This window comes from Carassius gibelio, chromosome A19, assembly GCF_023724105.1.
Source record: "Carassius gibelio isolate Cgi1373 ecotype wild population from Czech Republic chromosome A19, carGib1.2-hapl.c, whole genome shotgun sequence".
In the NCBI taxonomy this organism is placed as follows: domain Eukaryota; kingdom Metazoa; phylum Chordata; class Actinopteri; order Cypriniformes; family Cyprinidae; genus Carassius; species Carassius gibelio.
This window is the reverse complement of record NC_068389.1, coordinates 23198814-23342992: the sequence shown is the minus strand read 5'-3', so window position 1 is coordinate 23342992 and position 144179 is coordinate 23198814. Positions and strand designations below refer to the sequence as shown.

The window sequence follows — 144179 nt, the reverse complement described above, 5'->3', positions numbered from 1 at the left end:
TTGATTTTATTTCACATATTCTCTCATTTCTCTGTTACAGTTTCACCAGTCTCATATTCCCTGTGTGTGTGTGTGTGTGTGTGTGTGTGTGTTTGTGTGTGTGTGTGAGTGTGTCTATTTTGCAACCTTGATGGCTTACAACCTCATGCTTTCATTGCTGTGCACTTTATTTCTTACATTGATGAATAATTGCTTTTATTTCACACATTTCAAAATCAGCTTTTGCAATGACACACTTTAATTTGTGTGTGCGTGTGTTTTTGTGTGTATAAGTGTGTGTGTGTGTGTGAATTTTTTTTGTCTGTTTTGCACTCTTGATGTTTTAGAGATTCACCCCTTCACTGTTGTGTGCTTTTTTTCTACATTGTGGCTGATTTGTAGATTGTACACACAAAAGAACTCAGTATTTTCATATTTTTGCCAATTTCCCATTCATTTCCTATGGCGGGTCATTTTTGACCCGAAGACCCTGAGTGTGACTATTTTTTTTACGACCACTTAGACTTTTAAAATCCTGTCCCCAATTTTTTTGGGTGTTCATATACCAAGTACCAAAAAAGTCACCAAGTTTCGGACCATTCCGATGAAGCTACGATTTTTAACATTTTTTTAAAAAAAAATTTCGGGTCATAAATGACCGAAGAACCCCAGAGGACTAACATTTCTTCCAGGCTGCATTCTTCGTTGCATCGAGGGGGGTAAAAACAAAGTGAATCGAGCGGGGTAAAAACAAAGTGAAAGGGTGTGAGTCATCACAGCATACCCTACCTAGTCTGGGTAAAAAAAACACACACATACACGCACTCTTAGGAGCATATGGTCTCCATCCACCTCTGGTATTACCTAACTCCAAGAGTGGGCGGCAGCCATCGCCATGTTTAATTCATCAACAATGAATTAAATCAAGTGAAAAACCGTCATTACACTTCTTTTTCTGCACTTTTCATCTAATTTATTTGCCTGGTTTTGTCTGCTATACAGGTTATCAATCAAGAATGAATCATGTGTCTCATCAGTTATCAACAAAAGAGAATCTGTAACACTGCAAGCAAACTTTTCAGAACTAGCAGTTGATTTATTTGAGCTATAATAGATTTTGCACAGCTTTACTTCGAGATGTAAATTTTACATTGGGCATCAACTGGTGAACAAAATTAGCTTAAAATGTTTAATTTCAGTGAAAGCCAATAATTGTGCTATTTATTTGTGATCAATTTTACCAAAATACTGTGAGGTTGGTTTGGAAGCACAGCCTGGGACCTCAACAACAACAACAACAAAAATACTGATTTTTCCTTCTGCTGGAATGTATAAGCATATAAATTTTTCTGTACTCACTGTGCACAATTATATAATTAATAGTATTTCAATAAAGGCATTTTTTTTTTTTTTTTTTTAAACCTAAGACACATTTTGGATTGGTGACCTACCAGCTGAGAACTACGGCATTAGTAAGTTCATTTAATAATAATAGTAATCAAACCCAGTTGCATAAAGTTGACATAAAAATGGAACTGAAATATTAAATGGTACAATTATGGAAAACTGCTAGGACTGGACTGTAAAGAGTGAGCAAATATGTGTCTGTTCTTGTGCTCAAGCTATTCACAAGATATTGTACTGTTTTGATAGACCTTAGAGCTCAACATGATGCAAAAAAGTGAAAGTCATGACATTTGCCAAGTATGGTAACCCATACTCAGAATTGGTGCTCTGCATTTAACCCATCCAAGTGCACACACACAGCAGTGAGAAGTGAACACACCGTGAACACTCACCCGGAGCAGTGGGCAGCTATATCCAGCACCCGGGGAGCAACTGGGGGTTCAGAGCCTTGCTCAAGGTCACTTCAACCATGGGTATTGAGAGTGGAAGAGAGTGCTGTCCATTCACTCTCTCCCACTTGATGCAAGTATCTAAAACAGGGCTCTCATGTGACTCATTCATTATACAGACAGACCCTTCAGGTTTGTGGGGGAAAAAAAACAAACGTTTCCTGCCTACAGCCCACAGGAGGCGCCAGAGCACAGACGGGAGACCAGGAAACAGAAGTAGACAAGTGAGCCAGTTATTCATCAACAACAACAACAAAAAACTTATTAAATTCTGTCATTTTGTTTCAAACATAAATTAGTGTTATATTTTGTGTATTTTTTATTGCTATTTTTATTGAATAAATATATAAATATTTTACACAATATTTACCCAAATTTCACTAAAATTAATATTATCTAATGAAAATGCTTTCAGAATAGTTGGATCAGATATAAGGAAACCAATGCTTTCAATCCCAAAATGTGTTTAAAATGTGATTTCCTTTCTTCTCTCTCCCATTCGCTTTCAAGACTCGGAACTTTCTTGCTCAGCAGTCAAGCACCTTTATCGATTGACATTGTGCTTTCAGTGGGGCTGTTTCACAGACAGTTACCCAGAGATGATGCCCATTCTGCAGGTATGTGGCAGTGCTCTGGTCCCTGGAGCTGTGGAGCTTGAGGAGGATTATTAGACCATAAATCAGCTGATGTATGACCCCCTGAGCAATGGGATTCACTTAAAGCTGAGGATCTTCTCTTTCTTCTTGTTGCCAGGGTTTCGGAAGTTCCAGTTCTGTTCACATGATTTTAAGGAATAAATTTAGTAAAAGCTAAACTGATTGCTTAAAGGGTTTCTTTGAACTGAAGCAATATTAAGGAAGTTTTGCTTAAGAGAGACTTGGAATGTACTTAAAGACATGCAATGGGTTTCATCATCAGCATCAAAGGTATGCTGCCAATTACCACAGACAATCATTTCAACTCCTCCCAGTTTGTAAAACAAACAACAATTTAATTTACAGTTATGCAGTAGCAGTGGAAGTTTACTGTGGGGCAAGACATTTCACTGGAATAAACATTACTATAGACATTATGGTACTAAATAAAAATTAAAACAAGGTAATCGCGACTTTTTATCTCACAATTTAGACTTTTTTTTCTCAGCATTCATAATTCTGAACTCGCAATCTAAATGTGCTTTTTTTTTTAATCAGTGGCAGAAACGGGCTTCCATAGAATAACACATTTGCATTATTTTGGCAAATAAACCCATCCAGAATGCATTAGTCTTAATGATGAATTTGTTTATTACAAACACGCAGCTGATTACATGCATTGATTAATGTGATGTTTTTATCAGTTGTTTAGACCCTCATTCTGACGGCACCCATTCACTGCATCCATTGGTAATCGAGTTATATAATGCTACATTTCTCCAAACCTGTTCCAAACAGCAACAACTTTGTCTACAAATCTTTCATCTTGAACTTGAGGGTATGTACATTTTAAACGAATTCTCATTTTTGGGTGAACTATTCCTTTAAGTGCATTACTATAAACATGTTTTTGCATGCTTTTACAAACTGAGGTAACAAGCCAACAGCAGGCCTCAGATGCTGTCCGTAGAGTTCAACTTGTTTTGGAATAATTCATTTGATTTTAGATGGAATTCTGCAAACCACTAACCTGAATCAAACTGAATTGTATATTAATTTGGGAGTGAATAGAAAAGCTCAGGGTGATATTCTTCCCACTTTTTGGAGTTATCTGTACAGGTCTTTATTTATACGTTTCATTGAGACGTCATCCCTACCAACAATCTGCCTGCTGGTTCTTCTGGAAATGTTTAAACTGTTCTGCATATGAACATATGACATATGAAAAAGTCATGGCAGTGATTTGGAACCATAAAGAAATCTTTAACGCTTCAATGGCTGCAAATAAAACACATTCTCAATACTTATGTTTTCTTCTAATTACATTCTAGTCAGTTAAAGATGGAAAAGAATACATTTTTCTTCTCAGTTTGGTTTGGTGAGATTTTTGTGCCAGGACATTTAGACTAAAGATTTTTCAGTCTGTCATGTTGGATCGTCATTTCCGTTTGTAGCCATAGGAATGCAGATCCTAAGTACTTCAACAGTAACAACAGATTTAGTCCATTTTGTGATTAAACTTTAAGTCTTATTAAATTGTTCTTCCACTCCACGTCCACTTTCAAGAGCAACTTTTATTACCTTTACAAAAGTAATGATTGATCATATTAGGCCTTCATGGGCAGAATATGAATTAATGAAGATTTGCTGACATTGTTCCTTGACCTCATTTCCCCCACAATCCAGTATTTTAAGCATTTACATTTTACACAGTATCTGCTAATTAGAAAAATGCTAATGTTAAATATGGCCACAGTCACATTCATCTGATTTGGAGAACACAAACTCGCTTATAGTGCCACTCAGGGTTGCCAATATTTTACCCATTTCATATTTTAAGCAGTGACAAAACTCTGGTAGTTGATGTTTTGTAACGGAGGGGCACTGGTAGGATTTGAGCTCCTTTAGGAATACAGAATATGTTTTACATCATTTTATCATTTTACACATATATGTCAAAAATACTAGTGTTTTTAAGGCCTTTATTTTAAAGCCAAATGTGAGTACATTTTAAACATCACATACAGGAAATATCTCCAACCTGAACAATTATGAACCGCAAACATCTAATACCAGTGGGCCATGACTGAGTCATTGCCTGAATCATATCAGCAGAGCAACCTGCAGGCTTCCTCCGCAAACACACTTTAAAACAAGTCCACTCAATAACATGAAAAACCCCGCAACGATTTCCGTAAACGTGAAGTGAGAGGATTCAAGACTGTTTTTAAAAAAAAAAAGGTAAAGAAATAAGTCAAGAATAAATGAAACTTAAGTGATTGAGTCCATACAGGAAGCAGCATGCATTAGGAACACCTGCACCGATGTCCGGAGTAAAATCACACATAATGCAACAGTCTAGCAGATGGCCGGGAACAGAGGTCAAATGCCAGAAGAATGAAGTACGGAGGAAATACTGCTGTCTGAAAAAGCACTTAGCACTATTGCGTTAAGTCAGATCACAGAGCGAAGACAGATGAGGAAGGACCCCAGACAGGAGAAGACAGAAAAGTGAGAGATCTGGAAAATAAATGACCTTGGCGCAGTAATAAAATGAGGATCACACAGCCACAAGCTCGTAAAAAGATTTGCAATGTTGCTATTGATATCACTCGTGTGTGTGTGTCTGTGTGTGTGTGTGTGTGTGTGTGTGTGTGTGTGTATGCAGAGAATGGCCATGCTTCTCTTATTAGATTTGTTTGGGACACTCCAAGGTTTTCAAAAAATACAGAAGTGTTTGTTGATCCCACAGGCATGTTTGCATGAATACATTTCCCAGTACTGAACTGTGAGCAGATTTGAAATGCAGGAATATAATGGCAATATTGTGATCTTGGTTGCCAATAGAGGCCTTTTATTCATTTATGACCTTTCTCTTGCTATTAATAACTTGAGAAATTATGTTAAAAGAAAAGAAGCCAGTTTTTTTTTTTTGGGGGGGGGGGGGGGGGGGGTTTGGATTTACATTCCTTACAAATAAAGTACCACAATATTTTATTTTATTATTTATTTTGTACAATTTACCATATTAATTACAAATTTTTTTCATTACCATGTTATAGTAGTTAAACTAAGTTTTATAATTCAAATGTGCAACAATACAGCAAACAGCAGCAATTTTGATAACGAAATGCATTTAAGAAAAATAATTAACTAAAAAGTAAGTAGTGCAACGTGTGAATAAATATAAATTAAATGATACATTCTTAATTTAAATAATATTAATAAATATAGGTAAATAGCATTGTTTTCTTTTAAGTTCTTTTAAGTAGCATGAATGTTAATCATACACTGAAAAAATAACACTCACAAATTACTAGTAAGTTTCACAAACAGTTCCAAAGAAATGTAAAGTAACATACTGAATTAAAGTGAAATTTTCAAGGAGAACAACTGAAATTGTTTTTTATTGTAATTCATACTCAAATAGTTATTGACAACTTTGGGGGAAATATTATATATATATATATATATATATATATATATATATATATATATATATATATATGTGTGTGTGTGTGTGTGTGTGTGTGTGTGTATGTATGTATGTATGTATACATATATATATATATATATATATATATATATATACATATATATATATATATACATATATATATATATACACATACATATATACACACATATATATATACACACATATATATATACATACATATATATATACATACATATATATATACATACATATATATATACATACATATATATATACATATATACATATATACATATATACATACATATATATATATACATACATATATATATACATACATACATACATACATACATACATACATACATACATACATACATATATATATATATATATATATATATATATATATATATATATATATATATACATTTATTTATTTTTACAGTGTACTATATCACAGTGCAAAATCACTTAAAAACCAATTATGGAAGAACAGATCACTAATATCCAGAGCCTGAAACTGAGCTCAAATCTCTCAACTGAGTGTCGACCCTTTTATTTGAATGTGGAAGGGGGCGGAGGGACATTTAAAGCAGGAGAAGGAGGGGCGGGGCATGGGAGTCCAGCAGTTGCCATGGCAACAACCTTGGTTATGTAACATCATATGTTGATGTGTAAACAAAGAAGTGAGTGCAGTGATGAGAGACTGGGCTTCCCCCTCCCTCAACCGCTTAAAACCATTACAGCACATCACATCATATCCACATTACATAAAGCTGCGCTGCAGAGCCCGTAGGATAGTTAAACACTTGACTACAGATTGTGTTGTCAGGGCTGATTGACCATTTAAAAACAGAGTTTTAAAAATAGGCTGCATATGAAAACTTACATGGTTTCAGTGCTGATGGCAGAATGATAAATGATGGCCAGGTTCAGATATAATTGATCCTGATTTAAAGGGAAAAGGATTTTCAGAGAACCCACTTTTGCTTAAGGTTTCTCTGCAACTGTTTTCTTGCTGTTTTTTGAATATATTTTTTGGCAGTTTGAGAAGGAAAGAAAGCGAGAAAGCGAGGCAAAAATAAAAATGTGAGAATGATTGATTGAAAGAAAATGTGAAGGAATAAAAAGAGTGACACTGGAAATAAGTTTAAAAGAATGGGTGAAACAGTGGGAAAAGTTTAAAAGGAAGGTTTCAAAAGGAACATTTAAAAGAAAGTGAAAAGATCAAAAGAAAAGATGCAAAAGAAAGTGAAAAAGAGTGAGATGAACGAAAAAGGCAAAAGCAATAACAAAATAAAGTGATAGACAGACAGACAGATGGTAGATAGATAGATAGACAGACAGACAGACAGACAGATAGATAGCCCTGGTCAAACCCTGGTCAAAGGTTCACCCAAAATTAAAAATGTGTAATTTACATACTTAGATTTTTTTCCAAATCTTTATGACTTGCTTTCTGATGCAGAAGCTATATTTACTTTCTGTCCTATGTCAAACACCAAATAAAGATATTTATAGATTGTTGACTTTCATTGGACAAAAAAAAAAAAAATACAATAGACATCACTGGAAAATATTTGGTTACCAGCATTCTTAAAAATATCTCCTTTCAAGTTCCACAGAAGAAAGACAGTCATACAGGATTGGAATGACGTGAGGGTGAGTGAATGGTGGTAATATTTTTGTTTTGTGTACTATCCCTTGGAACAAGATAACCCAGGATTAAAAATGACCTGCTTTGAGAAATTCAAATGTGAAGAGACCATTAAGAGGTTCAGAATTTTCCAGAAGTCAGGCATCCACAAAGAAGAAGATAACTAAATGTTAGGGGAATAATGAGATATTTTAAATTATTTTATGTCTATTCTGCTCTTATTTTTTGTTTAATTTAGTTGCTAATTCAACACAGTTCTGATAAATAATTTGCTGAAAGATCATTAGATGACACTGGATGGTGTAAGTGTTATTTTATGTGATTTTGAAAAGTTTAAAAACAAAGATGACATGTTAGGACATTTTTCTTGTATTTTGGAGATTATTATTATTAGTAGTAAAGCATCATTATTTCTATTATTAATTATTTTAATTCTTCAGCAAGTTTTCTTCTATTTAAGTTACAAAAAGCATGCCTTGGTTACAAAAAGACAGTACAATGGAGTCTTGCATGCATAAATGTATCAGTGAATTTTAAATTATCTACGTAAAAACACCTTGTAGTAAATAGATGTTTCAACATGAACTATACAAAGGATGCTAACAGCTAATTTGTTTATCTTGAAATAGTCTCTAATTAGAGATAGTGAATGTAAAGAAGGTCCAAAAGCTGACATGCTATGATATGTTCAGTGAGTATTTGAAGGATTCAGCGGCGTGTAAGTTCACACTGATTTCTATCTGTGCTGGATGAAGAGCTAGCTATAGTATGCAAATAGCTTATTATTTTTGATGTGGCATGGTTGAAACATGATTGCTCCCAAAGGACGTCAGTACAGACTCCAGAATGCACTTAGGATCAGACTGCATGTCACGAAACAGCAGCGCACACGTCCCTCGCATGGCTCAAGGGATGATGCAACACGCCTCATTCATTGAATATTGACAAACTCTAGCTAGAATTACATGCAATTACAGATATCCATATGTTGATGTGACAGGAGGTTGTGTATTACAGTGATTTTATCATCATTATTGTGACACGCAGCACTTTAGGGTTTTTTTATGAAATGGCAACAGCAACAATGTTAAAAATAACCATTTTATAATAGATTTTATTCAGTAGATTTTCTGAGAACCAACAAGAACAAAGTAAAACAGTGATTTAAAGGAGAAAGTCCAGCCAAAATAATAATAATAAAAATGCTATCATAATTGAGTCTCTTCTGAAACCTGTATGACTTTCTTTCTTTTGTGCAATGTAAACAAATATATTTTGAAGAAAATTGGTAACCAAATGGTTTTGGGTCCCATCAACGGCTATAGTATGGATTAAAAAAATAATAAAAAATAAAAAATGATTGCATATATATATATATATACACACTTCTGATTCATTTCCATTATATGGACAACAATATTATGGAAGTCAATGGGAACCAAAACCATTTGATTACCAAGATTCTTCAAAATAACTTATTTTGTCTTCCAGGAAAGGAAGTCATACTTGAGGATGAGTAAATTATGACAGAATTTTCTATTTTAGATTATCCCTTTCATAGCTAGTTCGGTATTGGTTAATAACTTTGCATGGCCTATAGGTGACATTAACTGAAAACTAAAGTTCAAGTATTCAGAGGCCGAGCAGGTTATTGCACTGCCTTTTTTTTCTGGAATGATTTGCACTGGTGAATCATTTACAATAAAACCAGGAGCATGAATTAAACATAAGACTAAAACAACAAATTCCAGCCAGCACAGCTCAAGTAATTTAACAAAAGTTTGTAACCATGTTAAACATTTTCAAGCAAACTTTACGCAGAGGCATAAAATGCAAGATGCCATTTTGTAATCGGTGGTGGTTGAAAGCGAGTGAGTCACCGTGTCAGAATATGGAGAGTGTGCAGGCGGCTGGCTGTCACAGAGGCATCTCTGAATGGAACATCAGCACCCCCTCAAACTCAGACGGGTGTTCTGCACAAGGACCTCAAGAGAACATGTGATATGACGTGCTCCTGCTCTGCTGCAACAGCTCGTAGGGGGTTTGTTCTATGCACCAGCTGAAATTAAACATGCAGTTGGGTCCAAAAGTCATTTTTATGATTGAATGTATTTTTTAATACAAATAATATTACTGCCATGACAATTTAATTGAAATATTGAATTTACCAAATAAAAAGAATATATATGATTTCCTAATTGTTTGAGCATTTGACAGCAGCGCTGGAGCTGACATGAATAAACCTTCTAAAACTTAGAATTTTATTTGTTTTTGTCTTATTTTTCAGTACAAATATGTTCGGACCCGAGTTAACATGAACTAACAATGAACTGACATTAGTAAAGATTAATAAGTACTGTACATTAAAAATGTTATGCTCATTGTTAGTTAAAGTTAGTTATTTCATTAACAGACTTCGGGCCCTATTTTAACGATCTGAAACGCAAGTGTCAAAGCGCGAAGCGCAAGTAAGTTTGTGGGCGGGTCTCGGCGCTGTTGCTATTTTCCCGGCGGGATAAATGGCTCTTGCGCCCGGCGCAAATCTAAAATGGGTTGGTCTGAAGTAGCTTCATTATTGGTTATTATTGGTGTGGTTTGGGCGTAACGTGAAATAAACCAATCAGAGCGTCATCCAACATTCCCTTTAAAAGCAGGTGCGCAAGTTCCATTATGGATTGCTATTATTATGGCGTATTTACCAGGCGCACGCCAGGAGCGGTTCACAGCCGAGGAGACTGATGTTCTTGTAAGAGCAGTGAAAGACAGAGAAGTTGTGTTGTATGGGGATGGGAGAAACCCACCCAAAATAGCGTCGGTTAAACAGGCGTGGGAGGAAATAGCCACAATTGTTTCATCGATTTTTTTTCCTGGTTCTTGACGGACAAACCAATTTGTCAGATGTCCTTATGTAAAGCCTATCAATGTCAAGCAATAAATTTATCCAATCAAGTCATTCAAGTAACCAATATTTATTAACTCGTCAAAAGTTCTAAAACACAAATAGGCTTAGCTGGTAGCAAGTTAATACCATCAGGGTTCAACAACCCCCAATATATCATGTGCAAATGTGCAATACTTTACACCAGACAAAAACAGTCATTCAAAACAGTGACACAGGCCAGCTCCTAAACAAGAGCCAGAAAGACACCCTCCTTATTGTGCTAAAACATTTCAAAATCATTTTTAAAAACAACATACATCAAATAACATGAATAAACATTCCACTACAACACAATATAAAACAAATAACATGAATACACATTCCAATTTAACACAATATAAAACACACTTCAACCATATACAATCACATACCTAGTACCAGCTAGACAAGTTTTCCAACTCTGGCACAAACCATCATTGTCATCTGCACAAAACATTTAAATGCCAATGATTATACACAATATCACGCGGTTAAAAAGTATTACATCCAACATTGTCACATACCTAACAACAGCTACGACAACTGTTTTCCAAAGCTGGCACAAACCATCATTGCAGTCTCCAAGAAAGAAACCACCACAACCACCTATCTGGCAATCAGCATGCACCTGCCATTACTCAAAGGCTAATGCCAGCCCATTCATAAAGGACACGTAGGCTAGAGACTACCATACTCACCCTACCAAACAGGACTACCGTAAATACTATAGTGTTTATAGCCATTACATTCACCGCCCCCACCACTGATCATCGTCCCGATGATCTTATAATTTCATCTATTAACCACCTACTTAAACTACAATCCCCACACTTTTCCATATGATGTCAAAAGCCTAGTGTCCTTTATAAGCAATGGTCTACTCTAAAACCCCCCTATCTTCTCCATTAGAAACAACAGATTTGGGTAGATTAAATGGGTTAGAATGCCTCCCTGCTGTTGATCTACTAGAACGCCGCAATTGACCTGGAGGTACTTGAGTGACTTCGGACATTTGAGATTCTTCTGAATCAATTTGCTCCACTGAATCAACATCTGATTCACTACATACCTCTGGTTCTGACTGATTTCCCATCCTCAGCAAGGATTCAGTTGAGGCCTCTTCCCTAACAACCCATGCTTCATCCAGTTCACTATCAGAGACTACCTCACTATAACTCTGGACATCCTGGTGAACCGCCCCTACTACCCCTGGACCGCATGGCCTCAATTCTGTTCTATGAACATTCTTTGGTGGGCAAGACTCATCCACAGGAGCAACTGTATACACCGCTTTAGTGTCATCTGGCTGAGCTATCACTTTGTAGGGCGTAGGCATCCACAAATCCTGAATTTTATGCCTTCCTAAAAAATTGTGGTTCCTACGATAAACCAATTGACCCACCTGCAAAGAACTCTGTAGTGAAGGAGGACCAATATATCTCTTCCTAACTTCAGCAGCATGTTCCATCTGCCCCCATGCTTTTTGATAAGCCTCTTTAAATCTCTCCTGATGCCCCACCACCCATTCATCAACCGTCTCTATAAAATCTGACTGGCTTACCCCAAACAAAATGTCAACTGGTAACTTTGGCAACTGTCCAAAAACCAAAAAATATGGGCTATAACCAGTACTTGCATGCTCGGTTGTATTATAAGCAAAAACTACCTCTGGTAAATATTCAACCCATCTTCTTTTCTTCAATGGTGAGAGAGTTCTTAACAAATTATGCAGGGTTCGATTGAACCTCTCGCATTGACCATTGCCCTGCGGATGATAAGGGGTAGTTCGACTCTGCTTAATCCCATACATTTTACACAAGTTTCGGACAACCTCTGCCTCAAAACATCTCCCCTGATCCGAATGAATTCGTTGGGGGACCCCATACTTGTGAATCCACTCCCTAACAAGGGATTTTGTCACAGTCACTGCCTTTTGGTCCCGGGTAGGTACCGCAACCACAAATTTTGAAAACACATCAGTGAAAATCAAGACATTCTCCTTACCATCACTAGAAGGTTCTAGAACAGTGAAATCCATAGCTACCACTTCAAAGGGTCTTCTAGCTAACAAACTACCGGTTTCAGTCACTAACTTTGGCACTGGGGCTTTTGCCACAATACATCGTTCACATTGCTTACAATAAGTTTCAATATCTTGAAACATTCCTGGCCAATAACATCTGGCTCTGACCAGCTTAAAAGTGCGTTCTACACCCTGATGCCCATGTTCATCATGTAACCCACGAAGGACTTCCTCCTTCAGACTCTGAGGTAGGAGCACCTGTTTAATCTGGCCTTGTTTAGTATCCACAAATTGGCGGTACAAGACTCCTTCCTCCTCTACCAACTTCTCCCATTGTCGTAGAAGTTCCAAGACCTTACCATCCTCTTTAGCCCTCACTAGTCTACCAGGTTTTACTTTCTGACTCCAATACACACGAAACCTTGCAATAATGGGGTCGGCCTGCTGTTGAGCGGCCCAAACTGCCTGAGAAAACACAGGGAAGCTACATGTGGTTGTCTGCTCATTAATCATCATTGTATGACCCTTCTCTGGAGTTTGATTAAAAATACTCCCCCCAAATGCAGGTTTAGCCATTGACTGGGTTTGTCGTGACAATGCATCCGCCCCCCCATTTTGACGCCCTGGCCTATAACGAATTTCAAAATCAAATCTAGCCAGGTCTGAAACCCATCTCTGCTCAATGGCACCAAACTTGGCAGTCTGCAGATGACTCAGCGGATTATTATCCGTAAACACTATAAATTTGTGGCCTAACAAATAGTCACGAAACTTATCTGTGACTGCCCATTTCAATGCCAACAGCTCTAGCTTCATGGCACTATAATTCTCCATGTTCCGCTCGGATGGCCTTAACCCACGACTTGCATATGCAATCGGTCTTCTTCCATCTTTCCCTTCTTGGGACAATATTGCTCCCAACCCATGATGGCTGGCATCAACTTCCAAATAGAAGGGCTTTGTAAAATCTGCATAGCCAAGTACCGGGGCTGTAACTAGCTTCTCTTTTAATACCTGTAAAGCTGATTCACACTCAGAACCCCACAGTTCACCAAGTGGCACTCTAGTGGTCTTAGATTTACCTGCCTTTGGTGTGGCCAATGCTGCAAGAGCATGCAGGGGTGCTGCCAACTGAGAAAAATTTTTCACAAATCGCCTGTAATATCCGGCAAAACCCAAAAAAGATCTAAGTTCTGTTACTGTACCTGGTCGTGGCCATTGGGCTACTACCCGGGTTTTCTCAGGATCTGTTGCAACCCCCTCAGCAGATATCACATGTCCTAAATAGGATACTTGGTGTTGAAAAAGCGAACATTTACTCCATTTCACTTTTAGGCCACACTCCCTAAAACATGAAAGAACTAACCTGAGACGACTAAGATGTTGTTCAAAAGATGACGAGAACACAACCACATCATCTAAATAGAGAAGCAAAGACTGAAAATGCTGATCACCTTAAATTCTCTCCATAAGTCGCTGAAATGTTCCGGGTGCGTTGCAAAGCCCAAAAGCCATACGATTAAACTGATATAGACCAAATGGTGTACAAAAAGCAGTCTTTTGTCTGTCCTTCTCAGCAACCTCCACTTGATTATAACCACTAGCGAGGTCCAAGGTTGAAAACCACTGGGCCCCGTTAAGTGCATCAAGTGACTCCTCTATCCTAGGGAGTGGATATGCATCTTTTCTTGTCTTTAAGTTTAACTGGCGGGGGTCAACACACATCCGCATATTGCCATTTTTTTTCTTAACAATAACCAAAGGTGATGAATACGGACTACAGCTCTCACTAATAATACCTTGCTCCAAAAGCTGTCTAATATGATCCTTCACCTCTTCATATTGGCTTGGTGGAAGACGGCGATAACGCTGACGAACTGGAACATCATCAGTGACTGGTATCTCATGCTGTATAATTGAGGTGCGCCCAAAATCATTATCACTGAAAGCAAACACATCAGCATAATTATTCAGTAATGCTTTAACCTGAGCTATCTGCTGAGGTTCCAAAAAAGGGCATTCAAATTGAAAATCCTGTGTAGAGCTAGATCCAGCCTCTTGACTCAAAACCAAAGCCTCTTCAGAACCTAATGAAATCTGAACCTCCCCAGGAGATATATTCTGAAAAGAAGTAGACTTTGAACCTCCTGCTACTACCTCAGCTACATGCAAGCGTGCCAGGCGTGTATGAGGGGCCAAATTGATATCTAAAGCACCAGCATTTACAATAGGAACAGCTAACTGGCCACCCTGCACCTTCACCAAACCTGGAGATACCATTAAGGAGCCAGGTAAAATCCCTTCATCTACCTCCAACCCCTCCACCAAAACGATATAATCTGAACCATGAGTATTCTGGAAACCTGTAGCGGGAACCAAACACATAGAACCTGCAGGTACCAGTACAGGTGAAGGGGCCATCACTTTTGCAAAACCCTGATACACTTGAGCACATGGTTCAGGTGACTTTACATTAAAAGAATCAGACAGAATTTCACGGCAATCTTTTATTATGTTCATGCCCACCAACCCTGGAACAGATTTTCTCTTCAATTTTGTAATAGGATCCGTTGGGTCTCTCACCACCAAAACGCCACGCTGTGGCAAGACCTTATCCATAATTTTAACATCAAGTTCCAAATAACCCAAATACGGTATAGAAAGGCCATTTGCTGCTTTTAAAGACAACCACCCACATTCTTTTAGAACATCCTCCCCTTTACATTCAAAATGTTCCTTAAAAAAACTCTCGGTTATGATGGTGACCATAGAGCCTGTATCTATCATAGATGGAACACATACTCCCCCCATATACACATCCATAACTGGAGTAGGTCCTGTAAGTGCATGGAATACTTTTTCCCATGAATGGGTGAAATCACCTGAGCCCAACTGCTCCCTTCCTATAGTCTGGCTCTTAACTACAGAGGGAATTCGTTTCCCTGTTGCATAGTAGTTTGGACAACTGCCCCCCTAGCAACCTCAGATGGGGTTACTTGGCGACCAGCGTCACCAACAGTATTGACATTTGAGCAAAAACGTGCAATATGTCCTACTCCCTGACATCTAAAACAAATTCCTGCTGAATCATACCTGGGTTCCTGTCTTGGCCTACGCCCCCGCCTCCCTTCAGAAACTTGAAGCCGTGCTACCTGCTGTGCAAGCCCCTCTAATTTCTCCTCCTGTTTCCTCATTGCATCTCTAAGTTCCAGAAGAAAGAAATCAGGGTTAACGGACTTATTTGTTGTAATACCAGAGCATTCAACTGCTGCATCTTCTGGTGCTAAATTATAGAAAGCTCTATCAGGCACATTATCTTCTTCCCAAAACAGCATAGATTCTCTCCGCAACGCTGAGAATTTTATATTTGGGTCTTGTCTAATTAATTGTTTTAGTTCTCGACGAAGTGAGGGGTCTCTAACGTTCTCTGCGAACTGATTTCTGATCGTCTGCTCCCCACACAACTCCACTCCTCCATTACAACGATTTATATCCCCTGCCAAAGACAATAGTGAATGAGAAAATTCCCGCAACCCCTCACCTGCCTTCTGTTTTCTGTCAAAAAAACGCTTTTGAGAAGCAGTCAGAGAATATGGATGGCCATATGCCTCCTTTAAAACCTCTAGAATCAATGTAGGACTCCTGCGTACCTCAGGTGTGCTATATCTTATCTCCTGTTTAGCTCCCCCCTCCAGATGATCATACAAAAATGCTGCCTGTTCTCTTTCTCTATATTGTCGATAATTCATAGAGTTCTGCACTTCATCAGTCCAATCATGATAGGAGATAGTACCTGGTTCACCGGAAAACATTAACATCTTTTTGTCTTTAGGCATATAAATCACTTCAACAGATGTCGTAACTTTACTTGTGGAGGTTGGTGAGGCTGCTGAATAAGCCTGGCCTACATCTGAAGGAGAATGTGAAGTTTCCATAGGATCGGTTGTTGTTACTTGTTGTAACTGGGCAGTCAATGCTTCATTCTGTTGTTTAAGTTCATCCATCGCTGCTTTTTCCCTATCCAGTCTTTCCTGCAATGCAGCAAGCTCTTGCTCCATCGTTTGGAAGTCAGTCGTACAACAACAGTCTTTATATCCAATGCAGTTTTCACTGAAGTCTCTTGTTCCCACACTCGTCAACTCTTCAGCCTGAAGAATGTCACTGTTTTGAAAACTTACCTTACTCTACATCAACTTGCTACCAGTTTTTTAAATATCCTGTTCGTGACGCCAAACTGTAAAGCCTATCAATGTCAAGCAATAAATTTATCCAATCAAGTCATTCAAGTAACCAATATTTATTAACTCGTCAAAAGTTCTAAAACACAAATAGGCTTAGCTGGTAGCAAGTTAATACCATCAGGGTTCAACAACCCCCAATATATCATGTGCAAATGTGCAATACTTTACACCAGACAAAAACAGTCATTCAAAACAGTGACACAGGCCAGCTCCTAAACAAGAGCCAGAAAGACACCCTCCTTATTGTGCTAAAACATTTCAAAATCATTTTTAAAAACAACATACATCAAATAACATGAATAAACATTCCACTACAACACAATATAAAACAAATAACATGAATACACATTCCAATTTAACACAATATAAAACACACTTCAACCATATACAATCACATACCTAGTACCAGCTAGACAAGTTTTCCAACTCTGGCACAAACCATCATTGTCATCTGCACAAAACATTTAAATGCCAATGATTATACACAATATCACGCGGTTAAAAAGTATTACATCCAACATTGTCACATACCTAACAACAGCTACGACAACTGTTTTCCAAAGCTGGCACAAACCATCATTGCAGTCTCCAAGAAAGAAACCACCACAACCACCTATCTGGCAATCAGCATGCACCTGCCATTACTCAAAGGCTAATGCCAGCCCATTCATAAAGGACACGTAGGCTAGAGACTACCATACTCACCCTACCAAACAGGACTACCGTAAATACTATAGTGTTTATAGCCATTACACTTATATACATATATGACCTCAAACAGGTCTGATCCTTAATTACTACAATTAGCCTGAATAATTTGTAAGCTAGATTTATGCCTATTTTTTCACATCTTCGTGGCACACCACAATGATTTCCGTCATCTCATGTGTTAATATTTTTTTAGTGTAACAATTTATGATTTGCAAAAATAACTGTTGCATCTGTGTAGATTACATGAGCAAAGTGTATGCGCGTTGTGCACGCTATACATTATGGTCAAGCATGCGCCCTTAAAATAGCATAATGAACAACGCGCAACGCGCCACTGACTTTAGACTAGGTTTTTTCTGGTCAGTGGCGCAATTGTTTAATGGAACAGCAAAATAGCACCAGGGATTGTTTGCGCCGGAACACGCCTCCTTTTTTGCGCTGAACCGCCCAGGGAGCGCAAGTTCATTCACTAGTTTAGCGACGTGCTTCTGTGGAGGGAAAAGCGCGCTTTGCGCAGGTGCAAAATAGGAATGACACATGCGTCGGTGTACAAAGTCAATTGCGCTGGGTGCAAGATAGGGCCCATAAAGTGTTACAACAAAACTGGATGATCAAGATCTTCAGTATGATTTGAGCTTTACCCCCAAAAAACTCTTGTGCTTAAATGGAAGCTGGAAAATCTGGAGCCACTTGATGAGTGCTATAACTCTGATCAGTGACCTAGATGCATTTACATTTTGAAAATCCTAAAACTTTCTGTTTATCCCCAGGTTTAGATAAAGATAAATAAATAAAAAAGTCCTGATGTGATGTTGTTAACCCCCTATTCTTCGTCACCAGCACACATATCTATGCATCCCTGTGGGCTTGTTGCTGGAGGAAGGATAGAAAGGATAGTCACCTCTTCCACCTTCATTAAAAAGCTATTTATATTCTCAGGGCTGAAATACTCTGACCTTTCTCATTAAGCAATCTGTCATTTGTGAACACAAACACCCGTAGAAATATTGCGAGACGCTTTGGATGTGGGCAGGGGCGGATCTAGAAAAATATTGATGGGGTGGCGAGAAGGGGGCAGGAATTTTTGAGGGGTGGCAACATATGGCAGACGTATATCTACTGAATTTAGTCACAGTTATCACAGTTTGATGATAAATAGTACATTTACACACTACAAAAGGACACAGGCTGCCATTTACAAACTTAATCTCATGCAATCAGTGTCTTGCATTTGAAACAGTTCATATAAGGAATAAGTGACCATACCCCATAAGCACCACCACACTCACTAATGCATACAGTATGCATCAACATGTAATTAAGAGCATTATAAAAGGTCCAGTGAAAGTGACGTGACATTCAGCCAAGTATACTTCACCCATACTCAGAATTTGTGCTCTGCATCTAACCCATCCGAAGTGTGTGTGCGCACACACACACACACGTTTGTTTTTGTGAAAAGTGGGGACATCCCATAGGTGTAATGGTTTTTATACTGTAGAAACTGTATATTCTATCGCCATTTACCAACCCTACCCCTAAACCTAACCCTCACAGGAAACTTTGTGCATTTTTACCTTCTCAAAAAACCTCATTCTGTATGATTTATAAGCGTTTTGAAAAATGGGGACATGGGTTATATCTTCATAAGTCACCCTCTCCTTGTTATACCTGTGTCACACCCATGTCATTATACAGAGTTGTGTCCTGATATGTCACAAAAACATGCCCACTGAAGCACGCCTGGTGTTTTCAGCTCTTCACATTATTGACACATGATGTATGCTACACATGTGCACGTCAGCTTGCTTCATTTGATAAAACTATCGTCATTCATTCGTATCATATCACAGACAGAAACGGCAATGTCTTTACGACAACCTGTCAAAATAAAATTTCGGTATAACTCGAAGAAATTCAAACAGAAATAGTACTATTGTGCAGTAGAGTATGCTATACTTCAAGTATTAGCATACTTGATATGCTATACTTCCTATTAGCTAATAATAATAGTTAATTAAAAACACAGAAACTCTGTCTACAACCCACCAAAATTAAAGTTTGGTCTAACTCAAAGAGTCTCCCCAGCTGAAAATGTCATTGGCTATTAAAGTCTTGTGTTTCTTATAATAAATTGACATATTGATAACACAGGGGAAATCGTGGTCTAATGGTTAGAGAGTTGGGTTGGACTCCCAATCGAAAGGTTGTGAGTTCGAGTCCCAGGCCGGCAGGAATTGTGGGTGGGGGTAGTGCATGAACAGCTCTCTCTCCACCTTCAATACCACGACTTAGGTGCCCTTGAGCAAGGCATCGAACCCCCAACTGCTCCCAGGGGCGCTGCATCATAAATGACTGCCCACTGCTGTGTGTGTGTGTGTGTGTGTGTGTGTGTGTGTGTGTGTGTGTGTGTGTGTGTGTGTGTGTGTGTGGGTGGTAGAGCACACATTCCCAGAGACGTGTATAACAACACCTTCAGGGCCGCTGCTGGCCAAATGGGTGCCCATAAGCAGGATTGTATTGTTGTGGCCCCTTTCCTCAAATATGATGATGGAAAAAAAAACTACTATAGGGGTGAAAAAAGAACTTTAATCAAATAAAAAACTAAAAGAATAAATTGTATTATTTACAAATCACAATTGTAGCTCTAGACATTTACCTGTGGCTATAACTTTATTATGACTCAGACCAGGATCTTGTCTTCAGGACAACAATATCTATACTTCATTTTGAGCATAAATATAAAGCCTACTGATGGACACCGTCAACAGTATTGACGGCGAAATAGACTATGTTTGACAGATCCAATATTTGAAAATCGAAAATTATTAATTTATTTTTTAAATTACATTTATATTTATGTCAGAGTTCTGAGCGTGTTGGCGAATCATTGGGAGTTCGTAGCGGGATCGTGAATCATTTGAGTCAGTTCGGGAGTTCAAAGTTGGTTCGCGAATCATTTGAGTCAGTTTGGGGATCGCAAATCATTTGAATCATTTCGGGAGTTCGGAGCGGGTTCGCGAATCATTTAAGTCAGTTCCGGAGTTCAAAGCGGGTTCGCGAATTATTTGAGTCAGTTTGGGGATCGCAAATCATTTGAATCTGTTCGGTAGTTCAAAGCGGGTTCGCGAATCATTTGAATCAGTTCGAGAGTTCGTAGCGGGATCGCGAATCATTTGAGTCAGTTATGGGGATCGCGAATCATTTGAGTCAGTTTGAGAGTTCGTAGCGGGATCGCGAATCATTTGAGTCAGTTATGGGGATCGCGAATCATTTGAGTCAGTTTGAGAGTTCGTAGCGGGATCGCGAATCATTTGAGTCAGTTATGGGGATCGCGAATCATTTGAGTCAGTTTGGGAGTTCGGAGCGTGTTCGCGAATCATTTGAGTCAGTTCGGGAGTTCAAAGCGGGTTCGCGAATCATTTGAGTCAGTTTGGGGATCGCGAATCATTTGAGTCAGTTTGGGAATCGCAAATCATTTTAATCAGTTCGGGAGTTTGGAGCGGGATCATGAATCACGAAAGATTCGCGCTAGTAAATTTTCAAATTGGCCATAACCTTTAATTCGTTGCTGCCAACTGGGGTGGCAGCAGGGGTGGCAAGGCTTTCTTTCAGGGTGGCATTTGACACCCTATGCCAGTGGTTCCCAAACTTTTTTCAGCATGCACCCCTTTCTAGTGTTTGGCACCTGTCAAGCACCCCCCAACACCTTACTCTGGTTAGATTTCACATTTTTAATTGCAATAACTAAATACAAATATTCACTGTAAATTAGAAAACAATAATAATAAAAGATCACTTCCTTTTTTGTGAGATGGATGGGCCTGCATGTTTGCACACAGATCATATACATTAAATATATATGATATATACATATAAATATTTAATTTCTTTAAAGTGCCCGTTTTTAACCTGGATTCACGAAACATTCTTAAGAAGAAATTTCTTCTCAACTTCCATTTTATTCTTATTTTTTAATTTTAGAAAAAACTTAAGGATATTTTGTATTCCCAAAAAAATTCATCTTAAGAATATTCTTATCTTTTCTTAAGATTGTTGAAGATAATCTTCTTAAATTTAGGACAGCCCCAGACTTTTCTTAAATCCAAATAATAATAATTATTTAATTAATTTATTGGGTTATTTAAAATTAATTGTTATATTTGAACATTACAGCAACAGCTATAATACATAGGAGGACTAGAGATGTGCACAAGTTTTCTGAAGGGACAGCGATGACTGTTAATGTAAACATGATCGCTCATGATTAGCCTATGTGTGACGCTGCTTTTTGCTGACTTCAAAACTCATTAGCAACCCTGAAACGAGTCAGGGTTAATTTTAGCTTATTAATACATCATCTTTGGCAATATTCGGTGCATATGAGTGCGCAGGATGCATTTGCTGTAGAAGCGCGGACTAAAATACCGGAAGCGTTCACTCAGATGAAAGTGCAAAAACACGACACTAAAATTAATGAAACATATTGCTGCAGCTTAAGACAGGCTATTTTAAAATTAACTGTTCAAAAACAGGCTGCATTAAAACATGAAGCAGAGCGCCATTCAAAGTCGCAACAAAAATATACAGTCTGGTGCGTGCTTATGATCATGATTATTAGGGTAATCTACAGGAGTGAGTTTAGCAGCAACATGTATTTATTCAGATAACGGCTGTTAATTTCTTCTTAAGAAAAAAATTAAGATGTTCTTAGGAATATATTTGAGAACGTTTTAATATTTTAATTTATTTCTTAAGAAGATTTTTGTGAATCCGGCCCCAGGTGTCCATTCGGTTGAATGAAGTAAGTGAAAAAATGAACGAATTATCAGTTAGCACCTAATATGAACTAAAAGAACAGGGCGGGGCTATTTTGACACAAACGTGCTTGTAAAATGAAATGAAATCAATTGTAATTTATACAGTAATGTAGTGTGTAATGTGAAATGTGAAATTTCATTTCTTAATAAAACCTTTGCATGTAAAGTTTACCTCAGTTAAATACATAAAAATAATAAAGAGCGATCTTTTTCCCCGCCATTACAAACATTCTCTTGCGCACCCCTGGTGGTCAGTCTGCGCACCACTAGGGGTGCACGCACCCCAGTTTGGGAACCACTGCCCTATGCCAACCCGGTAGATCCGCCCCCCGCCCCTGGATGTGGGTTATAAATAGCCGAGCAACATTATTTGTGCAATCTTGTGATGTCTCAGGGTGGCTGTATGGTTTTTTGGCAGATTTGTGGTATCCTGTGGTTGTGTACACACTCTTGAGGTCAGCATTCAGTGAATTCGCGTCCTGCAATATGAGGCAATTGTTTACATATTCAAAGAAAATAATGACATCACTTACTGCTAGAACTTACAGCAAAACACCAATCAATAAATCAACTTTAGTTTTTAAGCACCATTACTGTGATAAAGGCTGGTTCTAATTAGAGTCTGATTAGTATTTGAATGTGTTGTGTTTTGGAAAGATATTGATTAGTTGGTTTGCCATGGGCTGTGATTGTCACTCGCTCTGAACAGTGGTCATCGATGACAACCAGATGGCTATGTCAGACTGAACTACATAGATGACTATGCATCTGAAATACTTTTTCTTCTTCTTTGAAATAGGATTCTTACGTTTATATATCATCACTGGCCATAATGTATTTTCTGTAAAGCTGCTCTGAAACGATCTGTATTGTGAAAAGAGCTATATATAACGTTGACATGTGCTGGATGATGAAGAATAGAAGGCGAACAGCATACTGTATATATGTGTTCTCCTCTTTCTGTTTTTTGTTTAAATGCCCAAACAAGCACAAACATACAGTGGAGTCATTGCATACTGAAAATCTGTGAATAAAGACCTGGGAATAAACAGGACGTTTAAAGGGTTAGTTCACCCAAAAATGAAAATTAGCTCACAAATTTATCACCTTGAAGTCATCCTAGGTGTATATGACTTTCTTCTTTCATACGAAATAAAAAAAAACTGTCTTTGATCTCTCAAGCTGTTTGATGCCACTCAGCAGATGTTGCACTGAATCGGGCCATGAGAAGTTTAATAAAAAGTGCATCCATTAAAAAAAGTGTCTCAGACGGCTGCGGTGGATGAAGAAAGGCCTTCTGTAGTTAATAGATGCATTTTTGTTAGAAAAATATATATATTCAAAACGTAATAATTACTTCAATCTATCTTGCACTCACTGTTGTAAAACAGAAGCAGTTCCGGGGGAATGACATATGACAGTGGTTCCCAACCTTTTTCAACTCGCGGCCCACACAACCACACACATATGTTTGCGCGGCCCGCTTCAAAAAAATTTACTGACCCCGCTATTGTTGGGTTAATAACTTAGTACTCAGAAGCTAGATTGTTAACTGTATTTATTGAATGAACTAAGGCTGTGCGATATGGACAAAAAAAAAAAAAAAATCCTATCGTGATTTCTTTGATCAATTTTGCGATTGTGACACACACCGATATGCTTTTACATTCATAAATGCATTCAGGATTAATTTGAAACATATTTCCAAAAGAAAACCATTTAGAGCTTTATCAAAAAGTTGCAACGTCTCTAAGAACAGACTTAAGTCAAAATTATCACTGTAGTAAAGATGCAACAAAATGTATAGACTTATGAAAAAAAAAGAAAAAAATGAATAAAAAAAATCCCGAGTACAGGGACTTTTTTTTTTCTTTTTTGCCATGCATTGTTCATAGAGCTCATTAATTGTAGTGGTGCCTCAGGTGTTTGCAGTTTGTATTCAGTATGTTTATGCGGTCAGCAGCGAGAGCGCACAAATATAACGCAAAAACACATTAAAATAATGCACGAGTGCGAATCTCTCTGTTCGCACGCAGATTTCCTTTGCTCTGTCACAAAACCAGACGTGCTTGCTTAGATACATGCTGTTCAACGCGGAGAGAGTGTGAGAAATGTTTTTTTTTATTAGAAACCAACATAAATCTAAAATTACATTTGTAGTTCCTTTTATCATCTTGCATATCCTGATTTGTCATTGGCTGTATATCGCTAGTGCTGGGTAGATTACTTACAAACTGTATTCTGTTATTGTTTACATGATATGTATTGTGATTAGTAACATAATCTAGGTTACTAATTTTGTATTCTGACTACTTTTTAGATTACTTGTATTACTTGCAGTACTTACAGTATGCAATATATTTGCTGTACTGAGTTGTGATTTATTTACTTTTATTAAGTGTATTACACAAAACATTGTGCAAATGCAAAATCAAAGTCAATGAGAGACTCATTCCCCCTCAGCATCCCGATGGTGGAGAGCCACGGGAAATGGTAGAAAGGCTGACACTGTTGATAGCTTCAAAGTTTGCATTGTCTTCTACAAGTCTTTGCTGTATTTCACGCAGTCGGATGACATTGATTTGACGGACCACATGAACAATGAGAGCCTCTTGCTGTTGGGAGAATGAAGGAGTCCTTCCACCCTCATTTGTAGTCTTGCAATTCTACAAAAGGGAAAATGCTCTTACAAATGTATACATACAGAAACAATAGTAATGGACATCACATTCATATGTAAATTGAATTCTAATTTTTTTTTCTTTTTTCCACACTCCCCTTTCTATTGACAAACGGATGTACTACAGTATACTGTATCAAATGTCAAATTAGAAAAACAATAAATTTACCTGTTCTCTTCTCTGAATGTCCTGATTATGGTGGCCACAGTTGTCCTTGTACTCTTCCTCCTCGTCCACCACCTCTTACACGAACTCTTCCTCCTCTTCCTTTCACATTGTTTCCATTCATCGTGGTATCAACACTCAACGTACCTGGTCCACCTGTACTGGCTTATTCTAGACAACTGATTTGGTCAAATCATTAGAAACAAGTGTGAACAATTTTGAGTTGTTGTGTGTAAACGCTGACAGTTGTGTTGTAGTTGTGTTTAACTTTTGCCACATGTATTTACCATTTTGCAACACAGTGCAAAATGTGTTTTAGTGAGTAAGAATGTGTTTAAAGTTTTGCAAAAAGAGTGGATGAGATTTGCAAACAGTGTCTTAACTACCTGAACTTGTTTAAGGTTTTGCCTACAAAGTGACTGATTTGACAAATTGGTTTAGGTCACTGAGCACTGGGTTCAGAGAATGGGGTTTAGTGTTTTAGCAGTTGTGAAATACTGTAATATAAAAAGTACAAAGAAAATATTTCATTTTTTGATATCAACCACGAAATAAATGAAACATTACACAGGGATTTTCCAAAACGCGTTTTATTCTCTTACACTGTTGTTTTCCCCCTAAGCTCCTCCTTCCTCTGTACCCTCGTATAATGCAACAAAACGCTACGAACTATTATAGGAATCATAGAAAACCTAAAGGTGGATACCTCTTCTTTTTTTTATTTTAAATGCACAAAAATCCAATAACTTAACACTGGTTGTAACATGTGCATTTTTTTTCTTAGAAACATCAGTGCTAAAACGAGTAGGCTTTCAGTTTTATATGGCTGTCAAACATTACAGTTGAACCGTTTTCCGATATGATTTTGCATATAATTACGCCGCAATCACACTCTGTGCTGCATTCTCCATTGTTTGCCTGGATCTGTGTGGGAAAGCCCAGCGCTGGTTGAGGGGCACAACGTGACCTAACAAACAAGGAACCTCCGGGAACACCGTCAGTCCTGAACTATGCGCACATGGGGCCTATCTGAGGGCTTCCGCGAAAAGCGACACTTTACAAACGACTCTTAAAATGCGCTTTTGCAAGTGTCGCTCGGTAAAAGCACTTTCATTTCGCATCAGTACCGTGTTTATGAAGTAAGTTAACAATATTAGTCTCTCGGATGCTGTTTTACACGTTTTATTCATGTGCTCCATCGGCCGTCAGGACACTCCCTGAGCGCGTTTGCTTCGCTTGGGAGGCGGAGACGGGACCCCCGTTGACGTCAGTGGGCCTGTCGGTTTCCTGCAATAGAAAGTGAGAGAAGATAGAGCGAGAGAGAGGAAAAAACAGACCTCTGACCGTTGAAACCCTTGACAACAGTTCGGGCTTCACCTGTAAGTACCGAAAGTTAAGAAATTCACGCTACTTAATAAGCGTACGGACGCATGGTCCAGTGCGTAAACGCATCTCCAGGAGCTGGCTGTTGTTTTGGAACACAATGTTTCCAAAAAGATTTTATGGGTTGTTTACACTTGTGAGCATGTTTGTGTGAGTTTTACGCGGATCTTGCTTGGTGTCGGTCGGTCTGTACCGAGCCGTGCCGTGTTTTGTATCTCGCCGAGAGCGCACGTCTCCAGAATCCTAATACGCGGGGTGTAAATGTTTATCAAGCCCGCAACGCTGCTGGAGAGAGTCTCCGGAGCAGCGACCGCAACAGCAGGTAAGCTACAAAACACCTTCCCTTGGCCATGGGATGCAAATGAACACGTTTCGGAAGCGCTTTGCACGTCTTCGGCTGGTTTAAAGAGCATTTTGTTGTCGAATTAGGGAAGTGTTCTTGTTCATGTCCTGTTGCAGAGGGGTTTTCCCCGGCTCCGCCCTCTTCATGTGTTTCTTAAAGGCAGTAATGCGCCATTCATCCTTTGCGCACCTGGATTTAGCACCGAAATGTGGCTTGTTAACGCAGTGGCATTTATTAAAAAAGGCGGTGGATTTGTGTTAGGCTTGGACACATGGTGACTCATCGCATGCGGGTCTTATAGGCTGTAAGCATGGCAGTTTGTCACTGGCTGGGTCTGCCAACAGGAGCAACCCCTGTTTAGTGCCGTCTTTTATTGCCATTGCATTCATGCCAAGTAGGCTCCGTTAAACGGTTTTCAGGGTGTTTGCTAATAGCCTGATTGACAGATTATTTTAACATTTTGCATTTATGCATTTGGCAGATGCATGGCGAGATATGTATTTTATTAGTGCGTTCCTAGGAAATCAAACCCCTCCTGACCTTGGTGTTGCTAGACCAGTTGTATCAATTCTGAAATAACACAGTATTGAAATTCTGCAGTAATATTGTAACATTACAATTCTGAATAATATATACAAATTCTGCAGTGACATTGCTACATTCCATGTCTTAAACAATGCAGTAATCTCTGCAGTAACATTCCAATTCTGAAGTAACACAATATTCAAATTCTGCAGTAACATTCCATGTCTTAAATGATGCAGGAATCAGATTCCGCAGCAACACTGCAACATTCCAATTCTGAAATGACATATTCAAATTCTGCAGTAAATTGTAACATTTCAATTCTGCAGTATCATTGTAAAAATTCCATTTTTAAACACAGTGCTCAAATTGTATAGTAATACTGCAATATTCCAATTCTGAAATAACATTTTAAAATTCTGCTCGTAACATTCCAATTCTGAAATAACACAATATTCTTCAATATAGTCATGCAGGGGTTTCCTAGGCCAGCAATTTCTCAATCCTGGTCTTGCTAACCAAACGCACCTAATTATAAAAGGCTCCATGTTCTGATATGGATGTGTCAGATAATCCAAAATGTGCTGTGGTGGGGACTTCCTGGACCAGGAGTGCGAAACACTATTCTAGAAGCGTGTGTGAAACCTGGTGCATGCTCTGTGTGTGTGAGTCTGTGTATGCTAGAATCCTCAGGGAGGTGATGTCATTGCCGTAGAGCTGCACATGGAGGGAAATCATACACACTCGTAGTAAGCGTTATGTAATGTGGTGAGACGGAACATTCGCGTGGAATCTGGCACATGCCGTGATGGGATTCATGCGGCAATGCATGGATGAGGAATGTCAGCTGTTTGCTTCATGCTGCAATGGAGCTTAGGAACAAATAGAAACCTCCTAAACATTGAAACAAAGAGCATCTTGTGCAGAACATGGGGTTAATTTTCATCTATTCCTGCAGAGCTGAGAAATGCATTTTGCCTTTTTGAGAGCTGCAGTTTTAAAATATTTTGAAGCCTGGTGATATTCATCATAAACATTGTCAACATTATTGCGAGAGGATATGTACCAACCAGGCTGATTAATTCTGCACTTATACTGTCTATAAATGTATGTATTCTTTTCAATCTTTTTAAAGTTTTAACATTTAGGGGGATCCGTTTTCTATTGAGATTTATACAATTAATTTTGTAGATACTATATATCATTGTAGCTACTATTTAGCAAATAAATGCATTTTTTATAGTTATTTAAAATATCGTGTGGGACCTTTTTTATTGTGCTGTATGGCTAAATGTGTGGCTGTATATGTATCATATTTAAAATATGTCTAATGAAATTATTCTGAAATGTTGCTTGTGATGGAGACCTGAATAGATCTTTTAAAATTCCCCTTAGGGCAGAGATGACAGTGTAATTTGTCTATGTTTGATGTCAGATAAACACAGGTGTGTGTAGAAGTGCAGTTAGTCAATTCATCGACGGCAACCGACCATTAAGATCAGGAATCTGATTACTGTTCACACTTCTGTATCTGTGTCAGTCCACCTAAGACATCAGTTCTTACTGACAACACTAGTGATTTTTGTCACAGTAGCTGGAGCTAGAGAAAGAGGAAGCCACGCTTGTGTTGTTTCCAGCAGCAAGAGTATGTTTGTGGCCTATTTTGCTTGTGCTTCAGTTTATTTGTTTCTCATCTGTCCCAGATGTGCAGCGGGTGTCTTTCCTGTGTGGAATAGGAGATTGTCTTTCCTCCCTGTGATTGGCCGCATTCCATCCAGCATCTTTCCGTACGATGTGTCACTGAGCCAGTGGAAAAACCCTGAAAATGCCACGTACAAAGCAAAACAACCCTAAAAACCTGAAAGGTAAGCGTTATCTTCCGTTGGACCAGAATTCTGTTTGCTTTAGGGTGTTTATGCTTTATCCTTTCACAGATGTCAGGAGGTCTCGGTGTGGTTCAAATATCTGTGAAGTTTCTGAAAATGTTTGTAGAAAGGAAATATTTGGCTGGTTAATAGAAAAGTGTAGGTTTTCCAGTCAAACTAGTACATTTGTTTATGTGGCTTGGGCTATTTTTGTTCTGTGTGAAATTACTCATGTTTATTTACCACAAATTAGTTAGTCATTAAGAGATTTGTGGGAGTGGAAACTTTACAGTTCAGTTCGATGTGTCTTTTAAAAAGTGTTTTTAATCATCCTATTTTGATGACTTTTTGTCAAGTCAGTTGACTAGCACAGTTTTCTTTGTCTGTTTTGATGTATTTCCTGTTGAAACAGGAAGTAGTTTCTGGCAGGTGGTGTTTGAGGGAGGGAAGTTATTTTTGCGGATCAATGTTTATTGATATTTTTATTGAGATATATCTGCTTACTGTGACTTATAGTCCACGTTTAAGAGTACACTAGCATGTAGACGGCATCTGTTTAATTACGGCTAGCAATATTTATGTTAGAATTTTGAATAGATTTAAGCTAGTATCTCTGTATTTTAATGCACTCATTATTTTTTATTGAATTAAAAATATACTGGCTGTAGCAGAGTGTGTAGCAACCCAGTTTTTGGAGTCTTTAGATAGTTATTGCTTTGAGCTTGGCCAAACAAAATGAATAATTTAGTTTGATACTTTGATTACAGAACAGCATCCCCCAGAGACGGCTATGACTTTTCACAATATTAGTATTCATAAGTGAAGACACACACACACACACACACACACACACACAACCATTTTTCAGTCTTATTTTTGCTTTTATAATAAAGACCACATATATGATTCTTTCTTGATTAAAAGCAAGTTTATGATTGTGGAAGTTTATGAATGTGTCATAACATATTAACATTAAAGCTCTAGATTATATTAGTAACACTTTGTAAAAATGATTGATCTTTTAAACATCCTAAGTGACAAGTATTTTAAATGGTGCTCATGTTCATACACATAATGACAAGCATCAGGGTAACACACATGAAACTAAGGCAATAAAAACTAAATAACAGAAAATGTAACAAAACAAAACAAAAATACAATCATTTGTGATGTGTCACATTGAATGTACATTTACCATCAGAAATTCAGTAAATCATAGTTTGTACTTATAAAATAGTATCAATTTTTTTTATTTTTATTTTTTTTTTTTACATAAAATTACAAATAGTGTGTGCTATATGGTAAGTGGAATAATATAAACAATTTACCCACAGAAATTGCTATAGCGAATGTAGAAAATAATTACAAAGGAACCCATTGAATTAATAAGAAAGTGTGAAGTAGAAAACCTGAAATAGCATTTCTTGTAATATGGGCTCAGATAATCTTTGTTTTATTTGAAACAATACATTTTTACTGTGCATTTAACTAATTAACAAGTTTTTACATGCACTTTTTTTTTTTTGTGAAAATTACAAACTTTTTTTTTTTTTTTTTTTTTACAGTGTGTTTATAACAAGGCACCAAGATCTTTTGGAGACGATCAAATACTTTATTATTACCTTTATTAATAAGTTTTAGTTACGTATTTCTCAAAGCCGTGGTTCCTTTAAATGTACACTCTAAAAACTGCTGGGTTGAAAACAACCCAATTTGGGTTATTTTGACAACCCAGCGCTGGGTCAAAAAGGGACGAACCCAGCGCTGGGTTGTTTTAACCCAACCAGTTGGGTTATCATATTTAACCCAGCCTGCTGGGTTGCCTTTTTTATGGTTTAAAATGACTATATTGCAGGGTTTAAAAAAACAGAGCGGGTGTTTTTTTTATCACTGTATTTCAGAAGGAAAACTACTGTATTTAGAAAATGTTCGATATCATTTCGCATGTGCTTGATAAGGCAGCGTTTGTGAGCTCAGCACCGCTCTGCAGCCGTTACCGGAGAAACCTACCTCTCCCGCTCTTAGCGCCTCCTGCTGGCAGAAAATAAACTCGCAGAGTGCAGCCATGTGGGGAAACAATGCATTTCTACGTTAAAATTAACCCAAATTGAGCTAGGCATTAAACCTACAAATGTTGTTCATTTTAAATATCACTTTTACACACAAATAATAATTACCAAAAGGAAAAATATTTATTAAAAACAAGAGAAAAGTAAAAAAATAACATGTTAGAAGAAATGCAGAAAAGGATGGCATTAACAGCTACAGAGTTCATAAACAAAGCATTGAACATTTGATGAATATAACTTAAGATCAAATTGGACTTTGTTCAATTGTATATATTGTATAAAAATATACGAAAACACATACAATAAATTTACAATTAGTTTTTTTTCCAACTATTCTGGCATGACAGTACACAAATAAATCACAACATTAACTTTGATATTATAACATTTAACAGACGCATGTGTGTGTGTGTGTGTGTGTGTGTGTGAAAGAATGTGAGCAGGTGTATGAATGACAGAGTGTAAACTTTTCTACTAAACAACACAGAAAAAGCATTTAACTTTTTTTTTTTAACAAATTATACACTTACAGTTTGTTTCATTGTCCATGAATACAGATCATGCATCACGGTCAATTTTCATGATCTCTTTAGCATAACTGATGTAGTCATGAAGAAACCCCATCAGCACAGCATCTGACATCTTCTACATCATCCAGGGCAGCGTCCTCCTTTAAAACCACCGCTGCATCAGTTTAGGGGAAAGAAGATTCTCCTCTCTGACCAGGATTCATCCCAGTCACCGCCTGCTCTTCATCAGTGGCCTAAGAGAAACACATTTGAAAAAATTAAACATTTAATTAAACTATCCATTTTCAGGTAGAGGTGTATTCACATCCGTAAGGATAGGTAAATAATCGGTTTTAAAGTTTCAATACTTTGTGCGGTTGTTTAATGTCTCAGTCCTCCACAGCGCTCCAGAATGCTATAATGGCAGCACTAGTGTGAGGACAGGTGATATTGTTTGAATAAATATTGCTTTCAGAAAGCTTCTTTACTGAAACATTAAAACAGACATGACATTCACATACCTCACAATATTCATGTACGTGGAGGGCTGCTCTTCAAACCGTTAGTTCACCAAATAATTTAAATGTTTATAATTTACTCTCCTCATGTTTTTCCAGACTCATACAAACCCTGTTCATTTTTTGGAAAGCATATGAATATATTTAATATTCTCTTTTTGTGTCCTCCATTGCTGGTCTGGGAGACCAATATTTTATTTTGAACATACATGTTTGCTATCATATAATTTAAGATGTATTCATATATAAATATCAGAATTTACTTCTACAATAACTCTATATTTATGAAGCTTGAAAATACAGATTATCTAAACTATAAATGGATTAACAAATATTATGAGAAAACTAAAAATATATTAATTTATGTTGTAAAGACAGACAAAAGTCTTATAGGTTTGGAATGACTTGAGGGCAAGTAAATGATTTTTTGTGTGAACTTTACCTCTAAGAGCGCAGACCAAGAATAATGACTCTCCAAATCAGACAACTCCAAACTTGGTTTGAGTTCTGCAATAAAACACACAGACATCAATGGTCTTAATGAAATGAGCATGTAATCACACTGTTGTTGCATCAAAATGTGAAGTAAACTGGCAGGAGACAACAAAAAAATTTATTTTCTAAAAATAACTTACATAAAATCTCAAGGGAATGATGATCTCCCATGTCTCTTGCTTTTAACATCTACAAAAACAAAAAACAAACATTATTTTACTCTTAGTAAAAAAACAACAACTGATAACATGAAATTATGAAGTTTACTTGCCTTAAACGATCTTTCCCTCTCTTCAGAAGAAGCTGAGAAAACCACCTCCTCACACAAGCAGACTTGTGTGTCCTTAACTCCAGATAGTTTGAGTTCTGCAAAGAGGGACATCAATGGTTTCAATAAAATATTAACATATACATACATACATATATAAAATCACACTGTTTTTGCATCAACATGTGTAGTTGACAGGCAGGACACAACAGAAACATTAATTTTCTAAAAAAAAAAAAGTAATAGTAATTTAACTTACATCAGTCTCAAAAGAATGAAGTTATCTTGTCTCTGGATTTTCAACATCTAAAAAAAACACACATTATTTTAGTCTTAGTAAAAATAAAGATAACTTGATGTTATTCTGAAGTTTACTCTCCTTAAACCGTCTGTCCCTCTCTTCAGAAGAACACCTCCTCCTCATCCTCACACAGGTCTGTGACTCCTCACACAAACAGCTTCTGTGTCTTTAACTCTCAGCGCGAAGACAATGAAGACAGGAGCTGGACAAGTCTGAAACATTACATGTAAAACATACTTTTAACAGTTACCACTTCAACAGCCTCAAAATAATTATGCTAGTCTTTACTACACAATGCCGTTTCCTTTAGGAGACAAACATACATTCAGTTTAACCGCGAAAAAAAAAGACAAATTCACATGAGCGTAACCGTGACCATAACCGTCTGTTAACGCCTCAAAGAGAACAGATAATGTAAAATCTTATGTAAATATGACAAAATACATTCACAGACGTTATATTAAAAGTACATCCTCCGTTCAGTAACGTTACATGAGGCAGTTAAGACCTCCGTGTCCGAGGCGAAAACCGCGTCCGTTTTTTTTATATAACGTTAGATATAACGTTAAGCTCCTTTGTTTCCGCCTTTCATAATACCTTCCGCCTTTCATACAACCGGGTAAACAATAAAAGATAACTTTACATTTTGAATACTTAACGTTACTTACCATAGTCTTTCACTCGCTTCTCGCTTCTATCACGCAGAGAAAATGGCGGCTGCTCGCACTGGAGAGACGTACGATTTTGACGTGACGTGCGTGCTCTCCTTCACGTCCGCGTCCTCAACCCACCCCCGCTGGGTTAAAAAAAGATAGTTATTTTCAACCCAAACTTGGGTTAAAACATCCCAAAGTCCTATCCAACGGCCTCAACCCAGCAGTTGGGTTGAAAAAACAACCCAGCGTTTTTTAGAGTGTATTTGTGACAAGGAATTGCACCGAGCATGTCGGTACACGCTCAAATTGTGCTTCCATGCATGACGTTTCTGTGGAATCGCTAACATTTCCTTTTTAACAAGAAAGTCCCCACCTCAAAATCCAGCCACAATTCATGCCATTTCATGTTCAAAAGCTCCTTGACATTTATGATACTGAAACTCAATATATTGCATAGAATAAAAGTGTGATTGGAATTGTGTAATGCAATAAAAGTTACATAAAAAAATGTAGTTTATTTATGGACTTATTCTTGCGTAGTGTGTCATTGGGCTGCGTGAATGAAAATGGCTATACAGCAATGCTTTGAATGAACAAAGAGAAAGAAAAATACCAGAACAAGGAACTAGAGGATTCCCTCCTTTGTGTTGGGCGGCTGTGTTATTGGTGTCATGGATACAGAGGTGACCTCTGTCTATCAGCAGAACACACTCATTCTAAAGCATGTCAATATCGAGTCAGACGGTCAAAGCATAAAAGCATAAAGCTTTCATTGTTCTTTAAGGCTGTCGTGTTTCCAGGCTGTGTTTACTGTTAGGTAGCTCGTTGAAATCATTGCTAGGTGCAGACTCAGCCAACATGTCAGTTTGTGTTTTGTTTTGTGCATGTGCATCTCGTGACTTCAGAGCAGAGCAGGAATGCTTCAGTGACGCAGTTTGCGGCTGAAACGGCAGGAAGTAAGGAACCTCTTCCCCCCACATTGGACTCGGTGTGTTTACTTTTCTGAAACAGCTGGTCTCCAAGCACACAGACGCTTGTGCTGCTGCTGCTGCTCACATCATGTCGTTGTCCATCTTAATGTCACCAGTTTTTCTATTTACAAAATTATAAACCATTAAGGGATAGTGTCGGGGCCAAGTATATATGCTACAAAACAGCTTACAAGCATGTCACATATTTTTATTCTGCTTTTTTAAAACCTTCCTACTAGTTCCTAGCTAAAGGAATAGTTAACCTTTGTTTAATCAGCTTCAAGTTGTTCCAAACCCATTTAACTTTCCGCCTGCAGTGGAACAAAACTTCACAAAGGTCTTTTTTAAACAACACCATGTTAGGCAAAGATTTTAACTTCAGAATAGTCTTGAAAGTCACATTTTTTGACCCCTATTAGTGAATTATTTCCTCACAAAGGGCTACCCTAGTGCAGAATACTTGAAATATACCTTACTATGCATTTAGACTGCTTAATGCAGTTTTTTTTGTTGCATTTAGTATGAAGCTTATCAGGTGTAGTCACTCTGAACTGTTGTTGTGTATTGAAAAGCTATGTGACGATTCTTCAAAAATTCCCTTTTGTGTTTTGTGGGGGAAAAAATTACAATGTGCGGGTTTTGAATTAACATGAGGTTGAATAAATAATCACTGGGTTTTCATTTTTGGGTGAATGCTTGCTTTTAAAAATAGAATTTATAAAGGTAAAAAGCAGCCTTTTTGTGTCAGAATGCTGTTCCTTTTTTATGAGTGAATTGTTAAATATAATGGAAGGGTGAGAGCTCTTAAAAACAAATCCGTACAGTAGTGCATTTTCCGCTAGGAAACGTACCGTGAAAGGAGCCAAATGCATTTCTGGTGGAAAGTCTAAGTCACTTTATTGTTAATTTAGCTATTAAGGGTTTTTTCTGTGTGCATGACTTTACATACATATACTCTTTAAAATTGTGGGGTCATAAATACTGTAAAAACAGAACTTATTGTGAAATATTATTGGAATTTAAAATAAGTGTATAAGTATTTTAAAATGTAATTTATTCATGTGATGCAAAAAGCTGAATTTTCAGCATCATTAAACCAGTTTCAAGTGTAATAATAATACACAGTGTAACAATAATTTTTCCTTTTATTAATAATGCTGAAAACACATTTATTTTTATTTTTTTCAGAACTTCATATTATTGTTTAGTATTATAAATTTACTGGCTTTACTGTTTACCATGCTTGCTTGCTTATATATATATATATATATATATATATATATATATATATATATATATATATATATATATATATATATATATATATATATATATATATATATATATATATATATATATATAAAATATAATTTTTTTTTTTTTTTTACATTTCATGGAAGTCCAATTTGTACAGCATGTGTGCAAATCTTTTTGTTAGGATTGCCTAGGAAAACAAAACAAAACTGTAGTTACCAAAACAATGTAAATTAGTCACGTCCCGGTTCCTTTCAACATGTTCTGCTTCTCTGCAGAATACATTAGTTGTTTATTTGCATGCATGAAATGAGGGAGTAAGTTGAATGTTGGCCCACATTGCTTTTAACCATCCCCATACAATTTCTGAGTTTTGCTGTTGGCACAGTAACCTTAGGTGGGAAAATTGTTACATTTAATAGACAGAGCCGTAGATCGCTGACAAGCCATGCCATATCGCGTTCATTATCGAAGGCGATTCATCTGCGATAATGAACGCGATATGGCGTGGCTTGTCAGCGATCTACGGCTCTGTCTATTAAATGCCACTCCAATTATAAGCAGGTGATTGAGATTTTAGCGGTGATCACGGAAGCAGCTTTACTGATTAGATGCGCATGATCATATCGTTAGATATATCGCCCAGCCCTAATGCCAATGCAGGATGTCTCTCTCCTGTGGGCCTTCCTTTACTTCCCATTTCTAAAGCGCCTATTAAAACACGTTCTCTGTCTCAGACATTGAATCAACCTGCTCTTGGTCTAACACTTCACCCACGCACAGGTGGTGCGGCTCGCAGATTGTTGCAGCTTGTGTTGGTGGTAGATGACCACAGAGCGCTAAAATGGAAAAGCCCTTTTTTAGTGCAGCACATGCTCAGCAATCGCTCACTCGCTGCTGTCGTAATCTGGAACGTCCCTTTGAGGCAGCAGGGGTAAATGTTTCACCCAGAATGCCCATTTTGACTGTGTGACCTGGCGAACTTGTTAATAATCAACTCCCGGGTTTGTTCGCTGACCTCTGCAGAGTCCAGGCGTGCATGTGGTGTGACTGTGTGACCGGGACCAGCGCTGATAATCTCAGGTGTCATGTGCATTGGGCTTCTCACGGCCATGATGGATGGGTCCATCGATTCAGAGTTGTCACTTTAAATTGTTTTTGTGGCAGATGCCACTGTTTCTGTCTCAATTCAGTCTGACTTCTCCGTTAGCGCAGGATGAGATGAACCTCCTTTAGGAATAACGTGGAGGAGTGAGACATGCATAGTAGTGCTGTCGAGTGTTTCTCATGGTTTATGAGGTGGGGAGATTGAGTCGATGTCTTACTGCATGGCTGTGCCAAGGTTGACGTCAAAAACAAACTCTCTGTAGGAGTCTGTATATCTAGACGTGCAGTATACGATTTGGGGTTTGACATTCAGGTGGGCTCAAGCTAAAAAAAAAAGCAGCTTTTTTCCTCTTGGATGCACATATACTGGCTGCTTTTGTTGATACATTTAAACACATACTTTACATGTGAAATGATTAACAGCGATCTGCTACACTCATGTAATAGTTTGCTGTCAGGTTCATTGCAATTGTCTAGTTGGCAGAATTCAATTTTGAAGTAATTTAGTATTAATTGCTGTATAGTAATTTATTATTAATTATTTGTTCTAGGATCAAATGTGCAAGTCGATTCCCATTCTGTTTAAAAGAATAAAATAGTTTGCACAAAAAGCTGTTGCCTATTTGGGAATTTAGATCCAAAGTGATGATATTGGTCTGATTTGATGAAATTTTCTTCTTTGAGAAAATTGTTCAGCCACATGGCTTCATGAGGCATTACTTTTTTTTTAACAAACATATACGAATTTATTTGGTAAAAGGGATTTTATAGTAGTTTCAAGTTAGGGGTCATTAAGATTTTTCTCATGTTTTTGAAAGAAGTCTCTTACGCTCACCAAGGCTGCAGTTATTGGATCAAAATGCAGTCAGTAGAGTAATATTATAAAAATATATAAAAATATATTATAAAGTCTTATTACCCCAAGATTTGCAGTTTCAGACTTGGGAGGAAATTTTGAGTTCTATAAGTTACAGTATGTTTTTATAGTACAATGAAGGTTTTGTTAAAAAAACTAAAATATACATTCTCATATCGTGAGCTGTTGAATGAGCCTCAGTATGATGAATATTTATCGTGTTATTCACATTAGTTGTACATTTCGGTTTAGATGAGGAGATAAAGTGACTGCGAGGAAGTCTGAATGGCGGGTGTTGTTTTTCTCATGCGTTACCCAGGGAGCATATTTGTTTCAGTGATGTAGTGGTCTGACACTTCTGTCTTCCCCTAAGCATCAGAGGTCAAGAGTTTAGGCTTGTGGTTAAGAAGGCGTCTTGAACTCAAAGTAGGGCTTTAATTCTATAATCCCAGCGACGGACACTATGAATATCCCGGAGTTGTTTCTGTCTAAATTGAAATGGTTCTTGCATCTCTGTTCTTTCTATAGCTTTTCAAACATAAAGCTGCAGTGGCAGCTGATGTAAAATTTGCATAGTTAGGCTGTGCTTTCACAGTAATATTAAAATCAGTCAGATATTTCATGAGAGTACCCGTCGTGTTTGAAGGCCTGATCTCAGTTAAAGAAAGTGAATATTTGTGAACAAGACGGGATATTGAAATCAAAGCAGTGCATTCCTAATTTCCTATAGATGTGTTCAAACCAACATTTATCAGATGACAGAACTAGGGGTTTTCCCTTTTTTTCCTTCTGCTTCCTCCTTTTTGTTTATAGTTATTTCTCTGTTTGGAAGCTAAGCTGTTGTGCTTATTGTGAGTTTACATCTCACAGTTTTGTTTTTTTTTTGCAATGGAATAAATAAGGTAATTGCGACTTATCTCACATTTATGACTTTTTTTCTTGCATTGACGAGAATCTCTCATAATTCTGATTTATCTTCTCAGAATTGCAATCCTGAATTTCTATCTCACAGTTGCAAGAAAAAAAGGAGAATTGTGAGAGAAACATTTTTATTTCTTTATTTTGCAGCAGAAACAGGCTTTGTTTCTGAATCTTTTGAAGTACTTTAAAAAGTACTCAATTTGCAAAGAACTATTATATGTACATTGTAAGTAAACACAATAGGTGTGAGTATTATGCATTAAAATATTATTTTGAATGATTTGTATTACTATACTGCATTAATTTAAGGGTGAAATGTGAAGGACAAAACCATTACATGAAAGATTCATATTAATTGACCTAGTTTTGTGAAGATGTAAATTAAATTGTGTTCAGACCCTGATGATGTAGATGAACTCTGGTAACCATTTTAGTTCATCTCAATAGAGACTGTGTGATGGAGTTTTGTTGTGGTTTCAGATGGCTTGATTTTTACCTGTCGTGTCATGCTTATGAGGGCAAACCAGTATTTCCGCACTTCACTGTACAGTTTGAGTAAGTGAAACCCATGCTGTTTTCTCTCTCTCTTTCTCGCGCTCTGTGTTCCCTGCGGCTGGGATCACCCTCCGTTTTAGCAACAGTAACTAAAACAGATGCGCAGCAACAGGTTTGGTCATGTCTGTTTAACTCCCTGCAAACCTTACAGAGAAATTAAAGAGTGTGTGAGAGAACAAAAACTGAATGTGAGAGACTGTTTTTCATATTGATTTATGGAACAATCGTGCATGTGTATGGTATCAAAACCAGTTTTTCTCTGGTCAGCAAAGATTTTTTTAAACCGCTTCAGAACATGTACATAAGAGGGGAAAATACATATTTCTGCTTTTGATTTCTTCAAGGAATATGCATTTTCCTCCCATCCATGGAAACACTGACTCTTTCCAGTAATTAAGCAATAAATTTAACAGCTTAGCTGTTACAAAATTATATTTTTACTGCCTGAAAAGAAACTGGGAAATGTTTCTTTGTTTGCCCATCATGGGCTTTTCCTGGAATCGGTGGAGAAATGCAGGCCATCACTTTAGGCTCATTGGTCAAACTTTGCTGGAGTTATACTCGTCTACTGTAGTGTAAATTTTGTTTCCCCCAATTTAATCAATGAGATGTTGCACACTTATAAGAATCACAATCACACAGTAAAAGTACATATTTCACAGGTGATGGTGAAAATCGTACATTGGCATAGTATTTTTAACATACTTTGGGACTTATTCATGAATCATGAGCAGGATTTTGTGCAAATAGTTTGTATTAGTGCATTATGTGAATTTTAATACATTAATCCTGATTCGTGCCTACTACTTATAGCAAATAGTGGCATTTCATGTGACAATTTCTTTTATATATCTTATGCACATCAAGGCTGAATTTCTTTGGTCAAAAATACAGTAAAAACTGAAAAAATATTATTACTAGTAAAAAATATTATTACAATTAAAATAATAAATATAATAAAACTGTTTATTATTAGAATTTTTTATAAAATGTGATGCAATGCTGAATTTTCAGCATCATTACTCCAGTCTTCAGTGTCACATGATCCTTCAGAAATTATTCTAATATTCTGATTTGTTGCATTCCAAATCCTTCCCAAGATTCTTTGGTGAATAGAAAAAAAGAACCGCAATTATTTTGAAATGGAAATCTTGGGACATTTTAAAAACATTGTAACTGTTCATAAAAATGGTGGATAATTCTTTTAAAATGTACTCATGAAATCATTGTGCATTTTAATGAGACTGTGATTTGCACTGCACTAATTCTGATTCTCACATACTATTTAGGGGGAAAGTGTGTTAATCGGGATGGTGTGTCATGTTTGTTTGGTCATGCGAAAATATTTGAAATCCATCACAACATAAATGACTGACTGACAAACTGATTTAAATCTGTTACAAAAGCATGGTGTCATGTTTCAGTTTGTGATTGCTTTTGTCTAACAAGCCAAATCTGTTGCCAAGGTCATGTCTGCATTTATTTAACACCCTTCGTTGAATTGTTCCTGTTATACAAGAAACCCTTACAGAAATGTGCAATGGTAACAGAAGTTTTTGCTAAAATGTACAACAAAAAAAGGCTGCAGTAACTTGATATCAGCCTCCATTGTCTTCGCTTTTGCCTTTTAGTAGCAACAGTAACTGTACTTCTCAGTGTTTTGTTGTAAACTATGGTTACCATGGTAGAATTTACCCTAACTCTTAACTGTTTCTCCTCTTCTGGGAGGCTTTTAGATGTCCTGCAACCCCTCAAATCGCTTCCTCTCATAGGGTTCACAATAAAGCCGGAGTAAGATTGCTGCTCAGTGCTTCCCTCTTACTGCACACAATGTCTTTTTTGGCTATTGCTCGTTCTTGCAATTTTTTTTTTTGTGCGTTCCACCCCCTCACCGTGCCTGAACACCATTCAGACTTTCATTCTGAATGTCTGTCAAGCTCTGACTGTGTGTCGGACTAAAGTGACTAATGCAGGACCGACGCCACCCACCTGCTAGAAGCTGAAAAGGTTGTGAGTGTGTGTGTGTTCTCACACTTTAGGTCTGCGTGTTGCCTTATTTTCCCCTCAGAGCTGATTGCCAGAGGTAATTTTGTGTGAGAGCTGCATGTCGGTTTAATTTTTAGAAGAGATTGTGTATTTACATGCACATTTACAGGGGATCGCCCACATACGCCTGTAATAGGAGTTCAGGCCATCAGGTATTATGGTCAAAACGGCTCGGTTTGGCGTGACAGATGAAGATAGCGTCGAAAAAGTGTGTTTTTGTGTCTCTCTCTCTCTCTCTCTCTGTTTTCACTCAATCCATGCACCACATGCTCATTGCCGCCGTGTCTGTCAGCAAGCTGTAATGCTCTTTTTGTGTCTCTGTTTAAACGCATTGCAGTTCAAACACTACATCACACTAGTGGATAGAATATTCCAGTGTGTTTTGTTTCTTGCGGTTATAACAACCGCCGCTTGTGAATGAAAAAATGCCAAACTTGTTAAATTTTACAATGTAGCTTTCAAGTTTGTAGAATGACATGGATTAATTAAATCCCACAAGTAAATCCCAGAAATGTATCCAAGATCCTGTGAACATTCTTGCTGGTCTTAACTGTGTAACCCTGCAGCGTTTGTTCTTTCTAAGCTGAACGGCATTTTTGGGTGCGTTTGATTCTTGAGGGCTTCTGTTAAGTCATAAAACTTCATTTGTGACCCATTCTGCTCCAATAATACGGTTTTATTTCTGAGTGAAACAGTGTTAAACAAGAAAAAACAAGGGCATATTGATTTAGATCATGTTGCAGCTGTGGTTGCCAGTACTTTGCCATAAAAAAATATGGTAGCAACATTTAAGTGTCCTGCAAATAAAGTCAAAACACAATGATGGTAACAGACATGACACTAAAATTATGAAAAACACATTCATTAAACAACATAAGATGTAACAAATGTACACTTGTTCACAAAAGTAAACAACAAGAATCATTATAACTGAAAGCACCATTGAATATAATGCTTTATGTAGAGAATGGTAAAATTGCTGGTTTACAGTTTTTTTACTGTAAATAATAAGATGACCTTTTGTTTTACTTCCAAAGTCTGTACATTTAAGAGTATTTTACACACAAAAAAAGAATAATTTAAATATCATGTTTTTCACAGTATATATAGTACACTTGCCTTTTAATTAATTAACAGGTTTTTACACTAGCACTCTTACCGCAGTTTAGAGTTAAATATTTTACTGTCAACTTTTTGTACTTAAGTTTAAACTTTTTCTTATATATTTTGCCTAGACAACATTTCTCATTTCCGTTTGAGTTTCTATTTATTATTTCTGTATTTCAAATTTATAATAAAGATGTTTTATTTTATTATTTTATTATAGTTTATAAATTAGAATTCACCCTCTAGAGCATCTCTTTGTATCTCAATGGTAACGTGTATTTTTTAAATCTATTGTTTAAGCTTTTATTGTCTAAACCTTTATTACATTAATGTAAAATGGCATTAAATAACTGGGTTGACTCTTTTTTTCGAAAGCAGAATTGCTCTAAAAATATCAAAACCCTAACTGAAGATCATCAGAAACACTTATAAGGATGTTGTTGCGTGAGGGTTTGCCTGTGTGTGTGTGTGTGTGTGTGTGTGTGTGTGTGTGTGTGTGTGTGTGCGCACGAGACGACACTGGCGAAGTGAAGCTCGATCTAGCTGTTGCTAGGGCAACAGGAGCAGCATGAGTCTGTGTGTGCAGGTGCCGTTCCTGCGTCTGACTGCGGGAGGAAGAGAAAGAGAGATTTTAATTTTTTTATTATTAAGGAAGGAGGATTGACTGGGTGAACAAGTGAACAATGGATTATCTGTGAGAGAGACCCTAACAGGAATTGGAGGATGGCGATAGAGGAGAAGAAAGTATTGAGAGAGAGAAAGAAGGGTAGTTTGATAGAGAGGCAGCCCTGATCAGGAGCCCAAGGACCCTGCGGGAGTCCGGTAACTTGAGTGACTTTCATACAGAGAGGAAAAGAAAGGAAAAAAATGCTGAGAAAATTATGTAAAAAAAATTCAGCCATAGCAACTAATAAATGGATGCAATCAAGCTCCGAAAGTGTTTTTGGGAGATTTTTATATAGCGGGTGAACTATTCCTTTAAAGATTTGTGTGTACTTGGATCTCTAAGCCAGAAAAATTAGCTTCCTGCGCTGTGTTTTCACTTGTGTGTTTTCAGAGGCGCCCAAAAGCAGATTTCTCCAGAACAATGCCAGATTCACCCTGTCCATTCTGGAAATTCCTCCACTTCTGATGGGGAATCCAACCGCTCTCCTCTTCCATTCACACATATCCAATCCCTCGTGTCTTTTCTGAGGTCACCATCATAACAGACAGTACAGAGACTCATGCAGTTGGCTGAAGATTTTTTTGGAGGTTTTTAGCAAAGCTGATATTTAATGGTAGCAAATGAGAAATAATTATTTATAAATACATTATTTAAAAATAAATAATTTGGGATCAGCAAGATTTAAAAAACAATCACCACCTCAGGTGTGCATTATTTTTCTAATAATTCAATGCCCGTTGTCAATTATTCCTTACATATGTGTGTGTGTATTTATATGCTAACATATACACACACGTCAATATCTATAACATAATTTGTTTTCTATATATATATATGTGTATGTAGATATATAATATTTGCTAAAATATTGCATGATTAAGATATCAAGCTGGAATTCACTTCAGACTTGACATGACTTTCAGTCTCTAAGATGGTCAGGAACAGTTTCGTAGATAACCTTCTGTTGCTGTTGTAACCCCTCTCCCACGTCTTCACCTCCACACCCAGCACTTGCGACAGGGACCTCGAACCCGGGTCTCCGGCATGGAAGGCAGACACACTAACAAGGAGGCTAAGTGCATCTCTTGAGATCGGGGAGTGAGGTTTACCTGCACAGCAACTACTCGCTAGCCTCCGTTAAACTGTCACACCTTTTCTCTTGCCCTTTGACCTCATGTTGCAGTCTGTCCTTTAAAGGAAATGCTTGTGTGCATGTACAAGTGTAAGTGTGTAAAATATGACTGATTCACACCCTCAGTGGAAGTGAGTTTTGGCCCTAGCCACAATCTGTCCACCAGCAGGACACCTCTCTCTCTCTCTCTCTCTCTCTCTCTCTCTCTCTCTTTCTCTGTGTCTCTGTCTTCAGCCTTGGTTTTGTCTTTGTCCTTTAAATTCAAGTTAGTTTTCTTTTGAAAAATCATATAACACTAATTACACTTTAATAAGCAAAGTTTCTGTCATATTTCATATTTTATTCAGAGTGCTTCTTGGCATTCTTTTGAAAAAACATTTTATTACTTATTGTATATAAACATTTATTAACGTTTTACCTTTGCAGAGATTCAAAAACTGAGATTTTGAATTTTACATGGCAAGCTAGTAAATGATAGTGTACATTTTCATTCAATCTGGTCTTCTACAAATTCTTGCATCGTTGTGTTTTGTTATTATAGTTTTGTTGGTTGCTTATGGCACATTCACACCAGATTTCAGGTCATTTTAGTTTAACCTGATGGTTCAGGCAGGAGAAATCACTGAACAATTAGAGTTAGAGCTCAGAAAGGCAAACTACTGTACGAATGAGCACTGAATGAATGATTGCATTTGTGAAGTGCTTTTCAGACAAGTGAAGGGCTTTACATGTAAATGAGATTCAGCACATTATGATGAAAGTGAAGCACCCTGTGGATGATGTGAGGCTGCCAGCCAGATCTCGTCCAATCAGACGGCGTCAGCGGAGACGATGGATGACGGTCCACAGATCGTGAATTTGAAGCACTGTTCAGATCAGCGGCGCTGTGGGAAACTTGTGCTGTTCACTGCAGGGTCAGGAGTTTCTGAGGGTGATTTTACTGTTGATTGTTTAGGCAGACGTACACTGTATACTGCAAGTCCACAATACATTTGAACATGAAACTGCATTAACAGTGCATTTAGCATCTGAGTGAATCTGAATGTTCAGAGGGAAACAAACGAAAGGTGGGGCTTCATTTTGCACTTTGGAATTTGATTGGAAAATGAAAAGTTGGTCTTGATGTCACTGGTCAATATTATTATTTTTTTTATGTATAATATTTATTACAAAAAATAAAAATAATAGAAATAAATCAATATATATATATATATATATATATATATATATATATATATATATATATATATATATATTTAGTAATTTTGTCCATTAGTTCTTTATTTATTTTATCTCCATTTTAGATTGTTTTAGTTATTTATTTCCAGTTATTAATTTGTCTTCAACTTTTCCAGACTTTTCCAAAATTTAAGTCAATTTTATTTGTGCAGCGCTTTTCACATAACACTTTGTTTCAAAGCAGCTTTGAAGAAAATCATGTTGTTAATGTTTATCAAACCTTAATGTCTTCATACCTTATACTCACATTTAGCAATATTATATTTAATTTCAGCTTAATTTTACTTAAAACAAATGATTAGTTAAAATAATAATAACAACTTTGGGTTGGACTTGATTGTATCTATTGAAATGTATTATTCAGACTCTGCTATTCCTTTTAACCCAGAAAAGAGAGAACAAACTTTTGAAGTTTGAGTTTGTGATGACATCCTAATTATCTTTCTGTTTTAATGTGATGAAAGGGTAGTGAACTAAATGATTTGAGGGGCACGGGTGATTTAAATCGAAGAGGTAGTGAAATATAATAAGTCAAGAAATGACATGAGGGAATGCTTGGGAATAACTCGCACGCAGAGAAGGAGCCAAGATTGATTGCTGAACGAGTGCTAAAGAGGCATGGGAAAATGTGAATTTACAAACTAGATGAATGGGGACAGATTATGAGCAGGTAAAAGTTAAACCATTCTGCAGTAAACGTATGGACAGAGTGAGCTGGGATGAATGGATGTATGAAAAAAATGAAAGGCAGATGAAGGAAATGATTGGCGGAGAGGTGGATTGATGTGAAGCAGGAGATGTGGTTGCGGTTCAAACGTGTTCTGGTTTGCCCTCTGGCTGAGCTCATCCTGTTGCGTAACGGGGCTGTTTCTGCAGCAGCTGTTGCCATGGGAATTCTGCTTCGAATTCAAAGAATTCCAGTGAATCATCGGAGTCTTCCCTCTTCTTCGTAGAACCACAAATTAGAAACAAATTAGTTGGAAAGCACGCATTTCCTGTTGGGACAACAACTGGGCGATCTGTGAACGACGGACAGAATAGAAATAAAGACTTTGGTTGTGTTTGCAATTAAATGCTAGAGCACTGCACACTATATATTGTACACTTCGTGCTGATTTTATACACTACCATTCAAACATTTGAGGTTGGTAAATTTTGTAAAAATAAATTCATTCTTTGATTGAGCAGGAATGCATTAAATTAATTGTAAGTGACTGAAAAGACCTATAATGTGATAATTTTTATTTCAAATAAAGAATACTGAAGGAATTGTTTCACGGTTTGCTCAAAAGTATTAGCAACACTCTGTTTTAAACATTGATGATAATAAGAATTTATCCTTGAGCAGGAAATCAGCAAATTAGAATGATTTCTGAAGGGTCATGTGACACTGAAGACTGGAGTAATGATGCTGGAAATACAGCTTTGTGTCACAATACATTTCATTTAACAATGTAATATAATAGAAAGCAGTTAATTTAAAGTGTAAAAATATTTCACAATATGCTTTTTTTTACTGTATTTTTTAATTGAATGTAGCCTTGGTGAGCAAAAAAGACTTCATTGAAACTTCAAATTGAATGAAGCATTATGCATAGATAAAATTTAATAAATAAAATTTGTGAATGTGTGAGGGCTTGTTTATAGAATATAGGCTGTGAAAGCGTGTGTGTGTGTGTATTTGGGTGCTCTGAGATCCGCTGGGCTTTGACTGAACTGCGCCCGAGGTGTGTAAGTGTGTGTTAGTCTACTACGTGTATAATGACTAACTCTGTATGAGAACAGAACTCATCCACCCATAACATGCAGATCTAGCAGCTGTTAACCAGAGACTCTCAGACAGCTGTGTGGGTAAGCTTGCACACTTTCCGGTGTGTTAGTTTCTAGCACACAGGTGAGGGAGTGCGGTCCTCTATTTCTATATGTGTGTAGGTGTATTTTACCACAGCAGATGAGAGCAACAGGTCATGATTACGACTGGCCAGGTTGTTTGTTTTTTTGTGGCCACTTTTAGTCATTTGTCATGGCCTGTATAGAGAGAGGTACGTGTGTGTGTGTGTGTGTGTGTGTGTGTGTTCTTGTGTGTTGTGATGCTTAAGAGTTGTGGTTGACAAAATGATTTTCTCATTTCTCAGATATACACCGTGCCCTTATGCTTATTGACAATTGAGTGTTGACTATTTCAAATGCCGTAATTCAAATCGGCAAATATTTTGTGGTTACTGATAGTGGCTGGACCTTGGGTTATCGGCCCATGAGATTTCAATATTGTAATCAAAATATCATAATGTAGTTTAAATGTTAATGTAAATCCCAGATTATCATCCGATTACTTTATTATTGGCAAATTTTGTGATGTTATGTAATTATGAATGTTATTCTGTAAATTGTTATTGCTATTTACCATCTGTGAGGATCATTTTGAATGTTATAATGTAAATCTGATGTTGATAACCAATGCTGATAATCTAAAAGTGATGCAACATTATGGACATCTTAACATATGTTACATTTAATAAACAAACATTCAAATGTGCCGACAATGTTGTGATTACTGATGTCAGACAGACTGAAATATCTGCAGATTAATCCGTTATTTTGTTGATAATCTTAAAATATTGTTTAAGACATTTTAATACCATAATGTAGCTCAAATCTTAATGCAATTCTTAGAAAAACCACAATTATTTGGTAATTAGCTGATTTTGATCTGATCTAAAACTTTTGGACTGTTATATGAATATTAATGTGCATTTCAAACTGGCTTAAAATATTAAAATATTGCATTGATTACTGGCATCGAATGACAACTGAATAATCATCCTCAAAATAATATCCAAATGTGGTAATACACATTTTGAAATCCCTACTGATTAACCTGTTATTTATGGGTGTCTGTTGTAGTGAAAATCTGACCATAAATCTCACAATATTGGCTCATTTCTGTAATTGGCCTGGCAGATTGGAGTGTTTTTGTATGTGCATCTATTCACGTCTCTGAGTATGTTTATTTAAAATTTTTTTGAGTGGACGGTCGGCCGTGCAGTGTGGAGTGTGTGGGCTCGAGCCCGAGTCGTGTATTAATGGGAGTGTGTGGTGGTAACGTGGGCGGCGACTCTCCACAAGTGGGTTAGAAGCTGATCTGATGCTGACAAACTCACGGCTTCCACTGCTCTGTGCGTGGCTTTAAGCATTCACACGAAGGAATTAGGCAGCCAGCTGTCCGTCTTGCTTTGTGTTTCTCTCACTCAATCGCTGAGAGAGGGAGTCAGCGTGGTGGTAGTCAGGGTTTCCCTCATTTAGTTTAGGGATTAAGAACACTGAAAAAAGTAGTTGGCAAAAAAAAAAATAGCGCAGAAGGAGGACACACAGATTGAGGGAAGGAGGGAACAAGGGACGCTTGGGTGAGTGAGTGAGTGAGTGAGTGAGCTATCAACACTCAGTTGGCTTTTCAGACGAAAGCGAAAGAAACCGAAAGAGGGAGATTCTAGGCAAGGTTTGTCCGCTGTGTTGTGGTTGGAGATGTTTATGCAGTGTGTGTGTGTGTTTGAGAGGGAGGACACACTCTGAAGGGAGGTCCAGGTGTTCCCCAGCAGTGTTCCTCTGCAGTTCAGGGAAATCCGGCTTGTCCTGGTAGAGACACACTTTCACTGGAAGACAAAAAAACTGAGGCAGCCCTGCCGTCTGTATATCAGCACTGCTCAGGTACTCGATGTGGAGGTGTGTGATCATATGGTGACCTCCTGTCTGGTCTTCTAGAGTATATTTGTTTTTACATGTTGCATGATTGGCTATCCATCTGTCTTTTTATGATTGGTCAGATGTTCTTTAGTACTTTTGACAGTAATGCACAGTTGACCAGTTTAAAGCTTGTGCTTTTTGGAATAATGCATAAATGGTCCACTTTATATTTGCATTTTATGAACGGGCTGGGCAATTAGTCAGCTTTGCATTTGTTTACATTTTTTGTTTGTTTAAAATATTATTTGATATATCCGCTTAAAACGTGTATTTTCTAGTTGTTGTTTAATTGTTTCTAATTGTTAATTAGAAGAAAAAAAAAGGTATTTTTAACTGTTGCACAATTGGCCAGCTTTTTTGGAGTGTTGTTTGATTGGTCAGCTTTATATATAAAAAAATGTAAGTGTTGTAATTGGACATGTTTATTTAATTAATCAATGAATGTTTGTATTGTCTGATTGTTGCCCTTTTTTAATTGTTGCATGACTAGGCCAGTTCAAATTATTATTTTTTTTTTTTTAGTTTACTTTATTATTTATTTTATATTATTTTATTTTTTTTCTTTATGTTACTAATTTGTCTGGTTTACAGTTCAAAGTGTTAAAGTATGCAATTGGCCAGATTTATGTTCATCCATTTTTATAAACCGTTGCATGATTGGTCAACCTAACGCTTGTGTTTCTGGAGTGTTGCATGATTTGGTCAGCTTAATATTTTTATTTTATGAGCATTTTGTACAGTTGGTCAATTCATTTATTTGTTGTTTGATAAGTCAACTTACAGTTGTACTTCTGTTTTGATACCCAATTATTATTATTATTATTTTTAATTTGTTTATTAACCAATCAATACATAAATCATTAAATTAATTAATTTAATTTGTATTTTTGATAGTTGCACATTTAGTCTCTTCTGAGATTGAGTTCTTTTAAGAGTTTGATTTGACCCGTTTTATTTTTATATATTATTATTTTGTATTATTTGTTTTGTCTTTTTTCTTTTTATGATCACCTTTTTGTTATTATTTTGTACTGTTTTTTCCTTGTGCATGTTGTCAAGATTACTGTAGGTAATCTTATGGTTGATTAGTGCAGCTAGGCATGAATGTCTCCTGTCAGGGCTTAGTTAATCTGGTTAATAGTATTAATAAGGCGGCCTACTTTATCACTGAACATTGAAACAACATTATACACGCTCTTAATTTTTATTTTAATGGTCTTTTTTTACCATTTTGTTATCAGATATCCATGCTAACCGTTAGGAGTGATGATTGAGGTTCTGCAGGGTCACAGGTGGATATTTCCCCTCCTCCACCCGAGGGCTCAGTGACTGATGGGTTGGGTGGAGAGGATCAGCCCAGAAAGGATGAGCCCACATTGGTTACGTAACACAGTCAGAGATGGACATAGTGCTATAAACACACAGTACAGATCTGGCTCGAGAATTCTGGTTTATATTAACAACAGAAAGACAAATGACCCTCATTAGTGGACAAGAGTATTGTTAACACAGTCACAGGATTTTCATGTTTGTTTGAGGAAGAGAGTTTGTCTATGGACTGCGAGTTTGAAGTTGGTATATTTGATGGGCCAGAGCTGAAGCTGTGAGACCTTCATCATATTGATGAATCTGAATCAAGATAGCATAGTAATGTTTGTTTGAGCAGGGCTCGACAGAAAGGATGACCAGCTGTCCCAAGGCTAGTGTAAGACAGTTTTGGGTAAGCTAATGGAAATGACCCTATCGGTTAGTGTTGCGTCATTGTATGTCAATACGATTGATCTTTTTTATGGAAGTTTTTCAAACAATATTGGCCCTATAAATGGGGTAAGCTGTGTCAGAGCTCAACTAGTAAGCTTTCGATTTAAATGCAGTAAGATAGATTTTATAACTATGAAATTCATTATATATAATACAATTGATACAGTATAACATTTATTTTGTTGTAAAAAAAATGTTACATTTATAATTGTTTATATTTTTGTTTTATGTATAATGATACACAAATAAATATATATATATATATATATATATATATATATATATATATGTGTATGTGTGTGTGTGTGTGGGTTATAATTATTTATTATCTATATATAGGATAGATATATTTCAGAATTATCAAATAAGTTAGAAATAGTAAATAATATTTATTATTTATTTTACCATTATATGTAAATAAATAAATAAGTGTATTACATATAATTTATCTCTCTATATAATTTATTTAAATTATTTATAGTTATAAAAAATGTTTATGTGTTATAATTATATAAATAATACAAAAGACTAGAAAGAGATAGTGAGGTGTGGGAATATGAGGAGAAAACTATTTGAAATTGAGGTCCATCCATAGCATAAGAGGTAAAGATGGAGGGAGAGGTGGATGATTGTTATTTGCACACTCTTTGTTTCGCTCGTTTTCCCCATGTTAGATTACATAATGCTGCTTCCAGCCAGGCTTTGATCGATACGGGAAAACACAGAAAGCAGCAAACAAACACACACACACACACACACACGCACGGCTGTTCTGACAGTCTGTAACTCATCATGTTGCTTTGGCTGACACTCTGAGCCAAAGTGCCAGGCAGCATGACATACACACACTCACACTCACACACATGCTGCTCCAAAAGAGCCAACAGAAATCAAATCTTATTCTCACAATACTTCCAGGTAATATAGTGCCACAGATTTTGTGTATTGGCTGCATTGTAATCCAAATAGATCTTGAATAGACCAGGATTAGTGCAGTGTTAAAGAGTAAAAATGGGATTTGTTTAGTAAAGTGTATAAAATGTTAGTTTGCTGGTGACTTTATTAGGAGTTTCATTATTATATTGGGTTCAGGTTGTATTGTGCAGTCAACAGTTTCTCCTTGATAATGCAAGGGACAAGATGATCTCATTTTACTATGAGAGAAAAAAAAAAAGAGGAACAACTCCTATATGTGTTTAAATGCGTCATAACAACTAGTAGTTCAGTTCGGTTCGGTTCACGCTACATAGAATCTTTGTCAAATTTCCAGGAGTTAATTTATTTGTAGAATGCAGTTGTCACTTCTTTAAATCACTGAGCTGTGCATATAGAACAGGATAAGCACTAAAAGGTGAACCGACAACTGAATTAAGCTGCAGTGTGTACGTGGCCAATGTGTCATGGTTTTACAAAACAGTCCAAGCACAATTCAGAATCAAAATGATTGTGACTTAGGAGAACAGCTGTTGGCATGTTTTTATCAGGTGAGAACCACAGAAAGCTGTGGTTTTAGCTTACGACGTTTTTCTCTTTAACTGCTAATTAACCACAGACTGAACAAAATTAAACATTGTTTGGTAATTGGTCAACAAAGAATTGATAGTTGTGCAAATAATGTCAGACTAACAGTTGTCTGAAGTTTTGTTTGATTGTAATCCATTACATATATCTTTCCGTCAAAGTTTTCTGACATTATCAAGATGAATTTGTTCTGACACAGTTGAACTTTCTTAAGAGTTCTTGTTTCTATTTTATTACCATGTTCTAAACTATAGCAAATATACTGTGATAATGTAAGAAATGTTGAAGGTACTGTATCTGAATACATTTTGGTTTGACTGTACAGTATATTTGATATTACTCTGAAGACTATGCCGTGCTATCTTACATTTCATTGTTCTGTTTCTGTACTTGGACACCTACAAACTTTAACAAGCTTAATATTGTGAAAATAGCACAAATAAATAAAAAGAACGAACATACAAATTAAAACATTTCAAACATGGCCCACTGGTACAACCTGCACCAGGGCCCGCTAACCCCAGCTACATCCCTGTGTATATATGTGTGTGTGTGTGTGTGTGTGTGTGTGTAAAACATGCTCAAATCAGCCTCAAGCTGTTTTCTGGTCTGAGCTGGTTTTTCGGAGAGGACGAAAAAAAGAAAATAGTCACCATTTTTCCATGCTTAACATGACGCGTGTTTATAAAAACACAGAATTTGGATTTAGCTGCTAAATGGATTCAGTTTTGTCAATAAGTAAATTAATGCCTAATATCATCTACATAGCATTATTGTTAAAGCCTTGTAGGAAATGTAGCATTTTCTGTGGACCAATTAAATTCTTTCCGTTCTGTTTCGTAGTGTCACTTAGGAATTTCATAACATGTATAATCCAGGTTACCCAGCAGCACTTAGTCAGTAAGAGAGTTCCATGAATGAATGCTAAACATCCCTGTCCTAATGAGCTCGCAGAGATTAGCATGTTCTCTCTAAACACGCGAATCTCCTCGGATGCCCTGAAACACGCAGCGTTTCCTGCCATTTCAGCCTCGTCAAAATTCCTTCGCTGTAGACTTGGCTAAATCCATTTAGCAGGGGAAATCACAAATTCTCTTTCACACTGGCAGTAAGCTAGTACATGCTGTAGTTGTCGACGGGCACTGCATAGAGAGATGAATGTGTTTCGAGAGGGGGGAGGTGGAGAGTGACATGAGACGTTCTGCTAATTTAATGCTTTTGCATAAGGCCAGAGACATGTGATTTGCCAGAAGACCTTGTTAAACGTATTGAAGTCATGTGACAATCTAGTACTGAAACATAATCATAATGTAACCTGTTTTGCATAATGTACTTAGAAAAATTTGAGTTATGCTGTACACTTTTAATATAAAATAATAGACATGATATGAACACTTTTGAAATGTTTTTGAAAGTCTCTTGTGGTCACCAAGGCTGCATTTGTTTGATCAAAATACAGTAAAAACAATTAAATGTCATTAGTCTTTAAAATACCGGTTTTCTATTTTAATGTATTTAAAATTGTTTTTATTTGTATTTTTTTGTTGTTGTTGTTGTTGATGCAAATATAAATTCTTTACAGTCTTCAGTGTTGCATGATCTTTCAGAAATCATTCTAATTATTACTCAAGAATTAAATATATATATATATATATATATATATATATATATATATATATATATATATATATATATATATATATAATCAAGTTGTGATGCTTAATATTTTTGTGGAAACCGTGAATTTTTTTTCACAATTCTTTTAATAAATAGAAAGTTTAAAAGATCAGCATTTATTTGTAATATAAATCTTTAACATTATGTATTTACCATCACCTCTAAACAATTGAATTAATGCATCCTTGCTGAATAAAATTATTATTATTATTATTTTATTATTATTTTGTTTTATTTTTGGTAATTTTTTTACATTTCGAGGTCTGAATCCTTTGTTAGATCTTTGCAATTAACTGAAAAATATTGCAGATCTGTGGTGCTCATATGGGCGACACTGAGTCGAATCAAGGCTGTATCTCATTCTGCTGTTTTTGCAAAATATAAAGTAGCAAAATCAAAAATAAATAAAGATAATCTGGAAAGTATCTCCAGTGAAAGCCAGTCTTCACTGCGTTAAGCAGTCCATCTACAAGATGTTGTATAATTACCGTAAATGGTACGCCAGCTTTCTAAAGAATTTGCTGCCCTTTTCTTCTTTTCATCCGGTAATATTAATTTTTGAGGAGAGCTGGATTCTTTTGCTTCGCTGGAAGTAGGAATGAAAAAATCTTAGCGGCATAAAGGACGGGAGTGAATGTGCTTTTGTGTTGGTGTGATACAGTCACAATGACAGCTGCATTCGACACAAACTCTGCAATTCTCTCACAGAGCACCTCTGAAAGGAAACGGTGATGGAAGAGAGATTTCTGCCACCAGTGTGAGGCCTTTTCTCTTTCTTATTATTCAAACTGTCCTTTTGTCACATTCAGATCGGATTCAGATTCATATGCAAAGAGACTCTTATTGCAAATCTAGATTCAGTCTGAGGGAGTGAAAGAGAGAGAGTGATTTCTTTTCTAAATGTGTGTAAAACAGGTATGTTAAAGCACAGGTGTGTTCATTAAATAGACTTATGATTTTCAATCCCATGGACTTCCCATAAAGAAATCCCATAGCGAATGTAGTCTCTTTTGCTCATTAAATCTTTTAACGTTTTGGGTGTTGGTTTACCATGTCTGTAACAGTCGCCTCAATGACTGTTTAACAGTATTTTTAACTAACCAGTGAGGGGCTTTGGCTGAGCTGCCAAAATTCCCCCAGTATAAAAGTATTAGCAACTTATAAAAATCGACCATGGGGATTTCCGACATGTTTGTTTGTTTTCACATGTAGTCTAAATGAGAATGCATTTCTGCAATTGTGAGCTGTTGAGGTTTGAGTGTTTGTATAATACATGTGTGCACTGTTAAAAATAACAGACCTGGTTGCTCTATGGATTGTAGATTAAAAGGTTGTTGCATTTATAGGTTCTTCCGATCAGAGTTTTGGTTTCTGGGTTCTTTAAATCACCACGACACTAGCTATGTTTCCATCCAAAGTTGTCAAATTAACTTACATGCAAAATTGGATTACAGAATAAAACATTTGCAAATAAAGCACAGTTTCTATCCAATGAGTCGGATAGAACAAAATAGTCACTTCCTGATAAACAGGCACCAGATATCATTAAGACGGAGTAGGAGAAGCCACTGAATATAATAATTTTCATATATGATAAATTACTTGTTCCTCAGAGCGGGCAGAAGAAACATTGTTTGTGGAGGTGGATACCAGCTGTTTGAGAACTCAGCCATGTAAGACAGTTCTGGGAGGCAATTATTCACAAATACTTTGACGACAGACTTTGTTCAGGCATTTAAGAATGACCATAATTACTTTATTGATGTGCATGTAGGAATTTGGTAAGTTAATTTATTTGGTAAATGTGTTTCCATGTAAAAGTCAAAAACCAACTCAAGCCAGTGTAAAAACGTCATCTTTTTTTTTTTTTTCGAGAAATTTGGTGTCTCCATCACTCGTTTACTTCGAAATGGGAATAAAAAAAGAGTGAAGGAAACATAGTTACATATGGTTTTCTAGAATTAGAGAATAAATCGTTCTTTGTAGAATTTGTGGAAGAGTCTACAGACTGTTTTTTGTGCTGATTGGAAATTTTTACTGGGGTGTTCACGGACGCAAAAATGTTTCCAGAACAATTAGGTCTGAGAGCTTCTTTTTTCCAAAAACAAATTACAAATGGAAATCTAGCTATCCTGACTATTTAGATCTCGGATTAGGCCGTATCCGTTTCCTAACTGAGCGCTGATTGGAAGCGACACTAATTTCCTTTTGCCAAGCGTCATGGAGTTTTTGCTCTGCTGTCCAGTGCAGAGTATAGGAAAAGTGGTCAGGAAGGACTTTGTGAAGAGGAGAGGCGGTGTCGTCCAAAGTGGTTTTCCTTTTTTTGTATTTTTCTTATTTAACTTTTTATGCTTGAATCTCATGAAACCTCTCACGAAGCCTATTTTGTTTTGTTGCATTATTTTCATGACATTTAAGCACATTTCCTCCTCAAATTCTCATTACTTAAATTTGTTGTATTTTATTTTATTTTACATTATGCTGATTGAAATATAAAATAAATATAAAATCAAAAATGCTTGTATTACAGCATTAAAGAAATTCTAATGGAAAAAAAAACATAATGGCAGTTACAAAAACTCAAATGTAAAATATTTGGATTCATTACAGTTATACATTTTCTTTCTTCTCTTCTCTTTTTTTCTTTTTTTTACATTTTGTTAACATTAGATAACTATTAGTTAACATGAGCTAACAATGAAAAATACTTAATAAAGCATTTATTTTTCCTAGTAAATGTTAAGTCCAACATTTACGAATACATTATTACAATCAAAGTTTTTGTCTGTTAGTATTATTTAATGGACTTGAGCTGACACGAACTAACAATGGACAGTTGTATTTTTATTAACTAACATTAACAAAGATTGATAAATACTGTAACAAATCTATAATTTATTGCATAAATAACATTAATTAATGGGACCTTATGATAAAGTGCCACTGAATTATGTGCTCAGTTTTCATAAAAAAATAAAATAATTATTATTGTTTTTGGTAAGTTTATTTTACAGTTTCATTGTAAGTTATACATTATTATGCTTACTATAGTAATAACAGTTAATTATGCATAATTTCATGCAACTAACCACAAACCCTAATATTAACCTATACGCTAGTTTTCATGTTTAGCATACAGAACATAACTCTACGTTTAATCCCCGATTAGTGTGAATATTATATGAACTGTCTGACCAAACAATTAAAATGTTAATTATGCGAGAAAACCTTTTGCTTTGTTCATCTGAATGACTTATTTTAACTATTTAATGCGATTATGCACACATTTTATGCACACATTATGCACACTAATGCAGCATCTCACTTTAGTGCTTTTTTGCCGCTTGCGTGGGGAGAAAAAACACAGACGTCCATAGGGAGGCACTGGAAGCGTGCGTTACACACACCAACATGAAACGTGTCTTACAAATCTGGAACGCAGTCATTCTTTGAAGTATCGATACTAATAAATTTAGAAATCGTGATGTTTTTAATTTTCGAGAATCGCGATACTTTTGAAGCATCGGTGCACCGTGCAACACTACCTTAAACAAGTAGGTTTTTTTTTTTTATCTGTTGCTTAATTTTTAATGCAGAACATTTTATTCTATTGTTTTTTTTGTTTCAAATTTGGCCTGAAGTGTGACCTGGACTTGTTTTTATGAGATTCACCCTTGATGTTTAGGCTGTGGAATCACATTTGTTGAAATCCCCATGGTGGGATCAGCACAGTGTTTAAAGGGTTAAACCTGGCTATGAGAAAAAGAAAGCAAGAGAGACGCTCATAAAGTAGGGATTGTGTGGGATTGTGCGGGTCAGGATAGAACAGGATCGCCCACGCTGAGCTTCTGCTAATGATGACATCATCTGTTTGTTTGGTAAGGAACGGCTCGGCCTGCCCTGACAGGGATTCCCCACTCGTGTGTGCGTGTGCGTGTGTGTGTGTGTGTGTGTGTGTGGTTGAATGTCTGTGGTGCACGGTAACATTATTTACAAAAGTGCCTGCTATTTTGTGGACTAAAGGGTGTGGTAAGCAGGACACTTCTTAGAGGAAGAACACACACACACACACACACAGTTGTTGCATGCTTTTGGGTGAATCTCAGAAAATTTGTCAAGAATATGTATAGTTCATATTTCATCCTAGACATTTCAGAAATTATATTTTGCATAAAGAGATTGAACCCCCCCCCCCCTTTTTTTTTTGGTAGCAATTTTGCTAAATTTCATGAAGAAATAGGCCCATTTCTCTAATTACTTAATTTTACTTACTGTACATTTTTTTATTAAATTTATTTGTTAATCATTATATCATTATATTCTCTTTTACTTCCTCATTATAATATTTTGAGAGTTTTGTCGGTATCATTAAGATACTGTTATAGTTTTTAAAATATTTTGCATTAGTTTTAATTTGTACTTTTTTTCATTTTCATTTTAAATGAAATTAGTTTGTTGAAATTAGTTTTATACATTTGTTTTTATTTTAGTTATTGTGCATCAAGTTAAACTAAATGAAAAAAGAAATGCTGCCTTGGTGACCAGTTTAAATAAATACATTTAGCGGTTTTATATTTTGTTTCAGTTCAAGTTTATTTCAAGTATCGAAAATGTTTTTAGTTTTAGTTAACTATAATAACCCTAGTCAAGAGAGACAGAAAGACTGAGTACTGTGTTGTCTTTACTGAATGAACTCATGGCTGTGTGTGTGTGTGTGTGTGTGTGTGTGTGTGCCAGTGTAAAGTGCCAAAGTGTAATAAAAGAAACTGATGTTATGGGAGGTGACAGGGAGCAGCTATTCTACTGTCAGCCGGACAGACAGCTGTAAACGAACAGCCACAAACACACGCACTGCTGCACGCTGTTCCAGATCACTCTGGATGGGATTTATTATCCCGACACAATGAGGAAATGAAATCTCACTTCAGAGAAGTGTTATAGATTCACACATGTCAGCTGTGGCCAAAGAAAACAGGTTTGCTAATCTTTAATTCTGAAAATATACTGATTCTGTTTTAATTGTTATATTTGAAATTACAAACCATATTTATTTATAGGCATTTTTGTTTCAGCAGATCTCTTATTTCTCTTGAATTTTATTAAAACGGCAGGAAAGATAACTGATATAAATTTTGTAATACTGAACCGAAGTTGGTTTTACTTTTGGTGCGTTTGGGTCAATATCATATTTTTGAGACTGATTATCCAATTTGTTTATAATTTGATGAATATAATTAATAAAAAGGTATGATATTTAAAATAAGAACTAATTAAAATATAAACACTGGAATCTGAAAATATTCAATCATTTAAAGAAAAAAAGAAAACCATACATGCATATATGGGTGTATGTATTCATGTATGTATATAAAAAAAAAAAAAAATAATAATATAAAATATATCAGTAAGATATGACTGGTTAACTTGTAAACTGTTGCTTTTCTCATCTGGGTTCCACATATATGAAAAATGTTGAAATATTGACTTGATGGTAAATGGCTTAATTTTCGAGTCAGGAAAGATTCGTGTCATTGTCAGTTCACACTCGCGGTTCCCTGTCTAAAACAGATTAATAGTCTTGAGCTTTAACTTTCACATCTGAAATGTGAGGAAAAAAAGCCTTTTTATAGTAAATTGATATATGTCCTCTTATGTGTGAGACACAGTAATTGATCACTATATGTTTGCATTAATAACTTTGAGAACATATGCCGCTATTTTATGTAAATATGAAATGTTTGAAATGTGTATATATAGCAAATGGTTTGTATTATGGAGTGGAGTGGAGTCCCCCATTTCATTTCTTGAAATACATTGTTGTTTGTCTACTCTTTATTTTAATACAGTTCTCTGGTTGGGTACCGTGGTGTCAGGCTGTAATGCACTGGTTTTGTTTCATTTCTTCTTTATGGGAGGTAAAACAGGAGCATGCTATTTTGCGCAGAGGCTCATATTCAACCGCTGAACCTTCCCGTTTCCAGTGGAGTGATGTCTTTAGCAAGAACCGCTGGAAACACTGCAGCATCTGTATGAGACATGCAGCAAATAGTTGTTTATCAATCACTCTTGAGCGAATCAACAGTGCAACAGAGCGAGTTTAATCACTGGTGTGTGTCTGTCTGTACAAGTGAGTCCCACTTCTGAGTACAGATGAACACATCTACCATGTGGATTCACTTTGTTAGTCTGTTTAGCATTAGTGTTCATTAATTATTTAACACAACAAGGGGTAGTCTCAGGTAGATCAGGCATTGATGAATAATTAAAGCTGTGAATGAGGTGTGTGTGAGAGAGAGAGGCACGCTGCGGATGAAACACCTACCCAGCTGGATCCAGCGGGAACATTCATTGAGAAACTCAGGGTCATTTATGAAGGGATTCAGTGTGAAAAATCTCAGCATGAACCACAGGAGTAACTTGAATGTCCTCTTAACTGCATACCAATGGCCTGACAACTACCTAGAACAACCTAGCAACCAAATAGGAACACCCTAACTACCATTCTCAAAGCAAGATTGCCAGTTCAACCACAATTCATATTTTGTTAGAAAATGAAAAGATGTAGTTGAATATGATGCGCTCATCATCTCATGCGCACTCTTTGTGTTTGTATTATGGGATAACTGTAGTCTAGGAGGTGTATGTTTGTACTGAAGATCTGCACTGGATACATTTTTCACCAACGTGCCCACGCAGACTTCACTATCAGCTCTGTCTACTGCTGCATCCACCCACCACTTCCTGCGGGGGCAGTCTCGCCACGCATGCACGTGTATGTGTGTGTGTGTGCGAGGAGCTGACAAAAAATGATACTGATTTGTATGCATTCTTGGTGGGTAAGATGTGTGATATGATGTACACAAGTGTGTTCAGCGGCGATGTGCACAGGATATCATTGACAGATGTGTGTTTCATGTGTAGGTGGGACGTCGAGGTCATGAACTATGAGTGTGGTGTGAAATTTCAGGAGAGCAGATTAATTGTAATTTGTATTTCTGTAGAAGTGCTGCAAATGGTGGTTCTTATTTCTGAACTAGTGTATATCTTTAACACCTATTAACTTCTCTATATAATTTAGCAGCTTCCAAGTGTTTTTTCTTTTTTTTTGTGGTTTAGACACTCTAAGAAATAAAGGTACAAAAGCTGTTACTGGGGCGGAACCTTTTCAAAAGGTACGTGTTTGTTCCTAAAGGGTCCATTTTGGTACCTTAAAGGTACATATTAGTACTTAAAGTGTACGTATTAGAAACTTGTAGGAATAAAAGTGTACCTTTTGAAAAGGTATCTCCCCAGTGACAGCTTTTGTACCTTTTTTCTGAGAGTGCATCATAAATTAGTAGAAGAACATCTTCAGTAGTGCATTAATTGTGCAATCCATGCTGTTGTTTACATCCGAGTATCTTCAATATGGCCGGGCATCCAGGTAACTGACCAAACCATGATATAGGTACAGATGCTCTATTAGAAAGTGAAGCATCCAAAGCCCCGCCTCCCAGGTGTTACCGGTAATAGCAGTTTTGTTGAAGGCCTATATACCAGTGTGAAATATACCGTTGTAGTAAGCTCAACTTCTATTCAGCCTTTTCCAGCTCCATCAGTTGTAATTATTCATTGATTTCTGAGGTTATTTTTTATTATTTTATTGAGAAAATGTAGGAAGCTGGTGTGTGGCTCTGCATTTAAAAGAGTTTCTCTTCAAGTTGCTCTCAATCTTTGTGCTTCCAGCCGTTTCTTTATTTTCATGCATTATTAAGAGCGGCCGCAGGCTCACAGTAGTGCGCCTTATCAGTAATGCGCCGTTCTCTGCTGCTTACTCTAGAAACTTCTAACACAAACTCTATAGATGTTCCTTAAAGTACTGCTGTTCTCAGACACCTAGAATCACAAATCCTGAAGGGGTTTTTTGGAGCCTCCTCAGAACGCTTTTTAAGGTTTTAAGGATCTATGCTTGTACTATTTGAGGATTTTGTGAAGCTGAAACTATTCAGAGCACTGCAGAACTGGATGTTGTATATCTTACGCTCATGCTTGTTTTATCTCGACTCTCAACAGGGGTGTCAGGGAATTAGAGAAGGAGAGATTACTCATTTCAAGAGAAAGATAAGAGGAAGTTTGGACAGCAAGTGATGATGCAGCTAATGAAGACAGAATGTTGTGTAATGCAGTCTTGTGAATACACAGAGGTGTGTGTGTATTTGTTTGTGTCTTTGTGTGTCGAGTGGAGGGGGGGCTCTGACAGTAATGAGGAGGGGATGGTTATTCACTCTACTTCTGGTAAGCTTCTCCCTTGTCTCCTGTGTGCTGATTGGTGGCTTCAGGCTCATCTAAGTTTCCTGTAAGGAAATCTTGGAAAGCCTGTGAACTCTTGTGTTGGTCTTTTCTAAGAACACAAAACTTCCTCAACAGTCCAAAAAACGGATTGAACATATACAGTTCAGTGTTTAGAAACTTGGCCCATCCAATCATGGTAAGGTGATTCAAAAGATTAAAAGAAGTAGCCTAGCTCACCAAGGCTACTTTTATTTGAATAAAAATACATTAAAAACAGTAATATTGTGAAATGTTATGGCAATTTAATTATATTTTAGTATATTTTTAAATGTAAATAAATTTATGAATTGCTCAAAGGAAAGCTTTTATTTGAAATAGAAATGTTTTTTAACATTCATATATATTTCCTTGATGTCACTTTGGATCAATTTAATGCATCATTGCTGAAAACAAAATCATTAAATCGTGATATCCCTTTTTAAATGTTGCAAGAGAGAAAGAGGTCACTGTGCAGGTAATCCAAAGCATTTTCCAAGTGTAGTTTTGAAACAAGTAGTTTTGATATGCTTAACTGTCCCGCTGCAAAATTGATCCAAGTTTGGTTATGTGTGGAAACCCTTGAGCAATTATCTGACGTTTTTTCTCCATTTCTCCCAGCGGAACAGCATGGGATTGCTGGATTCGGGGGAATCCTGGCGTGAATTCCACAGAAGTGTGTGTGTCGAGTACATGCATGTTTTTATATTAGTTTCTAAATAAGAAGTATTTATGTGTGTGCCAAGTGGCAAGATAAAAGACGTGCAAAGGAAGTGCTAACTTCACTACATTCTTGCAGATATTTCCTTCTGAACAGCATGGTTCTTTTGTTCTTTTTGTGTTTTTGTGGATGTGGTGGTGTGTTACTGCATGCGTGACAGGAGAAATATAGGTTGCATAAGATGCTTTAGTCATGTGATTCCCACAGATTGATATAAAATCAGAGATGCTCTCTGATTTAATCAGATCTGGGGTAGACGTACAAATTCTGTCGAATGTTTGGACATTTCACTCTGATTTAGTGATCCACTGTTCCCTAAATTAGATTCCCTAGTATTAGATTGTGGCCTGTTTTTTATTTTTCTTTAGTGTGTGTTAAGTGTGTGAGACAGGCTGGTTTACAGGCACTAAACCTCTGTATGCCATAACATGACCTACACTATAAGATAAATGACTTAATCCTTTTGACACTTACTCTGTTATTTGTCAAAACACGTGGTGTGGAAAACTGAGAGCATTATACACTGTTATACTGTGGCCTCTAATGATTTGCATGTTACACACTGAAGAGCTGGATGTTGTAAACTGTTGAGTCTGTTTTTGTTTTTTGTCTTGAGTCCTGTGTATCCTGTTTGCTACATATTTATAGCCTATATGTATGTGTATAATTAGTATTGAAAAAAAGGTGTCTTCTTTCTCCTTCTCTTTCTCTTTCCACCCAATCAGATTGGGACAGATCTGATTTTGCCAGCTTTTGGCATTTCTGTTGCATTATGCGTCAGAAGGCCAATGAACAGTCTGAGACTGAGACTATTTTTTCTAACAACCCTGCTCTTTAGGACAGGTACACTCAGTCCAGCTCCCATTTAAATTTGTTTATGTGAAAAAAGCACTACCCACTCATGTACTGATATTTATACCCACATGCTGCTCATGCTGCCACGGCCATTAAAACCAGAGCTCTGATCACATTATATTTCCATTAGCCTCTATGTCGTTAGTGCACATACACTAACATCTAATGAAGTCTCCCGGGCCAATCGAGATGATCAATAAGCGTTCGTTCAAGGAAGAAAGACATTTCAGAACTCCTTGTTTTCATGGCTAAATTAACCAGTGTAAATTTCAGCCTGTTTTATTGTCCTCATTTGTCACCCTTGTGCAGCAGCTCTGTTTTCCAAATCTCCTCGCTGAGTGTTCCACTGAATCTGAGGTTTGGAGTTGGTGTAATTTGGAAGGAAAATCTTGTGTGTTGGGGGAAAGAAGGTGTGTGGGAGATAATGATGAATGAAGAGAAAAAGATATGGAGAAGAACTGAAAGTGGACCAACTGGTGTCCATATACTGTGGTTTGGCCGTTATTCATTCAGTAATAGTTGGATGTCATTTCATTTGATTGCAAATCATCTACAGCCCAGGAAGTTCCTCACAAAACTTTACAGTTGATCCAACACATCTTACAAATATGCTATGATCTGCTAAGAACACTATAAGAGTGGAAAAGAGGAAGGGAAAATCTCTAGAGGAGATTCTTTGCATTGGGTTCATGACTAGCAACTTTCTGATTTTCTGTTTCTGTTCTTCTTTCACTCGTAATTTTGTCACGAAGTTTCTTTCCTGTCAGGTCATCAGACTGTAATTTTGTTCATTGCTTGGTAACAATTTTGGTATTGTTGTGTAGCCCTGCCCACAGTGAAACCTCATTGGTCCAAAATCTCACTCCACTTTGCTTTAAAACACCACAAAATTCTTATTGGCTGTGATCATGATGTGTCATGCAACATTTACTTTTTTTTTATTGTGAACAGACAAATAACTTGTCACTGGAAAGTTTTCCTGGTTTGTAGAAGTTGAAACCAAGCGTAATTATCATTGGTAATGATTTTCCTACCGTATGCAAAGAAACTCTACAATGCTTGTGTGTTTGAGGCCACATTGCATTTACTTAAGGAAGTTAAGGAAGAAACACCTGCAACCACTCTCTTTTGCTTCAACCAGAATATTTCATTTTTTTCTGATTCACAGGCTTAGAGTTTTTCCATCTCATTTCTCAAACTCTATCTCGTCCAAGGAATTCTGGGATAGGGATGGACGGAAGATATCCTATTTGCGGTACATTAAGTAACATTGTTATAAGATCCCTAATTTACTGCCGCATATATGATGTTTGCTCCAAATGATTGAGGATAAGACCGGTAAATCTGGATGTGTGGTTAGACCAAGCGGTTCATGCCCTTAAACATATGTGGTGACTCAGCATCTAGAAATCCCCCAGATGATGGTGCAGAATGTGATGGTGTTATAATTGGTGATGAATGACATACAGTGATGCTTGAGGCAGTGAAGTAGTTAGAGAACAAGTGAGGAGTGATGTGATGCAATGGAAGAGGACAGAGTGGGAATGAGAGGAGTTTCCATTCTTAGGGTTTAGATAAGCCCTCCAGAGCAAGTTCAGGCTCTCATGGACACACCGATCAAGCTAACCTTGGAAATTCAGAGGTTTTTGGGGATTACTTGGACAAAAATCAGTTTGTTTTCACCAGGGCTTGAGTGGTGAGTGATGCAGGATGCGGGTTGAAGGGAAAGATTTGCAAAAATTGGGTTATGTATAAATTTATTTGGTTATATAACAAATTGAGTTTGCAGAGAGAAGAAAAGGGTGGGAGAGTTAATCAAGGGTCTGTCTTCAGAACACTCATCGTGACAAAACACACTGTGACCTCAGTCACTGGGCACCCCCTCACAACTCCACCCTGTTTTGCTTGCAGTGAAGAGCGTCTTTCCCGTAACAGTGTCCGGTAGTGTTTTAGTGGCCACACCATTTTTCCTAACAGCAAGAGAGGACGCTTTCCAAAACTGCTTTGGTTCTCGCTTCACAGTGAGGCATTGTTTTTAAAGCAAACTAGTGTTTGCTCATGCCTTGTAATGGGGTTTTGTGGTTGAAACATACCACACCAATCTCTTCTGCTTTTCAATGCTTTTTTGTATTTGTGTATGCAGTGGGCAGATGTGTATGTGTGTGTGAAGGTAGTGAAAGGAGATGATTGCTTCTCATTCCCCATATTTTAGAGCACATGTAAATGCATACAGTACATAATCCTGGCTGCTCTTATATAATAATAATTAATTGCATTCAAATATTGTATATTCTCAGTGTGCATATCCCTCCCACACACAGAGCCAATGAAAATAAATTTGAAATGTATGCCATTATATTGTATTATATTGTATTATATTATATTATCTTTAAAGATTTACTGTTGTAAAATTAAGTCTTGAAATATATCTAGCATTGATAATATATTAACAAATTTCTTCTGCCATATTTGACACACTTTGATGTTCTTTGTTTTTAAAGCTGTATTTTGAAATGCTACATCACTGTGTCCCAGAACTGTGCCATCATTTATACTTAATGCTATTATTCACTATTGGATTTGGCTAAAATGAAAATCTTTGTTTTTCTGTTTCAGATAAAATAGAGGAGGCACAGAAGGAGCTCAAAGACCCCAAAGCTTCACATAAAGGTATTATTCATTATATAAAACAATATTTTTTAACTGTTCCTTTCAAATGCTGCATCAACAGGAAGCTTCTCTCTCCTCCTCCTCCTTTATCCCAGAGAGGTACGAGAACTTCTATGGCTTTAAAGGGGAATAGTTTCTTTGTTCACGTTGTTCATTTCACATTGCAAGGCAGAATATTTTCTGTGTTGAATCCAGGGCAAATTCTGAGAAATTGTTACCTACCATACCATCATTCAGCTTCCCAGAGCAAATGGCATTTGCTTGTACTAGACTGTATCTGTAACCAGGTTCTCTGGTCCGAAAAGGTGTACTGATTTTGAAGGTGCATTGGATGTTCTGGGGGTCTCCAGGAGTTACAGCACCTCTGCTAGCCTTCACCTGTGGCCACCGCATTTAGCTCTGCTGCACTTGAACTCAGTAAATGAACTTGCCACACTTTACATCTTTGGCTTAAACAAAAAAGAAAAAAGAAAAAAAAGTAGCAGCCAAAAAAGTAGCAGCCATTTAAAAGCCACATTTCATACATGGAAAAACACCATAGATGTTGCATAATAGGTTAGAATGGGAGGATGTTATAGATTATGTAAAAGCAAAGGAAAACTCTGAATAAGCTGTAACAGTATTTGTTTATATGAGAACATGGCCCTATGATACTGCTGTTGAAACATTTGAAGCACCTTGTACAATTTAAATAAATGTAATCATTTGTTACCATAATACAATAGTATGACCATATTCATCTACAATGTTTGCATGAAGGATTAATTTAGCATATGTTCAGTTTATTCTGGCTCTGTTTTTTTTAGTGCTCCTGTCGGGATAGATTACACCAGAATGCAACTGGTTTAAGAAACGTGTAAACAACTTCTCAAAATACAGCAGGCAGTGATGTCACCAGCCCATCTCCATGTTAATCCTGAATCCGTTAAAGGCGTTAATTAGCTCAGAGTTTGTGGATGTCCTCACATCCTCTTTCTACATTCTCTAGAAATGTAAGGAAGTTTGTCTGTTGATCACTGACTTGCTAAGGTTACAAAGAGAATTAAGTTAGATTGACGTGTTCATGAAATCCTAACAGGTTTTTTTAATTTCTGGGGAATTCCTAAGGCATCCAGGAAATTATGACTTTGTTGTTCTAATACTAACCACTTCTCTCCACCAACCATGCCAAGCAAAGTAAAGAAGGGAAACCCTAATAAGTGCAGGGTTGCCACAGATGTTCAGGCTTGGTTACTTGTTTTGTAACTACTTGGCGTCAGGCACACAAAGAGCCTCAGTATAACTTAAAGACCACAGTGAGTCCAAACATGGCAAATGTGGTAAACCCTGCCCAATGATGAGTAATTGTGAAAAAGATTCAGTTGTGTATGCACTTTGCCATGTTTCCTTTTCCAAATTAAGAGCAATTTGTTTTCTGCCAGATGTTGACGTAGGTGCTCAGGTCTTACTGCTCAGAGTATCTGGACTGCATTTTATCCAGGGAAAGATTTAATTAATTCACACAAGTTTATTCATCCACATGAACACCTACACGCAAATTATTTCTTATTGTTTTTCTCTGCCAATTGACTGAGAGCTTGTAAAAGAATAGAACAAGGTAAGGCTCATCCTAACTAACACAATTGCAGTATTGAATGAGATGTAGGAGAGCAAGTGAAGGGAGGGTTTGGAGAGAGAGAGCGAGAGAGGGATGGTGACAGAGGGTTGAGAAACAGAGAGTGGGTTTTGTACATAATGATGCGTGGGCCTCAGTAGCAGCTCAGGAGATCTTCTAGATTCCAACAGTCTTGTCTATGTGCTAGCTGTCAGAAGCACTGGTGAAGCTTATAGTGAACTGGGCTTGCAAAGAAGAGGATTATTTTATTTTGATTTGCTTGATTTGCTTCGTCCACACTACAATTCATCAAAATCTGTTGCTTAGGTATGTTTTGGTTTGTCTGATATTAGTAAGATTTTTGCTGTTGATGACTTGTCTGAATTTTCTTTTTGTCTGAATTTTGGGTCATTTGTGAAGTTAATTTTGATGTTTAGATGTTGTAGAAAGTGCAGTATATGGTTTGATTTTGTTTTGCTTATGAACTTTGCATGATGAAAGGTTTTCTGCTAAAGGGGAGGGAATGAAAGCAGAAAATAACAGACGTGTTTGTTTTGAAGATTGTTAGGGAAATGCATGGGCAATTTGTACAATCTGTAGTCGAGCACACTAATTTAGATTTGTTACATTTTTAGGTTTTTAGGCTTTTTCTGTGCTTTTATGTCTGAGATATACATTCTTTGTTATTGTGCACTACACACTGAATTGCACTGTCAAAAATAAAACATCATGTATTTACTGTAATATGTCAATGATTGCTCAGATGCCAGTTGTCAGTTGATTCTGTTAACATTCTTGTTAAAATAAAAATAGGTAAGAATAATGTAATCAAGAATTCTACGTTTTCAACATTTAAAAACTGCATGTAATTTAATTAAGTTTAAACATTATTCAAAAATGTGTATTTAACCTTTAAAAATCTTTTTGATCGTTGTTTGTAACAATAGGGATTTTTTTGTTGTTGTTGTTGAGTAATCTTGTGGTTGGTCATAAAAAAATTATGTTTTTAAATAATTATATGTAATACTTGATATTGATCTGGAAAAAGAAAATCACAAAAGGTATTGGACATAATAAATGTTGAAAGTTTTTTGGATTATTCATTAAAAATGTTCTTTATTTTTTCCCATACAGACACAAAAGAAAGTACTGCCAGAAACTCTGAAAGCATCAAAGGATTGAAGAGGAAGAAAGTTGTGGCACAAAACCAGCTAAAGAGAATACCAAAATCTCCCGTCAAAAAGCAATCACAGACTAAAAAATCAATTTCTCCAAACATCTCTTCTTCATCCAAGGAAGCCACACCCTCCTCTTCTTTTTCAAGCAGTCCATCGCATGGATTGCCTGAATCTCAAGATGCTGAAGATGCACCACAGGATGCATCCACATCTAGAGCAGTAAAAGAAGAGCACAAGGAGTCCTCAACCTTAGAGCCACAGGCTCTCAGTCACAAAAGTGCTGCAGAGGAACTTTGTGCTACAGGGCCTTTGCAGGCAGAAGGCTTCTGTGGCAACGGCAACAACAAAAACACATCTCCCTCTCACACAAGTGCTCCCCTTGAGGTACTGCTCAAGGCTATGGAGCCAGATTTCAATACACTGACAGAAAGAAAGAACATCAGTCCAATAGGTCATCTTGGAAAATCAGTTTCCATTCCTGTCACTTATTCAGACTATGCCGTGACTATGCCTGCTGTAAATTTCAATGTCCAGTCACAACCCTCATTTGTGCCACCAATCAACGCAGCCAAACAGTTCTACAGCAGTGTGGCATCTCCAGGGCAACACACAACACAACAGTATGTGAACATGTCAGGAAATCGTCAGCAGGACAAACCAGGATTCCAGAAAAGCTATAATGTGGGTCCTTCACTTACATTGTCACATGCACCTGTTCCATTTGGATCAGGTGGCTTCCCTCAGAGCCAGCCCCCTGTTGTTCAAACATGCCAATCTTTGTCAGCCACAGTACCCAACTCCATTCAAGTCCCTGTCACACCAGGTTTCAACCCTGTTCAGATGACAAATGTGGTCAACTTCAGTGCAAGCCAGGTATCTGACATCTCTGCAAAAGATCAAAAACCAAAAAAACAAGGGAAGTATGTCTGTGAATATTGTAAAAGGGCTTGTGCTAAACCAAGTGTGCTTCTAAAACACATACGGTCCCACACAGGAGAGAGACCTTACCCATGTGTGACATGTGGTTTTTCATTTAAGACAAAGAGTAACTTATACAAGCATAAGAAATCTCATGCACATGCCATCAAACTGGGTCTGATAAAAGACTCCAGAAGTGGATCCCTCTCTCAAGAATCGGACAAAGGCCTGCCAACACATTCTGATGTGGAGGAAAGTGGGGACAGTGATGAGGAAGGTAGTGCAGCTGACTTAGACCTGGATTCTTCACAAAGCAGCCTAACAGTATTGTCTGAGAGCAGTCTGCTGAGTGCAGGCATGGTACCAAGCCAAGGAGAATCAGAGCATTCACTGGTGTTTGAAACTCTGAAACCACTGGTTACTCAGAGAGGTTGTGAGCCAAAGGTCACTGCTGCTCTCCCTAAAGTGGTTGTTCACCCTGCAAATGTTTCGCCTTTGCGTGCAGACAGCCCAAGAGTTACAGATTTGACACCTGAACATGCCACAGCCCAGAGGCAACGGGATTTCCACACAGCAAACATACGGTCCAATGTAATGGTTCTTTCTTCACTGAAAGAAGTGGATTGCACAAGTCCTCTACAAGATTCAGTTAGTGAAGATGAAGATCAGCATTGTAAATCACCACTAGGAGGCAGCCATGCCCAGCTACAAAGACAACAAGCAACTGATTACTCTCAACAATCACAAGGCAAGTGTCTGCTAAGTCCTCGGAGTCTTGGAAGCACAGACTCTGGCTACTTTTCACGTTCTGAGAGTGCAGATCAAGCAATGAGTCCGCCAAGTCCTTTTGTTAAGATAACTCCACCAGCAGAAAATGACCTTACAAAAGCACAAGTTCCCCCTTCCTCAGTTGTGGCAACTGTCATGCATGTAGCACCTGTCGAAAGGCCTCGAGTTTCTTCAGGACAAATGCGTCCTCCATTAGAAACCAAAGCTCTATCTCTTGAGGAGCGTATCTCAAAGCTGATCTCAGACAATGAGGCTGTTGTGGATGACAAACAATTAGACAGTGTCAAACCCAGACGGACTTCCCTTTCAAGAAGGGGTAGCATTGACTCCCCTAAATCCTACATATTTAAAGACTCCTTTCAATTTGATTTAAAACCACCGGTAAGAAGATCTAGTTCCAACTCAGACATACCAAAATCTCCATTCACTCCGACAGACAAATCCAAGCCAGTATTCCTTCTTTCTGTACCACCTCAGTATCCAGTTATTGACTGTTTACCAATTACAAGAAGTAATTCGATGCCTACAACACCTGGTCAGTCAGCTCTCTTCCCCAATGTAACACCTCAGCCTCACCCACTTAGGATCTGTCATTCATTTGATGACAAGATTAGTTCACTAAATGATGATGTGTTCTCTTCAGCTCCCTCTACTCCCAATCCTGCTGTACATCCACGTACACTAGTGAGACAGATAGCAGTTGAGGATTTGTCCACAAATGATGGTCACGTTCTTATCTCTGTCCATTCCATGGATGAGAGCCATCATGGACCAAGTGTTACACATGAACTACGAAGTAAGTCTTTTGAGCATGCAACAGAAAGAAACCGAAAACCCCAGCAAAACAAAGGGTCAATGTATGAATGTGAGACTTGTCGCAACCGTTACAGAAAACTGGAAAATTTTGAAAATCACAAGAAGTTTTATTGTTCTGAACTGCATGGTCCAAAAAACAAGCCTATGCATGCCAGAGAGATTGACACAGAAGTTTTTGGACGTGGAACTCAGCAGCCCCTTTTAAACAGAAATGCAGTAATTACCGGCATTGTAGAGCAACCACTCACAGTAAGAAAAAGAAGGAAAATTAAAAGTGTTGGAGATGACGATGACCAGTCTCCAACTGAGACCACTCCTCCATGCTCAAGAAGTTTTGACTCCTGCCAAACCTCTACATGTTTAATAGGGCAACCCTATTCTCAACATACCCAGTCCTTAAGTAACACTGCTATTTTAGGACAAATACAAATCATTGGCAGAGTTTCAGAACCACAAGAGTCAAGGCTATCTCCAATAAGAGAAGCTCAGGTCAGCACATCAAATAAAGAGAGAGGAGAACTCCAGAGGCAAGGAAGTGGAACTTCAGTCATTCGACATACCAACTCCCTCAGCCGTCCAAATTCTTTTGAAACATCTGAGTCCATTGACAGGTCATCTCCAGTTGATCCTGTGGAAAAGGAGGTTAAGAGCACAGTAAAATGTCATACAGAGGCTGCAGTGGGTTTATCTTCACAAAGTTACCATGACAGAATGTCTACACCTAAATGTGCAAGCCAAGCAATGGAACCTCATGGTAAGCAAACCTCTACCATTTGTAGTGATGGCACACCTGCACAGCAATCAAGGCTTGTGCGGCAGAACAACATTCAAGTTCCTGAAATCTTAGTAACAGAGGAACCAGACAGAGATCATGAAACTCCAGTTCTAGAATCAACAGAGAAACCAACAGAAACATTCAACTGGCCTCAGAGGAGTGAGAGCCTGTCTAAACTACCAACAGAAAAACTCCCCCCAAAGAAAAAGCGCATAAGACTTGCTCAAATGGAACACTCTTCTGGTGAATCCAGCTTTGAGTCTAGTCTCTCTCATAGCCTCAGTAGAGATAGTAGCTTGTCAAGGTGCTCTAGTATTTCAGCCTCTTTTGACAGAGATGATCCACCAAGATCTGACAGCCCATCCAGGTCTGACAGTGTTGGGAAGCCACCAGAAGCTCAAGGGATCCCTGTAGCAAACAACACTCTTGGGGTGCCAGGCATGATGAGACGCGCTACCTCAGAACAAATCAGCTCCACTCAGTCATCATTGGAAATTGCTTGTGACTACCGTAGCAAATCCTTTGATTGCAGCAGCATGTCACCCAGCAGGCCTTTGTCACCTATTCAGACTGCCCTGCCAAAAATTACACAAAGTCCTCTAACTACCCTGGTGCCTCTCATTGAACGAAGAAGGGGGCCTCTGGTACGTCAAATGTCCTTAAAGATTGCACCAGACCCCCAATTACCAGGTAAACAGACTCCCCCCATCCAAAGAGTCCCATTCACTAATGAATGCTCTGGGTCCCAACCTAGATCAATAAATCTAAACACATCTGCACTTGTTAAATCTTATGTTCTACATTCTGGAGATGCCCTGTTACCGAAAAATGAGCAAGTGGTTCAAAGCATCAACCTTGGAAGCCAAACCCAACAACCCCAAGTTCATGGTCTTCCACATCCATGGCATCAGACCTCAAGGGTTTTGGGATGCCGTGTGCAACCTCTGGTCCAAAAGGTGGCTGGTCAGACAGACGCTCAGAAGAGCTTTGATGAAAAAAATAAGAAGAGCTTTATACCTAAATACCAAATGAATTGCCCTGTACTAAAAACTGGCCAGACATATTTAGCAGGTGTACAAGGCCCACAGATCACTTTGCCAGTGATAACTATACCAATTGCTAATGAAATTAAAGTCTCTCAGTCAAATGATGGAATGCAAAATGTCTATGTAGCACAATCAGGTTATCAGGCTGCAATCAATAAGCCCCCAATTGTACTGCCTACTGGTTTGCAAGTTGATCCAGCATCTCGTATAACCCCAGTATCTACACCTGTACCACAGATTCTAATTACTCACGAGCACACCCTAGCACCTTCTTCTGTGGTTTCCAAGGTCAGCTTCCCTACGGTACATGTTGTGAACAGTGATTCAAATATTAGACCAGAAATTCAAGCTCATAGGCAACCTGGGTCTGTTGCTATACCGATGAAAACCAACTTGAAATCTACTGACCAAAACCAAATCACTGAGCAAAGCATCCTGTCTCTTGGTTCACTGCATTGTACACAAAAACTGGCATCTGCAAATTTATGCCCCCAAGAGTCTACTGCCTCAAGCAAGCGTATGCTCTCCCCTGCCAACAGCCTGGACATTGCTATGGAAAAGACACAAAAACGGGCTAAAGATGAACACGGAGTTGCATGTCTCACTGATGGTAGATCTCTAAACTACCTGAACTCCAAGATGTCAGAAATGACCAGGCAGAGGAAGTTTATGCTGGTTAGACAGGTTTGCACCACAGAGCCAGTGGACAGCCCAATTGAGACTGATGCCCCAGAACAATTGCCAGAGATGACAGAAGTTGTCAAGAACACCCAGACATCAGTATCCCAAACGACAACTGAGTTAAGTAAACACGAGATGGAGAGCAGAACACCTTCCACAACAACTGCTACATGTTTTTCTTCCAGAGTTCAAAGCTATGCCATGCCAGAGAATTCCACTCTGAAGCCACAAGAGAAAACTGAGGAGCAGCGTTGGGTTCCATCCAAATCTCCTCTAAGGCCTCCAACATTTCAGGGACAAGTGAAGTTAGCTTCTTCTGTGTCTGTTGTCAACACCAGAGACAGTCATCGCCTGTCTTTCCCTAGTCTCAAAACAGCTACAACCTTCACCTGGTGTTTTCTCATGAAAAGGAAACCCCTCCACATTCAACAGGCAGACCAGAGGATCTCTGCCTACTCTGCATGGGTAGTAAACCCCAACAATCCCAATCCACTGGGGCTTCCCACAAAAGCGGTCATGTCCTTGTTTGACTCCAAACAGACATCCAAGAAAATACACTACACCCAAGCAAAAACAACAACTTTGAAATCTGACATTTTGACCTACTCTGGGAAGCTGAAGGACATCTTGCCAATAGTATGAACATTTTCACTTGACCGAGTTTGCTTTAACAGTTAGCTTGAACATACTGTTTGCTATTTTACATTTTAAATACATTTGTTATGGTACATGCATGATTGACAAATTCTTATTGTATTTTGTATTGTTTCAGGTTTTGATTCAGCAGAGATCTGTGCCAGCTGAGAATAGTGGAAAAACAAAACCAGAGACTCGACTAATTAATCAAACAGAGTCGGACAGAGACTCTTCTAAATCTGAACCCCAACGAGTGAAGATCTTTGATGGAGGGTTTGTAAATCTTAGCATTTATCTTATCCCACTTCCCAATTACATAACAGGAAATTGTGTTTTGATGTGCAATTTGTGGTATATTTTCAGTTACAAGTCGAATGAGGAGTATGTGTACGTTAGGGGCCGTGGAAGAGGGAAATACATATGTGAGGAATGTGGAATCCGCTGCAAGAAACCTAGCATGCTGCGGAAACACATCCGTACACATTCGGACATCCGTCCATTTCATTGTACACACTGCAACTTCTCTTTCAAGACCAAAGGTGGGTTTAGTCCCAAACACTGATTTGAAAGCTTTGATGCTTAAATTTATTTTCTTACTCAATTGATTATTATTTAAAAGTTATTTTTGACCATTACAAATAATAAGCAGACTTTATAAAAATGGTTACATGTATTAAACAGGATTAAAATAAAATAATTTAATTTTTTTAATGCAGATAAAAATGTAATCCAAAAAGCACCTCTGGTTTTTGTCTTCCATCTTAAATGGCCAAGTCATACACTTGCATAAGGACAAATTTAAACATATTAATTTGTTTCATTTTCTAAATGAAATGTGTCAGAATTTGAGAACAGTTAGGTAATTTAGATAATTCTTAGGGATGGTTGGAAATTACTTCTGTACAAAGTGTTTTTTTCAGACTGTGCCTGTCCTCTTAAAAAAGCCTGTATGATTCATCACAGTTGAACTTCCCACACTGCAGTACAGCACACAGTGTCAGTCCAGCCCACGTTCCTTTAAGAACTTCTTTATCAGTTACTCACCCATTACATAGAGCTAGGGCTTAGGAATATGTCATGCTTATGTAAACCACTCCCATGCCCTGCATCCGCCTCCCACCTGAGTGACCTCTTTGTTCCCTTATTCCACACAGGGAACCTAACCAAGCATATGAAGTCCAAAGCCCACAGCAAGAAGTGCATAGAAATGGGAGTTTCTGTGGGTTTTATTGAGGACCAGGACCCAGAAGACTCAGGTAGAAGTCACTTATGTGTTTTCAGAAATATTAAACTTAACCAGACACTGAATAATCGGAGTTTATCTGATGAGGACCAATGAATAACCAACCAACTTTAGATGGCAGAAACTATAGTTTTGTTTACACCATTACATATTATTTTTTTCAATAACAGAATCAACCTGCAATTAATAGGCTTACTTATAATAGCATTATCTGTTAAATGTGGATTGTCCCTGGCTATGTTCTTCTGCAGTGGTGATCATCAATGGCAATGCCATAGTCTAATTAGAGATTCTAAATGCAGTCTTTTTCCTTGTTAACTCTTGGTGCATGTGGGCGGCATACACAGCGTTTAATGTGAGGAAATTGCTGCATCTAATTTTAGCAAAAGAGAGAGAGAGAGAGAGAGAAGCTGTGAGCTTTCTCTGGTCTCAGTTACTGAGAGCATATTTGTTTTCCTCTCACACAGTTCCACACAAGCTGTCAAGCACAGGCTGCATTTGTGGTCTGAGGTGTTAATGCCTTCCCTTTATAATGTGATGGGTGTTTCTAGACCATCTATTTTTTGCTATGCAGTAGAACTCAGGAAAGTGTAAGCTGTTGAAAAACGAAACACTATTTAAGGATTCAATTTAAATCTTTCATCTTTGGGTTACATTAATTAGGACACACTAGGGTTGTGAAAAGTTCTTAGGAGCCTTTTCATAGTAGAACTTTGTAGCTCTTCAAAGTAGCTACAATTACCTATGCTATATTATACAATTCCTCCTACTCTTTTTGTTCATTAAGTTGTTTTTCCCCCTAAGGTGATCGAGGAAGAGCGGGAAGTTCTGACAGACAGGACTCAGATGGTGATGACTCTGATGGCCCAGATGATGAGGATAACGATGGAGAAGAGGAAGATGAGGAGGACAGTCAGGCGGAGTCTGGAGTCTCTGCAACACCATCTGTTTCTGCAAGTCCACAGCATCTTCCTGCTAACCAGGCTGACATGGCTCCTAGCTCTCTGCTGGCTAAGATGTCCATCAGCCTGAATCAAACCCCAGCTCCCCAAACTCAGCCTCCTCAAGCCTCAGACTCCCAGACCTCAGACACAGAGCCTGTGGCTATGACAAGTCCTGTTTCGTTGGTCAGACAGATGTCAATTTCTGCATCCTGCTCCAGCCCTGGTCCTAGTCCCATCTCTTTCACATCCTACCCTGCCCCTTCCTCAGAATTCCACACCTCTGATACTGACTCCGTACACATGATGAGCCCAGTGTCACCTTGTAGGCAGATGTCCATCGACTACCCCGACTTTGATGTCCCCCCTAGTCCCCCAGTGCCAGGCAAGGGTGGCAAACTTGGCCAGGTGAGACCCGTGTCCTCGCAGTCATTGTCTTTCCCGTCATGCATCTCACCCTCTCTACATGTACACCTCACCCCATACCAGTACCCGACCCCATATGCATTCCCATGTCTTGAGTCTCGCATGCCTGGCACATCAGCAAAACTGCTTTGAATGCATGAAAAGGTGAATAGAATTTAATGTAGTCACTGACTGCAATTTTTGTGTTGTTTGGCGGTGTTGATAAAAGTATTCATAACATTGTTCTTTAACAGGAAGGAGTGTCAAGCACCATATCCCTCCCTGCAAGTGAGTGCAATGCCAACGTCGACCGTGGTACTCAGACCTCTTCTGACCCTCTTCAGGGTCCTCTGCACTTTCCAAATGCAGATCTGATCCATGAGGCCAGAGTGGAAGCCACTACTCATCTCTTCAGCCACCTGCCATTGCACTCCCAACAGCCCCCTCGTTCCCCATACAGCATGGTACCTGTGGGTGGCATCCAGCTTGTTCCCACCGGTTTGGCTGCTTACTCCACTTTTGTACCCATTCAGGCCGGGCCAGTCCAGCTAACCATCCCAGCACTCAGCGTGATCCACAGGCAGACCGGAAGCCCCCTCCCAGCATCCAACACCTTGCAACCAGAGGGCTCCCCAACCCAACCGCTGGTAGTTCAGGAACCAATCAGTAGTGTACTGCCTTGTTTCCCTCTGGGGCAAGTGGCAGGGCTTCAGACACTTGGTGCTCCCCAAACCGCCATGCAGCCTGTGGGTTTGGAGACCTTGAGCATGGTGGGTTTAGCCAACTCCACCCAACTGATGCCTCAACAGAGTCTCCCATTAAATGCCACCCTAGGCGTACAAGTGTTGGCAGCTAGCCCTGCCCCTCAGTGCAGCACTGCTTCCCCAGCACAAATCCCTGGCCTGCAGATCCTCAACATTGCCTTGCCAGCCCTTATACCATCCCTTAGCCCCCTCTCAGCTCTCAGTCCACTTCCTGCAGCCCAGAATAAGTCACATAGCCCTGAGGGTGTAGCATCTGTACCTCCACCAGCAAAGGTTGCAGAATCAGCACCAGCACCTATTTCTTCAGCCAGTCCTGCAATAGCCAATCCAGGAGATGTTCCTACAAATGCAAAGCCATCCACAGAGCCAAAGCAGGTCTCTCAAAACAGCCCTAGCACAAGGTCTATGGACACAGGGGGTGTAAAGAAGACTACAACCATGGTGGACAAACCCAACACACCACCACAACCTCCTTCGCTCTCCTCCCCCTCATCCTGTAATGAGAGAGGCTGCGATGTTGCACACATGGCAACTGCTGGTGGGGCTGGTGAAGTGAAAAAGCAACCTGTCTCTAGACAACCAGTGACTGAGGACTACAATGAAGCCTCTAGTGATGATGAGGATAGACTTGTCATAGCTACCTGAGAATCCCAATAAAAGCTCTGTCTTTTCTGCCTATGTATTTCTCTTTCTCTTTCCACTTCTTTCTCCTCCTTTTTTGTAAAACTTTGTCACTTTGTAAAACTAAAACACTTCAGGAGGTTTGCTGCTCTGCAAACCTTCTCTAAAAGCACATTTTCTGACAGTGATATTGTATGTGCAATCATAAATGATGACCAATTATTTTATTTTGTAGTTTTTTTTTTGTCAGCACCAGACAGTTTTTCTTTTCTTTTTGTACATGTTGTATATACAATTGTGCCTTTTGGAGTTTCTCATTTAGAAACCTGTATATAATATATTATAAATCTAGTAGTCACCTATTTGGAAGTTAAGTTCATATGGAAGTAAAAGAAGAATGGAGGAAATTTGTTTTATTTTTTACATTTTTTATTTTTAAAAAGTTGTTAAAATGTCGTAAACTGATGGGGAAATTAATGTTGTACTGATATATAAACATTTCTATGGCTTTTGGGGGGCAGTGTTCTTGTGCACAGATGTTGTGGTCAAGTATTTATTATATTCCACCTGGTGCCCATTTTGAACTCCATAAGACCATAGGTATGAGTAAAATGGTGGCTTTACGTTTGCTGTATCTATACTATCAACAGTATCAGTAAAACCTTGTTTACAAGTGTAGAAATGCCTCTGAAGTCTCATTTTTTTAAGTTGTGTAATAAGCGCTCTGATTTTTCTTTGCTTTTTTCTCTCCTTTAATCAACCCTGTAGAAAGGGTTATTCCCGGGGCTCTCCAAGACACTAGATTTATTCAGCAGTTCAAATCACTAATGAGGAGCTTGGAGAGGCCAGCCAATGACGTCACCAATCAGCTCCTTTACGAGGTTTTACTGACTGCAACACTGTCCTTGTCTCGAGGCTCGGAGCAAAAGCTCTCATTACATCCCCAGAATGACTCATTCAATTGAGAGTATTTGCTGGCTGCCTCTGCAGTCCACCAAGACTGACTCAATAACGCTACCTGCTGGACGGGTCGTGTTATTGCATGCAGAGTAGAGCAGTACATGGCACATCATGCAAGATGGTGGGGTGAGGGAAGATGTTGCTTAGTTACCCAGCCCCCAGAAGAGCATGAGAGTGGGTGAGACTCAGCTCCGAACATTCCGTCCATCTAAACCTGATGAATTTAATCAAAGTGAGAGAACATTAAAACTCATTAGTCAACATGAAACTATTCTATCCAATGGAAACAACATTCCTAGATTTGTCCGTAATGTAGATGTGTATGACTTTCAAACTTTCCACCTAATTCTAAATAAATCCCTTTCTGTCATTAGTCAGTGTCAATGTATCTTTGCATCAGTTCTATTCTATAGAGAAAAATTAAGAGTTTCATCATTAGGACGTGTATATACAGGCGAGGCTTAGCCTTGTCTATGAGCGTGTTGTCAGAACATTTGAAAAATATCACTGCAGTCATGCCACCCTTGCCCAAGGAGAGCTACACTGAAAAACAGAACTACATATTTCCATAATTGGGCTTAATGCAGCATCCATATTCACCTGATCTTAACAGATTGCGTTTATTGTTGTCCTAATTCTCTGTCTTAGAATGAACAAGCAAGAACAGGCTGCACGTACGGAATCTTCGCACTGTAATATTCAATACATTTTGGAGCGGGTGGAGGGTAACCAAGTGAGCGTCAACTGGCCTGAGTTTCCATTAACAGGGTTTTCCATGGGTTAGGAAAAGAGCTAGTAGCTGAAGTTTCAAAACTGCTGTTAGTTTCACTCAATATACTGCAATCTGCAGTTTATATACACCAATTGCTGGCCAAGTGGGTGTCCTAAACAGGATTTTGACGCTGTGTTCTTTTATTTATTTATTTATTTTTTGGATTTTGTTTTGTTTTGTTTTTTGAGCGCACACACACACACACACACACATATATATATATATATATATATATATATATATATATATATCTCACACTAAATTGTGCTGTTTCATTCATTATTCTTAATTGAAGTGCTGTTTCATTAAACTGTTTAATAGCAGGTTCACCTGTAACTTACCCCACACCGAGTGCTCCAGTTGCAGGATTTTGTTTCAATTAGCTTTTCTGGGCAATATGGGTGGACCGCATCACAGCACAGAGACAGCACTCATTAAGATAATGAATGATATTCGCTTAAATTGTGACTCTGGCAAAATATCGATGCTGGTATTGCTAGATCTCAGTGCTGCGTTTGACACTGTCGATCATAACATACTACTAGAGAGACTGGAAAACTGGGTCGGGCTTTCTGGAATGGTACTTAAATGGTTCAGGTCATACTTAGAAGGGAGAGGCTATTATGTGAGTCTAGGAGAGCATAAGTCTAAGTGGACGTCCATGACATGCGGAGTCCCACAAGGGTCAATTCTTGCACCTCTCTTGTTTAGCCTGTATATGCTTCCACTAAGTCAAATAACGAGAAAGAACCAAATTGCCTATCACAGCTATGCTGATGATACCCAGATTTACCTAGCCTTATCTCCAAATGACTACAGCCCCATTGACTCCCTCTGCCAATGCATTGACGAAATTAATAGTTGGATGTGCCAGAACTTTCTTCAGTTAAACAAGGAAAAAACTGAAGTCATTGCATTTGGAAACAAAGATGAAGTGTTCAAGGTGAATGCATACCTTGACTCTAGGGGTCAAACAACTAAAAATCAAGTCAGGAATCTTGGTGTGATTCTGGAGACAGACCTTAGTTTCAGTAGTCATGTCAAAGCAGTAACTAAATCAGCATACTATCATTTAAAAAACATTGCAAGAATTAGATGTTTTGTTTCCAGTCAAGACTTGGAGAAACTTGTTCATGCCTTTATCACCAGCAGGGTGGACTATTGTAATGGGCTCCTCACCGGCCTTCCCAAAAAGACCATTAGACAGCTGCAGCTCATCCAGAACGCTGCTGCCAGGATTCTGACTAGAACCAGAAAATCTGAGCATATCACACCAGTCCTCAGGTCCTTACACTGGCTTCCAGTTACATTTAGGATTGATTTTAAAGTATTTTTACTCGTATACAAGTCACTAAATGACCTAGGACCGAAATATATTGCAGATATGTTCACTGAATATAAACTTAACAGAGCACTCAGATCACTAGGATCAAGTCAGTTAGAAATACCAAGGGTTCACACAAAACAAGGGGAGTCTGCCTTTAGTTATTATGCCGCCCGCAGTTGGAATCAGCTTCCAGAAGAGATCAGATGTGCTAAAACACTAGTCACATTTAAATCTAGACTCAAAACGCATCTTTTTAGCTGTGCATTTATTGAATGAGCACTGTCAAATGTCCGAACTGATTGCACTATATTTTCAATGTTTTTTTTTTATATGTAAAATCATTTTCTAACTGTTTTTAAATGTCTTAATCATTTTAAAGGTTTTAAAATTGCTTGTTTTATTTTTGTTATTATTTTTCTTCATGATTATTTTACTTTATTTTATGTAAAGCACTTTGAATTACCATTGTGTCCGAAATGTGCTATATAAATAAACTTGCCTTGCCTGCCTTGAATATTTAATCGTTTTCGTAAAAAACTTTAAAGGTCTTCGCTTCGCAGTAAAAAAAGAAATTGTGGAATATTCTTGTTTGGAGTTTCAAGTCTGCGCGGTTTGTACTCGCGCTCCCTCTACTGTCCTGTATGAAAACTCTTCTCATTTCAGACACCTTACTTAAAAAAAAAAAAAAAAAAAAAAAAAAAAAGACTTGGCAGCAAGCGGCTGCCCGGCGTCTTCATCCCACTGGAATCTCAGGAATACAAAGTTCTTATCTCGCTCCACACGTTGCTTGTCGGTGACTATTGTCAAAGAGCATTGTGTGCGCGTGAGCGAGCGAGCGGGCGGGAGGAGGAGAGCACGCGTATATAAGCGCTTCTGTACAGGGGTGTGCTCGAGACTACTGAAAGATGCATAAGTGCATTAAGACTGCAGCTTTATAGAGCAAAACTCAACCCTTTTAGCTGTTTGCGAATTTATTGGATTATCACCATTTGTGCCACATCAGGGACTTGCATAAGCTTAAATAAAATGGATTTGAGGATTATTTTTCCAGTGTTGTCCATGCTGTCATCTGGAATTTTTGATTTGGGTATGTACTTATTTTAAGTATATTGATATCCAATATAATGTGTTAGAGATTATTTGAGTGCCTTTTCTTATATATCTATAAGATGAGCATTACTGTCATTTTCAATTGAGTGTGACAAATTCCAGTTTTTCCAGTCCATCAAACACAGTTTTGCAACTTAAGAGTGTAAAAATCACAGTGTGTGTTTGTAGGTAGAATTCTTTATGTAGCAAAACCTTATGAATTCAACATCATTTTATGATTTTAGCTGCTCCAGCATCTTTGGGTCTTGGCACAGCACAAGCCACAGCAATCTCTGTGCGACACTCCAGGACTAAGAGATGTTCCTGCGCAAGTTTTATGGATAAAGAGTGTGTCTACTTTTGCCACCTGGACATAATATGGGTCAACACACCAGAGTAAGTCATGACAAACATTATATTTAATGTCTTTAAATGTACAAAAAAAATATGTATATATCTGTAAATAATTATTAAATAATGGAATGACTAACATTGTCTTCTAATTATTTTTTCTTTCCCCCAGGCGAACAGTGTCATATGGACTTGGAAACGCTCCACGTAAGAAGCGCTCAGTAACAGAACCTGTTGTGCCCAAGTCACGCTGCAAATGTGCAGATAGTCAAGACAAAACATGCTCATCATTTTGTCAGCTGGACAATTCCTTAAAGTAAGTACACATGCTAAAAATGTGAACAATGTCGTAGTTAAACCCTGATAGTTTTAATCTTAAAACCAATTTCAGGGTCACAGGACTTACTGGTTAAAAAATATTTGGGACACAGTCTTGTTTTCCCGAGCACGAGCTGTGTGTGGGAACCTTAGTAATAATCTAAAGGCATAATTGCTTTCATTGCATGACTTGACGAACTTGCAAAAACAGGTTTCAGTTCTATTTGTGGACTTTTATCAAACGTGTTCAGGAATTGACTCCTCATGTCTCGTGTGAACTTTCTTTTTTAGGCATAAAGCAGCGTCAGACAAGGCAATGCATGCCGCCCAGGGCCAAGATTGTGCCGAGAAGCAATGCAAACACAAGCTGGCAGACAAACAGACAACGATTAGACGGTAAGACAAACCACACAGATTAAAAATGTAAAGCAGCACATTTGCATTATAACATACATTTAAGAAATAATTTGGCTGCTTTAATTGCAAGCCTCTGTAAGATTGATATCTCTTGTGGCCTGGAAAATAACCTAGCTTAGTTAATGTACACTAGCTTTGAAAGAAAATATTTTTTTTTTTGAAGACTACATTTTAATTAAAGTGGATTTTGCTTTCAATGTTTATCTTATGGATACAATGAAAATCTGAGTCTTAAACTATTTTTTATTTATTTATTTAAAACCATGAATGCAATAAATATACAAGATATATATTTATACAAATATACATATATAGATGTACATATATAGATATAGTATATACTATAGACGTACCGTAAAATTGTACATTTCTGGCTGATGCATCTATATTGAACTTTTAATTCTCAATATCTCTGAGCATCTGATTTAAGTTGTACTAGTACTTGACAGGTAAATCTGGTCTTGATATCGACCTCATTGCTTTGTTTTTCTATAGGGTGAAAAACACAAAACAGAGTGGTGACATCCTCTCCAGGGTGAGGGCCATCAAGAGGATCAATCTTCTCCTGGAGAAATGGGTGAGGAGGCACCACAGGACACGAGCGTGGACGTCTGAAAACGCTGCTTCATAGAGACCAGGCTCATCTTTGATGATCCACCACAGGACTTACCTGGATAAGAAGCTCCTCTCTGCTCATTTATCGCATACGTCTTGTGCTTTCATGCCATGGGGTGTCATCAGGTGTGTTGGAATGCCTACTGATGCAAGCGTCTTGCGTTGTGGTGTTTGTCATGTGGGCTCCACCTTAGAAGTGAGTCAGTATCAGTGTGGCATTGTGGAGCTCAGGGGGATGAAAAACCGAGGAAGATGTTGACTTAACAAACCAAACCTCAAATTATAAAGACTAACCTCTATCAACATTAAATGTTTCTGAACTAGACCTTCTGGTGCATGGGATAACTAGACGAAGAAGCCAAGTGGGATGTTTAAATTAAACTGATTGCAAATAATGACTAGCATTGAAGATATTTGTTGCACATGAGGAATATGCTGTAACTAAATGAAACTGTGGAATCAGGGACTCCAGAAACACATCAGAGGACACTGAACATCAAGCCACTACAAGCCAAAGACTCTTTCTTGGATCTTGTTACTGGACTCATTCACTTTATTCACTGTAAAACAATGAAGCTCTGTAACTGCGTCAATGCTTCAGTGGAATTGCTATTTTTCACATTTATGTTAAATATTTATCTTTAGCCATATTGGCTAATAAGACTCTTCTCAATGTTATTTCTATGAAATGATAGCATTTAATTGCCATTAATGTGGTTAACTTTTTTAGGCAATAATAAATATTTTGCATTATTTAAACAACTTCAGCTGCTTCTGAATTTTTCTGCTTATTATTTTATGTCCCACTGAAATGCGTAATTATGTTTGCTCCAACTGTATTTATATTTAATAGAACAGAATCATGTGCCCCAACTGCAATGTGTGAGTGTGTGTGTGTTTGAATCTATCTATCTATCTATCTATCTATCTATCTATCTATCTATCTATCTATCTATAGATAGATAGATAGATAGATAGATAGATAGATAGATATACTATCTATCTATCTATCTATCTATCTATCTATCTATCTATCTATCTATAGATAGATAGATAGATAGATAGATAGATAGATAAATAGATACATATACTATAAAAGTACCGTCACCATACTTCTGTAACCAGTTTCTGTGCTGATTTTAAAATGATGCAAATGTTACAGATAAAAGACAAACAGTAAACAATTTCATTAAGGTTTTTTTTTCTTCTTCTTTTTTTTTTTTAAGAGCCTAAGGACGCTTCACAAAGCATAAACAAGCATTTTCAAACACATAAACAATCATGCATGAGTGGAACAAAAAACAGGTAACATTACAGGGATAAAACAGCTGAAAATCTGTGCGCATTAGTTTTAATGTGGTCTTTAAGACCTGGAAAGACGTACTCCACTGAAAGCCTTACAACCAACAATAGAGTTTAACCAGGTGCAGAAAGCAGGCTTTCAATGAACACAGGTCAGATTATTGTGATGTGATGTGATGTGAGAGATGAAAGGTGAAGCAAACTGGATGTAGCAAACTAGACATCATCCAGTAGACAGTTATGAACCAAATCAATTAGCATAATCTTAAAGGGACATTAAACCATGCCAAAACTCAAAAACAGAAAACGACCCCTAAGTATGTAAACCAAAAGATTAGACCTAAACTGTTAAAATAAAAATTTACTTTGAAACAATTTTCAATTTAATTTAAACAGAAAAGCTGAAATAATTTTTTTTTAAAAATTTAAAAAAAAAAAAAAAAAAAAGTAAAAAATTCTTCAAACTTTGAAACAGCACTTAAAAAAAAAGCATAAAAAAACTGGAAGCATTAAAAATAAGGTTAATCATAATTGACTGACAGCTTTGTCTTTGGACAGAAAGGTCTTTGTCTGGATCTATCTGTGAGGTCTTGGCAGATTTGGGTCTTGGATGTTTTGGTCTGAACTTCAGCTTTGACTAATAGCCTGTCAAATAACTGCATAAAAAAAAAATCGATTAAAGAAAAATAAAATTGATTAAATAAATAAATAAAAGAAAAATAATTTATTATATATTTATTTATATTAAAAACTATTATATAATTTAAAAAATATTCTAAAATGTATATATAAATAATATACTACCTCTATGGATTGTTAAATCCACTAATATGCAATTAATTAAACTTGCTTTTAATTTACACGTACAAACCCATCTATTTATTAGATCCTTACTTTTTATTAAAGAATCAATAAGACTCCACCCACACTGCATTCCTGCATTACAGGAGCTTTAGAAAAGACACATATAAGAAAATACACCCTGCAGGGAATTTCCAATAGATCCTTTTGATTGGTGAATTTTAGCCTGTCTTTGTCCATATGTGTAGAAGAGAGAAGAAAGAGAGAGAGAGAAATATTCTTGGATCGACCTGTAAAAGTCGAGCACAAAGGCTGCCTCTCCTCCTGAGCTGCGCACTTTTCGCATGAGGGTCTCCAGGGGCCGGGAAAAACTGGCATAAGTCATTATGGCTTGAATAGAGCATGAGCACACATAATAGCCCATTATGGCACAAGGAATCTCCTTGAACTGACAGGCATTGAGCAAACAATGGAAGAGTCTCAGGGAGGGGCGGACACGCCTCGGCTTCTGACGTCTCCGCGTGCTGCCGGGGTCACCGCCCTCAGTTACCTTCACACACACGCAAACAATGGATTCACCTTACACGCATACGCTATGCCATATAATAACACAAAACATTGACGCAAATGTGGACTTAATTCCAAGGGCATCCCGGGACTGTGATTTTGAGTTCAGGCTGATGACTGTTTCAGCTTAAACCCTTCACTCATCATCTGTGAATGAGGCGGTCGTTGTGAGAGCTGATTGATGGGATCAGGGCTCATTGAATGGGTGCTGATCACTGTTTTAAATGATTTAAGCAATCTTTTACAGTCCTAAAAAGTATAATTATTCTTCAGATGGGCCAGAGATCCTCCCTGATAAATAAATGTGTCATAGGAGTGCAAATTCCACTTATTCAGTCTGCGGTCGTCCATCCACCTGGTGGAGAGTGATGACACATTGGCTCTGTTGCAAAACCTTTGTAGGCAGCATAGCAACGCTAACTTGGAATAAAAGAAAACCGTGCCTTGATGCACTGCTTGGGTCAAATTTTCCAGCAGCTCTCCATGTATTCTTTATGAATTTGGCTTTTCCAGAATGCAGTGCAAACAAACTCAGTGAGCAAATTCTTTCGAGATGGTAGAGAAGGTGAGAGATGACAGTTTCATTCAGCAATGAAAATATAATTATTTTATTTATGTTTGACATGTACTTTTATGCTATTAAAAGCCAGATCATTAGTTTAAAAATGTTAGTCAAACTATAGCAAGCAAAACTGTTAGGATTTTATGCTCACCAAGGCTGCATGCATTTGTTTAATCAAAACAGTGATACTGTAAAATATTATTACAATTTAATTGTTTTCTATTTGAGTATATTGAAAAAAATAATTTTATTTCTTCAATGCAAAGCTGGATTTTCAGCACCATAACTGATTCTAAGTTTTTTTTTTTTTATTATTGTTCTTAAAAATATATATCAATGTTGAAAAATTTGTGCAGCTAAATATTTTATATTTTGTTTTAGGATTCACTGATAAATACAAAGTACAAAATAACAGCATTAATATTTATTTATTTTGAATGACCCCAGAATTTGGCTTTGATTTTTGAAACAGGGCTTTTATGTCACAGGGCCATTTACGTCAGCCAGTCCAGACTTCATTCAGTGCACAGTCGTTTCACTCTAATCCAACTTTCTCTGTCATAACACAACTCAGACACACACACACACACACACACACACACACACACACACACACACACACTCACACCCTCTATGCCTCCGGTCATCTCCATCAGCAACAAAAACAACCTCTGAAACTATTACGGAAGATCCCCAAAACATTCTCAGAATTCTTTTTTGACACACAGCAATTTGCAAATGTCTACTTAGCTCCGATCTATGCATTTTGCTTACTGTGCTTCTCTAATATCAACATTTAGCACAATAGACATTTTGAACATTTCAAGCCATAAGGACTTCTATAAATAAGATGTAGTCTCAGAAGCTAGATTTTTGACTATTTACAGTACATAATGGATTTTTCTCTATCAAGATGTTAGAAAAGCACTGACAACATTATCTGCCTGAGCAGTTTGCAAACTTTTTGACACAATACTGTATATGTGCGGTTCTCGCAAAACTCTAAAAGATACTGAGAGATGAAGAGACTAGCTATTTCTGCACATTGTCACATCAGAGATACCCGAGAATAATCATGATATTGTACAAACTGTTTTAAGCAAATTACTAAATAGTAAAGTAGCCATTTTGACTTACAAATTTCCATTAAAAGCTTCTTGCATACTAATTCAACATGATTAAGTCACTTATCTAGTAGTGGCATTATATCCCAAACAGAAATAAAAATCATATAGCGCCAGACTTGATATAACATGCATAACAGCACTGATTTTCAGATCAGATCCCATCTTACAGAGCCTGTTGACAGTGCCAGATAAGGATAACATCATGCATGTTTACCCAAAAGCAGAAAATGAAAGTTACACTGCCTATTTTACCAGAATAAAATGGTGTACGTATCATATTTCACCTGCATATGGTGGAAAATAAGCATAAACCTACAGCTTTCAGTTCACAAAAACTGGCATAAAACTGATAAGTAAAGACGGTAAGGACTTTAAATATATATCACAAGTTCATTACTAAAAACATCTTGTAACAGAATACGTCACACAAGTGTTTTGAGTAATATTCTGCAATAAAAAAAAAAGACAAAAAAACAAGGGTGCGTGCGAATGGACTGCGCTCATGAACTCATCTAGTCTTTCAGACAATACTATATTCCCTTGCACTTGACATTTAACCACCCAAAAGATAAAAAAAGCATATATAGGAGCTGTAGGCAAAACCCACATGCTAACATACTGGAAATAGAAAAGTGCTCCGAGTGCATTCCAGCATGCTGCATCATCAAAGTATCATCAAAGCATCCTGGCATGAAACACAAAGGCCTCTGGGTACTCTAGGGTCCCCTGCTGCCTGCCACATAACAGATAACACCTTTTACCTTTTTTCCCAGGTGATTGGAAATGTCTCCTTTGACTGAACCATCTCTGTTTAGGGAGTTAATGTCTGGTCATGAAAAGGAATGCCAACACCAAACCTTATCTTCCATTAGAAGGATACAGTTCTGGTAAATTCCTGTTGAAATGCAGACAGGAAAAGTAATTGTATGACTCCAACAATGTAAGAGCTGTGCTGTAATATGAAAAAAAAAACTTTCCACTACCAGTACCTTTGTTGTTGTTGTTTTGCATTCTTTAAATGGGAGGTCTAATGCTATTTCATGCATTCTGACTTATTTACACTGCTAAGGAGTTGGGTCTCAAAAAAACAAATTAGAGGTATAACACAGTATTTCTGTGACAAATACCTCCTTCATTCGTATAAGATTTGTGAATTGTTTTTTTGAGTATGACATCATAAAGGGCGGAATTCCTTGTATGGGCATTTCTCCCAGAACATGCCTCATTCGTTAGCCAGTTAATTTAAGTCAAAGTTTTTGTTCCTGTTTTATGTATATCAGTGTCACAGCTTGCAAAAGCTTTGCATGTTCATGACTCTTCAGCTCCGCCCACAGCACACCTCCAGGAGCTCGGCTGTTTTGGAGACCAACGTCAAGCTGTATTTTCATATTAAATAAATGCTGTTCCTTTAAACTTTGTATTCATCAAAAAAAAAAAAAAAAAGCTAAAAAAGTCACCTTTTTCCACAAACATATTAACTGTTCAGGATTGATAATAAGAAATGTTTCTTGAGCAGCAAATCGGCATATTAGAATGATATCTCACGGATCATGTGACACTGAAGACTGGAGTAATGATGCTGATTAAAATCAGCTTTGCATCAGAAGAATAAATTACAATTTTAAATATTACAGTTTTTACTGTTTTTATACTTCTTTCAAAAGCCTTTTAAAATCGTATAAACTTTTGAATATTAAAGAACAAGACCTTTGACCTGACATCAAGGTATAACATGTGTTTATATGTTTATAAGCTCGATGTATAAAAGTCAGCTGTAGGTTTAATAGAAGTATTCTCATTTATAATTTGAAACAATCCAGACAGACAAATCACTGCTGAAAAAAGATCCAAAGATTTCCCCACCTGAAATATCATGATTAATACCAAAAGACATGAAACGGTCAAGACACTAAAGACTGGAGTAAAGATGCTGAAAATTCTGCTTTGCATCACAGGAATGAACTACTATTTTTACTGTACTTTTAGTTTAAAAAAGCAGCCTTGGTGAGCTTAAAAGAGACTTTCAAAAACATGACTCCAAACTTTTGAGCCTGTGGGTTTAAGTTCATACCACTGAGCCAATCTCAGATCACAGTAACCCATCAACATGTCATTTCAGACACAATATAGACAGCTGTTGCTCTGGCTTCACTTCCGTTGTGCTCAACTTTCCTACTTAAGAGGACAGCCAGAAAGAACAGAGCTATTATCTTACCGCTATTATCTTATGACACCAAAACATCAGCATCACACCACAGAATGTTCTGGCAGAAATGACAGAATAAAAACACAAATAAATGCATAATGTTACCAGAAATGATTTAGTCAGAAACATACGGGTCATCAATCATTTCATCTTTCCACTGTCTTTCAGAAGAGGTTCACTGGAAAATGCTGTTATAGTCATCTGCTTTTTTGTGACATTAAGGCCTAATGACTTGACCTCTACCCCTTTGGCTTCTCATGCACTCAACCCGATTTATGTAAAAACACTAAACAGCGGCTTTTATTGGGGCAATTTAGAGGGTTTTCAAGCTATTCTGAGCACCCTTGTGAAAATACGAAACATTTGAAGCTGCTTCTATATGAAACCCAGCAAGTGCTATTTAGAAATACTATAAGTAGTTAATGTGTTAACCAACTGAATGTCACTTAGATAGAACTCCATCCAATGAAATCACCAGGTTTCTCTGTAAAAAAAAACCTTATGCAGGTTACATTAAAACAAGCAAGCCCAAATGAAAATATAGTTTAGAATATTTCAGCACACTGTCGCAGCTTGCAAGAAATCCAATACTGAAAAAGAAACGTGCCTTCTTCAGACACAGACACAATATGAAAATCCTCAAGATGGCTGCATGAGCAAAATAAATATTGCTGTGCCAATAAAGATTACATTTCTAGCAAGCTACAGCAGGGTGATGGATTTTCTTAGTATGTCCAACACACCTGCAATGATTCTGGGGTGCAAAGACTGTTTATTTACTAATCATGTTATTAGAATCAGTCAGGTAGTTAAATTATAATTTACTTAAACAATTAAATTATTATTTAAATAAAATAATATAATCTAGTAAAATGCCAAAAGCACCAAATAAATAAATACAATTGTGTTTAAAAATAATACAAATTTAGTTACATTAATTTAATTAATATTTAAAATAAATAATTGAACCTTATTTAAAGGCAAAATGCAAACAGTATAAAAATAAAATAAAATAAAATAAAATAAAATCTGATAGACCTCCATCCATAGACATCACTAGAATTCTCTATAAAAATCAAGTATGTTTACACTAGATCCCTGACATCAATAGTAGATATTTAATTATTAAACAGAACATTTCGTAAATGTTTAATGTTTATTTAATATCTTATTTCAGCTTTGTTGTATTCTGCCTTCAAAATTTCCTAAGTAGCTCCAGTGCACTGAGGACTTCAGAAATCATAATTAGGACATTTATTTGATTTGTTTTGAATGACATGCATCCATTGAAAAAAAAAAACATATTTTATAATTTTCTTGGCTTTTTCACTGTTAGACACAACATAGGCTAACATGAATCAATTTTTTTGTTACCACTTACCATGGTAATTAGTTTGGGAGCCTAAACACTTGACTTGAGAAGAGTAATATGTAATATGTGATAGTAAGACAAACACAGCAGCTTGTTCCATAATATTTAAAATGCAACAATGACTTTTTCCCGAACGCTGACGGGGAGAGTGATATAACATCAACCCTAGAAAAAAAAGATGTACTTAAATATAGTTTTAAAATGTCAGTGTGACTGCCACATGACTTGAAGAGGCCCGTAAGAAATGCTGTTTTGTCTGACAACTTGACACAAAAATCAAACTGAGACTTTTTGCAAGACTTTAAAAGATATGGGTCGTAAAAATAGCAAAAAGAAGAGGCAAAATGAATCATAAGTTAATTTGTTTGTTTGAATTTGCCTAAATCATTAGAATAACCTGTGAAATACAGAAATTAAGATAATGCAAATTTGACTTTTAAATTCTATTTGACTATTTTTCTTTAGAATAAAGAGGTTGTTTTAACTTTAGTTAGAGTGTAGCAAAAGTTAACAACAAATGTGTCTGTGAAGTGTGTCTGATAGTGTGTGCAGTGAAGGAAAGCAGGCTGTCTGGACTCACACCGGGATGTTTTCATACTGATACTGATACGTCACTGCCCCGAATCCGTCTGTCCGTCAGACGTGCACCTCGCGGCATGAAACGGGTCACAGCAGGGGCCAAGAGGATGGAAAGCATACAAAATACCTGTCTGTCAGTTATGTCACATTCATTTTGTTATAATAACTTAATTAATAATATTGATAGTTCATCGTCTAGCTGACTACGTCTTGTATTATTATTATTATTTTTATTTTTTCTAAAATCCTGTCAAATGTGCACAATCTACTAGCTACTACTAAATATTGTAGACACATAATTTTCTGTAAAGTTGCTTTGTAACGATTTGTTTTGTAAAAAGCGCTATACAAATAAACTTGAATTGAATTGAACTGAATTTTCAGGGAGAAATAACTCACGTTCCCGACTGTTAGTGCATCGAAGGCATTTTAGCACAATGAGTTCAGATGATCAGCTACCCAACTGCTTTGGAAAAGGTATTTAGAAGGTATTTAGCTGTCTCTAAATCACACTACTGTTAAAAATTTTGGGGTTGGTATGTTTTTAAAAAGTCTCTTATGCTCACCAAGTCTGCATTTATTTGACCAAAAACAGGAAAACTGTAAAATATTTGTACAATTTAAAATGACTGTTTTCTAACGAAATTAAAATGTAATTTATTCATGTGATGCAAAGCTGTAATTTTCAGCATCAGCATTACACAATGCTTCAGAAATCATTCTTTTATGCTGATTTGATGCTTAAGAGACTACTTATTAAATAAAGATCCTACCAAAAAACCCAAACATTTTTGGTTGGATCTTTACTTCGTAATCAACATTTTGTTAAGTAGTTATTATTCAAGGTCCACAGTGCCATATAATATAATGAATGCCAATGGTAATTGTTGCAGTAAAGCTCGCAGCAAATACAAACAGTGATTCATTTGCTATTCAAATACTTACTATTGTAAGTACTGCAAGAAAGGCACATCTGCTCTTAATAATGTTGAAAAGAAACATTATCTTTACATTACATGCACAGATTTGATGTGGTTGTTTTCAAGCGTACACATTCCATCTCTCCATACAGTCTCTGTCTCTCAGGTCTAAGAAGGGGACGCCCAGAGTGTTTTTGTGATTGCTGTTGTCTCTCCATACAAACAGTCAGCAGTGGGAATTCCCTGCGTCCGGATACAAAGCACACCTCCGTGGCCTGTGCCCTTGCTCTGCCATGGAAATCTGGGTGGCTGGAGCCACGGAGGTCACCACACAGCAATGATTCGCTCCACAGACCTTGACCACACTGTGCATTCAAGTTCTGAATAAGACAAACAAGGTTTAAACAAAATATAGTTGTAGAAAATGTGAGCACCCTGTTGCAACTTGCAAAAAAATCTAAAAGTTTTGTCACGCGGCTAACAATGCAAAATACCTCAAGAAGGCTGCACGATCAAATATTTATGGCTGTGCCAATAATATGCCACAGATTTCTAGCAAGCTATAGCGGTGTGAGGGATTTTCTTTGTGGTATGTACAGTATAACACACCTACAGCCATGGTTTAAGACAATCATTTTAATTAAATGGTAAAATGCTAATATTAATAAATAAATAAATAAAATAATATAAAACAAAGTACAATAAAAATACAGTTTTATTATAATATTATAAATTCTAAATTAGTTAATTCATTAAATCAAAGTTATGTTTCAGTTAAATAATTAAATCTTATTTAAGAGTAAAATGCCAACAGGACCAAAATAAATAAAATTAAAATATTGTTTAAAATGATTGTTTTGTTAAATATTTTTATTTGATAGATATTTAAATTAAATGATCTAATTTAAGAGTAAAATACCAAGAGTTTAAAAATAAAATAGAATAGAATAAAACAAAATAAACTTAAGAAATAAAATAATACATGTTTTTATTTTAACCTTTTATTAGACAGGTACAATACAATTTAAAATAATATTTAAAATACAATTCAAATACAATTTAAATAATAAAATAATAATTTTCTGACTGCCCTGTTCTTCATCTCATTTTTGTCAGTCAGTGTCCGAGTGTCTGCATGTGTTGCTTGAGGAAGCATGTTGGCTGTGTCTGCGCTAACATCCTGTCGTCTTCCATCCACAGTTGTTTGCGTCTTTGCCACAATTGTTTGGGGACCTTTTTCAATTCGATCACCATCATCATGTTCGTCAAAGGAATTTGTACAATGAAGTACAGTAGTTTATAGGAGGGGTGACTGTATACATGGCATCTTACAATACTGGAATTCCAGGCCACAAATTAATAACCTTGACGTATTCGCATTTGGTCAAGTTCCAGGAATCTATGAGGTCATTTAAAGCCACAGACACTGATATACTGTAGTCTCGACCTAAAAACCAACAACAACACGTTAGCACATAAAAACGCAAGTACATATTTTTAAACAATAACAGTATAACGAATGAATAGTCTACAATTCAAATTATGATATGAATCTTTAAACTAAAATTACATTCTCTGTTCTCCTATCTTATAAGCATTCATACTATACATATGTAGAGGACTAGATACTTCCAACTTCTGTAGAGGAGCAGAACTGTAGTGACTCTTTTCTAGTGCAATACAATCTTGCATAAACATTGTGGTTTAGATTAGCCATAAATACAGCCTACTATAAAAGAAGTGGGACTTCTTACTAATATACTTGAATATAAAAAAATGGTAGCACTTTATTTTACAGTCCTGTTCCTCATGTACATACTATGTACTTATTATAGTAATTACAATAACTATGTAATAACTAGGTACTAACCCTGAACCTACCCCTAAACCTAACCCTACCCCATGTAGTTACCTTGTGCTACCAGAACTTTCTTAGATAAATAGACTGTAAGTACACTATAAGTACATGTATGTACACGTACTGTAAAATAAAGTGCAACCAAAAAAATAATAAAAATTAAGTAATGTAATAAAATAATAAATTGGACCAAAACCACATTTTAGCACCTTACTGACTAAACTAATCGCAAAACACACAAAATGAATTTGCTTTCCTTGCATGGGTAAATGCCAACAGCAATGCAATTAAATAAAACAAAACCACATTCAGGTTGTTATATCGACACATCACCTCTGTTGCATATATTTTCCTACCAGAAGCACTTTACAGATTAAACTGGAATGCAGTGCTAAACTAACAGAGGCAAAAGGTCCAGTCTGGACACAGGGGACATGGCAGCATGAACATGTTTTATCATGCCGTCCACTGCTGTTTGCTCAAGTGACAACTGCATCCTGTCTGAAAAGTGTCGCTCTCATTTCCAGACCCCTGCATCCGAAGCAGACTGAAGTGTGGCCCGTATCACATGCTTATCATCCACCTCAAACACACTAAACCTGGCTGAAATTCAGCCATCTGCACGCTACAGGACAGTGCAGAATTTCCCTTTCCGCATTGGATACGGCAAGGTATATCGGAGATAACTTTTGCATTCTTGAGCAGACTGTTTATGCACACAAAGGGATAGTTCACCAAAAAATTAAGTATTTACTCACCCTCACCAGTTTTTATCAGAAAAAAAGTTTAATCTAAAAATTTAGTTTTTGCATTCACAGAAAAAAAAGTTATTTTGTTTTGGAACAACATGAAGGTGAGGTGACGGAATTAGAATTTTCACGTAAACTATTTATTTTTTCCTCATTATCTTGCACATTGTTGAGATAACGATGGATTGCAATGAATGAGGGATGAAAAGATAAATGCATGAAACTTGCTGCCCTCATTCTCTCTGTTTATCTTGGCACTTTGTTTGTTATTTTAGCCTCAGTGTTTCATGTCGGAATTCTTCTGTCCTTTTGTCAGGAGCAGAGATTCTACAAGAATCAAAACAAACAGCTTTCAGAGGCTCTTTTGAGGAGCAGGGATGGGCGCACATGAGCGATGGATGCTGGGATGAGCGAAGGGCGCTCTCATTAGGTGACTATAGGGAAGCGGGTGGCTGCTGGTGTTAGTTCAGGGTCAGCTCACCTGTTCACACAAGCTTCTGCATACTAAAACATGTCCAGCGCTCTCACACATGAAGATCCATTAAAACACACATACACACATTTGATCAAAAAAATTTTATTACAATCTCCGTAAAAGTATCACCACAGAGATACATTATATTCGACATTTCAACATGAAAAATCATTGGTTGTCTTATTATGCACAATGTATTAGTGCATGCCATTCTGAAGAACAAATCTGTATAATCTTTAATTGAAATAACTATAACTTGCCCTACAACTGACTTTATTTCATGAGTTATGCAATAAAGCCCTCTCATTTTACAACTTTTACAACCACCTGCTTATGTACGAATCATCTACTCTACACAGGGTAAAAAAAAAAGAAAAGGTAATGAAAAAATTAATTAAATTAATTAAACTTTGGCAAATTTATGTTGACACGGGAAGTGGAAAAAATGCTGAAAATATTAAAGCCTTGTAATTTATTTGCATTGGATATTTAGGATGAAACTAAGAGACAGAAATACAAAAAAAATGCAAAAATGAAATGCTACAAATATTAAAACCTTTTAATTATCTTGTATTGAATGTTTATTAAGAAAAATAAGAGACCAAAAAAAAGTTACATCTTTAAATTCATTGACTAGTTATCCTCCACTCGAATGAAAAAAAGTACAGTATCTAGAATTTTCTTAGTTTGTTGTTAGTTTCAATATTTTAGCAGCTTTGCTTTAAAGGGGTTGAATTCAATGACACAATTTCTCTGAGAGGGCTTTAGTCAATCTGTCAGCACACTGCTATACTAATAATCACCGTTACAGCTATCAAAGCCACATTCACAACCTTCAGTAATATATTTCAACATAATTACTGTCATCAGCTGGGATTAGTTCAACAGAAGCCGGTTAAAAATCCTTCACCAGTTTTGATTGAGTTTATGATGAGGCCAAAGGCCAGCAGGGTGGTGAGCCTAAAGAAAAATAACCTAACTGAGCCAAGTCTTCTATCGTCCCTCGACCCTATTTAAGCCCAAGCGCCGTTTTCACCCTGGCTTCCCTAAAAAGCAATGAACCAGAAAAATGTATGTTACTCTGAGAGGAAAAGAAAGACTAGACAACAAAGAGAGGATCCTTTCAGTGGGAGGCCAAAGGTGATAAGTTTAAAGAGGATCCGCTGGTGGGCCTGGACCCACTCCATGTGCTGAATGGACTATAGACAGCCGTTATGCTCCAGTCAAAACCTCAGGATTGAGTTACGGCTGCTTCAAAGACGTTCAGCTCCATACCTGCCGTTCCACTTCACCTGCCCCGTGTTCTTCACTTCCTACCTCTCTCGTCTCTTTCTTTCTCTTTCATTAAGCAGTAGCAGCATGTTTCCGTTAGAAATGACTGCATGTGCAAAGGTTTGGTGCAACTTTTTTGGCTCGCTTTCAAATAATGAGATAAATTTAATTTAATTAAATTTAGAAAGGAGAGTTGACAGCAAATTGTTTTTTTTTTATTTTTCCAGAGTTTGGTGTCAGTAAGATTATTTTATCAAGGATGCATTTATTCAATCAAAAATAAAAATTTTAATATTGTGAAATTTCATTTCAATTTTAAGAAGTTGTAGTTAATTGAAAATATTTTAAAATGTAATTATTCTTTGATGTCAAAGCTGAATTTTCAGCATCAGTACTTCAGTCTTCTGAGCCACACGTTCCTCCAAAATTCATTCTAATATGCTGATTTGCTTGATATTAAAACCCATGGTAAAAACACTTGTTTTTAGATGAATTTCTTCTATATTTTATAACATTCTATTTTTTTTTTCTTCTCAAATTTGAACTCTGAAACACTGTGAACTCTGTGCGGCACAAGATAAAAAAAAATATATATATATATATTTTATAAATCTATTGAGATAGACAGTCATGATATATAAAATAAAACCATAGTGCCTCACATTAAACATTTCCAAAACACTGACTCACTTGTTCTGCCACTGAAGGCTTTTGCATTTTCAATTTCTGAACAAAGTTCCCTCACAGACATTAATTCAGCTTGTATAAGCACTACAGTATTCTGCTGCCTCCAAAAAGCAAATATTTTCAGGCATGCATGTACTATATAATGAATATATCAGTCTCACATATTCAGTTTCTTTCTTTTCACAAAGGTGTGGCTTTATTGAATTCACCTGCCATTTCACAGAACAGCATCTGTGGGCATGCGTTGCCAACCACTGTGTTGACACTCTTTGTTTGTAGATACCATAGAAAACTTTCGCTGCTGGCTGCAATAATCGCATACCTGATAAATCATGCGTTTTACCAGGAGTGCTTACTGTAAACGACCCAGATTATAATCTTATTCAGAAGTGTTTACTACGAAACCTTCATACATTCTTTAGCACCAAGTGTAGTGATTGTTTATCCTGTGGAATCATGCAGGAAATCTGAACATAACATTGTAATCTTGTGCCTGGCAGGATAATAAGGGTGAATGTCTTCATGGTCAAAAACAGCCTTATCTGCATTTTCCAACCGAATCATATGCTGGTTTATCTCTTTCTAATATGATACTAGACTAAATGCATTGTGTTTTATTCTTAACCCACCTACGCACAACCAACCGGACACCCAGTGCTCATTTCCAAGGAACAAACGCATGCTAGAGAAACCATGAAATCATTTTCCTCATTTCTGGGGTGGAGTAATATTTTGATTAGTTTCTTTATTAGTAATTTTTCAGTTTAAAGGAATGGTTCAGTCAAAAGGGAAAATTTGCTAAACATGTACTCAACCCTCAGGCCATCAAAGATTTAGATGAGTTGCTTTCTGCATCAGAACAGATTTGAAGAATTTTATCATTGCATCCATTTTCCACAAATGGATCCTTATGCAGTCAATGGGTGCCTTCAGAATGAGAGTCCAAACATCTGATTAAAAACATCACGATAATCCACAAGCAATCCACACAACTCCAGTTCATCAATTAACATCTAAGAAGCTAAATATATATGCAACCTTATAAGCAAGAGAGTCTTATCAAAATTTTGAATGGTACTCTATTTATCCAGAGGTGTGCACAGACCTCCGGAGGGGAGAAGTGGTGGTACAAGAGCCAAATTCGGACTGACCGAAATGACACTTTAGCGTTGACACCACTGTTAGCATCCATGCATTTTCATTTGGGTATTTAAAAATGAGCCAAGGATTTAGTGTGTATCAGATGTTGTGAGAGTATTGGGTTCCAGCGCACAACATTTTATGTCACACTCGAAACCCCAGAGGAGTCATGTGCTGTAAATGCCAATAAACTGCTCTTTTTGCTGGTATGGAACAGCGTTGGCTCTGAGCGAGGGCCTCAAGCTTCATCACACGCTAAGTAGCCTCCCTTGACACACAGAGAGCACGCTAACACATATCAGGGAGAACCCCAAACACACTTAACTGCTCACACACACATGCTGACAGGCTCTTTTTTAGCCGACTAATCCACAGACTGATGAGAGGATGAGAGAGCGACACGGCAGGCGTCTGGGACCTCCGGACTCAGAGGGTGTGTGCTGATGTCACTCTGTTTGACTGACCACCACTGACCTCTAATAAAAACTTCCATCAGCACCACAAGGATGGGACACACTGGGCCTGTACAGCACCAGAGTCCCAGCTAGGAAAACTTCTCACTGTACCAACTCTTTTTAAGTGAGTTTTCTGTGAACACAATGATGTGTGAGAAAGAAGTACAAACTAAAGTTAACTTTTACATGTTCTAGAGAAAGTAGGAGTAGGAGTTTTGATTAAAATCACTTAAAAAAAAAAAAAAAAATGAACAGCACACCTCTCCTGAATACAGCACATATTTAATAATAATTAGTGGTTGGGGCTATGAAAAATGAGTAATTGTGAAAGTTATGTTTGTCGAATCATGAAAGAATTGACTAATATAACAATGTTGCTTAAATATTGCTTACCAAAATCAAAAGTTAATGCATACCAAAATCTTTTTTTATGCTCATCAAGGCTGCATTTATTTGAATAAAAATACAGTAAACAGTAATATTGTGAAGTATGATTACTATTTAAAACAACTGTTTTTTTCAATTGAATATATTTTAAAAAGTAACGATTCATCTGATTCTAAGCATCATTACTCCAGTCTTTACCATCACGTGATCCTTCAGAAATCACTCTAATATGATAATTTGCTGCTCAAGAAACATTTATCATTATTATAAACTTTTGTATCTTTACAAATGTCTTTAGTGTCATTTTCAATTGGTTTAACGTTTCCTTTCTAAGTACTTTTGCACAGTAGTGCAGTATTGCTTTAGATTTTGGCATGTGTTCTTGGATCAACATTTTTTTATCCTATTAACCAACTCTAAACTCATATCAGATTAATAAGACGTTCAGTTTCCCAACTCAAGTCTTAACACTAGACCTAAACATTTAAACCTGGTGTATTGGAATATTGCTCCTGAACCGGCATTCATCCTACTTTTTAAAATCACACTCACTTCAAACATTTTACTGTTAGGAACAGCCTCTGTATCAGGAGTGCAGCTGCGATTTCTAAAGTTATTGTCATTATAAAGGTTTTGAATAAGGACGTGTACCGCACATGACCATGCTGTCAGTAATTAATAATCAAGACCTCACGGATATTTCACACGTCTAGTTTAAGTGCGTGAAAAGCTTTTGGTGATTGACATCAATAGCAATACATTTTAAACACATTTTTAGTCTGGTAAGTGTGTGGTATGACATCAAGACAGGATGATGAATGACTCTCCTTAAATTAAGAATGTAAAGTTCAGAGTTGGAACGTAAATTTCTGAGTTTGGAATCTATGTACAGTGATGGAATGGAAGCCATCAAAAACAAGCTGTAAAGTACATGTGTGGAAACCGCTGAGAGGTGAGATGGAGTAATAGAGATAAACTCAACATGAGTAATGAGAAGTGATGAGAGAACACAACATTCAAACCTAAAGGTTTCTCAGTGGTTCTTTGCAGCACTGCAAAAAAAAAAAAACCCTCTTCTCATTAAAGGGGGGGTGAAATGCTTTTTCATGCATACTAAGTTTTTTACACTGTTAAAGAGTTGGATTCCCATGCTAAACATGGACAAAGTTTCAAAAATTAAGTTGTACCTTTGAAGGAGTATTTTTGTTCCCAAAATACTCCTTCCGGTTTGTCACAAGTTTCGGAAAGTTTTTTTCGAGTATGGCTCTGTGTGACGTTAGATGGAGCGGAATTTCCTTATATGGGTCCTAAGGGCACTTCTGCCGGAAGAGCGCGATTCACTGATCAGAGTGAGAGCATCGCGAAAAGTCACAAAAGAAGTGTGTTTTTGGTTGCCAGGGCAAGACAACCCTGCACAGATTAACAAAAAAACAGCATTAAGGGACCAGTGGATGGAGTTTATTTTTACAGAGCATCAACGGAGTTGTGCAAGTGTTTTTGTTTGTTCCCTGTATTTCGAAGATGCTTGTTCACAAGGCCCAGTTTGACGACGGATTTGCGTATCGTTTATTTCTTAAGGATGATGCAATCCCAACGAAAAAGGGTCACGATCGTGTGTTGGAACCGCAGGCGGTGAGTAAAACTGCTTCAAATATCTCTGCCTCCTTGTTAGTGCGTCCCCTCCCATGCCAGAGACCAGGGTTCGAGCCCCGCTCCGAGCGAGTCGTTGCTGCTGCTGCTTTCGTTCAGTTTCAGCCTCTGGATCTGATTCTGGATCATAAATAAACGGCTGAATCTGACTGTAAGCCATGGTTTGTTTTGGATGATGGGTTTTCCCTCACGGTAATGTCACAGCTTCCACATGCTCTCAACACAAAAGCCTATTCGCGCTCGTGATTCTTTATCTCCGCTCACACGTCACGCCTCCAGCCGGTCGTGTTTTTCCGGGAAAAAATCGGTACAGACTATCTTTCTCTTATGAATATAATAAAACTAAAGACTTTTTGGATTTATGAAGGATGCAGTACTACTCTATATGTACTCAAGATTAACAGGAGATTGAGTGAAAACGAGCATTTCACCCCCCCTTTAAGAAGCCATTGACACAAAACTCATATAACACAGGATAAGTTCTATTACTTCAAAATCAAAAGAAAGAATGAGATTTTGCATAAAAGAAAACACATTTATAGATTGTATTGCATTTGTGAAATTAAAGGGACTGTAAGTAGGAATTACTCTCATCTAGTGGTGAAATTGTATTTTGCATTCAAACTAATTTTGCTCTCCAGCGCCTCGCTTTTTCAAATGCGCGTTGCATCTACGGTAGGCGATATGTACCAAAAAGCTTTGACAGGATGTCTTCTAATAGCACTTTGTCGAGTTTTCCTTCAGGTGAACAGGTGTGTTATTTCAAACAAAGTGCAACATGACAACTAACAAACGAATGTTACAGTATGAATTACTGACTGTGGAAAACATGAAATATTGTAATTAGTTATGTCTTCTTTATTCGTTATATTTTCTGAATTATGTGCATTGTTAGATATCATCATCAGATGATTCAACAATAGGGAGAGGTAGAGGGAGAGGACAGAGAGGCAGTGGATCAGTGGGATCTGATTAGGGATCTGATCAGTGGGACCCGACATTAACTCTTGTTTTCTGTAATCTACGGTCACGTTTCCTTTTACGTTCTATTTTTGACTGTTTTGGCGACGATGTTTTCTTCTCCTGTGGCGCGGCATATGTATGGTCCATAATAAGAATGCAATCCAGACTTCTGGCTCTGACCGAAAACGTGTTGTGGAAACGCATTGGCTTAGTACTTTTTGTCCCTCTCTGCTATTATAGTTTTGCAAGATGGCGGAACTACATGGAAGCCTCCGTCGACTTCCCGTCCCATATATATAAAGATAATAAATTCTTCATTTACGAGGATTAGTTTAAACATTGGCATAGGTATTTGTACACCATTGAGGGCATATGTATGAATAAAAATATTGATTTTAGATAATAAAATACCTAAAAAGTTACTTATTCTCCCTTTAAGGTTAAGGTGAAAGGCCTGGTGTATGCAAGTGCTGATGAAATGGAGAAAAAATTATATGCATAAAATAATTGCAATTATAAACAAAACTCAATTTTGGAAGGACACTTAATTTAAGCAAAATGTATTTTCTTTTTGCTAAGACTTTTGATGCAACTGTGGCCTGGACATGTTATAGCGAGATTTACGTTTCATGAAGTTCTTTGGAGATTAAAGGTGCTGTAGGGAATTTTTGTAAAAAATTATTTTTTACATATTTATTAAACCTGTCATTATGTCCTGACAGTAGAATATGAGACAGATAATCTGTGAAAAAAATCAAGCTCCTCTGGCTCCTCCCAATGGTCCTATTGCCATTTGCAGAAACTCCATCGCTCCCGGTAAAAAACAACCAATCAGAGCTGCGGTCCGTAACTTTGTTTGTGTTCAAAATGTAGAAAAATGTATATAATAAGCGAGTACACCATGAATCCATTTTCCAAACCGTGTTTGTAGCTTGTCCTGAATCACTAGGGTACACCTATAATAAGTGTTTATATTCAGACTATTTTAGATTGCTTCGGGGGTACCGTGGCGGAGTAACCCAGTACCTTTGTGATTCTTCATAGGCATAAACAGAGAGAAGTAGTTCCGGCTATGATGTTCTTCCGCAAGACGCAAGCAGTTCTGTTTATTAACCACTAGAGCGTCAAAAGTTCCCTACCGCAGCTTTAATAAACCTGTTCATGTTACATTATAGACTTAGTACCTAGAGAATAATGCTTTCTGGAATGCCATGTTCTCCAGTGACACCAGACTGCAATTAGTAACTGTGCTGTAAGAAGTGGAAGAAAGAATGTAAAAGAAAGGAATGGCCTGTGTGTGTACAAAGTGAAGAATGCTTCAAACACACGCTAATTCAAAACTGTGTGGAAAATGAAACAGCGCAAAACCGGCGGTGAGCGTTACAAGTACAATCTGGATGCCGAGTGGCACCTGTGAAGAATTTTGAGGCGAGAAACATTCCATTCATGCACAGTGACCTCACAGTTCACACAGGAACATTCCAGGGGCGCTGAGGAGGAGAATCAGAGCACATTCCAGAACCACATGTGAAGCTTCTGATATCATACTGCTACAATGCAATCTTAAAGGAGTGCAATGTGCAAATATCTAATGTGAAACAGTCAATGGTTTGGAGTTGTGAAATTAGTAGCATAAGGTTTGCAACAAACTACAGAGAGAGTCAATCAATTCTGACATGAAATGCAAGAATCGCAAAAATGCAAGAATTCTACCAGAACACTGATGTATGGTCAAATAGCACTATATTACTTGAAAATAAATAAATAAATGTTTGTGAAAATTATTTTTTTGTCATTCTAATATGTGTTGTACTTAAACTGATGCGGATTTAATTAAATAAATAAAAAAATTCAGAAAATATAAAAACTCTTAGTGTCTTAGTGGTTGTCTGATTAATAAAATAAAAGTTTGATGCCTTAACATTTGAAAATAAAGATGATTTAAAAACAATAAATGGTGGATTTTATTGTTTTTACAGAAGTATAATAATATTACATATATTTTATTTTATTTTATATTCAATAATATAAAAATAGTGCATAGCAGTATTGTTGTTTAACCAACACCTTAGCATTTCTTTAAGGATAAACAAAATTAAAGCTTGATGTTTTGAACATTTGAAAATGAACAATTAGGTCAAACATCACTACATTATTGTGATACAGTATATATATATATAAAAATTCTCTAATCTCAAATTAATACCATGATTTTTTTTTTGTAATGCTATTTTTTGTGCTCATTTAAATTGATGCTTGATTTAAATAAATTATGCAATATATTATTTTATTTTTTTTACTGTAAAATATACAATTTTATAATGTATTTTAGAAAAGTACTGCATTACAGACTAAGCAACACTCAAATTGCTAGTCTAACGACAGCATGGGTAGATCTTCTCATTACACATCTTGGTCTGTTCTGGAGTAACTGATAGCATGCATCACTCAAAGCGCTCATGTCTGGTGTTTGTGTATACTTCTTTGAGGAATCTAGGACGTATGAAGGATCACAGAGGATATTTGGGCAAGGGGCGTAATGTGATATTTACAGATTGAGATGTGTTGGCTGACCGCAGGGGGTCTCGGTGCCCTGACAGGAAGAGCCATGCTGGAGAGCCACCACCTGGAAGTACTTCTAAGAGGTCAGAGGTCAAATCTATTTAACATGAGTGACAACATCTACACATAAACATACTGACATCAGTCCGTGGATTAGAGAGAGACACTGAGATTTAGGCTCAAGCCTTGTGTTTAGATTACCTGCCAAAACGAACTCAGAGTTGTTCATTAAAGGTATCGTTCATGCAAAAATGAAAGTTCTGGCATCATTTACTCTTGTTGTTTCAGCCCTCTATGACTTTATTCTTCTGTGTAACATACTGCTTTTTCCATGTAACAAAAGCAAATGAAGAAGGATGCAGTCAAGCTGCAAATATGACAAAAAGCAATTTAACAGTATCCTTAAATACTCCATATGCTTGTGCGTTATATTGTCATAAGAAAAGCTTTCTGTGTTAATGTGAGTAAATTATACGGCTGCATGATTAACAAAAATAAAGCTGAAATTGCAATATGTGTGATTATCATATTGTAAAGAATGAGATTTTATTGAATAAATATTTGTGATGCATGTTTAGAGTGACGCTTAGCTCTGTTTTCTTTAATACACTAAGCACTTATAAACAAGCTTTTTTTCACCCAGCCCCTCCTCCTCAGACTTGATGCACACGCTGGTTGCCAGATTGATGACACAAACAACGAGCACACTTGACGAAGAATTAAATTAAAAGAACTGTGTTTTTCCCGCCAACTGACAACCCAGGGTGCCGAATACAATTGGGTAAACGGACAGTGGGCGGGTTTCACAAACCAAAACAAAACTGACTGTAGCATTGTTTTTCAGATTAAAAAGTATGTTAAGTTAGCATATTTCTTTTGTATATGCAACTATATTATGGTATTTTTATGCTTTATTAGAGTCAAAAACTTGCATACATTCATTCATTGTCATATACTGATAAATCAACATAAAATTTGGCCAAATTGTAAAATTCATAAAAATAAATAAATAAATAAATAAAAATGTTTCAACAAGATGCTGCTTTTTTAAAACTTTAGTTTCTCTTTAGTATCTCTTTTTTTTAGGTTAAGGCAACTCAAATATGCAAGTTATCACATCAAATTTTAATTTTATTAAAAAAGTAAAAAAGGCAGTACATACAGAAGAGGATTAGGGCCAAGCAATAATAAAAAATAAAAATAAAAACCATCTCGAGACTCAAGTCATCATAATGCAACATTAAACTTATACAATTTCATGAAAAATGTCAAAATGAAATTTTGAGAATTAAATAATTAAATTCCAAGAAAAGATTGTTGTGTTGTGAGACAAAAAAGTCCAATTAAAATGCGGAGAATAAACACATTCGTGTCATGTTCATTTTATCTCAGTGGCATAGGTTGTAGAGAGCAGTGTTTGTATATGAAGCCTATGCTGTTCTCCAGAGTTCGAAACTACCTTTAGCCGAACTCGCTGTACTTCCTTTTTTAATCACATATCACATGGGATGCTATTCACACTAAGTGAAAATAGCGATTCCAACTACGGTATGTAAAAGTAGCAGATCTTTTAAATAAGTGTAAATAGTAATTACATGCTATTTATTCTTATAAATAGTAATATATACTATTTCCACCTCAGTATTGTTATACATTAACAGGATGCAATAATAATATAGATTTTAAATGATTTTATTCATAATAATTATTGAATAGACAATACCTTATTGGTACACAACAAAGCCCTCCATATAGCCTACCTACCCCAAAAGCTACACAATAAATACATCAATATTTAGCACTCGTTAGGCAATTGATTTCCACTTTTCAGATGTGATATGTGATGGAAAAAAAGAAGAGTGAGTTCAGTAAAAGGCAGATTCGAACTCTTGTTGACAGCATAGAGTTCACCTGAGCATTGCTCTCTACAACCTCTGCCACTGATTCTTTATAATCACCAAAAAAACATGAATTCACAATCACTCATTAATGACAAACTCAAATGAGCCGTATTTCCTTCTAGTGTCCTTGAAACTACTGCAGTCGCTTCAACAAATGGAGTCCCTCACACAATGATAGGAAACATTAAAATGCATTAATATCGCGCAGTGCATCTCCTGCAACAATGAGACTTGATAAGGAGCCAGAAATAAGAAAGGGCTGGTTAAATGTCAGTGGCCGAGGATTAATTATAGGGGCTGTGTTCACATGAACAAGCCAGACGAGAAGTGTTATTTAAATCAGAGCCTGTAAACTAGTTCTGTTTCCTCTGTTTATTGTAACTACAAATATTTATAATATAATAATATATAAAAGTCAATAGTTCACTATATCAACAAATCACATTTCTAAACAGGAAATTAAAAATGTTGCTATAATCAATCACTGAAATGTATGTAATATAACATAAAATTAAATAATACAATTAATTAAAAAGAAAAATATTTTAAATAAGGGAAATATTAAATACTAAGTATAAATACTATGTGTGTGTGTGTGTGTGTGTGTGTGTGTGTGTGTGTGTGTGTGTGTGTAGATTATAGATACATAGATAGATAGATAGATAGATAGATAGACAGACAGACAGACAGACAGACAGATAGATAGACAGATAGATAGATAGATAGATAGATAGATAGATAGATAGATAGATAGATAGATAGATAGATAGATAGATAGATAGATAGATAGATAGATAGATAGATAGATAGATAGATAGATAGATAGATTGATTGATTGATTGATAAGAAAAAATCTTCAAGAAGGGGACCAGGAAGACCAAACTCAGTAATGTAAACTATAAAGTTTTCCATACCCAGTAAAGCAAAATATTTCACAAGTTTAAACAAATGTGAGCATATCACTAGTTTGTGCGTGTTGCAGAAGATAAGATGCATCCTTGTCTCAAGAATGCACACCATATTTAAGTCAACAAGCAAACGTCCTGATCCAGAACCACGCTGATAACCATTTGTTCAGATTAACTTCATTTGAAATAAGGGAAAGAAATCTGCTTAACTGCGCTGACCTGAAACCTGACCCAGTAATGTGGGTGACATTAGCAAAGGCTGCAGGTTCGACCGAGGGACCCTTATTTAGTCTGTTCAGCCCTCTGACAAAAAAAAAAAAAAAAAACATCAGCAGGATAGTGTTCATCATGCCTGGACTGATGAAGGAATGCCAAATACTGTGATCTGTGAGCGCGGCCTGACCTGTGAGCAGTCACAGGATTCACAAAAGAAAAATTCTCATGTGACCCGCCGACTAAAACAAGAGGACAACTTCCTGTTTTGTTCTTTTGACTTTTTAAATGACCTTTAAATGTTACTAGCATTAGTATTTGGTTTGTGACATTGCAATCATTTACATTTTCATAACAATTAAGCATATTTTCTCTCTAAATTCTAATGTGTCTATTTAACCATGTGCCTATTTAAGTTAGCTTTTATAAAATTGTTGTTTATTGTGATAAGCTTTAATTTTATTCTTGTAAATTTTTCACTGTTACACTAAAAACAAATCCCACTTAAATTACCATAAATTAAAGATATCACAACAAATAAAATCATGATGTATAAATTCATTGCATAAATGTACATAATTTGTACTGTAATGAGCTGTATTTATTTATTTATTTTTCTTCTCATGAATGTATTAATTAATTAATTGCATTACAGTAGTATTAAAATTGTGTTAAATTCCTGCTTAATTATTGTCTTAATGCCTTATTTTTCATTTGAAAAATCTGTAATTTTATTTTATATCATCAACTGGCATTAACATATTTTTTGTTTACATTATTGTGATGAGATTTTAAAATTATTTAGCTAGTTCATTACATTACAGCAGAAGGTGGATTTTGGAAATAACTGCTTACTTATCATCTTAATGGCCCCCAAATGGTCTATTTTTTCATACACAAGATTATATTTATTTTAGGAAGAAACATAACCAGGACATGTTTTGTTCAATTCACGCAATTGTTTCCACAAAATGTTTTGTGCATTGTTGTGAATTTTTATGTTAAAAACTAAATTCCTCAAATAAAACCGCATCGGAAACCACCCATTTAAAAACAATTTACTTGTTTATGTCACATATTCTTTTAAACCACACTGATTAGTTTTTAATAAAACCCTCCACTATTAATATCAACAGCATATGGGCCATATTGTCTTGCCTCGCAACACAATACAAACCCTCCATTTACAGGAAAAACACATTTGACCTGGTTCAAGCTTTCCAGCAATTCAGGAAGACCAGCGCAGTGTGCGCGGGGAGGACAGGGTCTCTTATTGCAAATGCCGATTGTTCTTGAACGTCAAAACAACGTGTGCTGGGCCTAGCTTGGCCTGGCATTGTAATAACAAACAATCAAAATTCTTCACTGCACACAATCTGAATTGTTTGATGGTGAAAAAGCCGGTGGATCATTGCACAGCCAAACTTGGTGCACGGATCGGCTTCCGTGACATGAAACCGCAATAACAGGAACCACTAACCGGCCTCTGCAGCGGTGCAGATAAGAGCCATGCTGAATGAAGCCCAGAACGCACCGTTACTGTAATGATAACAACAGAATAGTGACTGGAATGCCAAAGATGCAGGTAATAAACAAACACAGTCTGACTTCAAATAAAAGGTGGAGAACTGATGGAATGTGATCCAAACAAGCCCATAACAGCCATCCCAGCACACCTTTAACTGACTCTGGAATGCCATCAACTATAAGGATGTGTCAGATGAAAAGTGTTTCTTTTGACAAGCCGAGAAACCACATGAAAGTCCGGGCGAGTGCTGGTAGTTTCCAGTGTAATGGAAAACTCATTTGAGAAACATTTCATAGTTTAATCAGAATATGTTATGTCTGTTCAACCATGTGAAAACACATCATTTCTAAAAAAAAAAAAAAAACTAACAAAAAAAAACACAACAACACAAGATGAGATGTGTCAGATAGCATGACCATCATCAATATAATCTGGCATGTTGATTAATAGTCTGCCTCATTAAACTAATTGTGTTATGGAATTTTAATGGATTTTAAACCAGTGTGAAGTCGCTACTTGATTATGTCATCATGCAACACAAACATTTACATTTACATTTACATTTATTCATTTAGCTGACGCTTTTATCCAAAGCGACTTACAATTGCTATATATGTCAGAGGTCGCACACCTCTGGAGCAACTAGGGGTTAAGTGTCTTGCTCAGGGACACATTGGTGTCTCACAGTGGATTCGAACCCAGGTCGAACCCGGGTCTCACACACCAAGTGCATTTGTCTTATCCACTGCGCCATCACCACCCAAACCACATCAGTTATATAGAATGCAACAGTCATGCTCCGGAAGTAATAACTATATTCATTTTCTCAATAGGAAAATTGATTTTTAATGATAACTTGTATAACGGATATTTATAGACAGATTTTTTGTTAGCTCCAATGGATTCTTTGCAGTGAATGGGTGCCGTCAGAATGATAGTCCTAACAGCTGATAAAAACATAGAAGTAACAATTGAACAATTTTATTTTTTTGCAGCAAGTGATGTAATGCCAAATTTCTCACCAATCTGAGCCCACAACTTTTTAAAAATCCTAATGGCAAAAATGAATGGAAAAAATACTTATGTAACCAATACCACTCAAAAAGTGGGTATTGAAAAAAAAGTATTTACAATCAGGAGCAGAAAGAAAATTTAAAGAGATAGTTCACCTAAAAATGAAAACTTTTGAGTGGATATCTATCTATCTATCTATCTATCTATCTATCTATCTATCTATCTATCTATCTATCTATCTATCTATCTATCTATCTATCTATCTATCTATCTATCTATCTATCTATCTATCATGAAGTCTGTGGTCAACACATGAAATCTGTGGTACATGTTAAGTGTAATGCCTGTAGCTCCAAGGCCATGAAACTGTTCCAAATTTGCTGGAGCACAGCATGGCAAATAACAGGAAATCACCCTTCAAATTAGTGGTCTTGAAGAATTAATGCCTAAATGCGGGAAAACCAAAGGGCTGGACCAAACTAACACTGTGTTCTCCCCCGACAGGATATCAATGCCCCTGCCTGACACCCATGTTTGCCTTTCTGTTCTTGGCTGTTTGTGTGATCTACATTTGCCCAGGAAAGCAACTCACTCCATCTTTGATGCTTGTGTCAGCTCTGCTGGCTTCATCTGGGAAGTATTTTTGGGATATGTTGTTGAGGTGAGTTTTTCCTGTAATAAGAGAAAGAACAGACTGTGATTGTGATGTTCTGTGCATGTTAAATGTATTTGTAACAGGTTGGTACAAGTTCAGCTGTCTACAGTACTCCACTGATCCCAGACAAACCACAGCTCATTTACAGTTTATTCATGACAGTTAGAGATTGCTGCATGTCTGACATCTGTATGCACACTGTGACATAAAGTGCATTCTTGTGATTTTTGCCATTTCTGTTTTAATCATCATCATTATAATGCATGTATTTGACCCATCAAAACAAAGAGGTCAAGTAAAAAATTACGAAATCGATAAAACATTACTTTGAGTACACCAAATTAAAGAAATTTATTTCAGTGGTGCTTTAAAACTGTATGCATTTAAAGATTATCTAAAAGCATTTTAAAAATTAACATTTGGTGGAAATTTATTCACCCTCAGACCATCCGAAATCTAGAGTTTGTTCCTTCATGGGAACAGATTTGGAAAAAAATGTTGCATTGAATTTAGCATCACTTGCTCACCAATGGATCCTCTGCAGTGAACGAGTGCCCTCAGAGTTTAAATAGCTGATTACATCACAATAATCTACAACATGAGTCAACTCTATCAATTAATGTCTTGTGAAGTGAAAAATAGTTTTTGTAGCAAACAAATACAACATTGAGAGGTTTTTAAATTCAAACCATTATTTCTGGCTAAAAAACATCTCGGTTACGAATGGTAATGTCTCTGTGACCGATGAATTGGGATATATCGCTTTGATAGACCTACGAACCCAATTCCAAAAAAGTTTAAAAAAAAATTCAATTGTGAATAAAAACAGAATTCAATGATGTGGAGGTTTCAAATTTCAATATTTTATTCAGAATACAACATAGATGACATATCAAATGTTTAAACTGAGAAAATTTATCATTTTAAGGGAAAAAAAAGTTGATTTTAAATTTCATGGCATCAACACATCTCAAAAAAGTTGGGACAAGGCCATGTTTACCACTGTGTGGCACACACACTCGTGCAACCTCATACCATCAGAGATACAGGGTTCTGAATTGAGTGCTAATAACAACTTGGGTTTTCCTTGTCCTCTTTAGTCCTGCAGAGAAACTATTTTTCGCCGCAGCATTGGGAGAATTGGTGATCCTCTGCCCATCTTGACTTCTGAGAGATACTGCCACTCTAAGAGGCTCTTTTTATACCAAATCATGTTGCCAATTGACCTAATAATTTGCCACATGGTCCTCCAGCTGTTCCTTATATGTACATTTAAATTTTCCGGCCTCTTATTGCTATTTTTTGGAATGTGTAGCTCTCATGAAATCCAAAATGAGCCAATATTTGGCATGACACAGTCTTCTGTTTTCTTCTATCCTTAATATTGCTGTGCGGGGAAAAAGTCTTGTCTGATTCAGGACAGAAATCTGCTCAGATCAAGCACTTTAAGTGAAAAAAGTCCAAAACAGTTTTAAACATATATGTTGGTGGATTTTGATGTGAGAGGACAAAATGGGACTCACTGGAGGAAGTGTTATTATGGATTATGGACTATTTTGGCCAGAAGTTACAGTTTGAAAATGTGTTAATGATTGATTTGTTTCTTACTAACACAACTTTTCATTTCACTACATGTTGATTTATGGACTAGAGTTATGTGGATTACTTGCGGATTATTATCAGCATTCTGAAGGCACCTATTCACTGCAGAGAATCCATTGGTGAGCAAGTGATGTAATGCTAAATTTCTCTAAATCTGTTCCAATGAAGAAACAAACTAATCTACATCTTAGATGGTATGCATAATGTATCTCATAGACTTCAAATCTGTGAAAAGGCATGTAGAGGCAATGGCATCTATAAAAACAAGCCTGGTATGCTGTACAGTTTCTGTTCAGAAGACAGACAGGCAGACAGAACAGAGCCAGGTACCAACAACCAGATCCAAGTCAATCTGGATGACCCATGACAGCACATCCATGTGAATAACGTGCACTCCGTTTCTGTGTCATAATGACGCAAACAGCACTGACTGGAAGAAGGATAGTGGGTGGCAAAGTGGTTTTGAAAGGGAGCCCAGAGGCCAAGAGAAACATCTTCAGACTACATTCTACTGTGAAACCGAAGACAAGCACGTCACTTTGCGTTTTTGGCAGAAACTGAGGTAAAGGTTGTGTCTTAGACCCGAGGGACGTATAAATATTTGCTGAACCCATGTCTGGTTGCATAGGGGATTAGGGAAGCCAATCTCTTTGCACGCTTCATTCCTGGACTCACGCCATTGAGACGGGATGCATCACGAACCGTGTGCTGCAAAGTCCACAGTTATTGCACAGAGCGCCGCATAAATGACTCTCGCCTCTATGCGGGACGGCTCTTACAAAGTGTGAAGTCACGAACACCACAAGGGACATCGGACAGGGCAAATGAATCAGACAGGGTGCACACGTGCACATGAAGCTTGAATATTGTTTATTTTTAAATGTAATACATAAAGAAACTGTACCTATACATACATATTACTTCACCTCATCTTTACAGACTGCGAACTAACTGAATCACATTACTTCACATCGTTTTGTAAAGTACAAATTTATTTAAATAAATTAACTATAAAGATGGACATGAATTATTATAACTTATACTTTAACTCATTCTCCCCAATTGCTTATAATCTCCCTCTCAGTGCAAAATAACTAACTAATATACGAAGTTATATGAATATGAATATATGAAGTTGCAAAAGACAACAAGAAGTTACAAACGGTTGTTGTGCATCAATGATGGGTGCTGTTTGTGTCGTGACACACACAACACAATCACATATTCCACCTCAACACAACTCAGTATATTATAACAGGTGAGAGATTTAAAACCTAAATGGCTACTGCTCTTCTTGTCTCAAGTGTTTAGCCTCCTAGACAAGAGACAAAAATATTACTAATATTACTTATTATTAATATTACTTATATTAACATATAAGGTTATGATATTATAATTGGAAATATGCTTGAGAAGCCTGGTCAAGCATTGCTGTATAGACAAATGAAAGCATGGAATATTATAGCATACATAATGTGTGAAGCAAAAATTCGATTTTTGAAATGTCAAGCCATGAATTAAGTGAGACTAAATAAACAAACAGGTGGAATGTTCAGGTCAGATTTCTACCATCATGTTAACTGCGTGGCTGAAGAAAAACGTCCCTCATGGCTCTTCATGCACAGTGTCAACTAAAGCGAAGAGAGGATGTTTTTCAACCCATTATCATCTGCCGAAACCAAGCTCCACCGTGGATGTCAGAGGAAATTTTTAATCTCTTATTTTCATGAGGGCTTGAAACATTTCACCTCTGCTTACTAAACAGGGCAGCTCTCAGAACTGCATGCAAGGTTTGTTACAATTCACCATCAGTATTAATGTACATTAGATCAGCTTAAACCAACAAATCATCTCAGATTGTTTACAGCTGGTTTTTAGCAGGCTATTTGCCCACTACACGTAGCAACATAATTGTAATTTTGCACCAAAAAGTGGCCCTCATACTTTCTTCACAATTTTCTTGGCGTAAATCTGTCTGGTGTTCACATGCCTGCATCAACTTACCTGACTCCTCTTGTTGGATACTTACTAGTTCCTCCTCTGGCGTCCTCTCAGCTCTCTTGGTCCTTTTCCGCCAGCAACGACATATATGTTAATGCCAAAGATGTTATCTTTTATATTATATGTTTATAAATATTATTTGCTATTTAAATGCGCAAAACACTTTTTGTGTTTAGTGCACTGAAAATGTAGATATAAATGACGTTATTTTCTTTCTTTGTATCTTTTTTTCTTGACAGTGCATTGTCTTCTTACAGAAAATTCAGATTCAAAATGTGCTCCAAAACTAAATGACTGTCTTTAACGGTCTACTTGCATTCTGAGAAAAAGCAACTATAATATAATGAAGAAAGTACCTCAAATGAGAACCGCCAAGGTGTTTTTTGTCATGTGGCACGGTGTTATCTTCTGGGCCATCAGCATGGTTTGGAGTGATGGCTTTAGTCCAGCGGAAAGAGGTTCTCCATAATCCTGGCGTGAGTTCAATTCGAGCATTACATAATATTTGCTGGAATGTGCCAGAAGAAAACCGAGATCTGTAGAAACAATTCATAGTTACATGAAATATAATCTGCCATTCTCTCGTCTAAGGAAGTATTTTAGGAGAGTTAAGCAGTTCAGTTCCAAAATGCAAATCATTGGATGTTTGAGCACAATTTTATGTAAGAATTTTGAAAGAATGTAAGAAAGAAATTTGACTGGAATGCAACAGAGTGTATAAATCTAATTACTGAAATACAATGCACACTCAAACACATGCACGCATTTAAAGGGGGGGTGAAATGCTATTTCATGCATACTGAGTTTTTTTACACTGTTAAAGAGTTGTATTCCCATGCTAAACATGGACAAAGTTTCAAAAATTAAGTTGTACGTTTGAAGGAGTATTTCTGTTCCAAAAATACTCCTTCCGGTTTGTCACAAGTTTCCGAAAGTTTTTTTCGAGTATGGCTCTGTGTGACGTTAGATGGAGCGGAATTTCCTTATATGGGTCCTAAGGGCACGTCTGCCGGAAGAGCGCGTGCTCCCGTATAGCAGAGCACTGAGAGCAGAGACATTCACTGATCAGAGCGAGAGCGTCGCGAAATGTCACAAAAGGAGTGTGTTTTTGGTTGCCAGGGCAAGACAACCCTGCACAGATTACCAAAGAAAAAACAGCATTAAGGGACCAGTGGATGGAGTTTATTTTTACAGAGCATCAACGGAGTTGTGCAAGTGTTTGTGTTTGTTCCCTGCATTTCTAAAATGCTTGTTTTACAAACAAAGCCCAGTTTGATGACAGATTTGCATATCGTTTATTTCTTAAGGATGATGCAATCCCAACGGTCACAATTGTGTGTTGGAACCACAGGCGGTGAGTAAAACTGCTTCAAATATCTCTGCCTCCTTGTTAGTGCGTCCGCCTCCCATCGGAGACCCGGGTTCGAGCCCCGCTCGGAGCGAGTCCTTGCTGCTGCTGCTCTCGTTCAGTTTCAGCCTTCACAACTGTCACAGCTTCCAAACGCTCTCAACGCAACTGGCGTCATTAACATGATATTGAGTGAAAACGAGCATTTCACCCCCCCCCTCCCCCCCCCCCCCCCCCCCCCCCCTTAAGAAGCCATATACAGTATGAGTGTGGATTTTGTAAAGACACGTCAAAGAAACACATTTAACTTAATAATTCCTGTGAATTTATCTGGCATACAGAATGTAGGCCCAGAGCAAACTTGACAGTGATTTGTCAACAGTCTAGTCTAAGCCGGTGCTATCAATCACTGTGTGTGTTTAAACCTTAGCCTGAAGGTGGGTTTGAAATCCTGTTTCTATAATCGTATGGATCATTGGTTCTCATCTGGATTTTTTTTTTTTTTTTCAGGACACATGGTTAAAACCTTAGAAGGGATTGAAATTATCTATGTATAATTACATCACTTGCTCGCCAATGGTTCCTCTGAAGTGAATAGGTGCCATCAGAATGACGTCCATTAAATCCATTAATTAAAATCATGTGATGTGAAAATCTGTGTTTTTTTTTATTTTTTTTTTTTTTTTTGTAAAGCAAACCAATTAAGATTTTTTTACTTCAAACTGCTGCTTCCGGCTGAAGTGCTCTATCCATAATATTACTTTCTTCAGTGAAATTCACTTTTCTGAACTGGGAGAGAAATATGTACAGATCAAGCATGGTTTAATCTGTAAACTGTTTACACTGCTTCATACAACCTGTAGAGATTCTAAGTAACCGATTAATTTGCGGTTTGAATGGACACATGACCTGTGAGACAAACAATAGAAGAAAAGTTAGTTGTTTTCTACACCTTTTAAAATTTTGATAAGCTTATAAAAACGATATGCTTTGTTGCATTTAATTTTTGCATTTAGCATTGTTTTTAGAGTATGGAAGTACAGAGCTATAAGATATAAGGGTATGGTAGCTCAGAGAAATGTTTGAGTTCATACAGAGACTTTGGTATCTTGGCAAATCAGAGCATTTAGACTTCATTCAAGACTCATTTTTAAATATTCAAACATTTTATCTTATGATTTTCATGTAAAAAAATAAAACAAATTATGTGACCTATTGAGCAAGGATGCATTAAAACGATCATTTATAATGTTATAAAAGGTTTATATTGCAAATAAACCGTTTTCAACTTTCTAGTCTTCAAGGATTTCTTATAAAATGTATCACAATTTTCTTAAAAATATGAAGTAGCACACCTGTTATCAACACAAGAAATGTATAAATTTAAAACACAATATAAATTAGCTAGCACTTTGAGATGATAGTTTGTTAAATTAAGTCTTTTATTCTTTTATTACGAAATGTCTTCGAGAAATCATCTATAGTGACAATGGCATATATCATCCTGTTTATGTAATGTCACCTGGTACAGCACCAACATTTGTCATGCACTGGATGTTTGCTTCAAGACCGAACACTCCGGCATAAACCGGCTGGAGGTGTTTGCTCCTTACCATAGCAACAGAACCTGATCGCGCTGGCCACGCAGGAAGTGCTACAGCAAGGACAACAGGAAGTGCCCTGGCTCCGTCGGCCAGGCTTCGAAGAATTCCAGGAAGTTATTGTACTGTGTGGAATGAGCACTGGAATGCAGTATGTCTGCGGAGCAGCGAGGTCCCCGGCCTGTTGTGAGTCACCAGGAGATGGCTTTTGTAGATAACAGCTCTTTTACATGCATACTGTATGTGGCATAACACTGGCAGAGGCCCGTCTGGGTCCTCCATCGCTCTCACTGCGTTTCATCTTCACATGACACAGAAAAGGGTTATTATCATTAACCAAAATTTATTAAAACCATTCTTGTTACTTGAAATAAAGCTGAAAAAAATTAAATATATATATTAACTGAAAAACTTGAACTAAGTGAAAATTACAAATTAGTTCAACAAATAAGTTGAAGTACTAACTGGATTACTGGAAACTAGAAAAATAAACAAATAATTCTATTCTATATATTTAGCAAATTTAAAACTAATATATAAATGCGTGCATGTAGAAATTTGTTATGGATATTGTATTTCTCTAAAATGAGCCGTATTAGAAGCTTTTATAAAATAAAAGTCTAATTAAGAATCCAAATTTCTTGGAAGCAATAAACAATCAAGCTCATGATCTTGGCCGTACATTATTTTATTTATATACATATATATATATATATATATATATATATATGTTTTGAGTGTCTCTGCAGTACATATTTGGTTGCTTTGATGTTCTAGGTGGTTGTTTACTGGATTCATCCATTTTGATATGTGCTAAATCTTATTGGTAGAAAAGTAAATTATTACTGTATGTTTACAGTAACTTGCTGAAATTGCTTTGCTTTGTTCTTCTATGAATCGTATGTTTCTTAGGAAGCTCAAATGCTTCTCAATTTGTAAAAAGAGAAGTGAGTCAGAAGGGCATAAATGCATTTTCATATCCTGTTTGTTAAATGGGTGTAAAAAAACTGTGTGGGCTTGCAACCAATTAAAACTTTTTCCACTAACATCAGCATTTATAGAAACTGAAGGGCATTTCAGTGTCTTTCTGCTGATCTGCACCACTAATTTACTACTCTGCACTATTTATGTATTAATAACTATTATAATTGGACCTATTTATTTGAATAAATCCCTATTTTAACTATGAGCAAACTTAAATCGATTCTTCCAAGAAATGTTAGTGCTTATTCTAATCTACATTAAAGACGTCTTCAATGTTTAGAAATAAACCACTTTGGTTTTATTATTTTAAAGAAATCATATGCTCCTAGGGAAGGTCAAATGCTTCTTAATTTGTAAAAAAGAGAAGAGTGTAAATGCATGTGCACTGTACATACAACAGGCATAAAACATAATTGGCTTGAATGAACCTGCTCTTTTTTTTATCCACTAACGTCTGCATATAACAGGAATGGATGGGCATTTCAGTGGCTTTTTACTGATCTGCACAATTAATTTACTATTATGCACATCTTTGACATGCATCTCAACACAAGCCATGACTAAAATATGATTGAAACTGAAAAGAAAAAAAAGAAAAATCATTGCACTCAAAATTCTTTAGCCACCATACAGTCAACTCTTTTTCCTCCAGACAAATTTGATTTTTATTGCATCTTTCAGTTTCTCTTTCACTTGATCCTCCTCTAGAACTTCCGGAAGGTTCCGCCTGACAGTCGATCTCTCTAACGCGTGGACAGAGGTGCACAGGCTGGAGGGCAGGGGTGAAAAGTCAAAGGTCAACCCTGATGGCTAAGCTTTAGCAGAAAACACGGCTTTGACAGTCTGAGCGACACACTTTCTTCTTGCTGACATGGAAAGCCTCAAAGCTCATCAAAACAAACCTTCCCTCAACTGGCTTTTACTGGATTAACATAAGAGATCTGGAAGATGATCTTAAAAAAATCAAACATCCTTTTCAAATAACTTTCTAAACTGCATGCTGGACATGACAGTCTCATATGCAAAGTTAAATAAGAGGACAGTGTTATTGTCAAACTTACTGTAAGGTGACATACAGTAAGTATTATAAATCTTAACAATTTGGATAGCATCTCAGATGATTAAACTTGGAAGAATTTGATAAGTTAAGTTTGAGATCTCTCCCTAAACTCTAGCAGAGATTGAAATCAAATCACATTTCAGAATTCTAAATTCAGATTTAAAGCTCTGTAAAGCAGCTCTACAGAATATAATGGTGTCATTATTCAGCTCAATTCAGTTCAATGTTGATTCAGTTCTATCCAATATCAGTGTCAGTGACACCTAGGAGACCAAATGAAGATTAAAGAGATCTTATTTGCGATGTTTCTTTCACAATGTGAATTTACTTTGTGTTTTTTACCCTGAATAAAAACAAATATTGAAAAATTCTAATGTTAACCAACAGCGCATCATATTCGTCAATAAACAAAAATAGACTGACAAAATAGACTGAAATTAAACAATTCAGTGGTCCCAATGTAAATGCATTGCTGTGATTGCAAAGTGTTTAGAAACAGAAAGGAAAGCAGATGAAATAAATAAACATGTCAGTCTTTATAAATGTTACGGATAAAACTTATTGATTTAATTTTCCTGAGCCTGAGAGACTGAAGGAGCAGCTTATATGTGTGTGTGTTTGCAGTGACGACAGAGTGTTTTGGTATGTGATCCTTTGGTGTTTTTGGTGTAGAATGTGCCATGTTGGCTCACACTCCTGGAGTGTGTTTCAGCTGTAAGGTTAATGACTTTGACCTCTGATGAATCCCTCCTGTTCCTGCCATGTGGTTTCGTTAAACTTATGAGATAAAGATCAGGATATGTGTACCTAAAAGTCTCACACACTTTCATGCCAAACCGGAGGAAAGCAAAACAAGTGTAAAATTGTGTTGAACGTGGTGATAGTGATGTAAAATCACTGATTGTCAACAGCACCTCATACAAGTAGCTGACAAGCAAAATAATTTATAGTGCCATGTGAATGCCCTTATAATGCCATGATCGTAATGTTGAAAACGTTCTATGGTCACAATGTCACCATATGTTTATTTACTAAAGTGTGAACCATTTATGCTTCATTTTTAGGTCAACCTTTGTTTTTTTAGAATTATGGATGGAATTTATCGGGGCTCACGGCTCACGTTGTGCATGCGTTTGTCGCCCTCTAGTGTTTACTAATGCAATGACATTATGAGCAAAGTAATGATGGAAAAGAATTGGGTTCAGATTCTGAACAATATATTCAGAACTTTAGAACATAAAGTACACTACTAACTATTTTATCTATTACTTACTATTATTATTAATTACTATTAATATTTTAGCTATTGCTGTTGTATGTAGTATATATACAGTACTTTACTAAATTTAATTTGAAAAGGTTGCCATTGTCAATGAAAAAAAAAAGAAAGAAAGATGCCCTTTGCCTTCAAAATTTTTTTGTAGTAACGGCATCTACAAGCAGAAGCTAACTGTTTGATGTCTTATTCCACGATTGCTGGTTGCTACAGTATCATTAATAATAAATACATCATATTTATATATTTGGAAGAATTAATTTGAATTTGACATCTTTCAACAATATAAATGTCTTCACCGTTACGTTTGGTCAGTTTCATCACTGATGATTAAAAGTATTAATAAATCAATAAATAATTGAATTGACCTCAACATTTTGAATGGTAGTGTATTTTGTTTCCACAAAAATATGAAGCAGCACAACTGAATGATTAAAATGATTTCAGAAGCATCATGTGAACTTTAGCAACCATCATGTAACTGATGACTGGAGTAATGATAATAATGAAATTCTTGGCATCACAGGAGAAAATGGTTTTAAATTATATTAAAATATAAAACTGCTATTTTAAATTGAAAATGTTTGACAGCATTGCTGTTTTTCAGTGTATAAAATAAAATAAATGCGTAAAATACGTTTAAAAAAAAAAAAAAAAATATATATATATATATATATATATATATATATATATATATATATATTATTATTATTATTATTATTATTATTATTATTTGACTTGCAGCACTGCTTTGGGTCTTGTTATACTCAATCTGAAGAGGATCTTGAGGCCATTAGTTACACAGCAGCACCACGGACAGCTCCAGAAAACCAAAGGATGTATTAAATGACCCAAAGGAGACAAGCCAGAGCTTTAAACAAACACATCTCATGTACATAGGACATCACACATAAAATGGGTTTATCTGCAAAAAGTATTTTTAAAACTAAACCTCACAAACTGCATATAGATGAGAAAGAATACAACATTTACATAATCTGCAAAAAGGATGTACTTCCTTAGTTTTACTAAGAATAAATCACTTAAAAATTATCATCTTCCCAAAATGCATCAGTCGTGTGATTAATAGCAAAAAAATTATAACAAGGTTAGTGATTTTTCCTTTTGATTTACAGAGCTCAGCGATACACTTTCTGCATGGTTAAAATGATAACAATGCATGAAAATTCCGATTTTATTCTCTCATCAAACGACAAATGCTGTCATTGCAAAGGTAAGAATGGATGTTGGACTTCCTGCTGCCTCTATTTTGATTCTGTTCATTACTATTTTTTTTTATTTCAGTGGTTCATTAGGCTGATGGTGTACATCAAAATTAGAGGTCTGTTAAAGGGAATCCAATGTCAAACTAAATATTTTTAGAAGCATTTAAGAGGATTTTACAACAATAAATAAATTTCAGTAAAGTGATCAGTTAGATCAGGTAGAATCCATAACCTATAAAACATGTAAATTCGTTTTTACATCTTAACTGCTGATGAAAACAGCACAGATATTTGCTTTTATGTATTTTTTTAATTTGCATCATTTGGAATTAACCATTAGGGAAGAATTGCTTCAAAATATTCTACCATTAACTAAGACTCCTCTTTAGACATTTTCTCAGCTTAACAGTTTTTACTACAACTGCTCTGTATAAACACATGGTTAATGTGAATTCTTAAAGCGGCTTCTGCTGACAGTGATTTCCATGGAACCATTTTATGCACAAAATGTATGTATACATCACAGACACTGGTTTATCAGTCATTTCTTATCGTAGTCATAATACACAATTTGTTACCATAATGGTGTAGTTAAGACATCTAGTTGTACTGTAGGGTGGGACAGCTAATCAGCCAAACCACATAAATATGCTGTATTTAAATGGGTTTTTGCTAATCAGAAAGCAAGCTCTTGAAATTGTCTCCATGATATGTTTTTATTTGGCAGACACTTTCTTAATAAAGCAATCATCAAGCCCAATCGTAAAGAAATCATTAAATTAACATGCTAGATAAGTGGTGATCTATGCAATCTACCGATATTTTTTTATCATATCACAGGTCAAAGAGTGTGAAAGAAAACAAAGACAAAACAAAGAATTTGATTCTAGCAAATTATCTTCACAAGTGTGCAGTGCAGTTTCAGTTGCAAATGTTGGAGTATCCAAAGTAATTAAACCAAAAAGTACACGATTTATAAAGTTATTGGCTTCTAAAGTAAGGAGTCGACTCTGAATCGCTGAAACGAGATATACGTTATAGATTATACGTTATAGATTTCAACAGACGCTCTGTTTGGTGTGATAGCATCATGTCGAGGAGACAGTGTATTTTTAATTGTAAAGGCAAGTTTGTTTTATTTTCACTGCCAAAGAATGAAGATCAGAAGAACCAATGGCTAAAATTCATTTTTACCACAATACCAGAGCAGTACAACAAATCCCTTTTGTTGTGTTCACAACATTTCACTGATGACTGCTTTTGTAATCTCGGTGAGTACAGCGGGATTTTCAAAGCGTTTGGCCATTACCAAGTTTACTTGGACCAACAAGCATCTCCGAATCACAACCTGTAAGTATGATTATGAAGTTATGTGTCTGTTTTCTCCTGAGCATCTTATCAGTATGTGTGCTGTCTGCAGCCTTTGTCTGCATTAAAATGAAGTGTAACTCCGTGAATACTCAACGAAGAGACATGAGAGAGATATCTATAGAAAGCATGACATATCTACTATAAAACTAAACAAGTGCTGCTGAAAATTTTCTGTGATAAAGTAATCCATATGAAAACGCAATGTCCGTTTTTTCACGTCTTCCTTCATGAAGTGAAGTGAAGTGACATTCAGCCAAGTATGGTGACCCATACTCAGAATTTGTGCTCTGCATTTAACCCATCCGAAATGCACACACACAGAGCAGTGAACACACACACACTGTGAGCACACACCCGGAGCAGTGGGCAGCCATTTATGCTGCGGCGCCCGGGGAGCAGTTGGGGGTTCGATGCCTTGCTCAAGGGCACCTAAGTCGTGGTATTGAAGGTGGAGAGAGAACTGTACATGCACTCCCCCCCACCCACAATTCCGTCCGGCCTGAGACTAGAACTCATAACCCTTCGATTGGGAGTCCAACCCTCTAACCATTAGGCCACGACTTCCCATTATATCTAATGTGACCACGCCCCCGCGCTGAACGCGCTATTCAGACTCAAACTGAAGCACGCGCTTGAATAAGCACACACAGAAGAAAAAGCAGCGAGAGTGTTCAAGTTTTTTATTTTACTGTTTGCTTCGCGATGAGAGGAATAAGACATAATTCACACCAAAAAGATGCTAACGCATTGTTTACCATGAAGTTGTATGCGGAACAACCAATCAAAACTGACTATGTTAGTTGACCAATCAGAACACAGTATGCTACCGAAAGGTGGGGTTTAAGGAAACTGAATCTTTTGAACAGCTTCGCGCGAACCATTTGGGGATCTCTAAGAATTGAGGTAAGTTTAAAATGATATTTTGACAAAATGACAATGTTTTTTAACCTTGGATGGATTTAAACCTGTTGTACAGGACTTATAAACAGTGATAGGAAGCTTAGAATTTTTTCATCTTACTGGCTCTTTAAAATGAAGTTTGAAAGCTGAATATTTTTTGTCATTTCACAGGTCAGAAGGTGTGAAAGAAAACTTAACACTCAAATTATGTGTGATATCTATGACTCACTTCAAAGAATTAGATTCTAGCAAATGTTCTTCACAAGTGTGCAGTGCAGTTTCAGTTGCAAATGTTGGAGTATCCAAAAAAGCCTGTGTGTACAGGTGTATAAGTTAGTTATTAAAACATTTTTAAATAAATAAAAATGGTGGTTAAACTGGCAATCAATTACAGGACCTAATACATACAATTTCCCTTTTACACATGTAAATGTTAAAATTAAGTCTCAAGCTGAATATTTTTAGTCATTTCACAGGTCAGAGGATGTGAAAGAAAACTTAACACTCAAATTATGTGTGATACCCATGACTTGGTTTCTCAAAAAGTCTGCCCAACTTTCACAGTATAAGCTGTGTATGTTTGTGTGTGTAAAAAAAGAAAAAAGAGAGAGAGAGACATTTCCCTGTTCCTGTTTCTTCCAAATTATACATGCTACATAACGTATTCCTTTTGTCACATTTATGTCTTGTGTATTAAGTGTTTGAGTGGTCAGTCTTGTTGGTCATGCCTGTGAAAATGAGCGAGGTTTGTGTTTTAAAATATGTATATTGTATATATGTAAAGAGTTTAATAAGAAATTTATTATTTTGAAAATGGTAGTCCAAAGGAGGGGTGGAGTCTGGCCTAAAAATTGTGAGGCCTGTAGTCTTATGCAGCCAGACCTTCAAACTGAAGGCTGAATGTCTAGAATCCATGACAGCTTTCTTTGGCCAAGGCCCGCTCATGGGGCCTTTTGACTGACATGTGAAACAACCAATCACAGTACGTTTTCTTCAAAGTCACGTTTCGAGGCGTGAAAATTATGCCACAATAACAGACTGTTGTGTAAAAAAATAAAAAATACAATTAAAAGATTCTTTGCCGTGAACTTTCAATATTTCACATACTTTTCAAACTCCAGTGTTTAGTTGATCCTGATAAGCATTGGTTGTCTCAGTTGTAAACACAACGGCTTTCTTCTTTCGTGAGGAGGTTTGGCACCACGGCATCTTTGTTTCCAGGTGGAATGGTAAAGAACAACTCTCGCGGAAATCCTCTAAAATTCAACCAATCCAATGATGATTCCGACACTCCTGAAGTTTTTTTTTTACTCTTGTGTCCCAAATGCATCAGACGCTTGGCCAACGGTCCGTCTGAGGCTGAGACTAGGAGGCCAGACTCATTGTCACTTGTTAACGAAAGCAAGCGTGAAACAGTAGTGTCGTGAGCAACCCCCATCTTACCGAAATAACATGTACATTGCTTGTAAAAACTGTATTAGCCTAAAGTATGGGGTAAATATTCACAAATACCCATTAAATCTACAGAATTTAATTAAGAGCAGTGGTGATGCCCTGTTGTTAGTTTTTATTTTGTTTGTTGTGTTAACCTTATGAAGAGATGCACATATCCGTCATACTGATGCAAACCCATTTTTTTTTCTTAACTGTTTAAGTTTAGTTAAGACGTTACTGACTGTGTTTATGTGGATACTCACCAAGAAAGCCATTCTGAAATAACATGGTGTGCTACTTTTAGCCTTACTCTGGGGTTGGTTGACCCTCTGCCTATGAATATCATATATTTAATATGATACTTTTTTTTTTTTGCAATAGCTTCCATCAGCTAAAAAAAAAATTCAACTGCTGCTTTAAGAATACTTAACACCTAAAGCATGTGTGATATACATGTGTCTTATTTCTTAGAAACTCGTTATGAGTGTGTGTAGGTGTGATCTCTAATGCTGAACTATTTAAATGAGTACAGGGATGCTTGAGCTTTATTTTTTTGGTTCGTGATTCGGTACAACACAGATGAAGATGCGTTTGTTTGTCTTCTCTGCGCTGTTGGTGTCGGGATTTCCATTCATCATAAGTGAAGTTGTAGATTCATTCAATGCGTGCAAGGATTTCTTTTTAGAAGGACAGCCTCCAGTAATTCCAGACATTATGCTGAATTCAGTCTCGCTAGATCAAAATCGCTACAAACTAATCTGTCAAAAGTATAAGGAAGCTTACAGGTTTGCAACTCTCTACGATATAGAAAATAAGATCCCTGTTTTTTCAGCCTACAAATATACTGGGAAAGGAGACTTCAAAAGACCAAGAATAAAATGGATGATTGAGTCTGAGGTGATGTTTTTCAAACTTCTTTGTTTCTTCAATGATCACTGTTTTTGTGTGTCTGTAGAGACAGTTCTTTATAATGTTATAATGTACAATAATCTATTGACATCTTCTGCAAATTCTCTATTGGCTGTTTTAAGAAGACATATAATATAGTAAGTCAAGTGGAAATTACAAGCAAACAGGTTTAAAACAACATGAGACGGAGTAAATGACAAAATGTTAATTTTTTAAAATAAAATATGCCAATAATAAGTAAGGCTCTGCCTATAGTGTTTTAGTAACTGTTTTTCTGTATTTTATACATCTGTAGCTTGATCCTCCTGTTGCTGAGATGACTGTACGGACTTGTGCAAATCAGGCCATCAATGAAGACTACAGCAATAACACCTATAATGTTAATCGAGGCCACTTGTTTCCCTGCTGTCACGCAGCTGATGTTATCACTGCCAAATCTACATTCACACTGACCAACACAGTGCCACAGAAGAAGAGCTTTAATGAACTCAGTTGGAGTCGCATGGAATATGAGACCAAAAATATCATGAATACTTGCAAAAATAACAATAATAAAGTTGAAGCCTATGTGCTGACTGGAGCAATACCTGGCAACAGTAAACTGAAAGATAAAGTGAACATTCCCTCTTACATGTGGATGGCGTTTTGCTGTTACAATAGTAGTGAAAACAAATGGGTCTCCCAAGCTTATTGGGCCCAAAACATTGAAGAAGAAAAGAGTGAAAACAAGATTATCCATAAAGATAGCCTGCAGAAATTAAAACAATTTCTTGATGAAACATGGGTGAGAAATGTACAGCTGTTTAAGGAAGACTGCAAATTATGAATAAATGATCACTGAATAATCACTTATTCTGCTTGTAGGATTAGAGGTTCATTAAAAATGCTTTTTTTGAGCTCCTCCAGAATCCAAACTTTTTTTTTCCGACCATCCTGCTTTGAGTCTACTTCATATATCTCACACTTTACCAAATCATGTATTTTCTCTAATAAATATTGTGCAAATGTTCACGTATCGGTCATCTAACTGAATGAAGGCAAAGTGGGATGTAGTATTGTCAGTGAAAAGGTCCAGAAAATGGTGGCATTATCTCAGGAGCTATCCTAAACTCAAATAATCATTTTAGCTCTAGTCTGGAACAGTCCAAAAATGCCAAAGGTTATTTTTTACTCAGTCATGCACATACTTTTGAAAGGCTGTCACTGAAAATCAGGTTGTTGTTTTGTTTTTTGCCTCCATAATGGTGTAGTTACTATATCTTCCAGTAGGGGATGGCTGGACCATGCTAACCAGCCAAAGCCTGACATTGTCTACACAGTCATCGGCAAAAGTTTTGGCAGTGACATAAATTTTGTGTTTTACAAATATTGAAGCAGAAAACTGCCGAATATTTTTTCCACGTTTCTATGGTATACTGAAAAACAATAAGCATACAAGTTTTAAAGGCTTTTATTTGCAAAAAAATAAAATAAAATAAATAAATACAAGTCCATATTTACAGTGTTGACACTTGTTATTCATAAACTCTGCAATTCGCTTTGGTATGCTAAATATTAGCTTCTGGGCCAAATCCTTTATCACTCTTCTAGCTAGGCCAGCATTTTTTTCTACTTTATACCAAGGCGCCAGATTACTAAACCACGTCCACACACCTTTTACACCCTCTTACTCAGTTTCCTTTTTATTGAAGGAAATAAAAGGATAACTCGTGTAAACTGTTTTAAAATATTTTATTAACTATAAAACTTTCAGAAAGAAGACTTTGTTGTCAATGGACAGAAATATTACCCCAACAAAACAATGTAAACATCTCAAATGCATTGCCTGTAAATTAGCAACAAACAAATGTACAGAGGTCCATTTAATATTAGTGGCCTACAGAAAACTTTCAAAAAGAGGACAGTTAAAAAGGGCTTATACCAAAAAATTTAAATAAATAAATAATAATAAAATCCAAATGTTACCATAAATTGCAATTTTAAGACCTTCAGATAGCATTTCAGATCTGCACTTTACATTTCAGACTTTAAACAATTTTAAGAAAAAGGATAAGTCAAGTATCAATTATTATATTAATTTAAACAAGTATAATCAATTAATTATTATATTAAATAACATATAAATACTGTATATCCTGCTGGTTTCGATTTTTATAATGAATTAGCTTTTGGTCGAACCACTGGTTCACAAGTAAAAATGTATGTGCTTGAAAAAGTTTATTGAAAAAGCACATTCGTTCTCTGCCAGCATGTTTCACTTAGTTACTGAACTGCAGAAATATATTGGTTTCGCCGTTAACCACAGTACACAAAGCTGACATGCAGCACTCTAGTTTATTCAGTGAAATTGTAGCCTTTTGAAGTTTATCGCCATATTAATCCATATAGCATTTCTTGTCTTTCCGTCCCCAACGATAATTTAGAGTTTTTGTATCATTTAAGAGTTTTGATAGCCTTAAATGTAAACAATTTAACGGAAGACGTTTTCAGGACCAGCGGAAACCCTAATAAGAACATAGTTCAGTGCAAACATTTCTGTCATGCATTTGGCAAAAAGCTTTTGCTGACTATGAATTTTAGCTTTAAAATTTAAGGCAAGTGCAACTGGCAACCCCGTTGTTTGTGAGCAGTGGTGTGATGTCGATTTAAATAACATACAGATTCCTTGAACTTGGTAAAAAGATAATCAGTTTACAATCTTGACTGGAAAATACTGTTTTCATGATCGGTTTTTCATGTATTATTTGCTAATATTAGTGAAATTCGTTTGTGTATGTTTACATTAGAGTGCACATCCTACTATGCTGAAGTTAATATGTGGAGTGGCTGGAAACGAAGCGACCTCTCCTGGTTGGTGATAGTATTAACATCATGAACTGAAAGCAGTCTTTACAGGTATGTGTACGGTGGCCGTGACAGCTCAACATGCTTCAACTTAAGAAAACACAAGCAAATTGAAAAAACATCAGCAAATGAAGAAAACATCTTCATCAGTTTGACAACACTAGTATTGCAAATCATCCCAACACATGCATATAACGAAACGAGCTGAAAATCCTCACAACACATGCAATTAACAAACGCGCTGCAAATAGCACTGACCACAATGGAAACGTTTCAAGGAAACCTCAAAAAGTGTCGGATCCGACTTGGATTTGCTTATCATGCAGTGGCTACTGGTCAGTTGAGTTGTTGGTGAACTGAAAGGTGAGTTTTTATTTTTCATGGTGTTTTTTTAAACAGCATAATTCCTTTATCTTTTGGATATTATTAGCCTAAATAAGCTGAATAATTACATTAAATGTAAAACGTTACTTAAGGGGGGGGGGGGGGTGAAATGCTCATTTTCACTCAATATCCTGTTAATCTTGAGTACCTATAGAGTAGTACTGCATCCTTCATATCTCCAAAAATGTCTTTAGTTTTATTATATTTATAAGAGAAAAATAGTCTGTGCCGATTTTTTTCGGAAAAACACGAGCCACTGGAGGCGTGACGTGTGGGCGGAGCTAAAGAATCACGAGCACGAGTAGGCTTTTGCGTTGAGAGCTTTTGGAAGTTGTGACATTACCGTGAGGTAAAAAAAAACATCATCCAAAACAAACCATGGCTAACAGTCAGATTCTGCCGTTTATTTATGATCCAGAATCAGATCCCGAGGCTGAAACTGAACGAGAGCAGCAGCAGCAACAACTCGCTCCGAGCGGGGCTCGAACCCGGGTCTCCGGCATGGGAGGCGGACGCACTAACAAGGAGGCAGAGATATTTGAAGCAGTTTTACTCACCGCCTGTGGTTCCAACACACGATCGTGACCCTTTTTCGTTGGGATTGCATCATCCTTAAGAAAAAAACGATACGCAAATCCGTCGTCAAACTGGGCCTTGTTTGTAAAACAAGCATCTTCGAAATGCAGGGAACAAACAAAAACACTTGCACAACTCCGTCAATGCTCTTTAAAAATAAACTCCGTCCACTGGTCCCTTAATGTTTTTTTTTTTGTTTTTTTGGACAACCTGTGCAGGGTTGTCTTGCCCTGGCACCCAAAAACACACTTCTTTTGTGACATTTCGTGACGCTCTCGCTCTGATCAGTGAATGCCTGTTGGGCTCTCAGTGCTCTGCTATACGGGAGCGCGCGCTCTTCCGGCAGACGTGCCCTTAGGACCCATATAAGGAAATTCCGCTCCATCTAACGTCACACAGAGCCATACTCGAAAAAAACTTTCCGAAACTTGTGACAAACCGTACAACTTAATTTTTGAAACTTTGTCCATGTTTAGCATGGGAATCCAACTCTTTAACAGTATAAAAAACTCAGTATGCATGAAATAGCATTTCACCCCCCCTTTAAGATGGCTAACTTTAATATTCTCAACTAAATATAATTTCAAGGTTAATGAAAATAAATTTGCAATGCTTCATTAATTGTTTCTTAATGTGTATGTGCTGTGAGGATTTGCAGCGTTTCTTAATTATCACCAGTAAAATATGGAGTGCCACAATTATCTGTCCTTGGTCCTCTGCTATTTTCACTCCATTACATATTGGACCCAAAAACAGTACACAGAATCTTGTTGATTATATAGTTTGCAACTAGACGGATGTACTGTTACTTCCTCTACAGTCAGAAATCTGGGTGTTAAATTAGACAGCAACCTGTCTTTTGAAAACCATATTTCCCATGTTACAAAAACAGCATTCTTCCATCATAGAAACATTGCCAAGCTACTAAACATGTTACTGTACCTGTTTCTGATGCAGAAAAGCTAGTTCATGCATTCATGACCTCTAGACTGGACTATTGTAATGCACTTCTAGGTGGTTGTCCTGCATCTTCAATAAACAAGCTACAGGTAGTCCAAAATTAAGAGTCCTTACCACGTCAAGAAAATATGATCAATTACCCCCAATTCTACAGTCTCTCTATATAACTGATATATATATATATATATATATATATATATATATATATTTTTTTTTTTTGCCAAGCATTCAAATAATGTATCTCATAATTTGTGACTGCAATTGTATCTGATCACATGCGCATTATTATTCTTTAGCGTGGGTCAAACTAATTAATTTTACTTGGTTGTAAAAGCAGCTACGGTAATCATGTCTCTATTTGTTTCTCTTTTCTGGCATGGGATTTACATCCTGAGCCAATGCACATTGGCATGCAATTACTGCAACCAGCTGCTGTTGATCACAGTGTGAGTATAATAAGGCAGCAGGTGCAATGCATACCAGGTTTTTCGCTGAGGAGCCGAGCCGGTGACCCGATGGGCTCGGGGGTGGTACAGCAACAGTGGCGATGGGACGTGACATCTCTGTTCCCTCCTTCAGGGAATGAGGGTTACCATAGGTAAACAGAGACATTCACTTTCAGTCGGTCACTCTAGATGTCACATTGGCGACAGACAAAAATTGGGATCCCTACCAAAGCCCCATAGCCCAGGCACCACATAGGCACCACAAGGCAGCGTCCAGGAGGATGCAACACTTATAGTTTCGTGAGCTCCAACCTAAATGGGCAGGGCAAACCCTGTGCCTGATCAGCCAGGGTTATGGCATCCACAATCCAGTGGGCCATCCTCTGCTTAGAGACGGCATTCCCCTTCTGCCGGCCTCAGTAACAGATGAAGAGCTGGTCTGAGGTCCTGAAGCTTTGTGTTCGGTCTACATAGCATCTCAATGCTGAGTCTGTTTCTGGGCAGCAGAAGACTGCATGGGCAAAGTTCTCGATGGCATTGCCGAAGAGGCCAGTCTGGGACACAGGGGCATTGAGAAACCGGAAACTCGCACGCTCCTCCGGCAAAATCACCAAGAACCCCTTCGATGCACCGCCATCGAGGGTGGTGAGGGAGGAGGAGCTCACCGACCGGTTTCTGGCAGTAAAAGGTGCCTTCCACGACGTGTTCCATGGGTTGCTCCACTGGATCGGAGGTGCAAGAGGAGTGATGGTCCCCAGAGGGATAGTTCCCTGCAAGGTTTGCCAACACTGTAATCCTCAAACCACCCGCACTACTGCCGGAAGTGGTTCTCATCTTTCGGCCACCAGAGCAAGCACCAGATCACGGCAATGGGACTCCGCCCCCCTGAGGGTAGCAGAGACTGATTCATAGCTCCGAGATGGTCATCTTCCCACAGTGGGAACACTAAGGCCACCTCAGTGTGCTTGACGCCCAGACACGTGAGGCAGCGATCGTGACCATCCCCCATTGCCAGTTAGCGACTGCACCCAGAAACGCACGAGTGAAACGGCATCTTCATTAGGACGATCCGTCATTTTTACGAAGATGCATCCATAAAGCTCTTTTAGAGAAATTTGCTCTTTAGGAAATGCTCTTTTAGTGCTGAGGTGCACAGGAGAGTTGACCGCTTGCAACACGACAAGGGGTAGTACAGCCTGAAGTGCACAACCCACTCGAAACAGGAATGACCACCGCTGAAGCGCCGTCTCTCCAACACACTAAGCTTTCGAGAGCATCCTGTATTCGTAGTTCACAGCAGACACAGTTGAGCAGAACGATACTAACACTCAGCTCCGGAGCGAAAAGCTGGTATGCATTGTACCTGCTGCCTTATTATACTCACGCTGTGATCAGCGGCAGCTGGATGCAATAATTACATGCCAATGTGAATTGGCTCGTTAAGTTTAAACTCGAAGTAGATTGGTCTATCGAAGCGATATCCCAAGGGAACTGACAGTCAACACTGATAAGCTACTACTAAATATTGTAGAAACTTAATTTTCTGTAAAGTTGCTTTGCAATGACATGTATTATAAAAAGCGATATACAAATAAACTTGAATTTAATTGAAAGTTAAATGTTTCTGTAAAATAAACTGTACTTATGCCTCACAGAATAACAAGATAATTTATGAAAACCAAGCATTAAAAGAGAATTGTTCTCTATTTCCTCCAGTTCTTTCCATTTTGGAATGTACATTCAGTTTGCTTAAATAAAATAAGCTAAAGCAACATAATTGATGACCATTTTGTCACAGATTTTAACTGAAACTGAGCAGTGAATTATTAACTCCAGGCATGTTGGATCAGGAAAGTAGATGTTGAATTTAAGTGATTTTATATAGATTCTTTAGTGAAGGGAAGTGAAACACCTGATTGTGTTTAATGTTCAGTTATGTTGGAAATTTAAAAGAGTTCATGTTATTGTGTTTTCCATTGTATTGATATTAAAAGTTTGTTCATGTTTTTGTGGTTAACACATGTGGAAGAGTGGAACTTCTGCTGTCAGAAGGCTACATAAGGCATTTCATTTGTGGTAATGTCATTAACTTACTGTGCATTGTATTTGCATTTGCAAACCTGAGGCATGCTAAATGTTAATTTAACCTAAGCATTGGTTTTAGGACCATTGCTGTCAATAATTACCAAAAAACTATTACCATAAAAACATAACCGAAACTTTTTCATGTACAAAATAACTGAATATTAAACACTTCTTTAAATATACTACAATCTCTTCAATATGACAGAGCAGATATTAAAAAAGACTAGGTTCAACAAAAACAAAAAAGTGCATCAAATGACCTTTTAAAAAAATGGACTTAAATATGTTCAATCACTTCTTGTGTTTTCTGTCTATACAAATGACAGCCATTTCTGTATTAATACTTCTGTGGCTTCCGTGTTTCTGGCAGACACTCAACCTGCTGTCTCAGGCATGTCTTTTTAGGTTAATGAAATGGATTCAATCTATTATAATGATGACATGGCTTTACCAACAACTTCAGATCGTAGCTGCACTCAGTACAGAGGTAAGAGAATGCTGGCATCTTTAATAATTTATTCTGCTCAGTTATGTTGATCAGAGGTAAAGTACTGAACTTCTGAGAAGATAACAGATATCAAGATCATGTTAGAATGAATGCCACAACAGAAAGACCTGTGTAAAATGTTTCATTCATACATCCAACACTATAATATAAAGACGCTAATAACAAATGTATTGTGTAGGTTGTGTTTTTTCCACACATTCTAACAAACATTCTAACAAACAACAACAGCAACAAAAAAATACAAATTATGACAAGTATCTATTATTTTAAACAACATTACATGTATGCATGTAAAAATATAAAGCATCATGGCTATAAACTGAATTTCTACAATAGATACAGATTCAGAAATATAAACAATTGTTCAGTATCCTCTGTCCCTTTTTATTTGTAACCACAGGAAAATCCATTCAAAAGCAAAGAGGCACTTCTACTAAGTGGACAAAAGTTCTACTGATTATCCTCAGCATCTCTCTTGTTTTTGCTCTTGGAGGTCTCTGTGTTCTGGGAATCAAGTGTGAGTATAAGTACACATGTAATATTTAGGGATGCACCTATGTTTCAACCAATAATAATTATTTGTCAATAAATAATTATTAATGCTCAACGTGGAGGCAAAGAACCACCCGACGCAAAGCAGAGTACATTAAAATTTGTTTTATGCACAGCTAGCCATGCATTATCTCATTTATAGTATGGTCATTTGCCAGCATTGACAAGTTCAATCTGTTGACAGTGGTGGACGAAGTACACAAATCAAGTACTTGAGTAAAAGTACAGATACGTATAATAAAATATTACTCCAGTAAAAGTTAAAGTACTCCTTTTTCAATTTTACTCAAGTGAAAGTACAAAAGTACTCAATTTTTTATGTACTTAAGTAAAAAAGTACTGAAAGATAGATGTTTGCAATTTTATATAGGCTAATTTAATTTTATATTAGCACTTTTTTTTTTTTTTTTTTTTTTATAATCCTACTGCTCAAAATACATGGGATTTTTTTAACCACTATATGGAGTCAAGATATATTTTTGTTGTTGATATGGACTACGCTGACGAGAGCAATGTTCACTGTGAAGCTTACATTGGGATATACCTGAGAGAAAACAGAGATGACCATCTGATTTTCACCAGTAAGAACAAAGTATTTCAAAGTTTGTTGTTTTACAGAACATCACAGTTATATATGACATGATAATAAGGCCTGAAGATTTTAAGGAATATATAATTATATTTTCATAATGATTTTTTCCTTCTCAAACCTTAGTCTCACCCCTGGCCAAACAGGGTGCATCTCTTCCCCTCTTTGATAATTACTGTAGTAACCATTTTCTGAACATCACATTGTTTCTTTTCTCCCCAGATGTAATCTATATATATATATATATATATATATATATATATATATATATATATATATATATATATATATATATATATATATATATATATATAGGTGGTTGAATAAAAATATTTGGACATTATTTATAAAAATTACCTCAAGTTAGCACCAGCAAGCTAGCTAGACAGTTAGCATCAGCTAACAATATTTACTTATTTTCAGTACGGTTATGAATAACGTCCTTAATAACAATGTATGAAAAGTTTAGAGCTCTACTGATGATTAAGTCTAGAGTTTGTCCACCTTTGTGTGTGGGTCCATGTAGCTACATGCTGAATCGACAGGTAAATAAAAAGCCTCAAGTCCAAATATTCATTTATCACCAATTAACTGTTTGACAAACACTTCCTGCTTCGATGTCCAGATCTGAATTTAAAAAATCTCAAACATGCTCCGATGTCCCGAATCCCGATCTGAATCAACCGAGTCGCGAACATACTCCGAAGTAGCAATCTGAATCAACCGAGTCGCGAACAGGCTACGAAGTGCCGATCTGAATCAACCGAGTCGCGAACAGGCTCCGAAGTGCCGATCTGAATCAACCGGGTCGCGAACAGGCTCCGAAGTGCCGATCTGAATCAACCGAGTCGCGAACATGCTCCGAAGTGCCGATCTGAATCAACCGAGCGCGAAAAGGCTCCGAAGTCCCGATCTGAATCAACCGGGTCGCGAACATGCTCCGAAGTGCCGATCTGAATCAACCGAGTCGCGAACAGGCTCCGAAGTGCCGATCTGAATCAACCAGGTCGCGAACAGGCTCCGAAGTGCCGATCTGAATCAACGGAGTCGCGAACAGGCTCCGAAGTGCCGATCTGAATCAACCGAGTCGCGAACAGGCTCCGAAGTGCCGATCTGAATCAACCGAGTCGCGAACAGGCTCCGAAGTGCCGATCTGAATCAACCGAGTCGCGAACAGGCTCCGAAGTGCCGATCTGAATCAACGGAGTCGCGAACAGGCTCGGAATTGCCGATCTGAATCAACAGATCGCGAACAGGCTCCGAAGTGCCGATCTGAAAACTTCGACCAAAGAATGTAAAAAAATAACTCAATTTCTCTAATAACTCTATACTCTAATAACTCTACAAATCTATGAAAGACTCAGATCACGTATCTAAAAATAAATCGCTATAGTAAAAGAGAAATAATAAGAGGATTGAAGTTTCCTACTGTTCTGCTGTGTTTGGTCCTCACGTGCGTCTGACGCTCCGCGGCGCGTCTCCGCCCCTCACACGCGCGTACAGCGCTAAATTAATTATCTTTGCTAATTATTATACATTTACTTCATTGTCAGCTTCAGGTACTTCATTTATTATTGTTCAATGAACTGTTTTAAACAAAAAAGTTGTATTTCAGTAATAATTCTAAATTATCAAAATAAAATATATAAAATAATGGTTTCTATTTTAATATCCTTTAAAATATAATCTATTTGCTGTATTTTCAGCATCATTCCTCCAGTCTTCAGTGTCACGTGATCTTTAGAAATAATGAAAATATGATTAATTATTATTAGAACTATTAATAGTTGTGCTACCAAATATTATTTTGGAATCTGTGATACTTTTTTCAGGATTCTTTGATGAATAAAAAGTTAAAAATTAAATAAATAAACTTGAGTAAAAGTACAGATACGCATAATAAAATATTACTCCAGTAAAAGTAAAAGTACTCCTTTTTCAATTTTACTCAAGTGAAAGTACAAAAGTACTCAATTTGTTAAGTAAAAAAGTACTGAAAGATAGATGTTTGCAATTTTATATAGGCTATAATTTAATTTTATATTAGCACTTTTTTTTATAATCCTACTGCTCAAAATACCTGGGATTTCTTCCAAAATAACATGGAGTCAAGATATATTTTTGTTGCTGATATGGACTTATGTTTTAAAGTTTGTGGTTTTACAGAATATCACAGTTATATATGACATGATAATAAGGCCTGAAGTTAGGAAGATCATTTTAAGGAAAATATAATTATTTCATAATGATTTTTTTCCGTCTCACCCCTGGCCAAATGGGGTGCATCTCTTCCCCTCTTTGATAATTACTGTAGTTACCATGTTCTGAACATCACATCCTCTCTTTTGTCCCTTGATGTAATCTATATAGCTACATATATATATATATATATATATATATATATATATATATATATATATATATATATATAGGTGGTTGCAGGGGCGTCGCTAGGCCCTTTTTAGGGGGGCTTCAGCCCCTAAACTTATTCCCAGCCCCCCAAAAAATTATTTGATTAATTAATTAGTGATCGCTTCAGTCCCCTTTAAAAACTAATTTGAGACGGTGGCAAGCTGCATCAAGTTCCGGCTCCTCCCCTGATCTGAGTCTGCATGGATTCAGCGCGTTTTTCAATCCACAGGGGCGCCGAGCAGAGCGAACATCAGAGAGTACAAGGTGTGTGTGTGTGTGTGCGTGTGCGCGTGTGTGTGTGCGTGTGGTGTGTGTGTTCTCGCATCCAATACCAGTACGTCTTCGCTGCGTTCACTTTCAGCCTTTATCACAGTGTGACAGATGTTTTTTCTTCCAACAAAAATGAAGCGATTAACACCCATGAAAACATACTTTAGAAAACGATCATGATTTATTTTAAATTACTTTTTGAAATTGAAAACATTTTATTGTGTATTTCGGCATTACATTATGCAGCCATGCAAAATAAATTATTAACGACACACATCATTGTCTGAAAGTACTAAATGGCACAGAGAGAGAAACATCATGTGGAGTTATTTTGTTTTCTATTATTAAACATAATTTTGTATTAAGTAATAATTAATCATTAGTATATCATGATACATATATTAGAGTAAGAGTAAAGGGATCTGTGATTTTTTTTTTTTTTTAAGTAATTGATTTATAGAAGTGGCAAATTGATAATTATGTTATTTTTAATAAATATAAATAAATATAGAACAGATTAAACATATTGCCAATAGACAATTACATTAATACATGTTTTGTCTATATTCTTAATGAATATTAGCTGGTTAGTTAAATTATTTGAAATGAAATAAATGTTCAGGGGCTGACTTGATGTATAACCAACCGTATTGTTGATTATAAAGGCTAAAAAGCTAAAAATTAATAATAATAATAATAATAATACTAATAATAATAAAATATAATAATTTATATTTCATTGTAGATGAATATACAACATTTTTTTGTCATGCGGGAGTAGGTCTGCAAATGAGCAACAGTCAGGTGAGAATAGAACAGACAGCCTCACACACACACACACACAATACCACTGTGTTCCCAAGATTCATTGCCAATTTCCACGTACATTTCATAAGAAAAAGCAGTGGTATCATCAAAGGATAAACATGAATGTCCTAATACTGAATCAGCAAGTCTTTATTGTAAAAAAAATAAAAAAAAAATAAAAAAATCTACATTCCCAATTCAAAATTTTCCAGTGACTGGTCACATGTAAAAAACTGTATTAGTTTTTTTTACAGTTTTTTTTTTACAGTGTTATATATGGCTCAGTCAGTACTCCTACTCCCATATATGAAATACAGGGAATACAATGGAATAGTGGATTGCAATAAGGTTAGTAGTATACAACCCTACCCTAATAGTAAAATAATATTTTTTAATCATACCCTTATTGGGGGCTGAGCCCCCCTAAAATCAAAATCTTAGAATCGCCCCTGGGTGGTTGAATAAAAATATTTGGACATTATTTATAAATATTACCTCAAGTTAAACCCAGCAAGCTTGTTAGCTAGACATTTAGCATCAGCTACGATATTTACTTATTTTGAATCGTTTGGTGCGATTCGCGATCCGATTTAAGTTTATTTTGAAAAGACTCGTTTTCGAAAAGTTCGTTCATGATGAACCAGACACAGCTTCTTCGTGTCGGAGCACGTGATATATTATAGGGAGTAACGATATGTTTTATGAAATGTAGTGAAGTTAAAAGTATGATCTTATGCTTTGGAATTTAGTGAAGTAAAAGTAAAAGTTACTCAAAATAAAACTACTCCAGTAAAGTACAGGTAATTGAAAAATGTAATTAAGTACAGTAACAAAGTACTCCGTTACTGTCCACCACTGTCTGTTGATGATGTTTGCAGAGAAATAATTCAACAGAAGGGTAAAAATGGCAGTTATTTTCATCTGTTACAGCTCATTAGCACAAACATTGTGTCCATGTTAAAATCAGACACAGCAATGTGCAAGATCACATTTATTTAAATTAATGAATTATAACATTTATTTTAATTATTTATCAATTGATTAGTTGATTGAGAGAGAGAGAGAGAGAGAGAGAGAGAGAGAGATACATTTGTCTGTATAAATGTAGAGTACCTGTGTCTGCCAACTGCCCGTATATTGGGCCTAATCGATTTGTCCCATACATACAAAACATATTACAAATGACAAAGTGTTCGTTCTGAAATCTGAATTTATTCAGAGAAATAACTGACTATATACAGTACGGATTTAAAGACATAAAGCTTTATTTCCAAGATAGTAAGTTAAGCTTTTTAATTGTATTATTCATTGTAATATATTCAAATCCATTTCTGATACTAATACGTTCATGTTTAATAATTCCTGAATAATTATGTTCATAAAGAAATAAGCTATATTTTGTGATGGATCAGTTACCTGTGTCATCAGTGTGCAGCAGACACACCAACCTAAACAGTTCAAATATATCGCTTATACTGCCCCAAAAGACCGTGAAGACTGCAGATAGCAGTAAAAACTAACATAACATAAAAACTAATCCCATTTTACTGATTTACTTCAAATCAGGTGATTTTAGGACAGCGGTTTGAATGTAACTCAATGGTGCTCTCTGCTAGTAGGGGTTAGTAAGATGGCGGATCAAACACTTCTGGTGGCTTCACTTTCTGTTTGCAGTTTAGAACGTGATGAGTGATCCAGTCATATATAGATCAATGAAAGGAACCAGTTAGCGTTCTGGGTGCTAGCACTTCTATTCAAATGACTGGAAAACTGTAGCACTTGCATTAGCACATTTCGCTCTCTTAAGGTGATAATGTGCATTTTTGTTTCCAGTTTCAGTTCCTGTTATGAGCCCTGGACTGTCATCTCCATCATTCAAGCACTCTTACTGCAGAACCTAATACTTGTAATTATCCCTCGAGTGAACTCTTGTACTGGGTTAGTGCTCCATATGTTGCAACTCCCTATGGCAGTCCCATATGTGTATTTTCCAAGTGGCAACCTCCCTTGTGAAGCCCATAAGGAAGTGACTTAGGCTATTGTATGTCCACACGAAGTCAGAGATTTCCCTATCCAATCTTTTTTGTTATCTCATCTCAAGAAATATCTGTGTCCACACGAATCCACAAAACGATGTAGCATACATGCCAGACCAGCATGTGGTGTTGTAATTCTGCCACAGGGATACACTAAAAATGGAGAAGAAGACTTGGACTATGCCTATGCGTGGTATGCAAACGAACATGGAACAATACATTTATTAACCTGTGTTAATGTTAGTTAATAAAAAGACAATCATTCAGTGTTTGTTCATGTTTTTGTTGCTGTTACATTATGTGTCTGACTAGTTTCAGAAAATATATACGAATTCGCTTTCCACACAAAAAGCCCAAAGGCGGTGTTTTCAGATTTTTCCTTTCTGGTACCCAGTTTAAAAAAAAATTTGGTTTCACTCTCCCAAAATGGCAGATCCGTGTGGACAAAATGCCTATAAAATACAAAATGTATGTGTAAACAGCACAACAAGTCTCCATGTGGATGGGGCCTTACTGGCCACTAGAGGATGGTCTTAAAAGGGAGTCAATCCCATGGACTCCCCATGTTAAAATGGCAACTTAACGGCAAAAAAAAAAAACAAGTTTACAGCCTGGTTCAAAAATTATTTTGGTCTGTTTGGTCTAAGGTGTTTGGTTGTCCTCCCCTTATGTGGAGCCCACCACAGAACCTTCCCTAT

The 144179-nt window shown here is 36.9% G+C and overlaps 3 protein-coding genes and 2 long non-coding RNA genes across 7 annotated transcripts; 3 read left to right on the top strand and 2 right to left on the bottom strand.

The window, feature by feature from the left end:
* The first annotated feature begins 26180 nt into the window (after positions 1 to 26180).
* Positions 26181 to 80280, top strand: LOC127935448 (zinc finger protein 40). 3 transcript variants are annotated; one of them, XM_052533317.1, is made up of 9 exons: positions 26181 to 26530; positions 29106 to 29267; positions 67138 to 67191; positions 69920 to 75624; positions 75761 to 75897; positions 75988 to 76163; positions 76779 to 76880; positions 77672 to 78378; positions 78468 to 78616. In XM_052533317.1, the coding sequence occupies exons 2-8, from the start codon at positions 29228 to 29230 to the stop codon at positions 78364 to 78366; spliced, it is 6909 nt and encodes a 2302-aa protein (XP_052389277.1). In that variant the 5' UTR covers positions 26181 to 26530; positions 29106 to 29227; the 3' UTR covers positions 78367 to 78378; positions 78468 to 78616. The 3 variants fall into 3 exon arrangements, with proteins under 3 accessions (XP_052389277.1, XP_052389275.1, XP_052389276.1); XM_052533315.1 differs by having other exon boundaries at positions 26355 to 26530; positions 77672 to 78216; positions 78468 to 80280; XM_052533316.1 differs by having other exon boundaries at positions 26514 to 26856; positions 77672 to 78216; positions 78468 to 80280.
* LOC127934844 (uncharacterized) lies at positions 31470 to 33049 on the bottom strand. The gene is made up of 3 exons (XR_008147912.1): positions 32999 to 33049; positions 32806 to 32870; positions 31470 to 32099 (listed from the first exon to the last, which is right to left on the bottom strand). It is a non-coding gene; the product is annotated as an uncharacterized LOC127934844 (long non-coding RNA).
* On the bottom strand, positions 33130 to 34342 carry LOC127934851 (uncharacterized). The gene is made up of 3 exons (XR_008147918.1): positions 34096 to 34342; positions 33386 to 33639; positions 33130 to 33224 (listed from the first exon to the last, which is right to left on the bottom strand). It is a non-coding gene; the product is annotated as an uncharacterized LOC127934851 (long non-coding RNA).
* A 3250-nt stretch (positions 80281 to 83530) lies between the features above and the next one.
* On the top strand, positions 83531 to 86326 carry LOC127935488 (endothelin-1). The gene is made up of 5 exons (XM_052533402.1): positions 83531 to 83744; positions 83992 to 84142; positions 84270 to 84413; positions 84707 to 84811; positions 85328 to 86326. The coding sequence occupies exons 1-5, from the start codon at positions 83684 to 83686 to the stop codon at positions 85461 to 85463; spliced, it is 597 nt and encodes a 198-aa protein (XP_052389362.1). The 5' UTR covers positions 83531 to 83683; the 3' UTR covers positions 85464 to 86326.
* Positions 86327 to 128640: 42314 nt separating this feature from the next.
* Positions 128641 to 130021, top strand: LOC127935484 (endonuclease domain-containing 1 protein). The gene is made up of 2 exons (XM_052533394.1): positions 128641 to 129000; positions 129308 to 130021. The coding sequence occupies exons 1-2, from the start codon at positions 128683 to 128685 to the stop codon at positions 129836 to 129838; spliced, it is 849 nt and encodes a 282-aa protein (XP_052389354.1). The 5' UTR covers positions 128641 to 128682; the 3' UTR covers positions 129839 to 130021.
* Positions 130022 to 144179: the final 14158 nt, after the last annotated feature.

Coding starts and splice junctions, on each gene's coding strand:
- LOC127935488 (XM_052533402.1), top strand. CDS start 83,684: ATGGATTTGAGGATTATTTTTCCAGTGTTGTCCATGCTGTCATCTGGA. Junction 83,745..83,991: donor ATCTGGAATTTTTGATTTGG/GTATGTACTTAT, acceptor TTATGATTTTAG/CTGCTCCAGCATCTTTGGGT. Junction 84,143..84,269: donor ATATGGGTCAACACACCAGA/GTAAGTCATGAC, acceptor TCTTTCCCCCAG/GCGAACAGTGTCATATGGAC.
- LOC127935448 (XM_052533315.1), top strand. CDS start 29,228: ATGCCACGTACAAAGCAAAACAACCCTAAAAACCTGAAAG. Junction 29,268..67,137: donor CAACCCTAAAAACCTGAAAG/GTAAGCGTTATC, acceptor TTTCTGTTTCAG/ATAAAATAGAGGAGGCACAG. Junction 75,898..75,987: donor GTGAAGATCTTTGATGGAGG/GTTTGTAAATCT, acceptor GTATATTTTCAG/TTACAAGTCGAATGAGGAGT.
- LOC127935484 (XM_052533394.1), top strand. CDS start 128,683: ATGAAGATGCGTTTGTTTGTCTTCTCTGCGCTGTTGGTGTCGGGATTT. Junction 129,001..129,307: donor AATGGATGATTGAGTCTGAG/GTGATGTTTTTC, acceptor ATACATCTGTAG/CTTGATCCTCCTGTTGCTGA.